We start from the raw sequence: 144179 nt of genomic DNA on the forward strand, positions 1-144179 counted from the left end.
TTTACAGACTGAAGAATTTGCCATTTACCTTTACAAAACTGCAACAGCTCACTGCTATGTGGTTATCAGACAATCAGGTGAACTTTTTAAAATTAAAAATAAATAGTTGTTGACTTTACTCCTAATGGAATTGACATGTACAAAGCCATCTGCTAAATAATGAGACCTGATACTGTGTTATATACATCAATACTTCCTTGTACCTGGTACTGTGTATGCATCAATACTTCTTTGGCATTACTATGTCGGTTCTCCTGAAATAAACATCACTGAGCCTACCTGTCTTTGGAGACTTTTATAGATCTAGCAAAGTTCTGTGCTGTTAAGAAATACCATTTAACAGATGTTGGGGGCTTTTGATTTTGTTTTTCTTAATTCAGGCTTGTTTACACAGGAGACAGTGCTTAATAAGCTAGTACTTGAACGTCTGTAGCATGCTGTTTCTTACACAGCTATACCGCTGAGGAAACTTAGCGTGCCTTTTTTTGAGCCAGGTTTCCTGCCATACCTTTGAACTCTGTGACTGTTCAAGTTTCAAGCTATCAAGCAGTAACTCATGTGCTTCTGGCTTGTATTTTTGTTGTGTACTGAAGCCCTCTGTACTATGCTGATTTTCTGAATGGCATTAAGGTGTGCAAGGCTGCCAGAAGTCCACTAGCCTCAGATGTAGTATTATAGAAAGCTCTTTTACGAATACATAATTTCAAGAATCTCCCGCCTGTTTTTATAAGGGGTGGGGAATATTCAACCTGGTGTCAATACGAAAAACTGAGCACAAAATTTTTCTCTTCATATACTCGTCTGCAGCTTTAAATGGCCAAATATATCTGTGTATTCCAGATCAACCTACTCTGGGATAGTAATAAGTCCTAGCAAGAAACTGGGTTATATTTTGAATATCCAGTGTTTGCTTTTCCCTTAAAGCTGTTACTGACTTTCACTTCTTGGTCAAAGCCAGTCGTCAGTCAAAGACAGACATGTTAATAACTTCATTTTGTGAAAATTATTCAGAGGAGAAATGGTTTAATACAAGACAAGAGTACTCTTCAAAGTAATGGGACAGGCATGCTCTGTGATATGTAGATCATATTTACTTTTTTATGTGTGTATATATATATATTCTCGTAACATATCCTTCTTTCATTTGCTTCCCAGTCTAAACCACTTATCCCTCTTCAAAAAGAAGTTGACCCTGACACACAGAAAACAGTGCTTACTAATTACATGTTTCCCCAGCAGCCAAGGACCGAGGATGGTAAGAATTTCTGAAATACTCTGTCAGAATGCTCACTTTTGAAAGTAATAATGGGAAGACTGTCCAGCTAATGTGATTTTCACTAAATAATACTTAACTACAAGTTTGAAGTAGACTTCTAAGTGATGAAGAGTTATACTGGAAGAATAAGAACAGTAACTTAACGTGACCTACATATTGGTGAATTCTAGATGAAATGGTTTCAGTGAGCGAGGTGAGGAATGGACTGGTGGGATCACGTTCTGTGATGGTCGCACTTCCCAGTGCGGCACCCTATTTCATTCTGGCAGAACTGAATGGTTTGGGGTGAAATTCTCCTTAGCAGGTGTCTGCTTTAGACTGTTTTAACAGAATGTTAGACAAAATGTTTCCTCCATTACTGTGTACATATTTTTGGAAAAGTACATAGCATTCTATGGTGTTTTTTAAAGAGAAAAAAAATCTGTCCAGAAAAAAAGCATATTGCTCACATTTAGTTTGAGCCATTTTATAAAAGGTTAGGCCTGAAGTATTAAGATGTTGCCAGAAAGTTATTTTTGCACACTTGTGAGATAATTGGGAAAATAAGTAACATTCTGTGAGTAACCCCATCAGGAGTTAGAGGAAGAGTTAAATCTCTTTATTTTTCCACTTTTTCCTCCTGCAGGCAAAAGGAAAAATCTTGTGCTGCTTTATCAGAAATGGAGGGGGGCACATATCAATGGAAATAATTGAAAACTGACAAGCAGCAACATTTGCTTTTCCATGGCACAAGTGCCTAGTACACTGAGAGAGGAGTATTCAAAAATATCAGCAAAGCAGTAAATTGTGCATCATTCTTACTGCCTTCTAATGCAGATAATTCTTCTGATAATACCTCTGATAGAATGTGAGAAATATAAAATCATTTGGAGATTCAGTGAAGATCATTCTGAAAGCATGCTCTCCATTTGAACTTTTTTTTTACCCAGGTGCCGCGGTTTCTTTCTGTAGACAAGGAAATGGCTGCTTGTTTGACTTAAGTTGACAGAATACCTGCCTCTGAGTCGGTCATTTCAAATAGACAGTTTGAAGTTTGATAGATAGTGGTTTTAAAAATTAAGAATTTTTAAATTCCTTATCAAGTTTTTTTTTTGTCAGGAACAGTTTTGGTGATAGTGAAGTCTATTAGAATATTTTCAGATGTGTTAAGATTGTAAGTTTATACAATAAATGCAGAGTAACAAATATTCCAATGCATTTGTTGAGCCCTATAGTTAAGTATTTTCCTATTTCAGGTATAGAAGCAGTTAATATGAGCAATCTTGGCATTGCTAGTGAAGGATATACATTTGCTGGGGTAGTGGTGGCAGATTTATTAGACTATTTGGCATCCAAAAGTAGAACCTGGCTGATGTAACACAAGGCATGGAGACATGCCAGAATGAGACAGTGGGCACACAAATTTTTTTTTTAATTATTTCTTGTAAAATTAAGCAAGAAATACTTTGTAAAGCTCCTGTCATTTGTGTAACTTCTCCAAAATCATCTATTTACCTTAAATTTTAGATGCTTTAAGCTTTTTCAGGATTAGTAATAATGCCACTAAGTCATTCTTATTCTTCATTTTTAATTTTTCATTAAATGAAATGAGGTGAATGCTCTTAGTGCTTAATGAGACCACCTCACTGAAGTCAGGTTATATAAATCTGTATAAGTATAATTTACATTTATATATACAAATAAATATTTTCATATTTATATATATATAATATATATAAAATACTTTGGAGCAGAGATTTCTGCTGAAAAATTTCAAGTGTGTGTTAAGACTAGTGTACAGCTGCGCGTATGAAGTTTTTTACTTTACAGATAGGGACTTTATTATTATGAAAATGCAGCCAAGTTGATAAAGCAGTGGCAGTGCAGCTGTTCTTCAATTAAAGGTGCTGTGATAGTCTCTTATCTTTTAAGAATGCATACAAAAGCACACAAATCCCATCCAAGAGAAAAAAAAAGAGGATTTTTATTTCGTATAATGTATCCTGTTCTTATGGAAGTCTCTCTCTTTTTTTTTTTTTTTTTTAAGTTATGTTCATCTCTGATAATGAAAGTTTCAATCCATCTCTGTGGGAGGAACAGCGGAAACAGCGTGCTCAGGTGGCATTTGAGTGTGATGAAGACAAAGATGAGAGAGAGGCACCACCTCGGGTTAGTATTTGAATGTATTTTTGAATACTTGGTGCCTCCCTGCCTTCTATTGCCACCCCTGAATACCATCCTTTGCCCTACTTTGGCTGTAGATTTTGCTCTACTGAAGAAATCAAGTCTTCAGTTATTAGTTAAGAGTATCTTAACAGGATGAAACACTGTATTGGGGGTGGAGGGAGTGCTTTTTGTTTTGGTTGGTTTTTGCCAGATCATTTAAAGTGGAGCACGAAGGAAAACCTCTCAGCTGATGTAAGGCAATGTAGGGTATAACTAGGAGACTACCTGACTGGTGGTGCCGTGGAGAAGGGTAGTGGGGAAACACTGATTTATCCTGATTTTTTTTCTTTTTTTTGCTGGGTTTTATAAACTTAAGTCTGTGTGAGTGCAGGTAGACTCGAGCAGCAAAGAAGAGGTCCTAGATTGTTCAGTGTTTTATCCTAATTCATTGTCTGTTTTAAAGTTGATGTTTTAATTATGGCATTTAATTAAATGTAGAACACTGTTGCTTTTTGCTATACAGGAAGGCAACCTGAAGAGATATCCAACTCCATATCCTGATGAACTGAAGAATATGGTCAAAACAGTCCAGACAATTGTACATAGGCTAAAGGATGAAGAATCTACTGAAGATATTGCCAAGGAGTCAAAACGAGAAGGCCAGACAATTTCTGTAAAAGATGTGGGGGTGAAGGTTAGAGATGACATTATCTTCTGACTTTGCAAGAACTTCCAAAGATCTAGAGTGTCATTGATTCTTTTAATTCTCTTCTCCCTCCCAACTAATGCTTTAGCAGAAAAATTGTCAGATTAAAGAACAGAATTTACCTCTTCACCATCTAAAGAAGTCTGTAATAAATGTCTGGTTTGCAGTAGCAATTTTCCTGTGACACTAAGAACAAGGAAAGTGACTTGATTCTCAGGCAAATAGAAACTATGGGTGTGTTAAGGAGCTGGCTTCTTCAGTTTTTGGAGGATGGCATCTTTGTCATCCTCTGATCCTCTTTTATCCACCAGACTTCACAATGAAATTCAGGATAATCTCTAAGGATTTTATTGCTGCCCTCATGACTGGAGGCTTTACATGATAAGTTGGGAAGGCAATCATAGCAAGTTGACACAGGGGTCAGGAGTCTCTAACAGGCTGATGTAGCATGATAGATGATAGGACTGCTGTTCGGTGCTGGCAAGTCTCATTGTAGACATTCTTGGCTTTTTTTTTATTTAACTAGAAATTTAATGGTACAAATCAACCCCAATAAGGAAGAGGGTCAAACTGACAAAGGGTAGGGACTGTACCTCTGTAATCTGCAGATTTCTGCGCATTTCATACCTCATGCATTTCATACTTTAATATTTCAAAGCTCAGATTTTTCATTCCATAGTTTCCCAAAATATATAATGTTAACTTTAAATATCATATGTTACTGAAAACCTTTCAGGATGTTTTTTCTGCTAATGTTCTTAATCCTGTAGACTTCAGAAATTGCTTCAATAAAGAACAAAGCAGATGAGAGAAAGCAATATTCAGCAGGAAGCTCTGTGCAGAAGCCTACTGAACCAGAAGCTGAGCACAGCACCGTAAATTCACAGATGACTGCACTTGTTAAAACCTTGCAGAACACGAAAACAATTGTCAACCATGAAGACACGCTCGAGGTACAGCATTGCAATGAACATCATAGCAGTCAAAGAATTGTGCTGGTGTTGTATTGAATTTTCTACTCAGGGTGATGAAAATTTATGCTGACAATAGCAGAAAATTGCCATCCATAAGTGCTGTAAATAGATGGTTAGCAATGCAATATTTTTCTTACTTTAGATTATATTAAGTAAAAGTTGAAATAGCTAGTAAGAAGTTCATAATAAAAGATACATGCATGTAAAGAAAAAGAAAGTAAACTCAAATGAAAGTTGAGATAAGCATCAAACTATAAAAAGACTTAAATAGAATTTCCCAGGTTTTGCTTATCAGTTCTTCATTAAGTAATCTATTTTAATTGTCACTGAACTGACAAACTGCCTGATTAGTGGGATCAATCAAAAACTTGTATATCCAAGTGACCATGCACATTCATTCGAAATGAAAAGTGAAAGGTGGGTTTAAAAATCTGTATTTCTCTGTGTTTATTAGTGAGCTGTCATGAATATGACTTGGATTGTATTTACCTCTTAATAAGAGAGATTTTAAACTTCTAAACTGTTTGCACATCTCTCTGACAAACACAATGTATTCATTTATTTAGAATATTTCAGACTTATGACAAATTTTGGAACTTGTCACTTAATCAACTTTTTCATAGTTTCACAAGCAGATTACTTTTGTCTGTGTTCTGCAAGCAGTGGAACGCGCACGTATCATACTTTTGCTGAAGAGACTTTGTGGCAAGCAGTTGTGGCTGTTGCTGGCTATTTCCCCACTGGCATGTTCTGGCTTCTGCTTGCTTTCTGAAAATACTGGTTTTGACATTGTTCCTTCGTTTAAAAACGTAATTTCAGAAAATTATATTAGCTGTCTAATGATAGTGACAGCAGTTCTTTGTAGCTGGCTGCATGCCAGTAAGTAAACGAGGTAGCAGTGTGTAGTCAATCAGGGATAGTGAATTCCTTACTTCCGTGTAATAATCTGCTGATAACTGTTGCAGCTGAATCCAGATACCTAAACTTTGCATGCGTGTTATGTTTTTCATTTCAACATTGATTACACTTGTATGTCACATCCAAGAGGGAAGGCAATGTGGTAGAGGCAGTGAAGAGGTGGTCTGTTCTGACTGCAGAGAACAACAGATGGATTTTTATTTTTTATTTTTAATTAAGACTATAATAGCTTGTTTGTTACATCCCAGTCATGTTTTGTCCTCCAAAGAACTGACCAGGTAGTTAGTATCATGGGAAAGGTGGTGCTCCAGTAGGTTTTACGCATTAAGTGTTCTGAAACTTTTTAAGAAAAAGTGAACATTCACAGACTGTTTTTGCAATCTGCAACATGGATTTTGGAGCATTTGTGATAGGAAGCATGTTTACTGGAAAGGAATTTCCACTTTGGGGAAGGAAGGGTTATTTTTCTTCAAAATATTAATGGAAACAATTGGGTTTTGAAGACAATAGGAATTTAGGACTGGTAGTAGGATACTGAATCAGTCGCGTGGCTGCTCTTGCAGCAGCTTTGTCAGTTAATCTCTTTCATAAGTGTACTGAGCTCCACCTTATGGTTAGGAACTAGTAATTTCTAACTTAAATGTATTCAGCATTACTTTTCCTCTGCCATTGTTACTGAAGTTAGATAACTTCTCTTGCTTTTGGAATTTACCTCCAATGTAAATTTAAAGGTATAAAGCCAAGCTACACCTGCTCTTTTTTTGCTAGACTAGGCAAGCCAAGCTCATTCAGTCTCTCTCAGTCAGCATAGCTCTCCATTGTTTTGGTCATGCAACTCTCAAACTGTTTCAGTTTGAACTCTTTTCTGCAAAGCCAGTAGCCGCCTAGTCAGTTCTGAGGTGTTTGCTGCTTCAGTGGTAACTTCTTGACTTGAACTCAGCTGGAGGTGAACTCAACAGAGGCTGCATCTTCTTGCTCCAAGTAGGTTTTTGAAGCTGAAGTTACCGGTATGAGTGTTGTTCCCATGGAGTTCATCAGTGGCAATGCAAGTCTGCATGTGCTGCTTCTTAAAGATGATTCAGTGGCAAATATTACTAAATTCAGTTGACTTGCACTGCGAATGCACTACACTGTTGATATGTTATGCCTATCTTATTTTGCTTGTTTATTTTTTCCCCCTTTATTGTTCAGTGGGCGACAGTTTAAGTAGCATTTACTTAACATTTAAGCAGTTCTTTAAAATGCACAGCATAAAGCTGTTTTTCCTCTAGCAGGAGTCAGAAGAACTCTCCTCTGATGAAGAGATGAAAATGGCAGAAATGCGACCACCGCTGATAGAAACCTCCATAAACCAACCAAAAGTGGTGGCTCTTAGCAGTAACAAAAAAGGTTAGATACCATAAAAAGCAATAGAAGTGTTGTGTGATTATGATGATTTCTCCACTCAAAGTGGCTAGTTTTTCCAATTAAATTATGTAAAAGTAGATTTAATTTGTATGTTTGAAAAGAAAGAGGATCAATTCTCTAGTTAAACGATGAAAGCAGGAAAAAATTCCGCAATTTCTTATACTTGAGTATGTGATAGAGAAAGCTGTGCTGACATCCTAATTTTGTTGAATCTTGTCTATCATTAATTTAAAAGCAGAGGGGGAGAGGAGATGTGTGTGTTTTGGGGACTGTTAGCTTGAAGATACTCTTGATACACTTAAGAAAAGGATTGCAGAAAGTCATATTTACCTTGGAAGTGTCTTTTGGTTTTTGTCTTTCCTCTAACGGGAAACTTAAAAACATTGTTTTTGTTACCTAAGTTTTATATTCTCTGAAAGATAATTTCAGTCTGGGTAACGATTTCCTTAAGAGTAAGGAATGACCTAGGATTCGGAGAAAACCTAATTTAAAAGTTGGAGAGTACATTGTATTTTGCTTGATATGATCTCCTAGTCCAGTACTTTCCAGGACAAAAGGCTTTTCTGGCCATTAGATGTAGAAGGATGATATTTAGTAGAGATGAAGGAAGACACGTGGAGGTAGCAGGAGGAGTCTGCTAAGGATCACATGCCAGTGAAAAGATTGATGTTTATCAATGCTGTCTTTGGGGTTTTATGCCTGACTAAAATACTAAGTCAAAACTTCTTTTAGACGTTAGTTTCACAAAATTAATGCTTTTCGCACCTGTAACAGCATCTTGAAGCAAAAATTTAAGTTTGTACACTTATATCAAAATCCTGGCTGGCTTGAAGTCCCACAGAGAAATAATTTTTATATGGGTATAGTATGTAAATATGCATACGTGACACAAGAATCAATGTGTGCAGGTGTAATTTGCTCTGAAAATGTTGTCCTAAATGGTCTGCAAAGCATGGGAATGCATTGGATTCCAACTCTGCAGAACATTTTTCTTTCCTATTTTTTTTCTATTTATGAAACTATACAGAGCTTATCCAGTGATCTAGGTGTTTCCAGAGTGCTTGGTCTAATAAATAGCTATTTAACAATTATCTAATATTCAAAATCAGGAACTATGTACACTTTCAAAATCCTGCATCTGAAGCAGTGTACTTCATTTTCATAGGGGCTAACAGACTCATGTAATCCAAAATTTTGAAATCATTGCAAAAACAGAAATACAACGTGATAGATATTTTTGGGAAATATTACATAATGTAGCACTAGCTATTACATATATGGAATAAAGCAACAAGTTAAATTTCATTAACAGGTGAGGGCTGTTTACATTGAGCTAAATATTTTAAAAATAAGAAATACAGCCTACAGTCTTTTATAAGTTTAAATGAAGTTTGCAAAGGTTTAGTTTCCAGTAGTAAGATATACTGTAGAACAAGAGACAATTTCTAAATACTGTAACACACACATTAAATAGCTATTAAACAGATGTATGTGTCAGTAACTAAATTGGAAAATTTTTATTTCAGATGATTCAAAAGATGCTGATTCCTTATCAGATGAAGCTACCCACAATAGCAATCAAAATAACAGCAACTGTTCCTCTCCTTCTCGAATGTCAGATTCTGTTTCCTTAAATACTGATAGTAGCCAAGATATTTCTCTCTGTTCTCCAGACAAAGAAACACATGCTGCTGTTTTGTCCAAAATCAGGTTTGTAAGATACTGTATACCACTGAGCGAATATAATGGCAAAATGTTACTTATCTTTCATATTATGTGTCCATTCCTTTAATTTATCATTCATGAAATAATTTAAATTTTAATGTTTTAAAATAAGGTTAAATAATGGAATAGTTCTCTTTTTTTTTTTTTTTTTTTTTTAAAAAGTAAAATAAAACTCAGAGGCTAATTTCGGTATACAAGACATCATTCTCATCTCTTTCAATAATCAGGTGTAATAATTTCATCCTTATAATTTGATATCCCTGCAAAATACTTCAATACATAATTTTAAAAGCTCTGTGCTTTTACTTGCATAATTTTGAATATCAATTTGATTACTATCATAACTATAAAAGGCTTTTAGAAACTCATAAGAATGGACTTACAGGTTGCTCATCTTCTTGAGGTTTTAATTAGAAGGTGCCATTTTTTAAAAAACTGCCAATAGAAACGAGACACTTGTCCAAAATTGTCATGGAATTTTTGATTAAAAAAAAATAATAGTTATTGTCACTTTGTATTTTTTGACACTTTTAAACTGTCTAGTAATTCCTGCCCGAATTTAAACAAACTTCTGGAATCAGATGACACAAACATTGCCAAAACGAGCCCTCTATTTAATATATTTCTGTAATGGTAAGATAGCAAATCATAAATCTGGCTGTATATTGGTCTTTATACCATTTTGTGTGCACAGTATGGCTGTGTTGCATGTTAATGATTTTTTTTCTAAAACAGTTTTTAAAGGAATATGTTGGTTCCTTTTGGAATTTCTTCTAAGAGCTATCTTTTTTTCCAGACGGGAAGATGAAAATTTGAACAATCTTTTGCAAAATGGAGGTGAATTGAGCATTACAGTAGAAGAAAAAATAAACGTGCAAGAGAAGGTTACAAATTTGTCTGAATATGAATTAAACATTGAAGAAAAATTAGGCCTGATAGGAAAAGGTGTTGATCTAAGCAGTCCTACGGAGGAGTCTCACAAATTAGACCAAATAAACATGAATATCAATAAACTGGTTAGTGAAGAGGCAGTGCCAGTTCCTGTAGAAAGGTTACAAACACAGGAAATTGTTTCAGTAAAGGGCTTTTTGAATAACAACATAAAAGAAGAAAGTCAGCACTCGGAAAATGGAAATAAATATGCTATAAATAAAGTAAATGGACATCCCGAGGAAGCAGTAGAGTCTCCCAGTACAGACAAACTAACGAGAAGCACTACAGTTGATGGTGATTCTGCTGAGCTGTCTGTTTCAAGGAGCACTGAAGATTTGTCCCCACAGAGAAGTGGTCCTGTGATGAAATCTCACAGCACCACCAGTATGGACACTGGTGGTCTTAAAATCTACGATATTGTCAATGAGAATGGATCTCAACAATCAAACTCAGCTGTGAAATCAGCATCTGATAGTGCAGATGGAAAAAACATAGTCCGAAGTAAATCCGCTACTCTTCTGTATGATCAGCCTTTGCAGGTTTTTCCTGGGTCATCATCATCATCTGATTTAGTATCTTCTGCAAAAACTGCGTTCAAGTTTGACTCAAATCACAACCCTGAAGGTGCTAATGTAGTGAGGGGATCGGTGACGGGTGGTGCGCAGATGTTCTGCCCTCCCCAGTATAATATTCAGTACAGCAGCAGTGCAACAGCAAAAGACGCCTTGTGGCCCCAGAAACAACACACCCAAGTAGAACAGGGCAGCTTACCTCCTTCACGCCTGCTTAGGTCTGACAGTACAGAAACCCCCAGCTATGTAAAGCATTCTGCCAATATGAATTTCTCGAATCATAACAATGTCCGAGCCAGCACTGTATATAATACTCATCAACGGGTGGCTGGGAGACATAAAGATATGTGGGCTGTTCCACTGAATGATAGACTGCTCCCAGGAGCAACTAGACACACTCTTCAAAGACAGAGCAGTGTGTCTTCTACTGCTTCTATAAATGTTGGGGATATTGCACCTTCAAGGCGGACCCAGGTTCCTGAAGGGGATTATTTAACATACAGAGATTTGCATTCAATGGGAAGAGTTCCACCAGTAATGTCTGGGCAACAGAGACCTCTTTCTGCCAGGACATATAGCATTGATGGTCCAAATGTACCTCGACCACAGAGTGCTCGGCCGTCAGTGAATGAAATACCAGAACGAACTATGTCAGTTAGTGACTTCAATTACTCACGGACTAGCCCTTCAAAGAGATCAAACTCAAGGGTTAACTCTGAGCACTCTCTATTAGACCCTCCAGGAAAAACTAAAGTTCCTCCTGACTGGAGGGAACAGGTGCTGCGACATATTGAGGCTAAAAAGCTAGAAAAGGTAAAAATAATAATTTTAAAGCTTCTCTATCTTTCTGTTACATGGGTATGGAATAAGTTAAATACTCTGTGTTTTGAACTGCTTTTAATTACCAGTGAAAATGTACTTCTGTTACTGCCTTAAAAAGGCTAAACGTGTTTGTGATGAACATCTGAGAAACAGTCAAATGGTAGACTGTAAATGAACTTTTCTCCAAAAGAAAAAGTGTTCCTGTTGTTTTTATATCATACTTGCCAGCTTAGTCCGATTACTTTAGAATACATTGAATAATGTGACATTGATCTGCTGGACTCAAGGCCAGCTGTTTTAAGCCAGGTAATTTTTATTGTAGCATTGTATTCGTATTATACTAAAATATTCCCTTACACTTTTCAGTCTTTCTGTTCTGCCTTTTCCCTCCCTGTTTCTTCTCTTTGTGAACAAGGAAAAGAAAATCAGTAAATTCTGCTTGGAAGTATAGGTCTACAGTTTCAGTTGCTGAAGAATTCAAAAGCCATAATTAACATGTATTTGCCTCCAAGCCAGTTGCCTTTTGAAGTTGGGTATCTGACAGATTGTTGTATGAATATTTATTGCTGTGAGATAAGAACACTTAAAAATCTTGTTCATTTCAGGAAATCATAGGAGGTGTTTGATATAACTAGAGATGATGAACAGGATTCTTTATGTAATGTAAATGCTATCAAGAATTTGAGCTGATATGTAGAGCTGAACAATTATATATCTTCAAAGAATTTGAGTAGAGACTGGAAGAATGTAATCTATGCTGTCCAGCTAAACTAGTTTAAAGTGTCATCCCTAAATAAAGGGTAGAATGTCATTAGCCTGATCCTGTTTCCTTGGAGGGGAAGTGCAGAAAGCAGCCAAAATATATTTTTATTATGCCAGCTAGATGGATTTTCTTTTTTAATTTCTTTTGAAAGAACGTCATTTGGTTTGTCATTATTATGCTAAATATTTCAATATCCTTGATAGCTAAAGAAATTTAATTGGAGATGGTTGCAAGAATTACTTTTAACTATAATTTTTCTTTGGAAGTCCACGTATTTGGAGGGATGGGTTTGTTTTGTTTGCATTAAGTTGCATAAATTCTGCTGATAGAAAAAGGTAGGTTTTGTTTGTTTTTTAAAGAAGACTGCACAAAAGCTGCACCTCTTCTTCTGATCGAACTTGAGTCGCATACAACATAAAATATTTTAAGGCTTTCACTGTACTATGTGGAACTTCGTCCCACAAGGCAGTCATGAACTTCACCATGTTCCAACCCTAATAAAACGTGCATTCTCTGATCTTCCATTTTCCTGGATGCATATATCAAATCTTACATGAAACGACAGAGAAGCAAAGATCCCAGCAATTGCTAAATGCAGAGGGAAACAAAACTTCAGTGCACTGCTAATGCAGTTTGTTTATAGCTTGTTCTCATATTGACTAGATTTGACATGTTAGGAACAATGTTTAATACACCAGTGATACCTGTTCAGGTACTGTAGCAGTGTAGTCACCTTTACCGAAATGAAATCGATTGCCTGACTTGATTCCCTTTATATCTGTCCATACTTTCTATCATGCTTTATATGTAAACCTTAATTTTTGTTTCCCACTAGAGTGATCTAGAATAGCTGCTATTGAGATCTTAGCTGTGCATCTGCTTTAACAGAAATCTGTTTTATATGGGCGTGTTTCTTTTGTTCTGGTCTTGAAGCATTTCAAAGTAGCAGTCTGAGACTTATTTATGGGTTTAAAAGTGAATGTGTGTATAATTGTCTACTTTATATTCTCTGGGATATGATTGACTTAAAAATCTGAAATGAGAAAAATGTAGATATGATCCTGTATGGATCCTGTATGGGAGCTGGCAAATATGATAATGTGGAAATTGTAGGAATTTAGTGGATATTTCTTTGTTCTTTTAGAATAATGGTTTCAGTATTTCTGTTTGTAATTAAAAACTGACTGGTCAGGAGTGGGGGGCTTAGTCTATAAACCAGACTTCTGAAATGTTTTGAAGTCTGAAAAAAATTTCAGTAATTACAGAACTCATTTAAGGAACAAGCATTTAAGGAACAAGTTCAATTACAGAGCTCATTTAAGGAACACTTATTGGAAATTGCTTTGACAGAGCTTTCATGGATTTAAAAAGACATTTCTTTTTTTAAAACATAAGACACAACACTGACAGAAACAGGTATACAAAATTAAGCCTTATGATGAATACTTAATTCATATCTGTGGTTACACACAACAATATGGGTTAGTAGTATTACCTTTGCTGTGACTTTTCTGAGTCTGTTATTGAATTTAATCATGTTTATTATTTCTATCCAGTGCTTATTAGGAAAGAGGGTATAACAGGGCTTTGGGTGTTGGTTTTGTTGTGGGTTTGATTTTTGTGTTTTTTTCTTCTTGCTAAGCTCCTGAAGTACTTGCTTATTTTGGTTTTTATGAAGTTTAGTACCTGGAAAGAGAGAGAAAGAACGGTGAACCCACTTAAATAACAGGGTCTGCCTCTTGGACAAATTGGAAAGCTAGTTCTTGTTTTATTTATTAGCCCTTTTAACCTGATAGAAGTAGGAAAAAAAAAAACTTTCAAGAGTTTACTTTGCATGAGGAGAGATAAAGGGTAGTTTTAAGTCCAGCAAAAATGATTAATAATGGATTCCAGCCAAGTAACCAGCATTTGTAATCCCTTTGACAAGCTGTAAGGGCGCTTACACCAATCAACTAAAATTATCCATCTGGTTAAAGGAAGGTGGAAACAGTTCATGACACCGTAGGTAAATAGAAATTTTGCATATATTCAGGAGAAAAAACTTGCTTACCTGATGCAAAGCGTATTTTATTGTGGGGTAGAGAGAAGAGCTTTTTTAAATATCAAGCTGCTCTCTAGTGGCTATGTAAGCTGTTGGAAAGCATGCAGTCATTTCTGCCCCGCCCCCAACCTCATAAATTTAGTTTACGGGTGAGTTTTTAAGAGCAGTAATATATTCCAGCATATTTGCCTTTTTGAGTGTGGCTTGCCAACTTTACTACCTGATATGTTGCAGTGGTCTTCTGTAGTAGTCTTGTTGAAAGTTTTCATTGAGGAATTTAAACTAAAATACTGCCTGTGTAAAAACACTAGTGTCATACACATTTTATTGTGTGGTAAAGGAATTTCTCATCTGTAAATTGCAATAATAAATATCTGCAGCAGTTATCTGCACATATCTATTATATTTCAATGTGCTGAGTAGGCAGAAACAGTTACGGGGCCTGGCTGTGTCCTTTCCTTACATATATGTATATTTTCTTTTTTTGTTGTGGATCTCTTCGGAGTTCATCAGATGTGTGTTTACTTTCAATTCTGTTTTAATCTGGAATTAAGTCCTCTATTTTTTATCTACTTTTAAAACAGTAGAGCTTTTGGAGAAGAGATCATAAAGTTTGATTCCTACTTCCCAATTCAGAAATCAGAATAGGTGGTTTTATTCTCAAAGTTGCCAGTGTACAGTGCCTTATTAGAAGAAAAAAGTCCAAATGTTTCAGTATTGATATAGAATTGCCGTTTTAATCAAAGTTTGAAAGTTTTTCTTGAATTGATTTTTTACACTATATACCTAACATGTAAAAATATTACAATTGATATGGCCTCAGATTTTCTCCAAGTTAAGGTTGCTTCAGTGTGTCAAGGAAAGTAACTTCAATGGGTCTGTGCGCACATAAAATTAAGTGCTTAAGTGTTTATAAGATCATAGCCTGAAAAATATTTTGACACTGATAAATTACACAAATGCTATCTATTCACTAGTTGTTAGTTTAAAATTTTTATTTTAGTTTTATTTTTTTTCTCCATTTTGAATGCACTACTGAGCCATCAATGTGTTATAGTGGTATTTTGTGGAGTTCAGAAGTCAACCCATCACACTTCAAAAGGATTAAAAATTGTGTTCATTTGGAGTGTAAACAACAGTACTGACCTTGCAAACATTTTATGACAGTAGAATTTAAATTATATGTAATTTTCCCTATGTAACTCTTCAACAGGAATGCTGTCACTTATTGAAGAGGCGCTTTTTTTTTTTATTTGCAGGGTCAGAGACCTAAATTCATGCTTTTTTTTTTTTTTTTACCTCTTTTGGCTGAAGAATAGTTTCATAATATTTACATTCTTCTTTGGTATAAAATGGTATCTTGCTAGAATTCGATCAGATTTTGAACAAAGCTTCCCCTCCCCCCCCCCCCCCCCCGCTTGTGTGCTTTTATTCCAAAAGGCTTAAAACATTAATTTTAAGCCTTTCAAGTGTTCCAGAATGCCTTAAGCAAACTTTTTCTAAAGAATCTTAGATAGCCAAGGTGGGAATGAAAAGTGAAGAGATTTCTAGGCATTTAATATAGCCTTAAAGGATAACTTACATCCACATTTAGCTGGCAATTGATTCTAGGTACTGATAAATAAATAAATAGGTTAATACTTCGGGTTAGCAGTTAAGTTACCAGTTAAGGCTGTTCCGAGATACATGGAATGCAGACTCGTGTTCCCTGAAGGTACTTGAATTTTATTAATTCCTGTTTTATACCAAAATTTCATAGACTGTCATGACAGACTCTTGCCAGTCTTAAAATTACAACGCTGTTATCCAACAGAAATTTTCCTAGGTAAATTCTAGTAGTTATTGTCTTGCACCTAAGTAAATGCATTAAGACACTTCAATTCCCAAAAGACACCTTTTGAAATCTGAAAATGTTAATTCTCTTGTAAGCTGCAAAATGGAGGATATGTTCTGACTCTTAGCATTCAAAAAGAATGTAAGTAAACCCCCAAACTATGCTACTAGCTGCCTGCATCTAAACTGATTCTATTAGAGGCTGATATTTTGACTACAAATCCTGATTTACATGCTAAATTTTTTTTTTTTTCCATAGGCATTTTCTCCTTGTTGTATTGTAGCTTTTAATATGTGTTCTTCACTGTTGAAAAAATGATTTTTTCACAAAAATATAGTGGAACTTTGCATGTGTATTGGTTAGTGTATATCAGTTTAGAGTAACTGAAATAAGATTTCTCAAGCCTCAAATATTTGAATTATCATTTTGCAGACCAATATGCCCTAAGACACTGTAGCAAATCAGATGGAGAATAGAGTTGGTATTTGGAATTAACATTCAAATTTAATCTGAAGTTTAGAACATTCAAATTTAATCTGAAGTTTAGAATACATTTATTCTGTATTTGATTTTTAATAAATTGAAATAAAAATCAGGGGGTTTAATGGCATCTGCATCGGATTTCCAAAAGTGTCTTCTCTGGTGCAGCAGTGTTCAGGAGTCTCGCTAGGAAATGTACGACTTTCATTGTGCTCATATTGAGAAGAGAAATTAAGAAGAATTCTGTTCACACTCCATATGCCTTACTTTTTCTCTTCCCAGCTAAAAATAGGTAGAGGAAAAATACTTCCTAGATTTTTTTTACTGGGAATCTCATCTTGTGTTAAACTAAAACTTTCTTACAACTCCATGTAATTGTAAATAGTATTTGTTCTCTACAGTTTGTACTTGTGGAGAGTTCCTTCTAATTTAGTGCTGAGACACTGTGCCCAATGTAGAGAAAGAAAAATGGTGCTTGCAGTACTTCTTGTGGCTGCCCTACATCAATTGCACAATCATTTTTTGTACTTCAGAAAAAATCTTTACCAAGAAAGGAGATTTTATAAACCCTTGAGTAAAACTACTCTCAGGCTATGTAATCACCTTGAAGCTCACTAAACTGAGCTAACTGAAATCTTAATTCCTGAACGGACAAGTTCATGTGTCTACAACTTTGAGGGAAGTTCTACTTCCTATTGCAGGTCTATCTTAGATTGTAAATATAAATCTGAATTTAGATTGTCACTATTAATTGACCATCTGTTTGGGTCCTTCTAAGAGATGAGTGAATCTAGTGGATCCTAGGGATCTTTATGGTAAGATGGTCTGGTAGGGATGCTTTCAGAAGATAACTTTTTAGTCTCACCATGCATTCCTTCTATTTTTATCTGTCTTTTTGCCACTTACAGAAGATGGAGAGATATAGGAGCCTCTGAGAGGAGCTTCCTGTAAGGACACTTCAGGGACTTGCCTGTACAAGTTGGGGAAGAAGGCCACCTGGCTAATTATAGAGACTATTTTGAGAAGAGTTGTAAGAAGATGCTTTGAGGCACTAAGGAGCTAAGGAAAACTGGCTTTGTCAGTTTCATCTGGGTGTTTGGCCTGAAACTTAAGAGGAGCAGTAAGCTCAGATTGAATGTTTAGTAAAGAGAGACCTGAGTGCTAAGTACAGTGTTTCCCTTCCCAGAAGGGAAAGCCTCTGGAGACTTGTCTGGAAGCTTTAAAAATCTCTTGACTAGAGAACAGGGAAGGTGTAGAAAAGAAGCACGAAGAAAGCTCACTTTGCCATTGAGTGAGAGGTCATCCAAGAGTCTTGGCCAAGAAAAGCCAAGTATTGTCAGTAAATACTGTTTTCCAAGGGAGTTTCCAATGACTGTGCTACCAGACCATCTGGGGAGTATGAATATGCAGAGGCATATGGCTGTGATTATTAAACTAGTTTTAGTTTCACAAGATAAAGGTAGTATAAAAGAGTAAATGTCAGCCTGAAGACTAGTGACTATTTTCGAAATCGGATTACATAGTACGTACAGTCAACACACAAACACCAAAATGCATTTATTCATGTAAGAGTTGTTGCAGTATCTTAGTCAAATAATACGTATTTTGAACTTTTGTATTTTCTTTTTTTTTTTAATTACTTGGAAAAATTAGAAACTTTATAAAAAACCAAAAACGTTGAATTTGGTGGGTTTTTATGCTTTGTGGTATATCTTTTACTATGATCATATTTTTTCATGGGTCTCTGTCACCTTTCCGAGATAGGTTTGTTTTATTTGTCAGGTGGCACATGGGGGATTTTCTTTTTCTTCTTTTGTGCAACCTTTTTATTTTGTTTTGTTCTTACAACTACAAAAGTCCATGGTGGCAAGACATTAATGTCTACTGCTTGCTTTCTGTTACCCTTGACAATACTGCAGAGGTCAGGTTTGCAAGGTAACAAAGCTCAAAACCAAACCACTCTCACTTCTGTCCGTGAGCTCATGTTACCTGTTTGATTGCCCACAGTGGCACAGGGGTGGTCTTCAGGGTTTCTTTGGAGCCTCTTTTTCTTTAAAAGAGGCTGGTTCATGTTTTTGTTATTGGAATGCATTGCAGAAGTTGACAGTATTGCAATAGTAAGAAAACCCAGTCAAACAGACAAATCTGTGTAAATTTTTTTGTACTGTATCAGTAATGGAGGAGGGGGGGGTGCAGAATGAAACAAAATAATAGCTGGTAATTAGATGGTTTTCTATAGCTGTTTATCTTGACTACCACCTTCTCTTCCTACAACATATTTGATATGCTGCAAATTTAATGAAAACCTAGAAATTTTCATAAGCTGTGCACCTCTGTTGTTTTTCCAGACACATGAACATTTGAATGACTTTATTTACCTGTAATTCTGCATGTTAACTGCTGAGTGCATGCTGATTTACAGTAAATAAAGGTAAATGAGGGTCACTGAGTTGTGTTTTATACATCACGATGGTACTGTTCTTGCATGGTTTTTATCTTGCATGACAATGGAATATGTTTGTATTAGTCTATGTATAACATGTCCTGTGGTTTATGCATGCTGCACTAATCTCTGTGTTAAATCTGTCCCCTCTTTATTCAGAGCATGCTGTCTAGGTCCTTTAATTCCAATTATGCTGCAGTTAGCAGCTTTCACTATGGCAGCTCTAGGGATCTGCATGGCAGCCAGGGTAGTGTTGCCTTGAGTGTTGCAGACGGAAGAGGTTCTGGTGTGCACATTGTTCGAGTGAGTACCTACAGGAGGCTATTGCAATATATAGAGGGGGAAAGAATAAACTATGAAAGGTGTGCTTAAACTGATAGAATTATCCTTTTACATATGGACAATGCTTTCTGTAAAAAGAACATATGTACTGGAATTTTTTTATAGGCATTAAATCAAATACTTTGCCTTCACTTCATATGCCTTAAACTTATTGCAAGGCTTTTAAATTTAATGTTACGAAGTTGGGTTTTCTTATTGGCTTTTGTAGATGGTTGAACTTAAGTAAAACTGTGTGGTTTCATTGTACATATGTGAAAAAAAAAAATTACCATTCTGAATCTTACCTAGGTTGATAAAGGTTTGAACAAAATCTTATTATGCTTTTTCCTCCCCGAAAAAAAATTCTGATGATGTAAACTGTACTGTTAAGATAATGTAGGCATTCAAGAAAATTAATATTTGTAAGAAAATGTGAGGAAATGACTCTTTAACTCTGAGCATCCTGAGTGATGATGTGATTTCCATAGTGAGCAGGATAAAGTCAACAGACTTTAAACATATAAATCCTTGAATAGACAGTCCTTATAATTTGTTGACTTTTCTTATCAATTTGTTAGTGATCAAAGACACCTCTGCAGTTACTAGTTACTAGTACAGGTGTGGTGTCTTGGCTAATACGATTTTCTACATAAACAATGTACTAGTTAATCAAAGAATATAAGGAACAATAAAGTCCTTAAAATGTTTTGTTCTGGGCTTCATATGAGAATTTTTTTATTTTGAATTATGTGAAAACGATCATCTTTACTGTTCCATTCTGTTTAAAGCATCCCCAGGCTTCTACTCCAGGAGACCAATGCCAGGATGAGGTATTCGTTTCAGGACAGCAGAATTACTCATCTGCCACACTTAGTCTCAAAGATGTTCCTCCGGACAGCATGAAGAAAATAGCTGTGCAGGTAATTATCTACATGACACCATGTATAGGATACATTTGTTATTATTTGTAAGGATTTTTTCTTTTAATTAGTAGTAGAAATGTATATTGGGATAGCAGTTGAAACTGAGGTTTCTTTAAAATGTAATACCCAGGTATTGAAGGTGGCATAAATTGAATAGCTTCCTCTTTTTGGAAGACAACATAGTTAACTATATAAAGGGGGATAGTTCTCATTTTTCTTCAGCAGGAGCCTTGACATAATTGCAAGTGGAAATTGGAATATGACAGATGATTTCAGGAAAGCAATCTGAAGTAGATGAAATCTTTTAAAGAACAAATTTTAAGTCTATTGTGAAGATAAACTAGTATTTTTAGGAGACATTCTGTATTCATCTCTAAGGACCATCTAAACTGCCTTAGTAAGGCAGGATTTACTACAATATAACTAAATGGATACTTGTAAATTATTATGATGTAGCAATTGATTTTCTTTTTATAATTTCAGTAATTTCAGTTGCATTTCTATCAACATTGGATATTGGGAATTTGCATAGCTATTGATATATGCTATCTTTGTAAACTACCTCTGGCAGCACAACAAAAAAAGTTTTCTTCTCATACTTCAGGTTTTCAGAAAAGGCAGTAGAAAATCTTGTAAATTGAATGCATCTGATTTGTAAATAAGCTAAAAAAAGTATATATATACACAGTACCATTTCTCAGAATCACTTTGACATAAACTCATCTTAACAGAATAGATTCTATTATGTGTCCATTCACATAGCATGATTAAAGGTTGAAATTTGCACACTTCAATTATTTACAATATTGAGAGAGAGAGTATTTTAATATCCTTGTATCCTATAACTATTGGGATAATGGTGGCAGGCAGAAAACATTCTGTAACTCTAGCCCATAGCTTTTTTGGAATGTGGGAATCATAACAGTGACTACTTAGAGTGGCATATCAGTGAGGAGGAAGAAGGCTGCCCATCTCAACACCGAGCTGCAGACCTGAACAGTAACTCTGAGGTTTCAGTAAGAAAGGTTGTCATCTCCAGCATCATCCCTAGTGACATGGTTTGACATGTCAAGACACTGCATGTCTTGGCAGTTGTGTACCTTACTGCTATTTGTCTCCATTATACCTATGAAATCAGTGACAGATGTGTTAACAAAAGAATAAGATTTGTTGGGAATCTGATTACAATTTGGATATGGAATTCTTGAGCTTGTATGTGAATTTGCTCAGAAGGTTTTGTTGTGGAGTGGTTACCAAAAGATGCTCAAGGAGCACATAATTTCTGTCTGCTGGCTCTGTGGGATTTTTATTTTGTGTATCTTCTACTGGGAACTGTTACAGAATTTTATGCAATAAAAGTGGAAACTATAATGGTATTGACCAGAAGTGTCAATACCGTCAGTTGCACTGCTAGAAAATAATGGTTGAGATAACTCAGTGAAACAAGTGCTAAAAGCAAAGACTGTCTAACCTGTTCTAGTAGATTAGCATCAGTTTTTGTTTTTGAGATTGTTCTCAGTAGGTCAGACCTGATGACTATAAAAAAAATGGAGTATAATTGTACATGATCCAGAAGAGTAGTTTTAGCAATGCTCCTAAAATTAAAAGCAGTCAAGTATGAGAAATATTGAAATAATAAAGGAGGGATTGCTGCTTATAAAATGTATGACATTGAGTATTCATGTTTTATTCAGTTGCCTTTGACAAATGGACAAATGTCCCAGCCTCAAAGACCTCAGGCAAACTACAGCCAAGTCCATCATCTCCCTCCTCAATCATCAGTAGCAAGACATCCATCTAGAGAGCAATTAATTGATTATCTGATGTTGAAAGTTGCCCACCAACCTCCCTATACCCAGTCCCAGTGTTCTTCCAGACAAAGCCATGAGTTGGCAAAGCAAGAGGTGAGAATAAATTCTAAATTTATATGACATCTGTCTGTCAGTGGCAGTGAATTGTTAGATTGTTTATTACCATTCCTCTGTAGATGGTGACAGAAATCATATAGGAATTTATCTCAAGCAGAAGATGGTGTTACCTCAGTGCAATTCTGCTACTGAAATCACACATTCCTTCTAGTTTTGAGCTTTTTTTACTTTTTATGTAAACATTTTGAGAGAGAAATATGGTGGATTTCTAACAGAATGTACCAGAAGCTTAAACTAGCATGTTTTTACTGAGCTAGAAGTTTATTTCTTGACTGCATTTATCCATCACCGACTCATTATTTATCTAGTAACTGAAAAAATACAAAGTAGTAGACAATTTAGAGTACTTTGCATCTATTCATTGCTATCCAGAATGGTTCAAAAACCTGCAAATGTAGAAGTGTGCATACGTATCAAAAGCCAGGATAAAAAAAAGTGTGAGCACCTCATGCATGCCTTGTAATTATCGGTTTTATTTATGATAGACAGATGTGGATAAGAAATTGTTACACAATTTAATCGCTCCTTCATTGTGGCAAGTTGCTTTCAGCTCTTGGGACACAGGATGGGTTTTTTTGTTTTTTTGAGAAATTACTGAGGACTACATTTTCATTCTGTGTTCAAATGAGAATATACACTTGTGTACAATAAGTTTTCTAGACAACTATTCTGGCAAGACAAAGGGGAGACAGTGTTGGCTACGTAGAGCTTAAGAGTGCAAGTAGGAACAAGATTTGATTTTTAAAATTCAGCTAGGGATAGCAAAGAAATAAAAGGAATGGGTTCTTTCATAGGAACACGTATGTTTGCTGGGGGCATTAAATTCATTTACATAATACCAAAATATATCTGAATTTAAAGCCCACATCAGCTGTGATTATAATAATAGTGATTCTGGAGTAAAACCTGTGTACAATGATACATTATAATATTCTATTGGAATCTTGTTCTGAATTAATATTATGAGATATACTCTCTTGAACTATGATAATGCTTTTTTGAGATTTTTTTTTCTTTTTAAAGCTTTTGTTCACATGTATTTCTTAGTAATAATTTAATTACAGTAGCTTTGAATGCAGATTTTCAGCCAGTTCATCTAACTTTGGTTGTAACTTCTTAGATTCGAGTCAGAATTGACAAGGATCCAGAACTTGGATTTAGTATATCTGGAGGAGTTGGTGGTAGAGGGAATCCATTCAGACCTGAGGATGATGTGAGTATCTTATACTAATGCATCTGAAAATCATTATGATTAATAATGTTTCTAGTGTTGAGCAATGGAAAGGGGGAAAGTATATATATTCTCCAAACCACTAAACTCCAGTACTGCAGGGGAGAAAATTGGGGACAAATAATATGGAAAAGGGAGGTGGTAGCTGACCACGGTGGTCAAGTGACAGCACAGAGGATTATTCCAGCTGAGTGGTTCTTGCACAGTTCCAGATAATGGTCAGCATGTTTGAGATAGTGAATTATGGAGCTTACAATTAGGAAGCCTCTTAAAAGAGAACATGATTTAGCCTACAGACTTATTTCTGGTGGTTGATAATTCATCTTGACATATGTATCTGCCAAATTAAACAAAGGCAAATCAGAATTTGCCTTTCAGTACTCCTTTAAAGGCAATTCTCCTGGATTTAACATCAGAAAAGGAAGGCAGTCACAAAAGCCAGTAGACCTGTAGAATAATATGGCATTCTCTTCTACTTAGGATGGAAAATTGAAAAAATCTTTTGAATTAAATCTGTTTCATGCTATCCTACTATTTGTGAAATAAGTTGTCAAAAATGTTTTCCACCTCTCTTTTTCAAGGGCATATTTGTAACCAGAGTGCAACCAGAAGGACCAGCATCTAAGTTGTTGCAGCCAGGAGATAAAATAATTCAGGTACTGTGGTCATCTAATTAACTAGCATCTGTCTTATACCATTTTGTTTTCAGTTTATGCCTTTTCTAACAGCAAAGTGCTTAATTTTTAGATAGATTACCAGTATCTTTTCCAGAAGCATTCTTATGTTCTGGGATGATGCTTTTAATATTCTTCTACCTAACTTTAGGATAAGTAATACAGGCTAGAGCATGAATCAGTTGGATCTTTTTTCCAAACTCTGAACTTTTTTCACACTTTCACAGACAAAAAAACCAGGACTAATGTTGTCATTCAAGATGGAATGTGAGCGTTTCACTAAGCTTTACTATCATTCAGTTATTTAAACTTGTGGTCGTTCACATGCAGTGTTCTGAATATCGTGCTGTCTGAACACAGCTGCACCTTGCACCTCCATCCTGCAGTCTTTGCTGCCTCTCCCCCGCGTGAGAGGCTGGACGTGCCCAAGGGCCGACAGAAACTGCCTCTTGGCTCTCTGCTACCTCCTGCCTGACCTGTCTGCTGCAGGCAAGCCATGTAGCTTGCTTCTGGGCTGCAGCCCTGCAGTTCTTTCTTGTAGGAAGTCAGTACCTTTCACGCCTTTTCTGTGTCAGATTTGTTTGAAGTTGTCTAATGAGCTCATAAACTATTTGGGGAGGGGTCAGGGAAATGAACAACGGGATTATATAAGCCTTGCTTTCTTAGGGAAGTGGGCTAACAGGGTGTTTGAACAGCGCTGTAGCCACCCTTAAAGGTGCAGAGCTTGTTAAAAGTTACTAATTATTCACCACATTGATTGGAGAATGTTCAGTCAACTCTGCTGCATTTCAATTTTCTAAAAAAAAAAAAAAAAAGGCAAAACCCAAAAAAACCCCTCACCAAACAAATGACAAAAAACCCACTAGTATCTCAATTACTCCACAACATCATGTGAACAGTTCTATAAAACAAAGGCAAACTGAAAACACAGCCTCATCCTTCAAATGAAAGATGAAGGCAAAAAGCAGACAAGAAAACTAAACTGAGATCAAGTTGTTCCAACTGAAAGATGGCTAGGTTTTGAGTATGGTAAATAATTCTGTACTTGTCCTTCCGCATTGGAGCGAGAAGGGTCCTAGTTCTCTTACTGATGTAGATGACTTTAAGGGGTAGGGGTAACCCTCCAACATACGGGAACAAGAAGCATGTTAAACAGTTGAAAATACTGGTAGCATATTTGTAACTTATTTATAGAGTGGAACATGTGTGACAGGTGACCTTTGTTTTAATGGTTTATTCCTATCTTTACGGAGTTTCATTTGTCTGCATGACACTTATAATGAAGTTTCCTTTTGTCACGTTGGCACTGGTTGGGTTTTGCTTTTTGTTTGATGAGGAATTCATAGTTTGAAAAAGAGCAGAAGGAGAAGTTGTATTTGCATGCCTAGACAATTACAGGCTGTTTCATTTCTCATAACTAAGAATGGTTTTTTGTGTAACAGCACATTCTTTATACCCATGATAATCCCAGTGATGATGTAATGACAGTCCAACTCTGTCTTGTTGCCACTTACACAACTTCTGCAGTTTTTGACTGAATATCATCTCTCCCAAAACGACTGTGCTATGCTTGATTTTGCAATGTTCTCTGTAAAACATGCATTAGGCATGCATATTATAAAGTGTGTCTAATAAGTATATCTAATAAAAATATTCTACATGACCAGTGACTAGCTAATTGCATTTAAGTCTTAAGATACTGTTGCCTATTAGGTTAGGGCTAGGACATTCTGTGATGATTTGGAAGGGTTATTACTGCTTTTGCTCTCTGAACAGTCTATAAGTAAATCTTTCCCTGCAACCCTAGACCAGATTTAAAACCCACTGCCTTTACAACAAAGGATTCAGCTGGTAGCAACAGCAAGTGGCGTTCAGTGATGGGATGAGGAACCGCAGCCCCAAAATGGCACAGCCAAGGCGCAAACCGCACAACCGGTTCTCTCTGTCGCCACATAAGGGGCAGTAGCCCAGGGAGAAAGGTGGGCTGCGCAGCTGGAAGCAGTAACAGTTTAAACTGAATGAGTGTGTCATTCTGCAAGATTTTACCACCCAGACTGGATGTGAATTTGCAGTAGTGCACCCTGAGAAGTTGGACCCATAGCCATGTTTTCCCTGTCTTTTGTAGTCCACTTAGGCCTGCCTATGTTTGCTAAGCCTATCCCAAGACTGACAGTGTTGTTTAGAGCCATAGGAAAATTCAAGCTGGAGTTGACCTCAGGAGGTCTCACACCCTAAAATGGCTCCCAGTGCCATTAATGTTTTTTGTTAAAGCCTTCAGTTTATCACAAATGCCATTTCTAATATTCTAATATTTAAACAGGGATGTATCATTTATATCGCGTTTGCTTTTTTTGGCATGGCTATATTTAGGCTGATGAATTAGATGTCTGATGTTAGTGGTTTAAAGTTCAGTTTTCTCTTCTGTTTATTTGCAATACCTTTGGGGCAAAATTCTTCCAGGACTAACACATCAGTTCGGTTTCTTGTAGCGTACAGGTACATGTTCAACTCACATCAGCAATGTAATCAGCACATCTGCAGTGGTTTATTGTCTGCATTCATATAGAACTTGGTTATTTTAAACATTAAAGCTTAAATAAACTCACATGAAATATGAGACATGGTCCACTAACATGGCATATAAGACTGTCATTTTCAATTTAAATATTTCTTTTTAGGCTAATGGCTACAGCTTCATCAATATTGATCATGGACAAGCAGTATCTTTGCTAAAGACTTTTCAGAACGCAGTGGAACTCGTCATCGTTCGAGAAGTTTCTTCATAAATACATACTGTGGATTGGGGGAAAAAGCCAGCAGGATTCATTGAAGGACTTACGGGAAACTGAATATTTTGCCTATTTTTATACATGAAAGGAACTTGAAAAGAATTATGATCAAAATTTGTACAGGAAATACTGAACTTGTGGTTAAAGGGGAAAAAAACCACTGTATAGAACATACAGGAAGTCATTTTGGAAATGCATATGGTGAATAAACTTGTTTTTAAGCATTATAACTATCTAAGGATCACTCCTCCAAGAACAAACCTGTGTTGTTTTTTTGTACAGATGGTAGGTTTATTTTTGGATAATACATACACATATACTAAACTTTGTGCAAGGCTTTGCGAAGCCTTGGTTGTAGCCAATGGACAGATGGCAGGGCTGTCTGTCCTGTAGCTGTTTATTGCCTTTATTTTTATTCACCAGATATTAATGTGTTATGCTGAAACCACTTATGTAGATACGGATGGGGATATGAAATGTTGGCTTTGCTATGTGCACATTGTATAGGTGAATGGGTAGATGGAAGGTGGTGCTGGTTGGACAGAATAAAGGTCAGGTGAAACAACTGTCTGCTCAATAAATCTGGAATCAGGAAAGAAGAAAAAGTGTTTAGTTCTGGAGTGTACGTCTACCAATAGAAAATGCAATAAAAGCTTACGGTGTTGTGTTTTTTTTTTTTTTTTTTTTTTTTAGGAAGACTGTAACTACAAATTTGTGATATTTTGGGGGATTTGTTCTTAATGTAGTCATTGAATATTCATTTGCCACATGTGATTCATGGTTTAGTTGAGTTTTCTTGCATACATAATTTTTTCAACCGTACTGTGGAAATGTGCCCAGAGGTTTTTCTCTGCCATGGAAGTCCCTAATTTTGTGCGAATGGTGATACTTCTATCTTTATAAAAAGTACTCCATTTTAACCTTACAGATTTTAAAAATGAAACTGAAATGGCCAGTTTTTAAGGTTGTTGCCTGTAATATATATTTAAACACACACAAAGTAAATGATGCAGAAAGGGTTATGAAAGACATCTTGATTTTGTTTGGCCTTTGCATTGCCTTCTTAATCAAAAAGGAAACCATACGCATGGAGCTAGGTAACCAAAGCAAGTTTGTGAAACCTTGAACAGTGATGGAGAATTGCTGTGGTGAGATGGAGAGCAAAGGGAGGGTGTACTTACAACCCACCAGTTCGTAATGATGTTTATTAAAGGGCTGTTCTTACAGGTGACATTAAATGTGAACTAGGCACTTCAGAGTCATTAAAGGGTTTCTAACTATATTAATGTAATAGTGATTTACCACAGGCTGCCTTTGTTCCTTATTACTGTATAAAATATTCAATTATGCTTCTATTAATTTGTTTACCAGAAACATTAACTTTATTTTTCTCTTTATCCTTTGTAATTGAATAGAGACTGCATAAGCTGCAGTGATAATTAATACACGGTTGTTACGGACCAGGGAAAAGTGCCATAGAAGACCAATAACTGTTTTTAATCAGGGCTAATGATTAGCCTGTCATTGGAGCAATATTCAGTTATTGCAGTTCATTTTTTAATTATGTATACATTGGTAGTTTGAGACAGGTATAAGTTGCTTTTTTCAACCCATGTGTACAAAAGTAAATGCTTTTGATAAAGCTAGCAAAAACACCAGCCTCCTTTAGTTTTGGAACAATGAGCTGAAAAGAGGAACTATATATAGCTAGCAGTAATAAACAGGCAGTACTTTTTAAATAAGTGAACTCCAATATTATTGCACTTCTTTCAAAGATGTTAACTATTGCTTATTGTACTGTGTATAGTTCTAATAATTTTAATTGAAACCCTTTAACAACTCTTTGTATATTTTAATTCTTTTTATTTGATTTTCAGTAATATTTACATAGAAAATGATTTTTTTGATATATTAGCAGAAATGTGCTGTATTTTGATAAAATTCACTTATTTTCTGTGTGCTGTTAATCTTCAAAGAAAAGAATGAGAAACATAGCTATATAATGGCAGGCTTTAGTGTTCCCCTTCTAAGATGTGTTTTGTTGTTTAGTTTCTATTTTTTTATTGAAAATGCAAAATGTTCACATCACATGTTCATTACTTTTAATCATGTTATTTTTAGCACACACTGCCTTTTAAAGGGAATGCATACAGACAAGTCCTAAATTACCTTGCTCTTCTACATAACCTGTATCTTTGGGAAGGGAAAAGTCCAAAAAGCAGAACTGATTCTTTACTGATCGTGGACTGACTTTGTATACATTTTGCAGTACATTTAAATATATCACTGAGAAATTATACTGGATTGTATTTTGCTTTAATAGTAACAGAAGTTTTAAATGTTGTTGTGTCACTTAATTTTCAGATTTCTGTATTACAGGAAAATTCTACCAAAAAATGTTTGGATATGGTAGAACTATAGAAGGTAGAGATTTATAGCAAGAAGTTTAGTACTTCTTGTAGAAATACTTGGCCAAAGCTTGTCTTCAATAAATTAGCAAATTAATCATTTAATAAAACATGGATTATGCTGATTTTACTCAGTAAATGGTGGAGTTTTCAGTGGATTGAAATGTGTGTGTTCCTTCAGTGTCTCTGTGTAAATGTAAACACGTGTCAAACTAGATGATTTTGCAGAAAGTGGGAGAAAAATGTCTCCTGAACTAGTCCAGCTGGGATTCAGCAGGAGGAGAGACAATGTCGGCACTTCTCATTTTGAATGCATCTTAAACTACATTTTGAATAGAATCAAATCCATCAGCAGCCTAAGTTACTCAGCATGGCACTGAGTTGATGCAAACTGTTAATTCTTTCTATTCTTAATAGTTCATTAAAGAATCAGTTCAACTGATGTAATGAAAAGATGAAGTCTCCCACATATTTATTATGTAAATATTTTTTAGTTTCATTTTTGGACTGGAGTTTAAAAAAAATGTGTATATACTTGAAAGCATTCTATGAACACAAACATAGCAATAAACACCACACAGAATCAAACCTTTATGATTATTTTGGGTTTGTTTAGAAATATTCCCTTGTCAACAGCTACAAAATGTTTTTATTGATCAGCATTTATTCAACATTCCAAATTTTTGTATATAATTAGACTGTTTCTGAGGTAACACATGGAGAATAGATAATAAACTAATGCTCTTTAAAGCTGTGTGTAATTGACTTATTTAAGTTCTAGGAAATTCTCCACAACACCATTTTATTCTTCTGTAGTTTCTGTAGACCTTAGTACTCCATCTCAATACACATTGCTAAAGTCGTATGTGTGTTTCTGGCTCTGTGCATCTCAGTGCCCCGGCGTCTGCTCTAGGTGATTTCATTGCAAGACAGGGTTGTTCAGAAAAAAGACATACTTTTGTGAATAACCCGGTCTTGCACTGAAATCAGCTGGGGGAGACAGTGGCTTCTCTCCTAAAGGGGTGAGTGGTCTTTATCTGATACAAGCTAAGTAGTTACACCAGCAGAGTGGGGCGACTAAGTCAAGGAGCAGGGTTAAAATTGAGAGTGTCTTCAGAGTGCTGTGGTGAGATCTTTAAGGGTTATGTGGTCATGAAAGTGAAGAGCTGTTTACATCCAGTTTCTTGGAAACCGCACAACAATGTCATAACACAAACTGTTCAGTGTTTTTTCCTGTTACCTGTCTTATATACGTGGATCTGGCATATCAGTATCATGTACTGCTTGACTTCCCACTTCCTCTACACAGAAAACTGACGGTAACTGTAGCAAGTTACAGCCCTGAAGGCCCTGGAGTATCAGGCCCCTCCTTATTTAAGGTTTTCTGTATCTGCTCCCTACTTGGGCTTTGGAATTTTTTCTCTCTTCATTTTTTCCCTGTGAGCTCCCTTTTTGAAGACGTTTTTGTTGTATTTTCTGCCTTTTATGTATCAGACTGAAAATTTATTCTTTGCAGTTTCACAGGTGTTATTTGCTAGCTAAGCCTCATTCCTGTGCAACTGAGCCTCCTACCTTATTTCACAACTCGACAGTTTACTTTTTCATCAAGCACCTGAGAATGCTGGGTCTGACTTGTGATTTTCTGACTGGAGGCGCTTTATCAGAGAGAAAGTGTATTTTTGGTTTGTTATTTTGTTGCCTTGGGTTAATTCAATTTTGGAATGTGTCCAGAAGGTTCTGTTGCAGCATCCATGAGACTACCTTGAAACTGGGGTTCCACTACACCAAGTGTTACAACTTCACTATAAAATTGCCCCTGTCTAAATGAGTTGTTGTTATATGAAAAACTGAAGTAGCCAAACTAAGAGAAGTGAAAAACTCTGCTAAGGTCATAGACTGGTCAACTGAAGTCAGCAGAAGAAAACCCGGGCTTAATGATTGGCCTCAGTGCTTCGCTGGGGCAATACGCCCCCTATGGTCCTGCAGCATGGATGAATTCTTGCCTGAAGTGTGTAAAATACAGATAGAAATTGATTACTTGCTCTAGTGTCCGAATACGTCTTGGCCAGTTTTATTTGATTCTGTGATTTCTCACAGTCTGTGCAATTGCAGCCATATTTTGTCATGAACAGGGACACTTTCAATAAGTTTTGCCTGTGTCATGTATTAGAAAACAAAACAAAAAAATCAAACAACAAAAAAAAATCATTCTCAAAATCTTCCTTTATTCAATTTCTGCCGCTCAGTTGCGTGTAGGTGTTTTTTAGGAAACTTTTTTCAAGTTACAGTATCAAATCATTTCAGCTCTTTTGCCATCAAGTTATCTTTCCCAGAGGCCACCTGAGTAAGGAAATGTAAAAAGTTTTTGAGTGCTTGGGAGTAGATCACTTGTTCTGAATGGTCTTATATAGAAAATTAAAGAATTATTAGAGTATGTATAGTTTTAATTAAAAAAGACAAATCTGCCTCTGCCCTCTGAAAACAAATGTTCGAACGAGTATACTTTATGAAATAAAACATTTATTAAGGAAACTAGAAGTGTTTTATAATGTTGTTTTGTGTTAGAGGCTTCCTCATGAACAGCTGATACTGCATCTAAAAAAGCCTATCACCAGTGACAGGCTTTGGTTCTTTCTTTTGAAAACTGTGAGTCTAAGACTCCATCCTGTGAAGTTAAAAAACAAAGACAAATCATGATGGCAATAACTGATCTAATTTAGCTTGATGTAAATGACTTGTCTTTATTCCTTTAAATTACGTTTGGACCTAGAATTCCTTGTTGCTTGAATACTTTTTCTGCAAGAATTGCACTACCTGTGACAGGAGTTTGTCAGATAATGATGGCTGGCCCCAGGTGCGTCTGTGCCACTGGAGAATCTCAGATCACACAAGTGCTGTATTTCTGGGTTTTCAGGGCCTTATGGTGTTTTTTCACTCTTCACAATAGGATAAACTTTTAAGTTTCAAAATTGCCTTCAACACGAGACAAAAAACCAACTCTTACCTTGAACGGTTGGCTAACACCAATTGAAGGTCAAGTTCTGCCTTTTAACTTGGACTTGAAAGTAAACATCCAAAAAGAAAATCTTACCTTATGCCCTGGCAGGTGATTTTGGAAAAGCTCTACTCACTCCACAGAATTGTGCTTTAAGTGACATCTTGTGTGTTCTCACTCCATTTGAGAAATTTTAGGAGTACGTTCACATTTGTCGGAAAGGAATGAACCTAATGTGCAGTTCCACTAAAGCATTGATGCATACTTACCACGGCAGAGGTCATTCAGGTAGTTCTTGCTTAGCCCATATAACAATGAAGGTTCTTTAGGAATTTAGAATTTTATGTTTGAACTGGAAGTTGCTAAATGTTACTGTTTCACTAAGCAGAATGATCTCCAACGTACAAAAGTATTACTGCAACCAGCTGATGGAAGGATTATGTATCTATGAGGCAGTTGCTCTAGGCTTGGGAACCCACTGTTCTTAGTTCACATTCTTATCCTCCACAAGTAAGCAATAAAATAGCTGATTTCATTTTCTGTGACATGACTCCATCTGATTCTTCTTACAATTAGGAAGACTAAAGAAAACTACTACTGACTTTTGGCAGGGAGAGGAAGCTTTTATAACGACGAGCTAAGAGAAAAAGCCACTGGAAAGTGACAAAAATTAATTTCACATCACATTTCACATCGTATTGCTGTCTTTGTAGTTTATTTTTAAGAAATTAATCTACAGCTTTCTACAGCCATCCATGCTATTCATTTAGTAGCCAGGGCTTTCAGGTTACCCAGGGGAGATGTGCACGCAGTTTACATTCAAACGTATGTGAAAATATTTTTAATTTCTAGACTTGACATGTTTTTGAAAATGATGTCTAAGATATGTGAGAGTTACTACAACCCCATCACGACTTAGTGAGGTGGATCCCATCTCTCCAAGCAGACATTCATCTGCAAAGAGGATTGGGTGTTGACAGAAACCGAAACTGTGTTCCTGGCCCCAGCTCTGCACCCAATTGTTGAGGCTCGGTACCAGTCCCCTCCTCCTCGTGCCTCTCGTGAGCAGGACTGAGGAGAAGAGCACCGGGGACCCCACACCCCTGACTATTCCCACAGAGACTGGGGGTGATAGATGCTCTCCTGGTTGCCCCTGCAGGTATTGCTAGTGCCCACATGAGAGAATGGCAGGGGGTCATAGTCAGAGGATCGGACGAGCTTTGGCAGTCTCTCCACAACATCCTGGGTGTGGGTCCCCAGCAAGCAGCAAACTTCTGTAGCCAGTAAGTCATGTCAGCAGACGGGTGCCTGTGGGCCCCGCAGCAGGGAGTCACGCGCTACATCACTCGCTGCTTCCTCCAGGTGGTCTGTCCTGGCTCAGGGTCAGTCTGTCCAGATGCTTTGCTTGAAAGCTTTGAGGGTGGCGAACCTCAGGTGGAGCGGGAGCCTCACGTGTGGTGCCAGAAGACACCAGCTTCCAGCCACCACCTGCCACTGATTTTCCACTTGTGGTTCTGCTGACAGACTCTGCCCAGGTCTGCACTGTGGTGGGCATCCAGAGCTCTTGAAACTGTAGGGTCCCTGAGGAGATCCTGTCTCTCTCCAATGCTGCACAGCCTGCCAACTTCTATAACTCCTGCTTCGCTGTACAGCTCTCCAACAGCAGCTCACCTCCTGCAGGAAAGGTCCAGGAGAGGCCCCAGGCACTCCCTCTGATTCACCAAGCCCTGGCACAGGCCTCTCTGTCCCTACCACCAGCTAAAGAGTGGGAGCGCCATCCTCCCGAGGCAGGGGCAGCTGCGAGAGAGGATCCAGGCACCCTGCGTCAGCGTCAGCGGCTGCTGCCCGCGCTCGCAGGAAGCTGCCAGAGCTTCCCCAGGCCCACTGCCCACAGCAGCAGGTACCCTCCAGTTTCTCAGAGGGCTCCCAGGAGTCCCCCTCTTCTACCGCTTTCTAAGAGCCTTGCTTCAAGCACGGCATCACCTCCCCTTGCAGCCCAGCCCCTCTCCTCTGTCGCATTCCCCGATTTCCAGCTCTCTGCCTTCTTGCATGTGTTTTTTCCTGATATTTTCTGCAAGAACATGACTTGTATTTCCATACTGCAGTTTGAAATATTGCTTTCTATTAAGGATAAGAATTAAGTATAGAAAAAGAAGCGTCTATTCATCCTAAAGGAAGATAAAACATGAAATAAACATTACAACCTACATATTTTAGACTACATCAGAAATACTCTGCACAGGATTTTGTGCATTACAGAAGTAAGTTGCAGCTGCCCCACTTGAGGGAGAAATCTGTTACGTGCTTATGGGTAAATGTTACTGAGCTGTGAGAGATGCTGTTAACATGTAGCTCGTACTGTCGGAGTGCGGGCCCTTTCGGCCACTCACGTTTATATGAATACCTGAGTAAAAGGTTTAGAGATGAAATAAGAAAGTACGTGAGAACACGTATTACGCGACTGGGCTGGCAAAGTTCCTGAGAAGGCTGAGAGCAGTTCCCCGTGAAAGATTAAACTGATGAAATGACATAGCTTTTCAGTATGGCCCAAACTTTTGAGCATCAGGAATTAAATTTCTGGTTACAGTGGCCTGCAACATCTACTTTCACAGCTGCACAACACGAAGGGGAATATGGCTCTGCACTGCCTATGTTCCATGAGGCATGGATGGACACTGCAAATTGCTGAACTGGTTGTGTTTCGGTATTCTCCAAATCAATGAAAAACCTGTGATGGAATAGTCACTCTTGTTTGCCAGACATGTGAAAATACCGATTTTGACAAACTTCTCAAGGACTGTCTCTTAAAAGAGAAACTGGTAGCTGATGAACCAGGTGCTCTACTGAGGAATTGTCATTCAATTGCTAACGTTGATGTTTTGTGAAGGAAACTTTGGAGAAAAAAGCAACCAAAAAACTGACAAAAAGGGGAAAATGCTTTCTATTGAATTATAAGTATGCACTGACAAAATACATGATTTGAAAGTATTGTGCCATGGCTCCTAACATCATAACGTTTTAGCATATTTGACTGATTTTTGTCTGCAGCAACTTCCACTCACAATAGAATAATCAACAACAGGTTTTGAATATGGAGAAGGTATTTTTGCTGAGAATGTTTCTGCCAGAAGTACTTAAATTGAAAGCCATGGCTTCTCTATGGAGAAAGTGAGGTTTACTAATAAATATTGAAATAGATTTTAACAGCCGGTTAGCTGACATAAATAGTAAATCCGGGGAAAAATTAAATAATCATGTAAAATTGCCTCATTTGCTAACTGTAATGAGAAATGACTGATGAGGTTGGGGTTGATGCATGCAAGGGTTAGAAACCATGCTGAAAAGCCTCCAAACAGATAAAATCTCCAAATATTTTTTTCTGCTGCACTTTAATTTAAAAAGCTATGAAAACACACTTGGTGATTTGAATAATGGGACTGACTCTGCAGTAAGTGACGTGTGGTGGTCTTTTAATTGTACATAGTAGTTATTCTATTATATTATTTATTATAGCATTAATCAGGATGGGCTTATATTTTTTTAAGACATCTTTAGATACCAAAATAAATTTTCAGCTTTAGTACTTACTGAACTTGATTTGTTTTACAATGTGTATTTTATACCACTTTCAAATAAAAGTTATAAATAAAATGTTAATGTTTATTTGCACTGAGTTATACTCTGTATGTTTTCAAACTTCACAGTTATAAAGGTTTTAATCCTTTTATTGCCAGTGGAAGCCTATTTTCTAGTGCCATGAAGGAGACAGGGAACTAGAACTACTGGCAAAGGGTGACTGTGCCCAGACCTCCGGAGCTTGTTGTGCAGCAGGACATACGCGATTAGATTTTCAAGTGTGCGAGTTACCATTATTCATATTTTTTTCTGTGTCTCAGATAACGAGAATGTGGTTGGCTCCTATGAGCAAAACTGATATTATTTTTCCAACTTAAGATAAAAGAAGTATTCTTTGAAACTCAGCATGTGAGAGCAAATTAAAGCAACTACTTTAGCTGTGACAATACCTGGATTATAATCCCCAAAACAATATCCCAAACCGAAAATGTACTACTGTTGTGATTTTTTCAGTTCCAGGTGATATTAGCCAGCTGAAGTTGATACTCTATGAAGTCCAGTTTACCAAACCAATATATATGATGACAGTAATTCAACTATTGCACAAAAAAAGTGAATTTCATATCTAATGGGTAGGCTGGTACTGTGTTTGCACCCCAGAGTCAGGCACTAAAATAGAAAGGCCCATTTCCACAGTTTCTCCACTATATGTGAAATTATTTGCCTTTAGAGGAATGAAACTTTCCTGTCCTAAATGTATTTAAACTTCTTGCCCTGCTCCTACAAGCTCTGGCTGGAAGGGAGAGGACGTTCTTCCCAATGAATTACAGATTTTTTTTATCCAACTCTTTTGAACTATCTTGTTCAGGTAGGCATTCTGGAGATTTAAAAACACCTTCCCTTTATGTAGAATTATATGCTGTGACTCACAGCAGGATGAGCCTCACAGCAAAGGAAAAAGATGCTTTTTTCCCTCCAGAAATAGCAGGGACCTACCTGAATGGTTCCAACAGCACGTCCTGCCAGAAAAACAGCAAGTAGCAGATCTCATCAGGCACTCAACTAAATTTAAAAAAAAAAAAAAGAGAATAAAGAAAAAAAGCAAAGCTGAATTTTAACATTTCCTTCTTCTACACATACATATTCAAACATACTGATTTCAAAAGTATATCATGAAACTTTCAGTTTAATATAAACTTACAAAATTGATATGTAGAATTTTACACAGCTTAAAAGAGGGTCTTAAAACCCCACTTTGAAGAAGAAATGCTTCTGTAGTCCAAGTAGTGTTTTCTGGAAAACAGATACTACATTTCATAAGTGGCTGAAGAAATGCTGCCCTGAAATGGTAACTGGATGCAGAATCTGTTGTCACATCTCTCTCTTACCTGCTTTGGGTCTGTAAATGATGGCAATAACCTTCTTCGTTCATACATGCTTGAAGATTCAGAGATAAAAATCCTATCCAGATACTATTGGTTGTCAACTAAGTCTGTCATCTTATTTCTGAGTAAGTTTAAAAAGAATTGAAAGCTGAGAAAAGCTACTCCATCTTTGATTTAAACAATTTTATGGGGAGAAGGGGACTTTCATTATTAAGCACACTCATATAGCTGCTAATATGACTCTTATAACTGGTACTGCTATGCTAAATACAACAATCCTAACTTTTTTTGTGTGTTTGCCGTAAAACAGATGAACAGCAGATGCCAAAATCTCTCAGCTCTTTCAGTTTACCAATGCCAGTTTATATAGACGACTGCCATCCAGAGGCAGGAACTTTGAAAGGGTTTCATCTGCTTACATTGACTATGAGAGTTTGTTAATTTCATATCAGTAGGGTTTTAAGATTTCTAGATTAAGTTTCATCTGGGAAAAACAACTACCACTAGAGAAATTTCACGCTAGAAAAATCATTTTGTCATTTTTCTGGGTAGGGATATAAATTTGGTCTCGTGCTTTGTGAAAAATAGGTCTTGTTAAATGCATTTTATATAATTTTTGAGATTAAAGATATGGTGGATTCGGGATTACTTCACAGAAGTAAGAGTTTATTTTCTCTAAGATGCTTTCCTCTACAACACAACAGTCTTACTTAAAAAACAAACAAACAAATATATATATATATATATATATATATACTAAGACCTATAAAAAAAAAAAAGAGAAGCTACCTGACAAACCTGAATAGTATAATGATGGAAAGGATGGAAAGACCAGGCTGGATGGGGTTTTGAGCAACCCGGTCTACTGGGAGGTGTCCCTGCCCATGGCAGGGGGGTTGGAACAAGGTGATCATTAAGGTCCCTTCCAACCTAAACCATTCTATGACTCTATGATTCTATGACTGAAAGGAATTTCTAGCATTTGGGAAGAACTCTGGATTTGTCACAGTTTAGAATGAAGTCTGTGGTCTGTGAAGTTAACATTTTTCCAATTTGTCTATATTTGAAAGTTAGTTCAAGTTAAAAACTGAGGTGTGAATCTGAATTGCATTAGATATTTCAAAAATCCTACTTCCATGTGGTTTTATTCCAAAATAAAATGTGCTGAAATAACTCTAGATGTAGGCAAAACACACACTGTTGTTTTCAGATTTTATGGTAACGGCCTACTTTGACAAGAAACAGTTCATACTATCAGAACTGAGATTTTGGCCATGCGCAGAACTTGGCAAGCATCTCTGCATGAATTTATACATTGAATAAAATTCCTGACTGATTACGAAAGGCAGAAAAATATCCCTACCTGGTGCACATGTCTGGGCAAAAACTGAGAAAGTAAGAGTATTATCAGAAGCCAACCTGAACAGACAGTGTCCTGTGAGAAGTAGGAGGAGACTGGCATTTGAATATAATGTCTTTTGGTTAATTCACAAGAAAAGGAATATTTGTGTTGTAAAATACACATTTGTTTCCTATGTTCTGCATTGCTAATCTATGCAAAACATTGGAATTTTGGTTGTAAGATAAGGCAAATGGTGTTAAGGCATTGCGTGTGGAAACAAACTTAAGTGGCAAAAGCTATACAAATATACAGTCTTTTAGCGGCATTCTAGTACTGCTTGTGAAAAAACATTCAGAATAAAAACACTTCATTTTTATTTGGAGCTCTTCACCAGATAGATTGATACATCTCTATTTTAATCACTCTTATATACTGAAAGATTAACTTAAACATATAAATTCATCATCTTAAATAAAAAAAAAATTAGTATACTGAACACAACTTGAATGCTTTAATGAGAACCAAAGGTGCTAGTTATGATTAAATAATGGCAGTATTTTAAACATTTGTACCATTCACTCAAAATTTTCTCAAAGTCTCAATAAGATGTCAAAAGTTCCCTGAATTCAAACTGCATTATACAATGATTATTTTAATGTATTTTTTCCCTAAAGACTGCTGGCTTTATTTTCACTTCAGTGCATAATTGCAGAATTATGAAAGCCTGACTGAAAAAACAGAACGAAGAGTGTGTTGTTTAGCACCCTGCAAATGTATTAATATGAGTTGGTATGTAAATAGCCTACATTGAAACATCTAGTCATTTGACAACCAAATTCAGCTGAGAAATGCCCACTGAAAGGTGTATCAGTCATATGGCTATCCAGCCACCACAGGTGCAGTTCTTTCCCAAACAATATACCTATTGTTTTTTTTTCTTTGTTTAACAGAGTGTTGAGTAAGTCAGGTGAGTAACAGGTGCTACAATACCACACAAAGAATAACCTGTTGATTGAGAAAAATATTATAAAAAGTAGGAAAAGCAGTTTGACATACAGTTTGACAGATGAAACCCTCTGAGATTAGCCGATTTTGCTGACAGTGATGCAGAAGGTTTCTCAGACAAAGCTTTTTGCAGACTATCCTACAGTTGTACTTAAGTTGGCAATAATATGCTTGATATTCTATGTGCTGCTTGGCCAATACAAAGTATTACTTCATATGATCTACTGAGCAACTCCAGACGTTGTCTGCTGCAACATTAACTGGGAACGTGGCAGCTAGGCTTTCCTTGCAGAAATGCTCTTTGTTCTTAATCGCATCTTGGTAGAAATCAAGAGTTGCTCCTTTCTATTACATAAGGACAGAAAAACAAAGAAATTCTTGATGCTTGTTCTTCTATTTGAATTAGTAATGCTAATCTCACTTGTCTCACTTCTTGATCTCATTCCATCAAATCCTGTTCAACACAGTTGTAATTGAGCAAAGCATTGCTGGTTCTCTCTAATCAACAGTTTTGGCAATGACAGTAAGAATTAAAGTCTGTTAGATTCTCTCTCCTTGAAGAAGATACATGATTATGGAAAACATCAGTGAAGTAGTTCAAAGATCTTGTAATATATGTAAAGAACAATTGAAGAACAAACCACTCCACCAACTGTAGACCTGCATTGACTACAGACATTCCAAGCAAGGTAGCAATAATGTGCTACAAAAAAACACTTTTAATGGACATTAAAAGACTTCCTGAGATTACTAAAGAATATCTCCATTATTATAGAAAGTTAACAAAAAGTATTATTCTAAGCTTCTTGTCAAATAAGTGAACTCAGTTCAGGAAAGCACTGTTAACTCTCTCACAATCACAGTGTTCCTGAGACTGGAAGGGCCCTTTGGAGATCACCCAGTCCAACCCCACCCTGCTCAAAACAAATTCAACTAGAGCAGGTTACTCAGGCCAGGTTTTCAGTATCTCCAAGAAAAGAGATTCCAGAACTTCTCCGGGCAACCACTTCCGGCAGTCAGCCACCCCCATACGAAAACAAAAGCTTTTTTCTTATCGTAGAATCATAGAATGTTTTGCTTTGGAAGGGACCTTAAAGATCCACCCCCCTGCCATAGGCAGGGACACCTTCTGCTAGACCAGGTTACTCAAAGCCCCATCCAACCTGGCCCTGAACACTTTCAGGGACGGGGCATCCACAACTTCCCTGGGCAACCTGTTCCAGTGCCTCACAATAAAGAATTTCTCCCTGATATCCAATCTAAATCTACACTCTGTCAGTTTAAAACTGTCACCCCTCATCCTATAGCTACACTCCCTGATAAAGAGTCCCTCCCGATCTTTCCTGTAGGCTCCCTTTAAGTACCAGAAGACTGCTATTAAGGTCTCCCCAGAGCCTTCTCTTTTCCAAGCTGAACAACCGCAACTGTCTCAGCCTGTCTTCATAGGAGAGATGCCCCTGATCATCTTTGTGGACATCCTCTGGACCTGCTCCAACACATCCATGTCTTTCTTATGTTGGGGGCCCCAGAGCTGGACACAGTACTCCAGGTGGTGTCTTCATGAGAGCGGACTAGAGGGGTAGAATCACCTCCCTCGACTTGCTGGTCACGATTCTCTTGATGCAGTCCAGGATGCGGTTGGCTTTCTGGGCTGCGAGTGCACATTGCCAGCTCATGTTGAGCTTCTCATCATCCAACACCCCCAAGTCCTTCTCCTCAGCGCTGCTCTCAATCCATCCTCTGCCTAGCCTGTATTTGTGGATGGGATTGCCTCGACCCATGTGCAGGACCTTGCACTTGGCCTTGTTGAACTTCATGAGGTTTGCACAGGCCCACATTTCAAGCCTGTCAAGGTCCCTCTGGATGTCACCCTTTCCCTCCAGCATGTCGACTGTTCCACACAGCTTGGTGTCAACTGCAAACTTGCAGTGCACTCAATCCCACTGGCCATGTTTCCAACAAAGATATTAAACAGCACTGGTCCCAATACCAATGCCTGAGGAGTGCCACTCGTCACTGCTCTCCACTTGGACATCGAGCCATTGACCACAACTCTTTGCGACTATCCAGCCACTTCCTTACCTACTGGGTGGTCCATCTGTCAAATCCATGTCTCTAATTTAAAGACAAGGATGTCATGCAGGACAGTGTCAAATGCTTTGCACAAGTCCAGGTAGATGACATCAGTTGCTCTTCCCTTATCCACCAACACTGTAACCAACCACATTGTAAAAGGCCACGAAATTTGTCAGGCACGTTTTGCCTTTAGTGAAGCCATGTTGGCGGTCACCAATCATCTCTTTATTTTCCACATGCCTTCTGTGACTTGGGTAGTGTGGATGGAGCACTTGCTGGTGAAGACTGAGGCAAAAAAAGTCATTGAGTACCTCAGCCTTCTCCATATGCCAGGTAACCAGGTCTCACGTTTCCTTCCTGTTATTCTTCTTAGTCTTCCTTTTACCACTGACATACCTGCAGAAGCTTTTCGTGTTACCTTTGACATCCCTGGCCAGATTTAATTCTGTCTGGGCTTTAGCTTTCCTAACCTGACCCCTGGATGCCTGGACAATTTCTCTGTATTCCTCCGAGGCTACCTGCCCTTCCTTCCACCCTCTGTAGGCTTCCTTTTTCTGTTTGAGATTGTTCAGCAGCTCCTTGTTCATCCATGCAGGCCTCCTGCTGTTTTTGCCCAATTCCATCTTTTTTGGGATGCATCGCTCCTGAGATTGAAGGAGGCGATGCCTGAATATTAACCAGCTTTCTTGGGCCCCTCTTTCCTCCAGGTTTTTTTCCCATTGTACTTTGCCAAGCAGACCCCCGAAGAGGCTAAAGTCTGCTCTCTTGAAGTCCAGGGTAGTGAGCTTGCTGTGCACCCTCCTCGCTGCCCTAAGGACCTTGAACTCTTACCATTCTGATTAAATGAGATTTTCTGTATTTCAATTTGTTCCCATTGCCTCTTGTCCTGTCACTGGACACCACTGAGAAGATCCTGTCTGGATGTCTTGTTTACACTCTCCCCACCTCGTACTTATTCACATTGATAAGAAGCCTCCTGACCTGGGGAGCCCAGCACTGGACACATCATTCCAGCTGTGGTCTCACCAGTGCTGAGTAGAGGGCAAGGATCACCTTCCTCAAGCTGCTGGTGATGCTCTTGCTAATGCAGCCCAGGGGCCTGTTGGCCTTCTTTGCAACAAGGGAGCATTGCTTGCTCCTGTTGAACAGGAATCCAAGGTCCTTTTCTGCCAGCCAGCTTTCCAGCCAGTTCTGGTGCATGAGGTTATTCCTGCTCAGGCACAGGACTTTGCATTTCCCTTTGCTCAACAACACGAGATGCCTGTCAGCCTGTTTCTCCAGTCTTTTGAGGTCCCTCTGACTGGTAGCATGTATGAACTAAGGTATCAGCTGTTCCTCTGAATGCTATATCATCTGCAAACCTGCTGAGGCACTATGTCCCACTGTCCAGGTCATTAATAAAGACATAATGATGATATAACAGTATTGGACACAATGTTGACCCTGGGGTACATATTGACTCATTGCCAGCTGAATTTATGCCACTGATCACAACCCTTTGAGCAGGGCAGTTCAGCCAGCTTCCAATGCACCTGACTGCCCTCTCATCTAATCTGTACTTCATCAGTTCGTCCATGAGGATGTTACAGGACTCAGTCACAAAAGCCTTGATAAAGTCAAGATAAACACTATCAGCTGCTTTCCTCTCACTCATGGAGCCAGTAACTTCATTGCAGAAAGATATCAGGTGGTCAGGTAGAATTTTCCCTTCATCAATCTATGCTCACAAGTCCCAATTACCTTCTTGTCCTTAACGTGTTTGAAAATGACTTTCAGGATTTGCTCTGTCACTTTTCCAGGGATCAAGGTGAGGCTGACTGGCCTGAGTTTTCCAGATGCTCTTTGTGTGAGCCGATGCAGGCAGGATGCAGGAACAACCACACAGCACGGATGAAGGGCAAAGAACAAGTTTAATCTCGATACCTTGCAGACCAGGGAATCTCCGAAGCAACCCCTGGGCAGAGGCATGCAAGCAGGGACCGTGGGCACCAGGGCGCACGAGAGAGTTCTTGTTAGCAAGAGTCCTTGGCAGCGAGAGAGTCCTTGTTAGCAAGAGCGGGCGCATGGGCTCCCTGTTCTTGTTGGTATTCATAAGGTTCAAACAGGCATAGCTTTCTCACTGTGCTTGGATCTTCTTCCACAACAGGACGGGATTCTCAAGTGGCTAGATACAGTGTCCCTGAGCCCACCACAGACTTATGTTATCTAAGTGCAAGTGTTTTCCTTGCAAGCACCTGAGACTGAATAACAATTAGTGTGATATATGTGTTTTCCAGCACCCCGGGTGCGTGTCACTTGAGCATATTCACAATCCTCGCCGATCTTCCATTGCTTTCCCACACTCCTTCTTGCCTTTCTGGAATCTAGGGGCGACATTCACCTTCCCCAAATACTACAACCTTTCAAAGATAATTAACGGTGGTCTTACAGTGACATTAGCTAGATTCCTCAACAGTCATGGGAACATCCCATCAGGTCCCATGGACTCGTGTGTACAATTCGTTTAACCTGACAAGGGTGTCTTCCTTGCTCCAGACTTTCTCACTGGTCTCAGAGGCAAGTTTTACCAGTGCCCCAGGAGTAGCTGAATCTGAAGTTAAATTTTACTTTTTGTAAATTGCTTAAAACTTAGAACTATTTGATTTTATTTCAAATAGATATGCTCTGTGGATGATGTTATTTCGTAAGTCTATAAGGCTCCATTTAAAGAAAGCTAATGAATGCTTTCTAATGTTTCTGTCTTTATCTTACTGCATTTGATTTCCATTCCCTACCCCTGGAAGCATGGCAAATACCACACTGATGTCCACCTCTAGCAGACCACACACTGTCTACTCTAAAGGTGTCTTCTTGTAAAGAAAAAGACTTTTCTCCTGATAATCTAAAACAGGTTTTACAGCAACCTCCTTCTGAATTGCCAATATTTTGCTACTGGCACTTGCAATTAATATTTCCCAGTAAATGTTTTTTAAACATTTGTTGTGGAAAGATCAGGAAATACAATCTTAGACAAAAGGTTAATAGTTGCTTTTGTTTAAAGACTTTAACATATTACATGTAGGTAACATGGAATTTAAGTTTCGTGATTTCTGTAAGGATAATGTATTGCTGCCATTTTTCAGAATCTAAAGGAGAGGGAATGATGCAGCTTTAGGGGAAGATTACTTTCTATACACAGGACAAATTCAACTGACTAATGAAACAGAAAAGGTATGTTGTTGTAAGTGTAAGCAAATGCTCCATATTCTGAGGTTTGACCTGTACCCCTAAAAACCTCCCACTTTGTGTTTTCAGAAAGGATTGCTCATTTGCCCCCATGAACATGCACATAGTTCATGCATGGATGGTTTATGATTTACCATTTGCCTTCACAGTGTCTGAAGGCTGTGCTCACCAGGGGACCCTTATGAACTGCAAAGTCCCACTCAGTCTAATTTCTGGAGCAACTTCAAAGGAAACAAAAGAATTTTGACTACACAATGGATGCAGATAAATCAGTTCTCTTCAAAGCAGTTTGCACCTGTTTTTACATATTAAGAATAGGAATTTTTAAGTAATAACTTTCCTCTTCCAGAAAGGTGTTAACACATATTTTTGACAATTCAATGCAATGACTATACAGCTCTTCTCCCAAGCACACCAAGAGCTCTGGATAACTGCAATTGCAAAGCGCTTTCAGAAATCATGGTTAGAGCTCCAGGACCGGAGCTCACTCAAAATCTATTGTGTGGATTGTCAGGAGACTGATGCTGGGATCCCCATCTGGGAGAAGCTGAAGGATTTCTGCACTGCAGGCATGGAATGCCTTAGTCTTTGATAAGTTAATCTGACATCATTGCCCGTACAACGTAAGTGAAGGTAAAATGAAACAATTTATTTATCGAATCCAAGTGCACCAATACAGTTACTAAAAAGTATAAAAACAGCTGAGCAAAATTGAAAAGAAGTTCCTGTATTTATTAATCCACTTAGATGACAACTAAAGTCTTCTCTCGGCCTACAGCTACCCATAAGACATTAATTCAGGTCTGTTAACCGTTGATTAGGGAGATTATGTTAAGGGCAGTGCTTGTACCTAAATTCCCCTTACACATGTCTACCCATTTTAACTTTTTTTTTTCTCAATAGCTCTGTTTTTCATTATAGGAGAGGGAGTGGCTCTTACATACTTTTAAATTTTGAAGTCTGGCTAAAATAGAGTCATTGTTTGCTTCTGGCATTTTAACGGCAGCCTGTGTGAACCAAGGCTTTTGGAATTCAGTTTTGGGTTGGTTTGTGGTGGGGTTTTTTTTGGTGGTTTTTTTTTTTGCTATTATTCTGAAATCCAAATTAATTTATTTGTATTATTTTCCAAGCTAATTTTGTCCTGCGGCAGTGACTGACAAGTAGAAAATTTAGACAGTGTTTTGCCAGTTTTGTTTTTGCGAAGTATTCAGAATTCACATGGACTATTAAAGGCTCTACCTGAAGGAGGGCATCCCACTCTGTTCTGACATAACAGAACTTTTCTATTTGCAAATTTTAGAGCTCGTTTTTCTGGTACCCTCCAGTGAGAGATGCAAGGAGAAAGGACAAGAATGTTTAAAGCAGTAATAGCTTCTACACCTCTGCTGACTGTCTTTGGATAAGATGTACTAGTCAAAACACAGGAAATCTTTAGGTAATGTTCCTATAGATAGAATAATGACAGCAGAGTTTAATTTTGCGCAATATAGAACAAAAGATCTTCAATTTTCCAGTTAAAAGTCTGTAAATTTGGGCTAATTAAAAGCTACCAGGATAGCTAAAAGAAAGGATTTAACTTTGATCTTAAATCTTGCACTTTTGGAATATGGATTCAGTTTTTTAGAAATAGAATATTAGTGCATCGACTATCATCTTGAAATAAGTACTACCTGAAACAAATGCATAGGTATTTTTAAATAAAATAAATCTCTGACAATTGCTTTGAATGACTTAAAATTCTGTAACATATTAACCATCAATAAAGGAAGCACTACCCAGACTTATCTATGGAGATTCTGTAACAACTGACCTACTTGCTCAGGGAAGTATCACAAATTTGCGATCTTTTTCAGCCCGTATACTTCAGTCCCTTCTCAGGGACTTCAGGTTTAGGGTATGCAAAGTCTTAAAAACTAAAATAGTCACATCTGAAACCTTACATCTTTCAGTGCCAAGATGGGCGGTTCTCCACCACCCAAGGAAGACTGCCATTAGATCCTTAGTGATCACCTACATGGATAGTGCTCTCATTTTCTCCAGTCAATTTAATATTTAAAGAGAACTTGAACTGTAAACTCCAGGTACGATCAATTTATATTGGGACAGATTCCAAGTCAAGTTACAACAAAACCATTAAAAACTTACTCCATTACAACTCCTTCCTGTTTAAATGTAGTCAGGGTGTTTTCAAGGGTTTATTCTTTAGGGTAATTAAACTGCCTCTTATTGAACGTGGCTACCAAAAAAGCATTTAAATGGGAAATCTATTTTTTTTTCTTCCATTTCTTGTGGGCATATTTTAATTTGCTGGCGGAGCATTTGGCAGATTTCATGCCTAATCAACTGAGGGACCCAACCCTGCCGGATGACAGGCGGGGATTTGTACCTAGCCTCGTCGGTACTCCGGGTTTTACACCGAGAACTCCTGAACGCGAAGCAGACCGGTTACGGAGGTGCTGGGGCCGCCGTGGGGCGGTGATCAGCCACCGGCGCCCACCGCCGCGCCGTCCCCACAGCGACGGACCCGCCTCACCGCCCCAGCCCTCCCCCCGCAGGCCCTGAGGCCCGCTCCCCCAGCAGCCAGGGCGGTTGGCCTGCGCCTGCAGGGAGGCCGTTAAGTGAGGGGACGCGGCCGTTAACGGCCAGGCGCACGCGCACCGCCCCGCGCCTTTTTTTGGGCGGGGCCGAGGCCGAGGCCGAGGCCGAGGCCCCCAACGCCGGTCCCGCCCTAGCAGCGGCGGTCTGGTCAGTTCTTCGGGAAGCGAGGATCTTCCTCCCGCCGCCCAGCTGCAGGACAGCGCGGCCGCCGGAGGCCGGTCTGCGCGGGGCTGGGACGCCGCCTCCCCACGGGAAGACCCGGCCGGCTGGGGACAGGCGGCCGCCCGCTCTGACGCTCCTCCAGGGAGCAGTAGAGTCCGGCGCTAGAGCGGCCGGCGCGCTGAGGCGCTCTGGCAGGTGGTGCGCGCTCCTCTCTGTGGTCAGGTCCGCCTCCCCGGCTGCGTGTGGCAGGGCGGCGAGCGGCACGGCGCTGAGGGCTCCGCCATGATGAACAGCAGCGGGATCGGGGTGCCGCTGGGCTTCCCCTTGGGCCCCACGTCTGTCATCCAGGTCACGAACCTCTCCTCCGCAGTGACCAGCGAGCAGATGCGGACGCTCTTCGGCTTCCTGGGCGATATAGAGGAGCTGCGCCTCTATCCCCCGGAGTAAGTGGGGCGTACGCCGGCCTCCGGAGCGATAGAGACTTGGGAGGGGGAAGAGGCTTAGAGGGGCCGGGCGGGTGGAGGGAGGGAGAGGAAGAGGTAGAAGGCCATACGTGCCATCTTGAGTGCGGGCACCGGAGCCTCCCGCGGGGGGGGGGGGGGGGAGGGTCACGTGCTCCCCCCCCTTTGTATGGCCGGGGCGGTGGGGAAGAGGAGCTTCGCCCGCACTTAAGATGGCGGTCCCGGCCCGGAGGAGCCGGGGAGCACCGCGGCCTGCTACGGAGCGGCGGGTTTTGTGTTCCTGTGGCAGCAGCTGCCAGGGCCGCGGCCTCCTGCCCGCTGAGGGGTGCCGGCAGCGAGTCACAGCCAAAGGCTTGGCGAGAAGCGTGCTCCCAGGCTGCCCCGGAGCGCTTCCGCGGCACAGGTCTTTTCCTTTCCTTTTCCTAAAAACCTCCTTTCTGGGGCCCGCCTTTCTCTTCGCCCGGACTTAGTGGAGGGGCGTCGGGCGAGAGAGCCCGAAGCCCTCCCGGCTGGCTGCCAGCTGCCCGGGTGGTGTGAGCCGCCGGCACGAAGTATTTTTCTTATTTTTCTTTTTTCTTTTTGTTCGAAGGGCTCTATTCCCCGAGAAAGGGCCGCTCGAACAGAAGCCAAAATAATTGCTCACAGAGGGACGTAACCCTCCTGTCTTGTGGTCAGAAATGGCCCTGATAAGACCTGTGCAGTAAATGAAAGTCAATAACGGACACTACACGTTTCTTTAAATTGTAGCTGTTCTCATTATGTCAAGCAGCATGTGAGCGATGCACTCAGATGGGAGATAGCAGAGGTCTGCAAAATAGCAATATTATTTCTGCCAAGCAGATGATGAAGACCAGAACAGGGAAGGAAAAGAAATGTTTTTTTCTTAGAGCATCTGTTGTACTAGGGAGGGAATGACAGATGTGTTCTTTCAAACCATTTATCTGTACTTTTTTCTTCTGAAAAAGGGGAGGGAGTCATTCACATCCACATACTTCAATTTTAATACAAAGACGTTCAGATGAATAAAATTTCAATTTTTAAAACTAAATAGGAAAAAAGTTGTCATTTATCCATTTTTATATGTTACTATTTTACATCTGAGTAGATTTGAATGAGGACCATTCAGAAAAATTAAATGAGTTTTAATATGTGTGTAAAGTGTATGTAATAGGCATGCATTAATGTAAAGGTATGCTTATGTTATGATTTGACCCCAGCTGTCAACTAAGCCCAACTCAGACACTCGCTCACTCCACGTCACCCACCCTGGTAGGACAGGGGAGAGAATCAGAAGAGTAAAAATGAGAAAACTCGTGGTTTGAGATAAAGACAGTTTAATGGTAGAGAAAATGCTGTGCGTGCAAGCAAAGCAAAACAAGGAATTAATTCACTGCTTCTGATCAGCAGGCAGGTGTTCAGCCATCTCCAGGAGAACAGGGCTCCATCACACGTAACAGTTACTCGGGAAGACAAATGCCATCACTCTGAACGCTTCCCCTTCCTTCTTTCCCCAGCTTTATGTACATGATGCCATATGGTTTGGAATATCCCTGTGGTCAGTTGGGGTCAGCTGTCAGGACTGTTTCCTTCCAACTTCTTGTGACTCCCTAGCCCGCTCACTGGCAGGGCAGTGTGGGGAGCAGAAGATGCCTTGATGCTGTGTAAGCACTGCTTAGCAGTAACTAAAATATCCATGTGTTATAAACACTGTTTGCAGCACAAATCCAAAACATAGGCCCGTACTAGCTACTATGAAGGAATTAACTCTACCCCAGCCAAAATCAGAACAGCTTAAAACAGCCTTAGTGAATTTTAAACAGTCTTTAATAGATTTATGGTGATTTTTGTACAGTTTTCCAGATTTTGCTTTATTCTTGTTCCACACTTGCTTCTTAATACACTTGAGTTTTCTCCTGATCAAATATATTTTTTTGTTATAACGGTTGCTTTTATTTTCCACTAAGTTATACAACAGATTTTAAGGCAAATAGATACTTTCTTGACATTCATATGCAAATAATGTTTTGCCTATGTATAAAATTTTGGGAGTGTGATAAACACATAAAATATTAAAATCTGGTACCATACTAGGGTTTGACTTGGAAGTGTCAAGGTTATAGTGCTGTAAATGTGAGTTCTAAATGATTAATCTGTTTTTCAGAGATAGGATTCAGGATTGTGATTGCTTATTTTACTCTTGGTTTTATGTACAGTTTTTATGCATACCTTTTAGAAATATGTATTACCTTGCCTAATAATTATGGACATTTGACCTGACTTTAAAAAAAAATAATTAAGTATTTTCTCTAATGCCCTTCTTGTGAAACAAAAAAAGATGCTTCCTATTGACTCTCTAAAAATATGTTTGAATAGTATTATGATAAATTCAGAAAATAGTGTTTCTTTGACGACTGCACAGGATGCAAAAAGATGCTACAAGAGATGTCTGCAATTCGTTAAAATTATTTTCTGCTACTGTTTTTTCGTTAAGTATTTAACAATTTAAGGCCTAGATTTTAAAAAATCAATTCTTTCTATTAATGCAAATAAAAGGGAAATTTGCTTTTTGCATTAGAATCAACATCAGACAAAATATAATGTCATCTCAGTCTTATCTTTAAAAACAGTTAAAAAAGAAATCCAAACTTTAGATGTTCTCTCAAGCATGAATTTTGTTGCCTTAGTGGAACAGCGGAAACTCACTTTTCAGTCTGGTTTCTAGATGAAAAGCATAATTCAGAAAGTTGACTTAGTGAATTACAGGTCTCATGGATATTGACTACTGAACAAAAAATATTAATTTATTTCATGCTGAGGAATAAGAGGAAGGTGACTTTCAGTCATCTGAGAGTATTTGTGTTACCTAAGTTAAGTAAAAGCTCTCACTGAGATTGGGACCCCATTTGCTAGCCTTTGTACAGAAATACATAGTTAAAAATAAAAAGCCAACAACTCTTGTTTGAAGAATAATATAATGTCTAATATAAAAAGAGTATTACCCTAACTTTTTTAATAGATTAAGCAATGAGGTGAAATAAAGTTACATGTTGCGTTGTGTGGAATTGCAATTTTCTGTGGAATTTTCTCTGTAACTCTGTGTTGCAAATATTCAGCTTACATAAAAAATATTTTTACTTAGTCAAGCATGAGTTTGCCGAGCAGAGTGAATTTTTTCTCTTCTGTATGTGTCATTTCATGTATATGGAAAAAAAAAAGGGCATTCTTGTTAAGGAATTTACTGTAATACTTGTAATCCTATTGCCTTTGCTGGGCATGTTTATTTCTAATGGATGTGAACTTCCAGCTCTGTTATTAATGCACAACACTAAACAGAATATATGTTTACATGTATGTATATGTATACACACACGTTATAAAGCATATAAACTCCCTTTTCTCGATCATCTTTCGAAATAAAACTATAAATTATCCCTCACCTCTTCCAAGTGAATCATGTCTGTCAGGCTTTTACTTTCTCCCTTAATCTGCTGAAGTCTAATCCATAAAATCTGGTTGTATTAAATACTCAAATTTTTTAATAACAAAACTACTTTTTTTAATTGAGAGGAAATAGAATCATAGAATATCGCGAGTTGAAAGGGGCCCATAAGGATCCTCTAGTCCAAGTCCCTGTTCCTCGCAGGACTGCCTTTGTAAGACTGTTTTGTAAGACATGTCTCTTAAAGACTGCCATAGGTGGCTTTCAGTGCACAAAGACCCCTTTTATTCCACTTCATTACCAAGCCTTTTGGTCATATGTTCTTCGCTGTCCCATAAACAGTGAAGAAAACTTTGAGAAGAAGGATATTTAGAGACCCTTCAAGAATTTGCTTTCAACCAACTTTATATGAAAGATGCTTAGAAATGAAAGTAGGGGATGATTGTAAAATCCTTTCAGAAAATACAATTTCTATGTTGTTTGGTTTCTTAACTTACTTGTACATATAGTATTTTCCCTTTTGCTTACGTCTTGAGGACGGTGAGATGAACATTGGAGCCCTCAACACAAGAAAGACATGGAGCTGGTGGAGAGAGTGCAGAGGAGGGCCACCAAGATGGTCAGGGGGGTGAGGACAGGCTGAGAGAGTTGGGGTTGTTCAGCCTGGAGAAGAGAAGGCTCCAGGGAGACTTTACAGCACTTTCCAGTACCTAAAGGGGGCATACAGGAAAGATGGGGAAGGATTTTTTATTAGGGAATGTAGTGGTAGTATGGGAAGTAATGGTTTTATACTGACAGAGGGTAGATTTAGATTAGATATTAGGAAGAAATTCTTTACTGTGAGGGTGGTGAGACACTGGAGCAGTTTTCCCAGAGAAGTGGATGCCCCATTCCTGGAGGTGTTCAAGGCCAGGCTGGATGGGGCTTTGAGCAACTTGGTCTAGTGGGAGGTGTCCCTGCCCCTGGCAGGGGGTTGGAACTAGATGATCTCTAAGGTCCCTTCCAACCCAAACCATTCTGTGATTCTATAATTTTGAATTGCAGGTTTCTAGTTTTACAAAATGAGTTCTGGTTTATTCGTGAAGCTAAAGACTCAAATATTGTAGGGAAAAACTATAGGTGTATATGAAAATGACTTGGAAAATCATAGTTAGATAGGATGAAAAAGTCAACAAGAACAGAAAATGATACTACAATGACAGCCTGTGTAAGAGACTTAGTTTATGCACTAGGAGTTGCTCCTACACAGTGCCTCCACGTGAATTTGCCACTTCTGTGTAGAAGAGGGTGGCTTTAGCAGGGCTTTGCTGTCAGGTACAGTGATTTTTTTGTCAGAAAGTCTGAGAAAAAAACTCCTGAAGCTTTGAATACTAGTGTACAGTCCTGACTTGGTTAGAGACCTGAATTCCCATGTTGGGAACGGAGAATTGCTGTCACTGTTTAACAGGAGCTCTTTGGTTTGCCATTTACAAAACTTAGAGTACTCACTGAGTTTTCTCAAGTGGGAATACACAGAAACCACTAAGGAGGTAGGAAGGGGGCCTCCTGCAAGTCCGCATGTGCAAAGGTCTCCAAGAAACGACACTTACATGATGATGCCGACGTTTGAATATGCAAGAGCATGAGGGTATATTGTGTTCTCTGCTCTGTAGAATATTCCCTGAAACTTTTGTCCCTTTGTCGTGTGTTGATTTTAACAGCCTGAAGTTGCTTACATTTAAATTTACAAAATCTGTTGTTCAAGAACGTATTAATTTAGTACTTTTCTGTTGGCTGCTTAGGTAGACTTTTGTGCGAAGATGAAGTATGGCTTTTTCTCAGAGTTCTGAACAAGACCAAGTCCAGCTTTTATAGATCACTTTCAGTTTGCAGTGCAGTTGAAATCTGAAGCTGTTCTGCAGGGTGTGACAGGCCTTGGGTATGTACTCCAGGATGCCAATCACTTACGCAGTTTAGAGCTGTTTTTTTGGCTTACTAGGAGACCAGTGACGTCTGTAACCAGATTCTTAGTCCCAGTCATGTTTTTGTGTTACATTTGTCACCCAGTTTTGTTTGTGTTTCAGAGAAGCCTTCAAAATTACAGTTTCAGCCATAATCCTTCAAATGTGGCTGTCATAGGATTTTTGAACAGTTAAATATTGGAAGGCTGTATTAAGCAACAGTTGGATTTTTACAGAATGAGTTGTTTAAAAGCAGGAAGGCACAAACTGTCTGTATGAGATGTTGAAAGCCCCGCTGTATTTTGCTTCTGGGTGGTCTGGAGCGGTCCGGGAAGAATACACAAGTTTCTTATATCCTGCAGTAACTGCAGTATAGATTAGGCCTTTGAGATAAAACACGCACAGACTTACTTAGATGTGATTTGCACAGTTATTCCAGAACATCTTATTTTGATAAGTTATTAATTTCTTTTGCCTTCTTCACCACCACCACCACCTTGAGAAAAATCTGGACCCTTTGAGGAATGTTTTATAGCCTTTTATTTGATTTTTCACTGTAGATTTCTGAATAGGTCATTCTTATAAAGTATTTTTAGTTGGTTTTGTTGGTTGTTATTGGTAGATTGATGTTACTGTCTCCTTACAAAGGAAGAGAAAAATGGCAGAAATGTCTGAATACTGTTTAGATGCTGATTTCCTTTTTGAGTTTTCTTGCTTTCCTAAAGGAACTGGATTTTAGTAACCTTGAATCAGAGGTGTAGGAGTTGCTTTTTTTCATTGGTGCTTTGTAACCTAGGAGGAAGATTATGACTCTACCTCAATTCAGCCTCAGAAAAGGTTAAAAAAATGGAACAAAAGGAATTAAAACAGAATAGGAGTTTTCTGAGAGAAATTTTGCCTCTGTAACCTTCAGAAAGCACTTTGTACCAAGACTTCTTTTCAGAGCCTTGTCTGCAGCAGTGTTCTGATGTTAATATTTTTTAGCATACTTTCCATGTAGCTTTTGTGATTGAAATCCAAGAAATACAGGGGGGAGAATATTATAAGAGTTACGCTTGTAAGAGCTGGCTGTATAGATGTTGAAATTTATAGGTTTATTTATGGCATCTAGACTGCCTGAGTTAGTAATGAAAACAAAAAAGGAAAAAAACCAGGACACCTTAGAAGTCTTCAACAGCCTGGATCACAGAATCTTCAGTTGAGGCTTCAGCCATTTGGGTTGTAACACTGGCATGTGTATTTAAAAACAAACAAATTCCAAACCATGACAACAAAAAAAGCAAAGCACCCTCTCCTCCCAAGCCACACACAGAGACTCTCTTCCACTCTCCCCCCCAATAAAACAAAACAAACAAAAAACTCCTGTAGCCATAAAAAAAGATCTTTGCAGTGAGCAAAGTCTCAAAGTCTGGCTTTTCAGAATGTGTAAGATTAAAAGTTGTATGCAGACATTTCTGCTGAGTACTGAGGAGGTCATACCTCGCTGTCACCCCTGATGTTGGAAACTGTTGTGAACCAATAACTTAACAGGTGGCTCTGAAGCCATTCTATACAATTATTTTCTTCCTGAATGTGGAAAAGTGAAAACTGTGAAAGCATTGCCCACTATAAACAAAATAAGTGGGCAGAAGTGTAGTCATCTTGCAATGTTTTTCTAAACTGTGTAAAGGTTGACTTTCGTATTTGTGTCTCTCCCACACCTTGTTTATTTTTGCCTCCTCAGTGTACCTGTTTTCACAGAATTTTCCATCATAAATGTTTCTGAGTGCCATTCTGAAGTTGGCTGGCTCTCTAGATACTTTACCCAGGTGTTACCTTTGTGGTAACCAGAAACATATCAGTCTGCCTGGCTCAGACTAAGTTCATGGTTCATCTGTCTAAATCTTCTGAGCTTGTATTTAAATACTAAAGTCTAATTCATTCCATACAACAGCTTTGGGATTTATCTGCTTGGAACTTGAGGGACTACAGGATGGGTTGGACTAAACTTGAACTGCCTCTGGTACTTCCAGGACATTGACAAGGGTTTCTGTTTCAGTTGAAAGAGTGTCAGGATGAAACAGTTTATGCAGCATATTTTCCATGGGTTACTGCTTTGCTAGCAAACATGTGGTCTTTTCAAATGGAAATAGCTGATGTTCCAGCAATGTTCGATTGCATTCTCTGTTTGAAGATTTCACCTGTACATCCTTCATCTGGAAAAATAAACTGCTTTTGTAAAGGTTACAAACCTTGACTAGGGAATACATTTTTTAAAGAAAACTTTTTTGGTTTTGAACAAGATTACACTGTTTACATGTTGTGCTTTCTGATGTCTCTATTGGTATACTTTCTAGTGGAAAAGCAAATTACAAATTTTCTTCCTTCTTTTAGCCAAAGCGTGAATTCCTCCTACTTCCTCCTGTTGTCCTGGCCTATACTACACTATGCCAGACTAAGGCAGATGATAAAAAGGATTTTTGTTACATTAGTGAATTGAGACCTAACATTTGAAAGAACTCTCAAGAACTGCTTATATTTTAATAAGAATTAATGAAACTGCTTTCATGAAGACCTAAGATAGAGTATCAGTTATTATGGGCTAATATCTGAGGGAGTCACTGAAAAATGACTGGTCTTGTTGTTTGACTTTCCTAAACAAGGATTGTTTGGAAGAAAAAAAATCCACTATAAATTATTTACTTGACAGGTGTGTCAAGTAAATAGGCTACTTACAATAGTAATTTTGAATGTTCTGGTCAATGGTGTTTAGCAAGATTATAAAAGAAAATTAGCCTGGTTAGTTTGGGATTTTGGCTTCCGTAAGTTTCCATTAAAAAGGAGGAGGTGCTGTGCTATGCTATGCTTTTTTCAGTGACTTAGTAGGTAAATTAGTAAATTTCTATGGTCTTGTCTTTTGGCTAACTTTTCCACGTAGTGTAAAACCTATTTTTTTATTAAGGAGTAATAGTTAAAAATACATGCATACAATTATTTAATATGACTAATTGTTTTTTTCCTTTTATCTTGCAGCAATGCACCTCTTGCTTTTTCCTCCAAAGTATGTTATATTAAGTTTCGTGAAGCATCGAGTGTTGGTGTGGCCCAGCATCTAACTAACACCGTTTTTATTGACAGAGCTTTGATAGTTGTGCCCTGCGCAGAAGGTTGGTATTTTAGACATTGTTCTGTAATGTTGGTCTTTGTCATGTCTGCTAATTGTTTTAAGCTTTCCATGTAAGAAGGTGGTGCTCTGTTGTTATTTTATTTTATTGCTTTTTGAAAAGTCTTGAAACAAAATTGAAAATTGAATGAAGAAACATGATTATATAGGCTTAATTGAAATTCAGCACTAGAAAAAAGATAGTTGATTTAAATTAGGATAATGCAATTTTCCATAGTTATTACATATTTTGAGAAAAAATGGAAAAGAAGGTAAAATAATTCCGTTCAATATGGTAGGTGTTGGCAAGCTTATTCTCACACAGAGTTCTCACTGAAGTCAATGGAGCACTGTAAAGATTTGGCAATTTCCTGGCACCGATAACATTGCAGTTTGGATCTTAATGTACCACCTTTGGTGTGATGTTTTTTATTTTTTTTAAGATACTGATTATTTTTCTATTTATTTTTTTTGACTGAATCCCGATTTTGTCTTGCAGACGTGCGGTATGTGCATTTGGCTATTTTAGATTGATCTAATCTAAAATATTTAGCATTCATGGTGACAATTACTGTTTGAATATAAATGTTTACCTGCTAGTTTAATAAAATTCAATTTTCTTTTCTTGTTACTGTGGAAAATACTACTTTGTGTGCCATGAAAAGGCTTTGTTATGTATACTGGTATTCCTTTTTGGTTTTAGCTATCTCTTTAAAAATGCAGTGATCTGTAAAGAATGCTTCCAGCGTAAAGTATTTTTAAAACTCTTAATAAAATAAAATGCTTGGTGAATATTAAATTTAGAAGTGTTCCTTTAACTAGCTTTGAGGCCATACTTCTACAGATGTGTTGACTACAGGGTAGTTCTTATTATTAGTGTAATATCTCAAATCTGAATACAGTTACATGAAGCATGTTCTTACAGTAGGAGTATCGCTGGAGTTAAGCAGAGCCCCATTGACTTCACTGGGATCATTGTGGAACTGAGCATCTGTCCATTTGGTTCTTTAGACTGGAAATATTCTAGCTGGTGGGGTAAATCTGACCTCACTTTGAATATGGTAGCTTCTTTTGGCATGAACAGTATTTGGAATGATTGAACCATAAGATGCAGCAAGTCTAGAAATACCTCCTATTAATATAGCTTTTTTAACTGCAAGAGTCGGGTTTTGCTTCAAAAAATACCATTGACTTCTTGGAGTTTGTTAACAGTGGTCCCAGATTACCATTTTTGGGCACATTGGCCACATCATGATCTGGATAGTAAGAGATTAGTGTTGCCGTAGTAATGGTCTGGGATGTTCCTAGCAAATTCTGACAAGTCTCCAAAATTCCATAGACTTTATAAGTACTTTCACTAAAGGATATATTGACCTACAATACAATATACTACCTATTCTTGTAGCCTTCTTGATAGGAGCATATGGCACATATATTTGTCTTTGTGTGGCCTAGATTTTTTGATTGCTTTTATGCCTTGTTTTGGGGGCTTTTTGGTTTTATTTTTGGTACCTGTTCTTAAACCACAAAGAGGATATTGCCAGATCCACATGAAGCTTTGTAGAGGCTAATGGAACCAGAGTCCTTATTATTGAAAATTGCCCCTAAATAGTTGAATACAAATTATTCAGGATCTTAGTTTTACATTTCATTGAAAAGACCTTAACACTGGTTCAGTACTGCCAGAGAGGGAAGAATGCTGCCTAATGAATGAACAACAGTTCCTGGTGTTTTTCTTGTGATGAGATCACTGCCTGACGTGATATGGCAACAGGCAGGTAAAGCTACTTTCCTCTGTCTCTTGATGGTAGACAATGAATGGAAGGAGAATAAAATCAAGTTCTGACAAATCTTGTTCCAACCCCATTTGTAGCTGACTTATTAGGCATTTCTGAGAAAACGTATTACAGAAAAATTGTCACTGTTCAAAATCATTCTGGACCCCACAGAGATTTATGCATAATTAGGTGAACAAACGATTGAGTTGTGAAGTCAGATTTTTTTAATGTCAGAATGCTGTTTACATGTAACTTTCTAACAGAATCACTAATTTTAATTTATAAAGATATGAATTTTTATAGGTTTAACTTTGAGGAAATTATTGTGTGGAGTAAGTATGGCTTTGGAGACCACAACACAAGATTTTTGATTCACTGTGTACCATATGATGCATTGTTAATGGAGTCAGTGGAGTGTATCATGGGCTTTAGAAGTAATGATGGCTGTATTCTACTGGGAGATAAAATTATATCCTTGGCCAACGGTGCCAGTAATAAAACATTTCATGCGCCGAATTGAATGTAGAGGAATGTAATACGTAACTCTGAAAATTTGGTTTTTAAAACCAGAATAAAATCTGAAATTTTGAGTGTATTTAAACAGTGGTAAATCAAAGGAGTATGAGGAGGGAATCACTATACAATGAAAACAGTGTTAATTTTGTGACATTTAATAAACAATTTAACAAAAATGTAATTGTAAATGAAGTAGCATTATTAAGCTGTCAAAATATGACTTTTTTGTATGTGTATTAGTAGGTTTTTCCTTAAACATTATACTTTTGAGAACACAAAGGTTGAAAGATAAACAGATGCCACCCTAATCATTCTAGATTTTATGTCCACATTATCTAGTAGATGGATTTTGACTATTAATTTGGTTTTGTATGTTTTCTCTGTGTGATATTTGTGCATTATTAGATGACTAGACTGGCCAAGGCAGACCTGTTACACTTGCCTGAGTTAGGCATTGTTTGCCATGCCACTAAACCTGCCGCCAAGTGAAACCTTCATGGGGGAAATGAGATCGAAGTCTGGCCTGCTGAAGATGGACGCCCTGTCTCTGTTTTTATTTTATTTTGCTTTCTTTCCTTTGTTTCTTTTACTTTTATTTTTATTTTATTTTGTCCCTTTTTTGTTTTGTTCTGTTAAATCTCTTTCCCTTGTACTTGTGAACTGGTACTTCAGTTCTGTAAAAATGGTGTTTTGTAAAGGGTTCACAGTGTTTCATTTTGAAGTTGACCTGAAGCTGCTTATGAATGGTGGATGGTATACGCAGAATTTAGAATATGATTAATTTTTATGCTGTGAATGATGGATAAATTTGATTTGGAATACATTTAAGCATCTAAATTCAACAGATGAGCACATTGTGTCTGAAGACAGGAATAGTGAAAAATATATCAGTTTTAAGATACATTCTTTCATATGTTATGCTTTATGAGTTTATCTTGAAAAGGAGAGTTGAAACACTTACTTCTGGAGAAATTAACTTTACAAAGTAAAGTCATGATCTTTCTCTGCTATTTTTCCTCTTCTCAGCAGAGTATTTTATTTTAGGTTGCATGGTCTGTTTAAAAGAAAGCTTACTATTTATGTATAATATCAAGAGTTTAAAATAATTCTTTCTGAAATTGAACTTTCCTGAGTATTGAATGTCATGAAATACATGTTTGGTTCTGATGAAACCTTGCTCCAGTGAGGTCAGTGGCAGTAAGATTTCATCGTTTTGTTTTTGTAATTTTCAGAAAAAAAACTGTTTACCACTCATAAGTACAAATGCAGCCTGAAGTTTTGGTTGGAATGTGTTTTGTGAGGCACATTGTCTTTTAACACTGTTATTTGTGGGAAGATTGAATCAGTTCTCTGTGCGTGTGTGTGTGTATGTATGTGTATATTGTACTTTGACATGCTCCAGTGGTGGTTATTTCAAGAAGAGGGGTTTTTTTTTTGAAAAAGAAAAAACAACAACAAGAAAGAAAAAAAAATTTGTCTTTTTGGTCATCTCAGAAGCCTTGGCAGTTCATGCTGGAGTGATTGAGAGGATTCTCATCCCTAAATTATGTTCTTATTAATGTGAAACAGAAGCCCTGAAACAGAAGTGGTGGACCAGGAGGTGGTGTGTCTAGTACTCAGGCATTGCTCTTCCCAGACAGCTGCACTGGGATCGATTGGTTTCACACTGGTGACGCACCAGGCTGTGCGCTGCTGCTGGGAAGAGCTTTGCTTAGTGGCCTCTGTTGGATTTTGCTGTGACAGTTGAGGTAATTGCCAGTAGGTATAATCTCTTTAATTACTGCTGCTAAATCCAATAAGAATCATGAATTGGATCACGCAGAAATTATTTTATATGTAAGTGTACATTTTCCATTGATTTAAAATAGCAGGGAAATAACAATTCCTTTAATTATGTTCAGAGTAGATGTAAACTGTAAGTATTTTTAAAATGAGCAAACTTAATTATTGAAGAAGGCATTCTGGGGGGGAGGATCAACCATGTAGTTTCAGTACAAAGAGTAGGAAATTAATTTCTTCTGAGCACTTGGAGGGGGATAAAAATATTGTAAATAGTACTTGCTTAACACAGATACTTCTGTTCAGCATTTAGCAAGATGGATTCTGGAATGGACTATGTTGACTAGGCCTCTTAAGCACTATGATGATACAAAAAAGTAACAATCATAACTGATATTTAGGACAACTGTATGTTTCCTAAGAAGCATAAGGTGTCTCTAGGCAATGCAGAGCTAATCTACATCTGCTTCCAGATTCCGTTGCAAATTGAAGAATCAATAAATAAATGATCATAGAATCTGTAATTTACTAAACACAAGAGCTTCTAAGAAATCTTTCTAAGGATGTGGTATAGATGTGGCATATTTATTTTGTCTGTTTCCCTAATTAGAAAATAAATATCTTTACATCGTTTCCACTCAATTGTTAAATACCACAAGTTCAAAAAACAAATCAGTTATTCTTAAACTAAAGTGTCGTAATTTATTGTGTCATAACCCACACCTTTTGTTGTATCTTTGTGGGCTTGTATTCCTTTTATAAATAAATTAATGGAGATAAAACTCCAAACCTTAAAGCCTGTAATTGGTGAGGTTATTTGGCCTCACATATTAGTTTGTTTTTAAAAACTGTCTCAAGAACAGGGAAGTAAATTTGCAATGTATTTCACATTTTCTTTCCGCCTTTCCTCCCGCCCCCCACCCCCCAGCAGTTTGTTTTCTATAGAATTGTGTAAAAGTTTGACATGTTCTTAAAAACTGGAGAAGGACCTTTTGAAAAGACAGTATCTTGTATATGCAGGCAAATTTTCAGGGGTCTGTCGGTAGAGATAGACTTTCTCATTCTTGAATAAAATAAATGAGTCTTTGTTTGTGGCATGGAACTGACCAACTAGATTTTGTATTTAAATTAAGACTTTACATTGTTGAAGGACCAAAGTATTCTGGAAATAATGCTGCTAACGTTACAATTGAGATATGCATGTTATTCATTCTTTGAACTGCTATAACGGTACACTTAACCAAAAGTGTTCAGTAGATTCCCTAAGCAACATCTGAGCAAATGAATAATTCCAGTTATTTCAGTAAGATGACCAATATACTTAAGGCTTAGGCTTGTATTTAAATACCTTTCTGAACTTGACTCATTGTCTGTTTAGTTACGTGCCTAACTCGGTTCCTATTTAAAAGGGCTAAATGCCTAAGCATCTCTGAAGTTTTGAAGCGTATATTGAATTGGCTGTATGTGAGCGCATACTTAAATTAGGCATATAGTTATGTACGCTACTGACCAAGGATCTAAATTAGAGTGCAGACGCACAACTTTAGGAGCCATTTCTGCTGTTGGATTTACTTGAGCCATGTCTGTTGATCCTGCAGAAACCTACATGAGTATCCATTAATTGCAAGATGCTAGCTGTTCAGGATAAGGTCTGGTTCATTAATCATTTGAGAACACCTAAGTATTTCAATTTTCAGAAGAACCGGTACATAATTCTATGCCTAATTTGCATGCACAGCTGCTGGAACTATATATTCAAAAGCCTTTTAGTTAGCTACATATTAGGCAGGATGCGCAGCAAAGTACCTGATACTCATGAGCAGTCAGGCAAATCAGGTACACCTCCCATTGCATGCCTGACTTCAAAATGAGATCTGTAAAGAGTGCTGAACATTGTGATGATGACTCAGATTCATGCATGTTTTTTAAAAAGCCCGGGAAATCATTACTGCACAATTAATTCTTAAGTGCTAATAATTTTCCTATTTTTCTCCTTTAGATAGAAAAATCAAGTGGTTTGTTACATGTTAAGGAGCAAGGTGCCTCAAAATTTAACATAAATAAAATAAGTGTAAATAGGAAGCATGAGGAGAAAATGGGTACTGTTATTTTATCTTCTCTATTCCACCCATGCTACATATAAATTAAGTTTCATTTAGATTTGTTTTGTCCTTTGGTCATATCCAACTGTAACCCAGTCCTTGCTGCAGATCTGTAGAACAGGTTTGCAACACTTTTTGTCGTCTTTTTATTTTTTTAAAGTAGTATATTTCCTGTGGGGTCTGTTGGAACTCATATGGCTAAAACTGCACAGTGTTTTGAAACTTACCTCATATTTTGCTTTTTGATAAGAATATTTATATATTAATTTTAAAATCCCAAAGTTAGGGGTTTTATAGTTAAAACATACACAGTTTGAACCAAAGCAGTGAAAGCCGCTGATACAGTATTTGTATATACCTTGACTTTTAAGACAATGTTTAAATAAAAGCATTTACTTTATTAAAGTGAATGGGGTAATACCAAAGGCTCAGTTGGATAGCATATATACAATTATGCCAGTCATCTTGAGTAGATCAGCGATACCTAGTATAATTAGAACATATTTCTGTTGTTTTTCAGTTTAGCGTTTAATGTTTGTATCAGTTTAAATAAATCCCTTTTCATTTAAAATTTAATATGTACATTTCATTGTAATCGTAATGGTTTAACTATTAAATCTTTTAATTTTGAAGATTTTTCTGGGTTCATTTAGCAGTCTAATTGTGACTAACATTGAATGAAACCTGAGTTTAATTCAGATTGATATTACTTGAACTTTTACCATGATGGGGGAATACAATCTGATTGAAATAGTAGGATATACATATTTTGGGAAAGTGTGGCTTACTTAGTGGATCAGTTGTGATTTTCTTCAGTCTCAGTAAATTTCAAGCTGATTTATCAAAGTTTCAGATAAACTGAGGTGACCTAGAATGTGAGACAATACAAATCTGAATTTTTTTCTGCCCTCCCCTCCTCCACCTCCAACTTCACTTGTAGTATGTATTGTGTGGAGTCACGGTAGTTCAGTAGTTTTTATTTTATTTTTATTTATTTTTTACATACGAAGTAGATAGAACCAGAGGATTAAAAAAAAAGCACAAATTTCAGTTAGCACATACTTTGTTTTTTCTTTTTTTTTTTTCTTTTACTGATTTGGTTATTTGCCATTTCTGGGGATTAAACTTTAAAAAATGTTCTTCTTTTCTGTATCTGATGTTCTGTGTGCTATTAGTGATGCAGCCAACACGAACGGTTGTCATGTGTAAAACAACTTTCGATCACCGCGAAAACACCGCCCTGGGAAAGCGTCCATGCTTGATATCGTTTGGTTCATGAACATTAAGTTTCCAGTACAGGTGACCCATAGCTCAAAGTGTTAAATAATTGTATACATTATTCAGTTTTTAAAATAATAATCCATTAATGAGATTGCTAGTCTTTGAAGTTTTGCTCACTTTTGTTTTTCCTAGTAGAACAGGGTAAAAGGAAAAACTTAAGTTCTTATTTGTTTCTTTGTAAGGATCTGGTAGATAGATTCGTTGTTATTTATTACATTTTTAAATGCAAGGGTAATTGTAAAATCATAGAAAGAGTAACATCTGCGTAGTGTTCCAGCTCTGTGTAATGCTTTCATTTGCTTCTTCAGGTAAAATCCCAGATGAAGCTAAAGCCCTTTCTCTGTTGGCGCCTGCTCCTACTATGACAAGCCTGATGCCTGGTGCAGGGTTGCTTCCTATACCTACACCAACACCTTTGACTACAGTAAGTAAAATTCAGTTGCTGTTTGATTTCTGGTTTCCTCTATACTCATTAGCCTTTTCTGTGTTCAGAGAACAAGAACTGTCTGATCCACGGATGTTTTCTTCTTGTGCGCTAGATCAGTGAGGGTTTAGCTGTGGTGCCTCTTTTGAGGATGGGTCACAAGGTATTCATGCACTACCTTTCCTGGCTTTTAATTTCATATTATTATTTAACAAAGTAGTGGGTAAGTACTGATTTTTGTTGTGTCTGTTTTAGTTGTCGTCCTTCTGTAGACCCATTAATTTGGTCCAGTGACAGTGTTATCCAGCTCCTAAAAATTCGTTTAAACATAATAGTTAAGTTAACACTGTTCTTTGGAATATTAAAATGCTGCATTAGGGTGCTTTTACTTGATATCTCTACGACAGGGCTTTTGACAAAAAGCATAGGAGCTGTCTGCTGCTACTTCTGCTCAGTTCCCTTTTGCCTTTGTAAGCCTTTCTTGATATCAGCAGGCTGCTCTGACCTATTCAGGGAGAATTTCGAGTTAAAAAGGAGTACTTTTCTCTTTTGTTACATAAAAAAAAAATGACTTGTGGTTTGTTGAGATTTTCTCACACTTGTTAGAACATTTGTTTGCTGGAAAGGCAGTTGCTTTTTTGGGTGTAGAAAATAAAATTCAGACCAGGAACTCAGCAGACCAATTTAGTAATGGTTTTTCAGTGACTTTTTTTTGGCAGTATTCCCCAGGAGAGATTTCAATTCCCAGTTCTGAAAATGAGAACTGTGTTGTCCTCACTCTTTAGGAAGTGTCTGTGTAGGGAAAGAACTTAGACTTAATATCCTTCTCATTTCATCTGTAATTAATCTTGCCTTATGCGATGTGTTTGTCCAAAAGGTACGTTATCTGTCCCTTTGATGGACTGATATCTATTACAGAACAAATTGTCCCTAGGCACTGCAAATTTCCTTCTTCCCTCCTCTACTCCTAATACTTGTGGCAAAAGAGAAAAGAATATTAGCAGTGTCTGAAGGCGTTTTAGTCAATTTAATTGACTGTAGGCATTACAAATTCAAGCCTATATGTTTTTTGATTGATATACTGCATCCCTGGCCAGAGGTCTTTGGTAAGATGTTAACTGATAGCCCACAGAAAGCCTTAACTATAGAAGGTTATTTATGGGTAGATTTTTATTCTGTAAAAAAAATGCTCACTGGGACCTTAAACTATTGCCTGTATTGGTTAGATTTATTGTTATGGAAATGCACAAGGCAGGCAAGCATTAACAAGTGAAGTATCTCCCACCAGTTCTTGGAAAGCTTATTCTGTTTTTGTGTTTTCCAGCTCGGTGTTTCACTTGGCACTTTGGGGGCTATACCAGCAGCGGCACTGGACCCTAACATTTCGGCCCTAGGAGAAATACCACAACCGCCGATTATGGGGAACGTGGATCCATCCAAAATTGATGAAATCAGAAGAACAGTCTATGTTGGAAACTTGAATTCCCAGGTAGCTTTTTTTTTGTGTAATGGAAATACTAACGGAAGGTGTAAAATTGTAATTTATGAATTCTTATCTTATACGTTAAAGAGTTTTTGTTAGTTGATGACAATAGGAATTCAAACAAAAGAAATATTCTTTTTATTTAATAGTGATATTTTTAATTTTGAATGCTCCTGTGCTAGTCAGATCAGACCAGACTGTGGAGTTCATTCTGGCAGGATACCAGAGAAATTACATTGTAGCTGAATTCAAGAAACTTACTTAGGATTGTGTGTGTTGTTCAAATGTCCAGCTGGGGTCTGTTAGCTGAGCAATGCCTCAGAAGTCGTGAGATCGTGGTAGCTGTCCCCCACAATGGTGTGCAGGTGCTTAAGTACAGTAAAATGGAATGATGTGTCCTAGTGGAATTTGCAAAATTAGCATAAATACCTTCGAGTTCCTATAACAGTAAAGTTAGATCTGTCAGAAGTTTGGTTTTTCAGCAATTGATTGAATTAATTGAAAAACAATTTGGTTTTGAGTTATGGCAATGTAAATATTTTATTTTGTGTTTTTTTGACTGGCAAAGTAGCTACTAGAGTGTAGAAGTGCTATTGATAGCAATAAAATAAAACAAGCTGGAAGCTAGTGGAAAGATAGAAGAAAAACTTGTAATATTGTTTGGATTTTTTTTAGTAATTGATCAAAATTCGCGGTCAATAGTTTGGACAGAGGTATATAAGGAAATTCCATACCGTTTATTTCAAATGAGTTGCCTGAAAAGTGCAAAATCCCATGCAAATGCTTTTTTAACGTAGATATAGGACTTTAGGGCTTGTGGTTGGTGGTTGCACTGTTTTAAAATGTAGTATAATCTTTAGATTTATGAAAGAAAAAATAACTTGTCTTTGTTAAAGTGTACCATTACCAAATTCACGTTGCCTCTATAATATTGGTGACATACCTTTCCAAAATCTGTAGCTCTTAGATTACATGATATATTGGATAAGTGGTTTTCATTATATATTTTACTTCAGCTAAGCTCTTCGACTCTTTCTAGACTACAACAGCAGATCAGCTGCTTGAATTCTTTAAGCAAGTTGGAGAAGTCAAATTTGTGCGAATGGCTGGTGATGAGACGCAACCAACACGATTTGCTTTTGTGGAATTTGCAGACCAAAATTCTGTACCTCGAGCTCTTGCCTTTAATGGAGTTATGTTTGGAGACAGGCCACTAAAGTAAGAAATTAATTAGCTATATGACTATTAAATGGGACATTTCTTTGTATCCTTATACATTTATGACTCTGATGTTCAGGAAACTGCTGTGATGAATACTTTTTCAATGTAAGGACCTATTGTTAGCAAACTGGAACATTTTTATAAACTCCAGTTTCAAAGTTGGGCATAACTTTGTCTGAGAAGAATATGGATGGCATTGAGTGAAATATATTTTATTTAATGTTGAGGTAGTGGAAGCTATAATAGCAAAAGAATCTGCAAAGTCCTTAGTACTAATTAAGTTTTCTTTATTATGTGCGTGTAATTAGTAGGTCTTAACGTAGAAATTTGATCTGAAATAGAGAAGTAGATTCCTAGACTTGTACTAGAAAATATTTTAACATAGAAATACTGTGTCACATTTATTTAGAAGTGGTAAGATTTGAAAGCAATAAAAGACATTTCAGATACTTTGAATAGATGAGTGTTGGGAGAAAGCTGGTGTTTTGCTGAACTTCGAAGTTTTTAGTGGCAGGTGGAAGTTGACGTGTTGTCCTTTCTTAGTTGTTTTTCATTTTCCCTTTTCAAGTGGTTGGAAGTTAAAGGTTTTATTTTTCCTTTATTTAGAATAAATCACTCCAATAATGCAATAGTGAAGCCTCCTGAAATGACACCACAAGCTGCTGCGAAGGAACTGGAAGAAGTGATGAAGAGAGTAAGGGAAGCCCAGTCTTTCATATCTGCTGCTATTGAGCCAGGTAGGTATATTACGTTGACTACCTAACAGACGTATTCTCTGTGTACCTTGGCACACACATTCAAGAGCATTTTCAAACACAGGAAAAGGGTACTTCAAAGGTGAACAATATGTGTTGGGAAAACAAAAAAGAAAATAATGAAAATCGTGTTCATGCAAGAAAGCAGTGGAAGGAAGAGGACTTTTTATTTCATCGTGTCTTATTTTCGGATATATGCTCACTGAATGTTTTCAAAAATAGAAAGTTAATACTAAATTAATACTTAATGTTGGTGCTTTTTAAGTTCAAAGTACTTACAAACCTTTAAAAGAAAATGCTTTGTATTTTGTTTTGTTCTCCTCTAGTGCTCATTAGTGCTGTAGTTTCATGATCAGAGCGAGCTAGGATGGTTCTGAAAACAGTAATATCAAGCTTTCCTTATCTGAAGCATGTTAATTTTGTACCTGTGCTATGCTCTTTTTCATGCTGGCTCAAGACTGTGTGCATCCTCATAGCAAACGGGATCAGAGAATGAATCTGGAATAAAACTTAACATATTGTAAAGGACATTTTTTCATCCAGATTGGTTCCCTGATCCCTGTTAACGTTGAAATGCCAGGTCAAAGAGGGAGGTGTTGGTGAGTTGAGAGGTTAGACAGACGTTTCAGTGCTGATTTATGCTGACTTAAACTGATTGCAAAACCACAGCATAAAAAAATTCTCAATTTGTCAGACTTGCAGTTGAGATCCTCCTTTTTCTTTTCATTGGTGAGATTTTGTCATTCTTACTAAAAAACCCAGACGTTGTCTTATGTAGGTTAGATAGTGTGGGTTCTGGAGGGTTTTTTTGGGGCGGGATGTGGGTGAGTATTTTCTGTTGTTTTTTAGTGTTGGAAGAAAAATAGCTTTAACATTTCCTCACTGTTAAGCAGCAGAATAACAACCTTTTAGAGTCTGAACCAAAATCTGATGAGGTCATTGTGAAGGTTTCTTTTGACTTCCTGGCCTTTGGATCAAACTTCTTATCCTGTCATCTCCATCCCTTCTTCCCACAAAACTGTGTTTGAGGAATAAAACTTCAATATTTGTACAGTGGTTGAAATATCTAAAAGTATAGAAAGTACTAATTATTATTTACGTTTTATGCTTGTTTTCAAAAATATGCCCTCTAAATTTACTCTATTCTTCTCAGGTTATTTAAAAAAAAAAAAGTAATTATATTAAATATATAGACCAAGAGGAGAATATGTTGTGATCTTGTGCATTGTGGCAGCAACATAAATCCCATTCCTAATAGAGCTAGCTGTTTATAATTATCTGGTTTATGTGTACTGCTGCAGGATGGCTGCACTCAACGAGTATATGCAATGACTTTCTTGGATGTTTCTGAAGGATATTTGCAAAGAAGGAAGATGTGCAAAGAGTAGGCCCCTTGCACTATATGTGGTACATTCCACTTGTGCCAGATTGTTAACTGGGATCTTTAAATGTTCTGAGCTTACACTGCAAAGTGGTTTTTTCCTCTCAGAGTCTGGAAAGAGCAGTGAAAGAAAAGGCGGTCGATCTCGTTCCCATTCTCGTTCAGAATCCAGGTCTAGCTCAAAATCCCGATCTAGAAGGAAAAGATCACACTCAAAACACAGGTGGGTATGGTTTTTATTTTGGACTAAGAGATGATACTGTTTTGTTTTTTTTTGTAGCGGTGGTTACTGAGATTTCTTACTGAGTATAAGACAAGTATCCCTGTAGAGAAGATTACTAACTTGCACTGAGCAGATTGAAGTGATCAGGAGCTTTGCCTCTGAATGGATACTCTTTCCCTCTAAATGTTAAATGTTTTAAGGATTACTTTCAGTTATAACACACTAGAAGGCACCTTTTGTTCCATGTAGCATAACCATTTCTATGGTTTCATGGCACATTCTGTGCCAAGTACATAATATAATTTTCTGACCTGTATTTTAAAAAGAAATAGTTACCTGTATTTTGTAGATCGAACATGTAGTTTACTGTTAATGCCCTGAGCAGATAGACTGGATGGTTTTGCTAGTAGAAAGTCCTGATGACCTGAACTTCCAGACATCGAGTTAACAAATGCAGTATTTTTATTTACTGCACTGTAAATGTAAAGCTGTGGGTTTTAAAAGCAGAAGATAAAGGCTTTAAGGGCAGTTTTTCATTCTTCAGATTTTTTTTGCTTTGCTCAATTTGTTTGGTTCTGAAACAGGCTTTGGAATATGGGAGGAAATAAAATTACTAGGTCATCCTTAAAGTATACCCGTTAAGATTTTTTCCAAGAATGAGACTGTCTTGCTATGTGAGACTTCGAAACGCTTCCTGAAATGGTTCAGATTCTTTTAGTGTCAGGAATGTCTTCAGAACATTTACGTAATCGAAAGATATTTGTCTACATTAAGTATCAAAAAAAAAAAAAATAAAATTCAAAAGGTATTTGATGGCTTACACTTTAAAAAGGTGAGTGTTACCAGTACTGCAGCAACAGCTTTGTTGCATCGTTTCATACATCATCTTTTAACAAAGCAACTAGAATTCTTTTACATATGGGAAAGCTAGCTAGAAGGAGTTATCATCAATTATACTACCAAACAAATACAATGTAAGTACGGGCTTCAGTTTTGCAATAGCAAGACACCACAGTACATGAAATCAAAATATTGGGTAACTTTTTAATGCAAGAAAAATCATTTGGTCACTTCTTATTGCATGCTTCTCTGCTGTTTCTCTAACTCAGGACATAACTGGAAAACAGTCTTTGTTTTGTATAACACTGCAGTAATCTCAGTACTATTTTGTATTGACACAAACCAAATTGATTTTTAGAAGATAAACTTGCTTTTTTTTTACTGGTTGAAATCATGCTTTAAATAACCATTGATGTTTGTTTATTTTTTTAATGATTTACCCCTACTCCTGTCAGTTTTGAGAATATGCTGAAAAAGGCTGGTCTGATCTGTTGCGGCAACTCCATCCCCAAGAATAAACTATCCCTGCCACTTCCCTGTTTCACTGTTTTATAAAACACTTGAATAGTTTTCATCTCTATGATAGAAAATTTATTCAAGGTCTTCTTTTGACTCAATTGTAATTAATTTGTCCTGTAGTTAGTCTGTATTTCTGTGGTGATAAGCAGAGCAAATCTGTATGTAAAAAATGATTGCATCTCCTCTCCTCCTGGTATATATTACTGTGTGTGTCTTGAGCTGCAGAAGACAGGTGGAGCTGGTATTTTTTTGTACCTCCCTGTTCTTCAGGATTTACTGAGTAATATACATGGCCTTTCTGTCTTTGGTAAGTTAACCTTCATGGTACCTTAACCTCTCAGGCACAATATCCAATGATACGTTTTTTTGAAACTTAATGTTCAAATTCATCTTTTATTTTTGCTTTCCTAGGGAGTATGATCTTCCAAATATAGGGAGTATTTTGAAAAAAAATATAGTCATCTTTAAAAGTCTTATTTTCATCATCAAATCTGCGACTACACTATCTATGTTTACCAGAAGACTTTAATAGGATTTTTATCACAGTATCTGCACTTTGTTTGGATTCCTTGTTTATCATGTAGTAAATGCTCATTCCTTTCCTTGAGAATTCTTATAATTTAAATCTATGCTAATAAATCCTTTCAACTTGACTAAATGCTGAACCACAGATAGCAGGTTTTTTTTTGTTTTGGTTTGTTTTTTTAAAGTTCATTTAAATTGCAAGGCTGGTGAACAAAGCAAAAGAGACCAGTTAAAGCCATCTTTCTTCGGTGACCAAGACTGCATAAGTGACTGGGCCTGAAAAGAAACAAAATGTAACTGATAATTTTTACAAGCTGCTAGAAATTGGCTATAGTAGATTTTATGCACTGTAATTTACTAGGGACAGCTATCCTAATATGATTGAATTAATATTTTCTGGGATGTTCATGGAAGTTATTAAGAAACACGGGTATTACTTAAATGATGCATTGTTTCAAAGGAGGCATGTGCACCTGGTGAGGCATGAAGTATCCATATTTGCAAAAATGTTGGTAGGCAATATGTTACTGAGGTGTAGCTCTGTATAACTTTATGTAGTGAGACAAGATTTATGGATTTTTTTCCTTTTTTGGTTGACCTAATTTTTATGAAGTTTCAGTATTAAAGTATATTTCTTCTGTCATTGTTCATATAGAAGTAGATCTGGCAACAGGTCACTCTCAAGACACAAGGACAGACGCAGATCCAGAAGTCCCCTGAAAAAACGGTCTAGATCTAGGGAGAGGCGGAAATCAAGAAGTCGCTCTCGTTCTCGGTGAGTTCTGTTCCTAAGAAATGATACTGTTCTTCTTAGCACACGGTACAGAGTTTTCAAAAAAAAAATCTAACAAACTTTTTAGATGATGGTAAAGGGTGGAATCTCTAAATGTTCTAGCCTGTCCCTAGGCTTTGTCTGTAGGAGAAAAGAATAGAAAGTAAATTTTAATGCTGAGTGTACTGGTTTGGGCTGGGATATAGTTAACTTTCTTCATAGTAACTCACATGGTGCCTATGGTGGTTAAACCATCATACCGAGGTACCTAAACTTTAATAGTCTAATCTACATTTATACCAACATGCAAGCTGATTGAAAATAGATAACTTTAATTGCCAGGCTTTAACCAATAGATTAGTAATGTTCTGTGTAGCCTGTGCAACCCACAAAAAAATGGATGTTGCGTGTTCGATCTGTATCTATTGAGAATGTTGGATTCAGGCTGAACTTGATCCCACATTCTGAGAACATGTGTAAAGTTTTTGTGCCTGAGCTTTTATTTTTGCCTTTGGCTACCTCATTGGCCATACACTGCTGTGGGCACATGTGCCTGTGTCTGTTACATGGCATATTTGCATTCCAGGATCTAATACATCTATATTTTACCTAGTCTATTAATTTTTTTATGCCTGATTGTGTAATTATTGAACTATAAAATTCCAACAAGATAATAACCTTATTTTCTGAGGGATGAAGTAGTGAATATCCACAAAACAAAACTGCATGTGAAAGTAGCTTCATGAATAGAAGTCTTGGTACTTCTCTTTTTGTTTCATCTCTGTAATTCCCCTAATTTGTTTAAAGGGAGCTTCATACTTTGGTTGTGCAGTTGACTCTTGTTTTTTGAGGGAAGAAGTTTTGTGGGTAAGAGAACTGCAGATCTGTAGACCTCGATGGAAATAGGACTACGCTACGTAGCTAACTGGGCTTTATTGATGGACTATTTTGATTCTCTGTCATTGATGTTTGGAGCTTCTTGAGATATCTGCTCACCGGAAGGGGGAAGTCCAATGAAATCTCTGTGATGAATTAACTGAAAGGCATTTTGTGGGTCATTGTGAGACTTTGCTATGGCAGGGATTGCATGCTGTTTCTTCTTTATGATCTTACTTTCCTTCTTTGAGACATCTAAAGAAGTATTGGCCAAAACCTGATGGGAACCAAAGTTCTCAAGTCACAGAGCATACAACAGCCTACTATTTATTAGCAGTTGAGAAGAAGATACAGCCAAACACTTCTTCCATTGAAGAAAGGTGGAGGCTGTGCTTAGGGCCTTTCACATGTGAAGGAGTCTCTTTGAGAATCTTTTAAAAATCTTAGAATAGGTACTGATAGCAATAGACACAGCAACTTCTGTCAGTCTGATTCTCTTGGGCGTGTAAAGGTCTGCTAATTAATTTCTCCTCTTGTGCTTTCTCCTGTTTCTCTCTCTGAACAATTGTTCATTTTCATATGTCCTAGAGGCAGGTCTAGGAGTCATGTGTCTTCTCTGCTAGAAAGGAAGGATGGGGTCTCACACTTCCAAAGAATCCTATACCAAAATGTAATCTACCAGCCAGAGTTCTGATCTAATCAGTTTTTGTTTGGCTTGACGACTAGATCATCAGTTGGAATTTTCCTCACTGTTCTTCTTTTTATGAACATATGTTCATAAAAACCTGTTGCAAAGCAGCTGACTTGTTCTGTTATCAATGCTTCTGTTTTTACTGTATTAACAATTTTTCAATAGTTTTCAAATATCTGATGAGCTTACAGATGGTTGAATTGTCTTGATTGAGTTTTGACCTTACATTTGCCTTTTGAGGGAATTTGTTTGGTGAAAGTTTATCCCTGTTTTTTTATTTCTGGTATTAATTGTTGTTGGACTTCCGAACAGTTCCAGGATATCTGTGTGAGAGAACACTGTAAAGGCTTCTGTCAGACAGCTGTCATTGTACATGTCAGGGTGGTTAATCTGCAGTCCACTTTATGTGGACACACTTTTAGTAAAGAGTGGATTTACAGATAGTAGAGTTTGTCTCACTCCTGACACAAAGTGTAGAACATCTGTGTATGTATAATAACACGACTGTGAGCAGACATGTTATCTCAAAGTGTAATAACATCACTCTGAAGATCACAGTTTGATTTGTTTTTGGCCTCCCCTTCTCCAATTTGATTTCCAAATTTTTACTAGCTATATAACCTTTCCCTCATGATGAACAGGGGGGGAATTAAAATATTGAATAGTTACTATTTTTCAACAGAGACGCATACTTTATCTTGAGCAACTAATGTATGCTAAAGAGTTGTGATTTTAATTGGAAAGTTCACAGATGAATTAATGGCTTTGTGTTTGGCTTTTCACAGGGACAAGAAAAGAGACAAAGAAAAGGTCAAGGAAAAAGAAAAGGCCAAAGAAAAGGAGAAAGAGAGAGACAGAGACAAGGAGAAGGAGAGAGACCGAGACAAAGACAGGGAAAGAGAGCGAGATAAAGAGAGAAACAGGGAGAAGGACAGGGAGAGAGATAAAGAGCGAAACAAAGATCGAGAGAGAGTCAGAGACAAAGACAGAGATAGGGACAGGGACAAGGAGAAAGACAAAGATAAGGACAGGGAAAGGGAGAAAGACAGGGAGAAGGAAAAAGACAGGGAAGAGGTAGACCAGAACAAGGAAAAAGAAGATACTGAGAAAGAAGGAGAGAAGGAGAGAGAGAAGATTAAGGACAAGGAGGGTGATAAGGACAAAGGAGGGGACAAAGAGAAGGACAGAGACAAAGAAAAGGAAAAAGATGGGGATAAGGAGAAGGAGCGAGAAAGAGAAAAAGACAGAGATGATAAAAAGAAGAAAGAGAAGAAATCCAGAACACCCCCCAGAAGCTATAGCTCTTCAAGAAGATCTCGTAGCTCCAGCAGGTTTGTTTAGAATCTTTTCATGTTTTTTTTTAACTTGTCAGTTCAGTGAGGCACCACCCTAGTTTTTGTGTATCAATATCACCATGTTTCTTATTAATTAAATTTGTATTATTTTCGTTTTGTAGATTTTCCTATAAAGTAAAATCGATTACAAAGAGCTCTGTATGATGCCTGATACAACATAGATTCTTGTTGGGCTGCTGGTGCTTGCCTTTCACATAATCATATAGTATAGTCCTTGAGGACAGTAAGTAGATGATTTTTGTGCCATTTCTCTGTGGTGGAGCCATCCAAAAGAGGGGGGGAGAGGTTGGTATGCCAGAGGAGTGTGCTGCCATTCAGAGAAACCTCGACAGACAGGAAAAATGGGCTGACAGGCATCTCATGGGGTTGAACAAAGAGAAAGGCCAAGTCCTGCACTGGGGAAGGAGTAAATCCATTGCACCAGCACAGCATGGGGGCTGACTGGCTGGGAGGCTGGCTGGCAGAAAGGGACCTAGGGGTCCTTGCAGCCAAGAAAGCCAGCAGTATGCTGAGCTGTATTAGGCAGAGTGTTGTGAGCCAGTCAGGGAAGGCAATTCTCTCCCTCTTCTCAGCACTGGTGAGGCCACATCTGGAATCCTATGTCCAGTTCTGGGCTCCCTGATACAAGAGATAGTCCAGTGTGAGTGAGTCCAGTGAAGGGCCATGAAACTGATAAAGGTCTTGAAGCACTGTCATACAAGGAGAGACTGAGGGAGCTGGGGTTGTTTAGCCTGGAGTAGAAAGGGCTGGGGGGGCAACTTATCAACGTGTATGGATACCTGATGGGAGAGTGTGAAAAAGATAGCGACAGACTTCTCTGCGGGGGGCCAGTGTCACGCTAAAAGGCAGCAGGCACATGTTGACATATGGGGAATAAAGGCTTTTTTTCTGATGTTTAAATTGTGTTTTTTCTGAGCAAACTGCAACTAATTGCTCTGAGAGATTGTGGAGTCTCCATCTGTGGAGACTGACCCTGAGTAATCTGCTCTAGTTTACTCTGTTTTAAGGTTGGGGAGGGAGACGTTGGACTAGATGGTCTCCAGAGGGCTGTTCCAACTTCAGCAATTCTGTTATTCTCTGAAAAGCAATTATGAATAGATTGGGCTACGGAGTCCTAGTTAGCCTGCATTTAGGGTACCTGTTTACTTTGGTGATTGATGTTGACAGTTATAAACCTTTCTGGAGAAGATTATCCAAAAACTAGCATTTCAGCTGCCTGGATTTACAGTGCTGCACTGAGTTTGGATTGCTAATCCTTTACCTGATGAGTGTAAAATATTGGACAAATAGTCACCTTTTAGGAGAAGAGGTGAAGTTGGACTAGGACATACAGGACCTTCTAAGAACTATATGGCAACTGACCTTGCTTTCCTGACAGACAGCATGCAGGTACTAGAAATCAGACGGCTATTTGTGAGATTCCTAGCTGAAGGAAGAGACACGGACCAGGGGAAGAGTAGGGTCTGGCTCCTTTTCCAACAAACATCTACAGGCTAGCAGAGGAGATAGGTACAGAATGTTAGTTCTGTATGTGATTAAGAGACACAGGATCACTATAAAAGTGTTCAGACTTGTCTGTTCTTGAAGTATGCTGTATTAGTATTGCTTCGGAGTGTTAAAAAGCAGGTGCACAAAAACCTTTGTATAGACAAATGTAATAGAGATGGGAACAAATACTGTCAGACACAGTTGTAGTTCTTCAACTTGAAATATGAAAAGCAGAAGCTGAAAATTGGATTTCATGAGTAAACACTTTCTAGTTTGAACACAATTAGTAAGGCACTTGGTTACTCACAGATATGTGTGCTGGAAAGCAAAATAAAGTGGGGATGTACTCAATGTAGCCCAAGTGGGAGCACTGGCAAAATAATACATCAGTTTCCAGTATCCTCATTTGAAAAGTGATGATAAATATGAAGATGTTCAAAATGAGATGCATCTTAACTAGTAAACAGCTGATCAGTGGTTGTGTTATTTTCTCCATGTTTTTGAGGCCACTTTAGATTTTCTTTACCAAAGATCGAATCAAACTTAAGAGCTTGCTGAACAAAATGGTTAAGAAATCTTGTTCTGGGCAGCTTCAGGAAGTCACGGTAGATGATACTGTCAGAGTATCAATCCAGATAGTGATACTAGGCATATCTTAATATATCCTTTTGTAATTTACATAGTAACTGTTGATTTCTTGAGCTTTCTAAATACTGAAGTTCTAAATAACCACACCGAAAAGGTGTGAATTGCAAAAGCTGGTATGCATTAAGTGTAGCTTTTGTGCCATATCTTGAAGTACCCTCTCAATTAGTCTTCAGCTTCCCTGTTTTTCATTGGTGGTTCTTCCGGCTCACTTTTCCTGCTCTGTGAAGAGGTGATAGGAAGAAATCATCTTACTTTGAGAGAGATAGATTCTACGTTTATGTTGAATGAAGTTTTACTGGCTCAGTCTTTGCTTTATTTTAACATGTGCCTCAGTACGCTTGCAATCAGTTACATAATATTTTGATCTATTCAAGATCAGACTCCAAAACAGCAACTTCAGCGAATTCCATATATCTATTTAAAACAGCTGTTGTAAAATACTACAAGCTCTTCTGTGTGTTACGGAATGGTAACATTCTGTTTATTGAGCAAGAACTGCTAGGAAAACAGCAGATACTAACTTATTTATTCTGATTTTGACAAAAACTTGAGCTTCATTTTGCACTGTTTGCTTCTAAACCAATAGGAATGCTAGTTCCTGTATTTAGGAATTAAATTTCAGTCAGCCTGAACTGAAATTACAGTGATCTTCAGGTTGTAATGTTAGGTTTTTAAGTTCATATTGCTCCAGTTACGCCTTTTGTGTTAATGTGGCTTTTCATTCAACTATTATTTTTTTCCTGAGTGAAGAAACTCTAATGTAATAAAGGATTACTGAATTCAGTGTGTTGCCACTGTTATCAGGTGTAAGTATAAATATATGAGGATAAACAAAAAACTAAAATCTGAAAGGGCACAACCTTTTTTTTTCTCCACTTCCAGCCTCTCTTCTCCCACCAAACTGAAACATAGGACGTTTTTTTTTCGGTTTGTAAAGTTCATATATTGTTGGTGGTATATAATGTTAAATTCAGGGATATTTCTTGACTGTTCTGTTTTTATTTGGTTCCTGGGTTCATTATTTCTGTTCTTTGATGATCTTGAATTTCTTGGTCCTGTAGAGAAAGGCGTAAAAGGAAGAGCAGAAGTCTCTCCAAGTCTCCTAAAACATCCAAAACAACAAAAAGAAAGTCTTCACGAACTCCTTCTCCGAGAAGGTCAGTTTGATTTAAACATAAAGGTTAATGAGGAGCAAAGGAGGAAGAATTTTCAGTATTCTCAATGTTTTACTTCCTTTTCACTAATCATCTCAGATGATTTCAGTTGGTCAGCATGATTCAGTTTTAAATTAAAAGAAACCAAACAAAAACATTCTTCAGTTTGAGTTTTGGTATGCTTTCAACTAGAGAGTTTCAAATCTGTCAACAATGCAAATTTGCTTCAAATCAGTAAAAGTCCTTAATCAAATACAAATTAATTTTGTTTTCTCTTTGCAAATACCTTGTGTACTAAACACATGCACTCTTTATCTCTCTTCAATCAAAAAATCCCCTTGTCTTTATGAAGGGAGTTTTGTTACGTTTTGGCGTTTTTTTTGGAAAACCCACAGGTGAGAGTTTAGTTTGCAGTTAAATGGTTTAAAGTTTGGATTAAATTCTGATTTGAGTAAAAATTTTGTGAAACAGAAACAAGAAAGAAAAAAAAAGAGAAAGAGATACAAATAATGAAAGAAGAGAAAGAGAACGCTCCACCTCCAAGAAAAAAAGTAGTAAAGAAAAAGAGGGAAAGGAGAAGTCTGACAAAGGCGCCGCTACTTTGAAGGTAAGCTATGTGACTAAATGATAAGCAGAGTGAAGTGATGCTAGTGGAGCCATTATTGAAATTTCCTCACCTCTTTTTCTTTCTTTTCCTCCTCCCTTCTTTTTCTCCTGTTTTCCTTACCAAATTATTACCATTTGGGTTTAGCTTTTGCCAGTTGGAGGCCTACAGTTGGTGTTAGTGGGCCAGTTTGATAAGTCTCCATGTTTCAACTTTACTGGACCTATAAGAGCTTGTGTGAGTAGGTTACAGAAAGACTTTGCTTTGGTTTCTCTTTCCGGTTCCGTGCCATATGTTAGGACTTGGCTGGCTGCCTATTTGTACGAGCGGGCAGAAAGCAGACTGTGTAACTGAGGAGCAGCATTCAGGGACAGCTTGGCTGTCAAGCTGAAAAGACTATTCTTTTAATAAACTTTCACTGCTGTTCAGCCTCTCCCTGATTGCTTTGGTCCTGGTCTGCATATTGGACTCTGCAGCAGTAAAGTTGAAGAGCTGGGGAAGAGTTGCCCTGCAAAATTGAAGGTGATGTGATTAAGAAAAGAAGCATCTTCAAATTGTTCAGTCATAGAATTTGAAAAGCAGCATGCCTTTAAAGAGTAGTTTGTTGCACTCAGAATTATTCAGCTGTTACAAAACATCTGGTTTGGGTGACTTGGTCCACATGCTTAAGTAATTATCTTACCCAAGAACTCTTAAAATGCATGAGATACCGGACAAAAAATATAAAAGAAAAATTTTAACCCTATTTTATTTAGAAAATATGATGAAATTTTGATTTCTGGAGCTGTTACTGATAGGTTCCGTGATGCTGCTTGTTCTGTTTTTTCTGGATGTTGATGATAAAGACAGATCACACTATAGCATGATTTCTCGGATGGTGAGTTGTTATGAGTGCCTAACTTCAGCCAATTGAAAAGAAAACTTTTTTAAAAAAAGAAAAGAAGACGCTTACACGCCTATTCTAAAAATTGCGAGATAAGATAGGCATGTAAAAATTGAGAAAATGAAAATACCAAGAGTTGTTTGGAAATCATTTCCTATAATGTTAAGATGATGATTTTTTTTTTTTTTGTAAAATAATTTTATCTTTGGTAGGACAAAGATCACACTAAAGAGGATCAGAATTCGGAAACTGACAAGGAAGTAGACAACAGAGATACACAAAGGACAGATGAAGTCAAAGTACAACAGAATGGTAACTGTCAACCAAATGAAGAAGACCTCTCAATTAAAATGGAAGAGGTTTAAAGCAAAGAATGGACCTCTGATTCAACTAAGGAACGCAATCCAAAGCTTTTTATTTCCCAGAATGAGGAAGAAAATGTCAAAGCAATCAACCTGAACACGTTGATAGTACTAGTAGCTCTTCCAATTCTTGTGATAGCTTTGTTGTTTCTTGCTGTAAAGCAAGAGAGCACGGACCAGTAGTTACACCATGAAAAGGCAGATGCCATCAGAACTATTCATCTCTGAAAACCCATGCATTTCCATGATGGCTGTACTTATTTGTAAAATGATTTATGTTAAGTTCTGCCATAAGCTGTTACAAATAAGTAGAAACTGAAAGATGTAAACCTGTACTACCCAAAAAAGCTGAAGATATGCATTGAAGGTTGTTTAAAATACTGCTTGTTGATGAATTTTCTATTGTTTTACCTTGTGGGTTAAAAAATCCGCAAAAACTTCAATGTGTACTGTTTGATGTGCTTGGAAATGGTGCATAAATATACACACTTTCTTTTGTTGTAAATGACAACTGTAGGGAAAGGGTTTTTAAACACAAACATAGTTTTACGGTTCTTATGTTAAATACCCCCTGACTAGTATGTTTTTCATTTGCGCACTGCTTGAGATTCTTGGGTTTTATTATTTAAAAGAATTTCTTACTAATATCCCTAAAATTAATATTTCTTTTAAAGTATTTGAACAATGCATGCTACTTTTCTGTTCCTAAGAGGAACATTGCCATGTTATAGATGATAGGTTAGCTTACTTAGTTATTTTGGGGTTGTTTTGGTTTTTTTTGTTTTCTTTTGTCCTTCCAGAAGTGAGCACATCTGTATGATATTATCAGAAATTACAGCTGTGTTTTTAGCCATACTGCAGTGTGTCTATTCAGCTGCAAATAGTATAGGTGCCATTATGAAAATAAATTTTTCTTATTTGTTTAAAAAATACGGGAGCACAAGCAGAAGCTTTAGTGCCTTCTTAAAATGTGGTATTTTCTAGAAAGGTATGTGTTATTATTCATTTTCAGCTAAATCTTACATGATCTCTATTGCTATTTTGCCACCACCATACTGTAGACAAGAATGCAAGTGACTTGCCAGAACGATTGATTCACTTGTTAAAATACTAAATCGCCATTTTTACTTTTATTTTTTATTTTTAGAAGAGATTTATAGATTAAAGATGCAGTTTGGGGACCACCACTGTACAAAAGTAGTAGCTGAATACAAAGCATTTTATGATCACCTGCATCAAAGACAGCCCTTTAGACACGTAACCTGCATTTGGATGGCCTTAATTGTTACCTCTCCATCATCTTCTCTGATAGCTGTTGGGTGATGTAAAAGGAATTGTATGCAAAGAAGGGGAGATAAATAATTTGGGAAAGAAAGTTCTAATTAACACAGGAGTTATATGGTAGAGATTGTTTTTTCAGCCTTTGGGGAGAAAGGATGTAAGAAGAGAATGACAAAGCAGATATTTTTGTCAAGGTAAAACATGGCTTGTGTTCTCTGAATAATTTAATTGGTTACATGAGATTTCGTAAGAGTCATACCTTTAAAACTTACTTATACCTAAAATCGAGTAGATTATTTTTAATACAACTTAATACAATCAAATGACTTAATTGCCTTACCTCATGGGAAGAGTTATTTCTTTCAGTTAAAACCCGAACTTAACAGCATATTCACTATTTGCTTTCCATTTGTTTTCCTTTTCATTTGCATAGTCAATTCTTCAAAAAAAAAAAAAAAGAAAACATATTACAAGGAATGAAATATTTGCCCAATTCCTAAGGTAATGAAACACAGTTTGATTGTGAAGCTACTTAATCACTCTTCATTTTCAGTAGGATTTAATGTTCTTGCCACTGTGTACGTTTAAGACTATGGAAAATGCTTTACCATGTAAAGTATAGACAGTCATTTTTGTGATGTTTAAGCCACATGCTGTTGGCTGGTAAACAGCTTATTCTGATAAAAGAATGACAAATCTGTATGCTTACAGGAAGACTGTGAAGGATTGTGTCTTGCAACAACAGCTGTCTTATTTATGATGTGTAAGTAGCATAGAGCAAAGAGATTGTTTGTATACTTGTTATCTTTGGTACCATTTCACTAATAAAATTAAGTATTTTAGAGGGAAATTTCTGCTGGTACATACTTATTAAAGGAATATTTTTAGTTGATCTGGTCTTATTCAGGCAGCTTCTTTGATTTGAAATGTAGATACCAGTGAAAATATACATGTATTATTTATAATATCTTTGAAAAGCTAAGTTTCTTCTTGGGGAGGAATTGGAATTCTTGCAGGGTGTCATGTTTCAGCTGATATTAGTTGATTTCTTGAGTTTTGTTGTCCTGAAATTGCATAGCTCTATTATATATCAGTTACAGAATATGTAAAGGATTGTGTACAGTTAGCTAATAAACATGCCTTTAGAAATTAATAGTTAAGGATGCCAGCATTACTAGCTAATTTATCACATGTGTAAGTCCATATGCAGCACATTGTTACATTGTATGTGAATTAATGATTCCCATACAAAAAGGTTTGGGTTTTTTTTTAAAAAAAAAGGTAAAAAAAGAAAACCCCAAACCAACCAACCACCAAACACACACATTTCCTCCCCACCCCAAGTCATATTTTCTTACAAATGCTGTATTTTCTGGTTTTGCTTTGTAAATACTCTGCAAATCTGTGAGGTAGTTAAGTTCTGTCTATTCGTATTAGGTGTTTTACAGTTCCCTTTTTCCTAAAAAGTTACTACGAGAGAGTTATTCTTCTGTAAAATGCCTGTCTCTGCAGAGGGTAGCTCATTTTTAAACCAGGTAGTGTAGCACAGTAATGAAGTTCCTGCTTGCTCCAATGGGATTGTGTGCATCATCCATTGAATGTGTCCATCTGCCACTGGAAGTCCATCGCCTTGGTCATTAACAAGTTTTGCATGCTGAGCTGCCGTGTCAGGTTGTTTGGGTTTGCACTTGATAAATGAGATTAAATTGCGTGGATGTTTTAAGAACAGTGTAGTTCATGATAGCTGTGTTGTTTTAAATGTAACTTCACTTGAGTCAGCCTTTATTTGAAAATGTTGTGACTCGTAATTGCTCAGAAAAGTGATGCTAAGGTGCCATTTTGCTAAGACCATGTAAAGCACGTATCCATTAGTGACCACAGTTATTTCACAGCAGTATTTCTGCATAACAGATAGGATTTTTCTTTGGATTCTGAAAGAAGGAGGTGGCAGAAGACAACAACAGGATTCCAAGCTCAAAATAGTGTTGTCCGCCTATAGGTTTACACGGGTGTGAGGGATGAAATTTTGTTTGCAGACACTGATAATAGTATGGTGTGTAAGGAATACTGTTCTTCATATTTCAAAATTAGAACTAAGTGGGGGGAAAAAGCGCTTCAGTTGGAAACTAGAAACATCTGAAGAACGCCTGAGAAATCAGCAAAACCTGGGTCATGGCTACTCATTAGGCACCTGCTAATTTTTTTGATGGCAGTTTCATGCAGATACGTGTGAACTGGCTTTACGTGAGCTGGCTAACGGCAGCGACATGCGCACAGCTGGGATTCTGAAATGAGCTGTGGCCACCTGCGAGTGCTTCCTGTGCTGCAGAGCGGGTGAATTCCGTAGCCGGTAGCCTGCGTTGCGTTGCTTGCTGGAGTTCTCTGCCCCGCTTACAGCTATGGCAGTATCTGAAATTACTTTGAAACTCTGCAGACCTGTTATGTAGTAGCTTCTCTGTGCTGCCCTTGGCTTCCGTAAGAGTTACTAGATTTAGGGAGTTCTGCAATTTTCTTTTGGCCTAAGGAAGAGGAAAAAAGTAAAAGCTGCTTTGTATGATACAAACTATTGTATACTTCATGCCTGTCCTTATTACAGTGTTATTTTTTTTTCATTCACGTCTATGACCGTGTCAAGCGGTATTGCCATAGTGATGTGCGTACCTCCTACTTTTAGGTCTGAAGTATCTCTGCATCGCTGTCTTTTTGTTAGTTTGTAATGAAAGAAGGTTGCAGTTCATGTATTTTAATTTTGCTAGCTATTCGCTTAGAGGAAAAAAAACCAATCCACCAGACAAAAATAATCTTGAATTTTGTAAATTTTACTGTGAAAATTGTATTATGACAGTAAAACAAATAATGTTAAAATATGTGAATTCTGAACAAAGGCTTGCAAACTAGGACATATTATGGGTCCCACCTGCCACTTGGTGGTACTTTCAGTTTTATAGCAATCGATTATTGCCTTTGGTGTTATCATACTTTTGGACTTAGTGACACAAATGCTGAGATCTGTAAATGGCTAAAATAATGTAAATCAGTAGGCGCTTAGTTCAGAAAGACTTAGTTTTCTCACCAGAGATTGGAGTGTGGGCAGTTGAAATTTGAGATATCATTAGTGTTATTACCTAAAGAGAATCTAAGACTTAATTTTGTTTGCTATTATGTAAACAGAAAAAAAGCTTTCAGCCTGTACCTTAGGTTTATTTTTATATGTTGAAAAGTGTAATTAAAATAATATTGAAAACTAAAAGCACTGTACAAAAAGGATTTTTTTTTAGTATATGAGAGAAATACACTTTCAGTTGTGTTTCTTTTTAAACTTTTAAATGTCTTCACATGCAGTGTTTATTTCATACTCAAGAATGCGTCATTGTAGGTAAGTGCTGTTGCAGGATCTGAGCACAGTAATATGGGGGTTTCTTCTGTATTATTTTCAATATAAACCAGCTTAATAAGCTTGTCTGACAATATGTGGAGGCAGCTACTTTCCCCATAGTTTTGAGGAGACGCAGCTCCAACAGTTTGATTCTGTATTGCTTAAGTAAATACTACAGTTGAGAAGCTATCTATGAACTTCAGTTTTTGCAGTATTTTCTGAAACCGTGAACTTCTATTATCCAAGACAGTTTTATGATTGTTAAGCTTAATACGGGAGAACATGGTCATCAAAAATGAGTTTTCAGCTGTTTATGTATTTTTTTGAAAGTTTCAGCTTACACTTTTTTCAATTCATTACATTTTTTACATTCATCTAGTACCAAATTTGACACAAAACTAGAGGTTTTTCAGTTTCTAGTACAAAATTATGTTCCATACTAATCCTGTTTATGAAATTATTCTTCTCCCATTGAAAAGTTTACATGTGTCTTTTTTGCCCTGAAAGACTGTTATCAGCAATGGTGAAAGAATCATTTTGTCTTTCTTTCACTCAGTCTTTAATGAGGCTGCCAGTTAAGTAGCTTTCTTAGAAGAGGTGGTTGTTGCTCTACTGGATAAAACCTTCCTTAGTGCAAAGATTTAGAGCTACAGCTGCACTGATGAGTAAATCATGGGCCACTTAGAAATTGCTACTTCATAAATACATAATTTTCATAATATTTTAATCAAAGGAATGAGTGATCTGCTCTGGAAACATCAAGAGAGTAATTTGACATGCACAGCTCGTGTAGTCTATCAGTAGATCCTTTCTGGAATTTTTCCCAGTGATACGGGAGCTGTAATTGATTTGTCATACACCTGTCACAGTCTTGAGTTCAGATACACCTGGGGAACCTAAGCACTACAGCAGCAAAAATATTATTTGCCTTCTCTAAGTTTGGTATTTCTGGTAATAAAGTAGGTCTTCTAAGCTTAATGGGCATATAACCAAACTTGTTCCATGTTGGTAGAGTGTATTTTTGCATTAATGAAGCAACTATGAAATGGTACAAGTAAAGAAATGTCAAATGCCGCTATTATGTTCTTATTTTTGTAAATAAGCAGTGTCCCAGAGTTTTAACGGTGTCATAAACTCACTTCCACTAAATTTAGATGAGATACAGAAATGGCTGTGAAGCAATTTTTTTTTTTTTTTTTTTTTTTTTTTGCTACATCTGCCCCAGAGGGTCAAGTGCTTTTTAACTAAGTCTGTTGGACTGATACTGACAATAATATTACAGGAAAGGTGGTGAGAGGTTAAAGTAATTGAATGTATCATCACTGTTCAGTTACGGAAGAGGCTTCTGAGTCCCCTGCCTGAGCAGGGGATTTTCTTCTCCAGAGAAAACTACCATAGTTCCAGCAGGGAGAGCCTGTCACTTTTAAACAGTAAGTTAATAAATGTGGCTGTATAGAAGTGTATGTCAAAATTCCTTTTTCTTTTATTTATTTATTTTTTAAAGTAGTATCAGGAGTTCATGCAGAGCTTCTGACATTAACAGTACATGTCAATTTATTGTCATGGATATTTTCATATTAAAATTCACTGTTTTCAGTGCTTAAGCTTCTCTGTTGCCTTGTGTAATGTGTAAGAATCTAAATAAACAGCAGTGATTAAGGAGCAAAAGTTTGAGATGTGCTTCTCAACAGACTTTAACTTGCTCAGTAGGGATCTTGTGATTTTTGAGAGCAGTCATGTCCATAATGGGACTTGTGGCTGGTTTAACTCCTACTGATCAGGTAATTTAGTCAACACATCCACGGTCTGGATAACTGCATTTCACTGTGCTGCTCCTCCGAATGTGAAAGCAGGGAAAAACAGATCTGAGAAATATACTGAGATGTTTTAGCAATGGTTCAAAATCACATACAGCTATTTATATTACATACTACCTAATTTCCTTAAGTAATTACTCACTAAAAAGAAATTCTTTTTAGAGGAGGTGTTTGAAAAGCGACTAAAAAAGTGACAGTCTATTAAAATCTAACTTTTTATGTATGTGGCTTGTTTTGCCTACTTATTTTAAGAAAAAAGGCCGACCATGAGTGTTAGTACTCGTCTTTCGTTAAGTGTGCTGCTTCAGTATCAGATCTGGGGAAGACTGTGCTGCTCCTGTTTTTCTCCCTACAAATCTTACATTTCTTTTTAAAGATAGAGCCTAAAGAAAACCTTGATTTTTATTGAAGTAGTATTTTAAATGGTTGATTCAGATTATTGGATTTAAAAGTTCAGAGCGGGTGCATTGATGCACATGAAATGTGAAGATTAACAAGTGTATTATCATTTGCTTTCACTGGATTTGTGCCTTACTGCAGTGAGGTGACATTTTCCACAATTGTTCCTCTGCTTTGTTCAATTTTAAGGGCATACTCCTCTTACTTTACTAAAACTTGTTTAATAAGTCTTCTGAGCTGTTAAATACTTGTTTTTCTACTATCTTAGCGTTTTCTTCACAAGTATTCAACTCTTCTGCATCCCAGTCATCCTGTCCGGTCTCCTCAGGATGAGGTATCTAGTAAGGACTAGACTTGTTGGAGCCGTGCTGTAAATTATGCTGACCCATGTTACAGATCAGCCTCAAGCTAAATGGTTAGTATTTCTGAACGACCCATTACACAGAATAGATAGAAAGACGTTATGAGATGGTATGTATTAACCAGGAGCAAACATGCAGTGCTTTTTGGTTAGTTTCAGTGTGCCCAGTTAAATTCTCCTCTAGCCAGTGGAGATTTTGGGTAGATATGTTATTAGTTTATTGGGATGCAGAGAAGAGGGGCCCGCTTCTACAAAAGATGTCGACTGTGTATTTATGATGTTAATTGCAAGGTGTTATTTGATCTGTCCAAGTTCCGTTTGTATCAGCAAGGAGATGCTTTGATCCGTTAAAGGTCCCTGGAGCTGTAGATAAGTTTGTTCTGTTGCTTAATCTCCAAAGAGGAAGGAAAGATGACAGCTGTACGTTTATGGTGTGAGCCTGGGAGAGCTGGAGACTCCTTTATGGTGCCATTTCTCAAATAGTCTGGGACATGCAGTTAAGTCACTGAAATACTCTGTTCTATTTGTAACAGGCCTTACAATACTTGCTTTATTCAACAAAGTGTGGCTTTGCTGATTAAAGTGTACTTCAGAACCTTTTGATCGGAGCAAGTGTTAGACCTGGGTCATTGCATTGCACTGAATGGATTAGAAATGGACATTTACTGTGCTTTTATGGCTAGATGAAAGATGGTAGCCAAGTGTTGCATAAGTTAATTCATTCTAATAAATCAGATTCCCTTTGATCATTCTTACCTGGGGTAATTTATAGCTGTAAGGACTGTAGTAATTCAGTAGATGATAATAAAACATAGAACTCCTACTTACTTTATTTAAGAATTTTCTTCTGTCAGATGTCTAATGCTATTCCAACAGTTGCTCATAATTGCAATTGGGAAGAGTCGCATATCCCTTTTGAAGTGATCATGTTTCATGGCTTCTGTGTCATCCTCTGCCTATAAGATAAGAAATTTTTGCCTTTATGGTCTTTATAGAGAGGGACAAATAGAGATCAATAAAGAGCATAAAGGCATAAATTATTATTTTAGAGGCTGTATCAGCCTTCCAGATCATAGCTCTCAAGAGTTTTATCAAAGCAGTCGAGCATCATTCCTGTTCCCTGTCTCCCCCGAGTTTAGAAGAGCGTAAAGGGGTGAGTCCACGGCTGCTGGTTCCACTGCTGATTCATCTTCTGAGTGACAGGCACACATGTGAGATGCAAAGTGCCTAACCTTAGTGACCAAATGTCTCTGTCCGGGATAATATGATTATTTATACCGTGTAAACTGTTGCTGCTGCTTGGTGCTTAGCTAGTTGGAAGCTGTGACAACATTTTGGTGGAGGAGGAGGGTTGGGTTTGGGGCCAACGGGTAAGAACTGCGTATGGTTCGGTCTCCCTATTCCTTTTTGTGTTATGAAAGTGTGAACTTGCATAGTATGAACTATGACTTGAGATGGAGTGGAAGACCAGGTGTATAAAGCATGAATGGCTAACGGCTGTGCTGGTTGAAGGGGACTGCAGGTGTGAAAGTGGCTCAGTTGCATCGTGAGACAGAGGAATGAAAGTAGTTTGCAATGAGACCCTGCGGTCAGACGGGCACTTAGGCAGGATGCTGATTTCGGGCTTAAACAGAAACTTGGCTTTACCACTGTGATTTGATAACCTTTTAACACCAGCTTTACAGAAAGCTCATGGTGTTCTTGCTTTGTGATCACTGCGGTACTGATGGCAATATACCTTTTCCAGCACAATACTTTGAATCAACAGACAGAAACCTTCATTTTTTAATATGGTTCTGTGTATCACTTTACCAAGACTTTCTAAATTGCATTCTGGGATTTCATGTAGCAATACTTTGTTTTGAAAATGTTGCCCTTCATTCCTGTGAACACAGGCTGGTTTGAATGTCCTGAGAGAGAAATCTCCAAGAAAGTTTCAAGCCCCTTAAGGCTTGTTTGAGGGGATTACAGTGGAGAAACAGAAATGTTCAAGCCAGAATCTGTCCTGGAATTTCAAAAAGTGCAAGTGTGACAGCTAGTGTAGGAAGAGCATCTGCCGCACTGCAGTATAGAATTCAGTGCTAGAGCACCCCCTCTTGAGCTACCGCAGTAGCATGTCAGATAGTGTTTGAAATACTGCATATTTAGACATACAGTGTGCTACAGGCTTTGTTACAAGCCTACCACAAAGCACCACTATTTTTAGTGCTCTACCACTGCTATTTTAGTACCCTGATGCAGTAGTAATCTGCTAAAATGCACTGTAATGTGATGTATCTATTTATACATTAATAAAAGATACTCCATGTACAGGTTACAGAGCCTTTTTAGTCATATCTGAAATAGCTTCATTTTGACTTGAAAGATGATTAAGGGACTAGAACATCTCTCTTATGAGGAAAGGCTGAGGGACCTAGGTCTTTTTAGTCTGGAAAAAAGACGACTGAAGGGGGATGTTATCAATGCTTATAAATACTTCAAGGGTGGGTGTCAGGAGGATGGGGCCAGGCTATTCTCAGTGGTGCCCAGCGACAGGACAAAGGGTTATGAGCACAAACCTGAGCATAGGAAGTTCCACCTAAACATGAGGAGGAACTTCTTCACTTTGAGGGTGGCAGAGCACTGGAACAGGCTGCCCAGAGAGGTGGTGGAGTCTCCAACTCTGGAGACATTCAAAACCCGCCTGGACGCGTTCCTGTGCACCCTGCTCTAGGTGACCCTGCTCTGGCAGGGGGGTTGGACTAGATGATCTCCAGAGGTCCCTTCCAACCCTACCATTCTGTGACTCTGAGGACATGCCCAGCTTTACCTGGTGCCTTAGACCAACACTAGGCCACTGAGGTTGATGATGATGTTGGAGACTGGCATTTGATTATATGCAGCTAATTAGCTGATGAAATGTACTTGTTTGAACTGTTTCTTTTTTTGGGGGGTAAAGGTAATTTAAAATGCTTGGGAGCAGGAAAATGCTTTTATTTAATCTAAAACAAGAGAAAATTAAGTCAACCGGAACTCTGTAGTCCTTAGCCTATGACTGCAATGAGAGTTTTGCCAGCGTGGAAAAGGTTGGGGGGGGGACCCGTAAGGCTGGTTTCTGCTGACCCGGCTTCACACAGAGTACCGTGATGCCAGGATGCAATACCGGGCCTCCCACGCTGCAGGGCTGGCTTCAGGTCCAAAATGCATTGGGACTGCTGGAAGGACCAACTCTGCCATTACAGGGGCATAAGGAAAAATAGATGGTGTATCTTCCATTTTGTTCCTAGTGCTTGGAGCTCTGTCAGTCACCTTGTTCTCTGCATCCAAACCTTTCCTTTCATTCCTTAAAGCTTTCCAATAACCAACCAGCCTTAGTAAAAAACAAACGGAAACAAAACCAAAACACAACTGTCCTTAGAAGTTGAAAAAGTAGTATTCTCTTATGCCTGTAACTGATTCTCCAGTGTTGCTTCTCCATGTGCTAGGATCAGCACAACTTTTCATCAGATCTGGAGAACAGAAACTGAGTCATTTACAGTATAAGAAACAAAATAGATGACTATTTGCCAATAAAATATTTGATGGACACAGGATATAAAGCTCACTGCAACCCTCCATTTTCAAATACACCAACATGGAAAAAGAGAGAAACCCTGATGCTCAAAGAAATATAAAAGTAAGAAACATTCTTACAGCAAATGGCATCCAACCTAAATGACTCTGTGATTCTATTCTGTGATTCTATGAAACACTGAAGGGGTCTCTGAGGATGGGCAATGTGAATGACCATTTCTAGCACAGCAGGTTGTTTTCAGTTTTATTATTAGTATTGGATTTGTGTGGCAAGGTTTTCATAGCTGGTGGAGGGGAATGGAGGGTTAAAGGAGTGGCTTCTGTGTGAAGCTGCCAGAAGCTTCCCCTGTGCCCAGGTGAGCCAATGCCCGCCGCCTTCAAGACAGACCCACTGCTGGCCGAGGCTGAGTCCATCAGCAACAGTAGTAGCGCCTCTGTGACAACGTATTTAGGAAGAGGGGGGGAAAAACATGTGCAACAGTAGCTGGGAGAGAGGAGTGAGAATATGTGAGAGAAACAACTCTGCAGACATCCAAGTCAGTGAAGAAGGAGTGGGAGAGGTGCCAGAGAAGGTGCAAGAGCAGATATTTCCCAGCAGCCTGGATTGAAGACCATGGTGAGGCAGGCTGTCCCCCTGCAGCCCATGGAGGTCTATGGTGGAGCAGAGATCCACCTGCAGCCCATGGAGGATCCCTTGCCAAAGATCAATGGGAAGCCTGCACTGGAGCAGACTCCTCGCAGGACCTGTGACCCTGTGGAGAGAGGAGGCCACACTGGAGCAGGCTTGCTGGCAGGACTTGTGACCCTGTGGGGGACTCACGCTGGAGCAGCCTGTTCCTGAAGGAGTGCGCCCTGTGGAAAGGACCCACGTTGGAGCAGTTCATGAAGAACTGCAGCCCATGGGAAGAACCCACATTGGGGAAGTTTGTGGACGACTGTCTCCCATGGGAGGGACCCCACTGGATCAGGGGCAGAGTGTGAGGAGTCGTCCCCCTGAGGAGGAGGGAGCGGCAGAGACAATGTGTGATGAACGGACCACAACTCCCATTCCCCATCCACCTGTACCACTGAGGGGAGGAGGCAGAGAAAATTGGGAGTGAAGTTGAGCCTGGGGTTAATTTTCTCATTAACCTACTCTGATTTGATTGGTAATAACTTAAATTGATTTTCCCCAAGTCGAGTCTGTCTTGTCCGTGGTGGTAACTGGTGAGTGATCTCTCCCTGTCCCTATCTCAACCCACGAGCCTTTTGTCATATTTTCTCTCCCCTGTCCAGCTGAGGAGGGGGTGATAGAGCAGCTTGTTGGGCACCTGGTGTCCAACCAAGGTCAACCCACCGCATTAATCAAACTGGTGCTTCCACTGTAGAAATAAAATAGATATGGGGATAAGATTATTCCCCCCATTGTCATGGAGTGATTTGTTTTAGCAGCAGTCTTCTCTAAACAGTACTTAGAAGTGACGGATGAAAGCTATCCCAAGTTTTATTACCTGTGTCCATACAGATCCCATCAACACAATACCATGACACAGTTAACATCATTCAGGCAGTAGACACACAGTACCATCAAGAGAGAGAGAAAAAGGCAAACCAAGAGCCTGTGACACAGAGTCGAGAGCTCTGAGACAAGTATCTTCCGTAAGTAGAGGGCTTTAATTAAGTGCTTCATTATTTTACAGTTTTTATACCCGTAACCGCGTTGACTCAGATTGACAGGATGCCCCTGTGCTCTCTGCTTTCAGGAGGACTCTGCCCAAGTGCAGATGTCATTGTGCCATAATGGTGGCTTTTTAAGGTTGGCAAAGTACCCCAAAGGCTTAGATTTTTAGAGGATTTGTAGATATTCTGTAGCTACTATTATTCTATTTGGTAGATAATACAGAGTGAAAAAAAAAGCTCTGGAACATTGTGGTTGCTTAAATCTCCTGATGCAGACTGAGTAGCTGTTTATCTTGTCTCCAAAACACTGTGATAATTTTCAATGCTGTCTGTCTACTGCACTGTAGTCTGACCTTAAGTGTAAAAAATAAATAAATAAAAATCTCCTGGTCCATACTACATTAAAGTATCCAAAAACCACAATTACTCTGAATACCAGAAAAAATAGGTATGTACTAACTTTGCTTTGTGCATGTTTTTAGAGGACATGTTAGAGACTGAATATTAAATTCCTTTCTCTGTAAATATAAAATGCTAAAACATGGTAACCCTCCAGTATTATACTCTATGCTATCAAACACTATGCTTATGTGCCTCCAGGCCCACGTTTAAGTGTCTAAGCTTTTACAGTGTCTAAATTCTCACTAATGCTAACAGTGGTCATGTAGAGCTATGCTGATAGGGGAAGAAAAGAAAAAAAATATTTCAAAATGCCTTGGCTTTTTTGGTCCTGAGCCTTCATATTTGCAATTTCACTCAATACATACTGACGTCAAGAATACTGAAGCTAAGAACACTACTGAAGCCACTTGAACAGTGCTATAACACATGAAATGAAATACCTTACATGATTATTATTAGAGGTAGCCTTCTGCAGTCATTATACATCTGTATATGCACACACGTTTTTAAACTGCCTGAAGAGATCAGGCAGTTGGACTGGATGACTACTGTAGGTCCCTTCCAACTAAACTAAAAATCCCCAAGAAAGAACCGAACAATAAAAAAAACCACAAAAAATTATTTGCCCCTGATCTAAAGGCCTGAGCACTATGTGACTCCTAATCCTATGTCCCTGAATATGTACATTATTCCACCAAAGCCTCCTTTTTGGCTGGATGAAACCATTTAGCAAGTGTACTCTTGTATTTCTCTCCACAGAAGAGGGTCTTTCTTTGCTCTCAAAGGATGCCTCATGATGGGATGAGTTCTTCATTTATATCTCATCTCCATACCAGGCTTTTTCACGTATCTCTCATTCTCCCAGCGGTACACCTTACAGCCATTATACAAGTATTGAGGGTGGTATTGCTCTAATGAGAGCACACATATACTGTAAGCTTTATAGCAGAAAGTGGAATACATCCACTTGAGGCAAATAGGTCCATATATACCTCTAGGGGAAATTCTCCCAGCTCGATAAATGGATTTTCTTTAGCAAGATGCCAGGCAATGGCTAATATTATGGAAGCAATACTCACCGCGTCAAAAGCCCAAACTGTCTTTTGAGTTTCATGTATGAAGACTGCTTCATATACTGAAACTGGTCACAAGCCATTGGTTTGATTCTACTTATTTACTTCATAGTCTTATATGTAACATAATAATATGTGCTGGTTTGGTAGGCGCAGAGCAAGAAGAAATGAATTCCTTGTTTACAGGAATGAGTAAGTTATTTAAGGTACCAACTGCACCAGGAAGATAAGTCACTCTGACCAGAAATGAAAGAAATACTATAGGTACTGAATATGGTATTTCTTTATATTTGGGAAATGGACAAATTAGGCGGTGTTCATGTGACTACTTGATAATAAATGTATATCATTTGAGGACTTGCCCTTTCAGCCCCTCTACTAGATATTGCAAGTAGCAACAGCTTTGCTAATAGCAGGATAATTTGTGTTCTCCTAAATTCAGATCAGGCAAAGTCACCTGACTGAAGTTAAAAAAATGAAGAAAGACATTTAAAAGACTGTTAAAAGTTTTGAGGTGGTCTAGGGAATGCTCCTGTTACTCCTTCTTTGAATGAGTAGAGGTAACAAAGGTGAGTGGAAATTGATACTTTGTTTTGTGGCAAAACAATGTGTTTTAAGTGCTAAGAAAAAACAACGCAAAACCCACAGTGAAATACAGTTCTGTCAGTCCTAACATACATACAGAGATATAAATAAAGAAAGAGTGAATATAAATAGGAAAGTGAATACAACAGGTTTTGTTACGGGGCCTCAATAAATCAGTCAAGTGGCGGATATGCAATTTCTTTGAGCTTTTTGCAATCATGGCTATTCTATAACTCATACTGCCCAATATACATGGAAAATTTAGTGTGAATGTGAATCATCCTTCACTTTTAATGAGAGAATTTTAAAAGACGTCTGTCTAAGGAGCCTCCAGTGCTTGTGGTACAGTTGATCAATTTCTTTCTCTGCAAAATAATTTCAGTAAAATGCTCAGTAAACTAGAGACGACAACAATAAACTGGGTCTTCTACAATAACTGCAAACCATTAATGCCTACAGAGTTATGGGTGAGAAGCTGTTGTAAGCTGGAAAACTAGTTCAGACTCCTTACACCCTGGAGATACGCAATGGAGTCACATAAAAAGCATATTAAGGAAGACCCTTTTATCCCCTATATTCCAATGAATCCTCCTCTAATCAAGCTTTGGAGGGATGACTAACTAAACTACCTATTCAGCTCTTTAAGTCTGTTCAAGAGATACTGTAATTGCGTGCAGTGTGAAATTGTATCTACAACTACATCTTGTAACAGAGCATGAATGGATTTCTATGTCTGTGTAGATAAACGTAGGAAGAAATAGCCTTAATTTAATGCAAGTAAAAACTCCAGTACTAATAATAATACTTATTGTCATCTTCATTTACACAGCACTATTCATCTATGATGAATAAAGGTGTAAAGACCTAAGATGTAAAGCACTTAATAGGACTTTACATAGATTGATAATCATCATTTTCTATTCCTAAATTCAAGGGTTTTCACTCTTTTGTTTGGCCAGATTTGACCAACTGCAGAGCTTCTTTGGAGTGGTAGACACTCTTGCTGGAATTTTTACTGAAGAACTTGGATATGAAAATCAAGTCTTAAACTAGTTGCAGTGATTAGAGAACGCTCCTGATGACTAGAACAACATTGTACTTCGAGCAATACCCTTGGAATTCATTCCTGATTGCCCTGGGACTAAGCACTCAGCAAGAGGTACCTTACTGAAAGGTTTTTCATACAGTTCCCTGAATGTTTTGCCTGTGTGAAGACAGCAGGACTTTCCACTGAATTACTGTGGTGAAACGGATAATCTAATTATATCTATTTCACCACGGAAGCTTATTGAAGTAGAGACTAAGTATTGTCACAAGCTCACTGTCCTGTATGGTCCTAATGGCTCCATTCAAGCACCAGAGGTTTTGGAACTTGGTTTTATGGTACAAGAAATTATAAAATGCTTCAGTTTGAATTGACTTGTCCCATCAAAGTCGGTCCAGATGGCAAAAATACTACCTGGCTTTGTTTGAGGTAGTCTTGGGGAGCAAATAAAACCTGATGCTCAGTTTGTGCTGGTTTACCGTTTAGTTCCATTTCCAAATGAGGACGAGCAGCTCTTGCAGGCAGCTTCACTGTCAGACTCATCAGGGCTTTCTGGCTGAACTCCATACTGGTGTAGTCACTCAAGAGTGGTACTGTAATGGAAATGATTCCTTCTTCTTCACTTGTAACTGCTTTTTCGGGGATTTCCTCATGCCTTAGGCTTATGTCTGTGTTATTGCTAAGTTCTTCTGACTGGCAAACGTCACACTTGCTGTCTTCCCCACCATCTGTAAAGAGGTCTACCTTCAAAGGAGCCTTTGAATCATGCTCTATGACATAAAGGCTGGTGCTATCATTGTCTGACAGCACCTGGAGCAGTGACCTTGAAACAGGTTTCCAATTAGTCTACGAGACAAAACAAGGAGAAAGAATAATTTTAGTATCATACTTTTGTGAAGTGGAATTGTGAAATAAATAACAAAATACTAAAGCTAGGAAGCAGGCAGACTGTATTATATATTGCCTATATAATATTCTAACATCCATTTTATCCCACCTTCACTGGTTTTAGAAACATAAATGAAAATATTTATTTCCCTAATTTAGAGGACCATCTTCTCCTTTCCCATAGTATTTAAGCAAAGTTTTTCTTGCTTTTATGTGTGCTTGTGACAAAACGTAGTGGTGATTAAAGGTAGGCTTCACGATGTGCTGTTCTGAGACTCACAGCTTTCAAAAAGTTTAACAAATGTGTTACTATAAATACGCAGCAGCTTGAATTGAACAGCAGCCAAACAAGCTTTAGCTACCAGCTACTGCAAGCAGTTTGTTACTCAACTTACCGCCATGTTGTGATCTAAGTGTACCCCGGGCTACAAGTTTTTACAAATTCTGGATGATTAAATGGAGAACTGCTTGTAACACCAAGCATAATTCTTATCCACTTAGATTTGCTCTGCTGAGTATGGCCGTTTTTGCCATAGTATTTTTTAAATATGGCAAGGCCGGTATGTTCTCTGGTATAGCTGGTAGCTTTTTTCTTTTTTTTTCTGTTTTGTCTTTTCTCTCCTCAGTTACTTTAAATTTGTTTAAACTGCTATGGTTCTTCTGCTACATTGCACAAATAACCTGATGTGATTCAGTCTTGAAACAATGTACAGTTAGAATAAATATATGGAATATAGTAAGATTTACTCCTTGCTTCCATTTTACAGTGCTTATTTGGGGAATACCTTTGTCCACATGTCATGAACTGTTCATAATATCAGATTACTTCTAGGCAATATATCTGGTAACTGCTTTATTGTACTGTCTCCTCACATACAGCTTTTTCTGCTTTCCCCAAGCCCCTTATCTGATATCTGTTATTTCTGTTTCTGCCATGTTATCAACATTTCACTATTTCTCTACCAGACTTGGCTAATACAGTCTTCATTTCCCTTCATAGTTTCTTTGCCTCTGCAGGAACAGTTAAATACATTTTAAATTGGTATATTTTGCTTTAAAGTATTTATATCAGTGGCACTCTGGTTCATAAAACCTATTTGTCCTTTCTATAACATGCACCCTCAATGTATTTCACCTGCACTTGTTCACAATGGCAAGTATTCTTTGAACCTATTAGGTTATTTTGGCTGGTAGTTCTTACTCCTTTCTTGCTGAACTTCTATCCTGCAATTCAACTCCACCTAAGCTTATTATTACATTGAAACAGCTTCAGGTCTTGTGCTTTCTTTCTACCTTCTTTAAGGTAGAAATTCCCCAAATACTGAATATACTAGATTCATTTTTTTGCCTTTGAGAAGTCTCACTTCAAACAAGTATTGAATCTGCAGATGTCCCACTTTCTAAATGTACGATGGAGAAGAAGCAAGAGGATTAGGTGGAGTTATTTTTACTGGAGTGGCCCGTGAAGGACATATGAATCCCAGCGCTGAGAACTGGAAGTTGCCTGGTGCTCGTAAGCAGATCAATTTCTTTAACTGGAGAAAACAGTGAAACTGCAATCTTCTGACAGCATCATTTTTGAAACTCTGACTTTGTACAAGTGTACATTTGTACACCTGATCCTCCTTTGTTCAGCCTTATCTGGCTTTGGCAAAATGAATATTTGACACTAACTCTGAGCTCATCACTTCTTTATCTGCATTTGGGTCGAAGAAAGGAAAAATGCAAGCACGGGAGTCCTGATCTGGAATATGAAAGCTCATTACTTGTTCTGTTGAAGGAAGCAATGCTGAAGTTCAGCAAAACCTTTGATTACCAGCAGCTTGTCAGGGTCTTCTGAAATTTCCTTGCTGATGATTTCGTTCTGTGTCCTAGATTTGGACAGTGTCTGTCTTGTAGATACCTTCCAGCTTCTGCCTCATCTTTGACTAGATAGATAGAAGTCTGCATTGTTAAATCTCACATATTGGCTAGAGAAACTAGATCTACAAGTGCCAAATTAAGTTCAGGTCTGCGAGAAAAATCAGAGAGATCTAAAAAGGAAAGCTGTAGAACTTACTGCTCCAAAAACTTACTGGTTGGCATTCCGGCACTTGTGAGATAAACTGAGGTCTCCTAGAGGAAGGACTTTTAGTACCAGCAAAATTGGAGCGAAATTTGTTTAAAAGGGGGGAGGTAAGGAGAGGAAGATGCAAATAAGCCCACTAACACGCAAAAATGAAGGTTTCCAGCAGCCCCCTTCTAACAGCTGATTTTCAGGCACTGCTTCAGTCCTGAAATTCAGATATCCTTACCAAAGCATATTGGAAAGCTGTGGGCAAGATTTGAACATGCTGCTGAACCTCGGTGCCTGTTGACTAGCAGGTGCTCCTCAGCTATCTACCCGCTGACCAGCCAGAGCCTCTGGATTGCTCTGGAGGTGGGTAGACTGAAGGGTGAAGAACAGATTTCAGAAAACACTATATACATGGCCTCCATCATGAGAGTTCTGTGGAATTAGGCCACAATGCGTTACTTTGTATTTTGAATAACTTCTATTTAATAATCAGTTCTGGTTGGTAAAAACCACCTGGATATAAAAGCTGAATTTCTCTCTTCAGACTCCATCTCTCCCCTTCAACTTCACTTTCTTCTTTTAACAATGATACCTTTAAATACGCTCTATAATGTTCTCAAAAGAGTCTGAGAACCTTAGTTAAATTAAAAAGTGCATACAGCCTTTGCCTGAACAACAGCCTTTGCCTAAACAACAGCCCTCTCCCATCCTGTATTTCTAATATTACCCTAACTTCCCAACTGTTGATACTAAACATTTACTCCGGTGAAGTGTGACAAGACTAGCATTACTGATTAATCAGTAAGAAAGACCTCCCTTTTATTAAAGGAGAAGCCACTGCCTGAGCATTCACATACCATTCAAGGAGTCGCACACACCCCACACGAGTCTCACTAATAACTAGCATTACTAATTAATCAGTAGGAACGATATCCCTTGTGTGTTTTTTTGACACCACCAGAAGAGTACTTGCCATATCTTGGAGCGCACTGCTGTTTGTTGGACTTGGTACACTGGGCCAGCATGGTATTTTCAGCCTGTAAAGAAATATTCTAAATTTATTGTCGGGTTAAATGACTGACATTTCCTATGCATTTAAAATAACTACCGTTTATAATTAACATTTTATTGGTATTTTCATGACCATCAAAACAAGATGTTCTACAATGACTATTAAGCATAATGCCAATTAAAAACTGAAGTCCAAGCTTGGTAGTCTACACTGAAGTGCTGAGTTAGTGGCAATTAGCATCTTTGTTTAAGGACAAAGGAGCTGTGACAGGAGCTAGTAATGTCTCTTTCTATATGTTTAATCATTGTATATTCCTAATTTGCTATCATTTCTACGAAACCTCCATCTTTCTTGAGGACTCTTGGACACATAGGAAGAAGTGTGTTTTAATAAATATTTGTTCCTGGGCTTCTACTTAGAAGTTTATTTTCCCTCAAACAAAGACCAAGCTATTGCTGGTTGTAGCTTCTGTGCAATGACACAGGAGGGCTGGAAGAGGCTCTCCCTGGCACCCACAGACCAGAACACGGGGGAAAACACAGCTCCTGCTCTTTCCTGATTGTTTTGAGTTTGGCTCTTTCTGTGAGGAGCTATTACGTGCAGTATCTCACCACTTCACCTAACATGAACCTAAACTTAGGTTAGATATCCTCACTAAAAACTCACACCAGTTGCTTCTGCTGTAGAGGAATGGGTTTGTAGAGTTGAGTTTGCCAGTTGAGCTGTTCAAATGGTTTTCATCTGCCTGCTTGTCCACAGATCTCTCATCAGAGCCCTTTTTTTCAAGCTCCTTCCTTGCACTCAGTGGCTCAGAAACAACAGAACTGGCAATAAGCTGCTATGCTCTCCAGCTTCCCTGGGCCACCTCCACACAGGCACCAGCTCAGACATTGTCCTCCTTGTCCCTTCCTGAGAGGACAGGCTATAATGGTGGCCTTCCCATCACTCCTACCACCCTGAGATGCTGGTGCTGGCCCCAGACAGGCTGAGGCCAGCTGTGATTTCCCTGCAGAGGGGCAACAGTGGGGTGGGATGGCAATTTCAAAAAGAGTTTCTGCTGAGCTGACTGATCCCAATGCCATTGTTCACCCCTGGCTGCTCATCCACTGGCTCCCGGGGGAGCAGAAGAAGACCATCTCTTGATATTTTTGAGTTTTTCACCTCCCTGCCAGCAGCTGCTCTCAGAGCAACCCCTGTGAGCTCTGGGCAATGACTCACTTCCATAGGAAAAAACCACAGCGGCGAGAGACTGTGGGAGGTCATGTAGCCCATCACCCCGCCTTAGTCTCAGTTTCGGTGTTGTCTGGTTTTTGAATCAAATCTAGACTTCGTTAACTGTGAGGTACTTTGCCTCTGTTTAGGCTGTGGTTTGAGGGGAAGTCTGAGGCTGTGGAGTTACTGGATCTCCTTGCTGATCCTATGAAGATGGGTATTTGGCTGGCTGGTGAGTCCTTTTTTTATAAATCAAGCAGGCAATTGAGATGAGGGGATCCTTGGGACCCTTCATCCCAGATCGAGGTGTTCAATATTACTACATATTTAATTGCTATTTCGGAGTGCTACACCTGACTTCTGTGTGCTGTTTTTTTCAGTTTTCCCAAAGTTCTTTCCTAATGGGCCCAGACAATGAAGTATGATCTTATCTTTAACACAGTGAAGTTTGCTCTTGGTCAAAACTTCTGTGTAGGTCTCAGAAGTTCTTGTCAAAAAGGCTTGATCAGATATAGAGCAACTTAAAGTAAAATCTGAAAAGGAAACTGCACAAGAGACTTAATGTAGAGGACAGCCTTTTTCCCAAAGGGAAGGGCAGGAGTTTACCCTCATGCATAAGCTAAAGTGAGCTACGTCATGCCATACAGCTTTCAAGTCACAGGTTGTACCGTCTGTCTGTTCTGTCCCTCAGCAGCTGTGCTTTCAGTTTGTGAGGCTGGCACTTTGTAAAAAGGAGAAAAGGGGAGGGTAGTGTTCCAGGACATCAAAATAGTAATATGAATGGTTGTGTGCAACTAGGTTTATCAGAAGATGAGTATTAGAACCCATTACTATGGAAGCCATTTATTTTTTTTAGTGGTAGTGTATGCCCCTAATATTGCACCTCAAATTAACTTGAGAGGGGTGTACTTTATTAAAGCAGAGAAAAATTTCTGCTAAAATAAGAGGACCTCATCCATATCTTACAGTCTCCCTCATTATTCTCTCTTCTTCCTACACTTTCATGCATTACTCTTCCTCATTATGTGCTTGTGTTCATAATTTATACAGTTAACATCCAAATGTGCTTGCAGGAAACTGCTTAGATGGCAACATCAATTTGTGTATGCTGCTGGAATTTATTTTTGTATTTCAATAGAAAAGACATGATCATCAGTTGGGAATGAAAGAGCAAAATAATCATATGCATGCTTTTTCCATATATATAACCTATTTTCTGCTGTGAGAAATGGTCCTTGCTCTTTTCAAGGGTGTTTGAGACGGGAGGCAGATAACTGTAACAAAAGCAAAAGATTATAGATTTTTAAAAAACTATCTTAATCATCTTATAGTGGTTTGTAATTGCTCTCACTCTGTAAATGGTTGGGGTGGCTTTTGTGTTTTTGAGTTGCGTTGCTTTTAATGAGGCCCAGTGCTACGAAACTTGGGGTTAAGCAAAATGGAAGCGCTGCTAAGAACTTCAGTCAGTAATCCCTTCTTACCTTTTAAGCACCAGAGAACAAATGACAGGTGCAAAAATCAGAATGAACATCATGCTGAAGCAAAGGACAGTCACAAAACCTTCAAATTCTCCTTTATCTGATGGGAAATGGAGAGACTGAATCAGACTTACGGTATCAAGTATAGAAAGGCTACATTGGCTCTGCAAAAGAAATACTTCAAACAGAAGTCAAGTCAAACTTTACACATGTTCTGGGATTCCTGTAAGTGAGATCTAGTTCAAATGTGATCTGGAATTTCTGGGGAGTCTGAGGTTTTCAGGTTTAAGTTACCTAGATATATGTGCTGAATTCTTAAATCTACCATCCAAATACTTTATGATAATAAAAGAAGTATTCCTACTCCCATGCTATTATGTGAACTCTAGCTGGCTTAATGGGTCAAGACCCTGATGCAGGCTCGACTTCATAGGAAACTATTTGAGTCAAAGTGTCTTTCAATCATTTTCAGGTTTTACTAGTAGGGTTTGGGGCTTTTTTTTTTGTGAGATCCCACTCAATCCTCATAACAATGATATGGTTAGTGTATTTGGTAGGTGCCATGCTTCACCTGTTAGGAACATTAAGACAGTTTTATCAGCAGTCAGCCATTTGTCAACCCTTGCTGCAAACCTACATCTCTTATTGCCTATGTTAATACCTGCTCGATACACTTCCCACAACCACTAACGCTCCTCAAGGAGATAAAGTGCTTGAGAGGTTAATGAAGGTTGATAAAGTGCTCGGGCAGTGAGAGCAGTGCTGCTAACACAGGAACCAAAGCAGCCTGTGATGTGAACTGTGGGTCGGGGTTGACGTGTTCTTTACAGATAGCTAAATCAAATGTTTCAAAATAACATCAGGAAAGTGTGGTCAGTACATGATTGTGTTGCTGATACTGACAAAGTGTATTTGCAAAAAGGCCACTTGCTTTTTCTTTTTCTACCCATCCACCAACAAAATTTTTTTTTTTTTAAATGAAACAGATACTTAATTTTGCTTAAAAAAGTTTTTTCAAAAGCTGCAAATCACTTTGGTGCTGAAAAAGGCTTTTTATGACAAACCTGATGTTCTTCTGATGGATTAAGTAACCTGTGAAATGGTGGGGGGAAGTAGTAAACGTAACATTTAAATTCAATGTAATTATTTGATTTTTTATAAATGTTGCATTGAATTAACTGGGAATTTTTGTTATTTTCCTGAAAAAATTGAAACTTATCCAAATATATGCTCAGTAGAATGCATGGAATAAAGTCCTGCAGAAGAGTTCCAGTGGAGACTTAAATTTCTTTTGTTGACAAGAGAAAGGATTTTGTTGAAGCAGAGAAGGATATACAAACCCTGTTAATTTCAAGGAGGATTTTGAATTTCTTTCCTTCTTCTTTCTGTTTGACTTTTCGATCATTTGTGTTTATACCTCCTTCACTTTATACAAAAAAGCTGTAAGTGGGAAGAAGCTGTTGCATACTCTGTCTCTGGATGTCACAGGTTACTTTTCCTGTGGCTGACACCATCTTAGCCTGTTCTTTTCTTTTTTAATTTAGAAAGCTTCAATTGAGTAGACCTGTGGTCAAACCAAAAAAGGGTCTACTGCTGTGTTACATTCAGATTAACTGATAAGGTGTTAAAAATGTTTGAGAGATCAAGTTTAGCCAACCCTGTATGATTACAATATATGAGACTTTATAAATCTAACTGTACCAATCTTCTTAGCCTATCCAAGCACCTTTGGTAAAAGCAAACTTTTGCCAGTGAACCACAGGACCAAAATGTACTTAAATGATTAGAAAACAAGATACTTTGATTAGCTGTCATCCACAATAGGAACAATTGAAAGAGACTTTTTTTTTTTTTTTTAAACAGTTCATGGCTTGAGTGCCTAACTGGAAACCAGTTTGTATGGTTGCTCAGGATTTTGCCAAGAGCAAAGACTACTGAGTTTAACAAGTCATATGCAGAATATTTAAACTGCTGAAATCTATGACAGAGATCAGCAATAAATAAAGATATGTGCATAAAGCTAGCATAAAAAGGTCAGAAAATGTTTAAGAGATGAGGAACCCTAGCTAAGTTTTCCCTGCTTGTTAGGTAATGAAATACATAGAGTTGTAGTGTGATGCACAGTTTACCTCTAACAAAGGAACAATTTTGTGTGTTTGATGTCAGTAACCGAGGATTGAATAATGAACCTTGTGCATGAGCACTTCATTACTCCTTGGAAGGCAGGAAGGGGTAAAGAATAATGCCACATATAGTGCATAAAGCAAGGATTGATGCTGGGTAACACATGCACATAACTTCCAAAGTACCGTATTTTGGAGTCCTGAAAGGATGTGAAAGAGTTGGAGGTCCTTCGCCAGCATTAGTGAATCCTGAAATCTGCACACGGTAGGTGGTTTTTTCCTTCAGTGTGGTAAGATGGTAACTTGTGGTAGAAGAATTGAGAGTAACAGCTGAAATGCAAGAGGGGTTGGGGAAGGAGAAAATTAGGCAAACTCTGTTGGTTGAGCCTGTATCAGTGTGGCTGACTGGGGAAAAGGGAAAATTCCTGTGCCCTAATCCTCACCTGGAGGAAGCCACGCTGTGCTCTTTGGATGGGTACAAGATTTCTCCAAAATACTTATGTACGTTTTAAATGCAGAGGTAAAAAGCACAACCTTTTAACACACCAAGGATGTTTAGGTGGTGAGTGCAGGAGGTTGTGTATACTGCATGACTGGAAAAAAACCACCTTACATGCGGAACAGTGGCTTTCATGTTGGCCGTTAACAGTTGACATAAGGACTAGACCCTGTCAAATACTTTACCCTCACTACAGTAGTCAGTAGTTATTGACCTCAGTTTACGCCAGTGCTCTTACTCATCATTCAGTACAGAAAAAGGGCTGTGCATTCTGCTTCACCTACTTTGTAGGGCTTTCAGCTCAACCTTTCTTTTCTCATGGTGCAGTGACTTTTCCCCTGGCAAGAATAATGCAACCAACGATGCTGCAGTATGCCTTTAATAGGGCAAAAATTACTTCTCAAGTTTGCCACTGCAAATTTAAGATCTTCATAGAAGTGGAAATAGTGTTTTAGCCTATGGGCTTCCTTACCCCCAGTTCTCCAATAAAATTATTCTTCCTGCCTGGAAAACATGGCAACTGTGTTGTGCCACTGTTGTATTGACTGATTAGGACAGAGTCAAAAAAAAGTATAATACTAAGTTCAGCCCTGAACACTCCCATTCTGTCTCCTTTTGCGCTTTCTGATAGGTATTTGCGGTGGAATAGAGCCCATCAAAGACAGTACCAAACCTGCTGCTAACGCTGCATTCTTGAAGCTTTTGTTGCTTTTTATTGTCCCGTAAAGGCATAGAACAACATGAATTACAGAACCCTTGCTGTTCTCCTTCATCAGGTCTTAGGTACTATTTGTCTTCCGTAGCATGTCTTTAATTTTATTTGAAAGTCAGTATGTGCAAAGTTAATGTATTATTATTTATGGCAAGTAGACTTTCCACTGCAGACCAGAAGAAAAATGTTTATCAGAAGAAGTGTAGCAATTCTTTTTGAAAACTCAAGTGGTTTGAGCACACAACTATTAATTTATTTCAATGTGTAGAAGTTTCATCCCTTGTAGTTAAACACAAAAGCTATCAAGTTAAGAAAATGTTTCTAAAAATGAAATTAATGTTAGTGTCTTTGAAAACAGGTAAGAAGTACAAACTGTATTCCCTGCTAATTGAGTTAAAAAAAGAAATATATAATTTAAGTCCTATAGAAAGGCTTAGAGTCAAGCTTGGCTGAGTTGCAATGAAACATAAAAGTATTGTGACTGAAATCTGAATTCCTCAGAAATACTGAGAGTATACAACTTCCTTTCAGTGGTACTAGAGAATTCTGCAGTGCTCTTAGAACTGCAAGTTTTAAGGAAATATTTTCTTACGAACATTTAATTTGAGATGATATCTAGAAAATCCTAGGTATTTGTAGGGTGATCTAGGGCGTCAAAACTCAAACCAGGAGCTGACCTTTGAGAGTGCTCAATTTCCACAGAAACCTAAGTAACTCAGCAGTGTGCTGCAACAGCACTTAATGGTTTGTATGAAGTTTTTCTGTCACGGCTCTGAGCTGCTGCATTGTTCTGAGCAATGGTGACTTACCCAGAGACTTTTTCCCCAATGAATCTGTGTAGCTGATCCTGTACCCCTGGAGAAAGCCCAAACAGTCTTCTGCAGCTATTTTGGTCCACTTCACAAGTGCAGAATGCTTTCTGATACTCAGAATTGTCACATTAGCAGGACCTGTCCTAGGAACTTCAAAATTGGATAGTAATTTAAGTTCTGCATCAATACTTGTGCAATAGACTTACAAGACTAAAATCTAACTGTTTCCTAGAGAGCTTATTTCCTTATTCTAGTTGTCATAAATATAACTTAAAGGGTGAAAGAGAAAGGGGAAATTCCATAAAGTAAAAACCCCCTCATCTTAAGCAATACCAAAGTAGGTAGAAATTGTGACTGTCTAATTACAAACATTTTTACTCCAATAGGCACAGCTGTACTCATTTCAACTTGCGATATAAGACACTGCTGAGGTGGGACTGGAAAATCTGACTTTGGCCACAGTTAAATTTGAGCTACACAGAGTAGTAACTCTGAGACCCTCTTTGTGTTTATTTTGGTAATGTCATTTGTAATAATAATATTTCTGTGGACCTGTCAGTAGGGAACAACATTCAGGTCTTTCACTGCCAGTGCCTAACTGCCAGGACCAAAGGCAATGCTAATTGGAGAATGCTGTTAAGTCACCTGGAAAAGAAACTTTGTGCAGAATTTCTTTTATTACTGCAGATAAGAACCGAGAAGAAATAAAAGGGATGAGGTTATATAAAGGACAGGAATACCTCCTTCGACCGAGTAAAAGTGGGTCACTCCAAAAGTCTTTTCGTGTCTTGTGAAACTTTCACACTGACACACATCAGATGCATGTACCATCATTTTGTACAACTTATATGGCTGAAAATTGTCTGGAAAACAAATAAAGGTACATCAAGGTTTACAGAAAAGTTATAATTATTAAAGAAGGGGAGGAGAGAAAATAACTCTATAGCTTTTCTGCATAGTTCTTACTTTATGAAACTCAAAGCATAGTATAAGTTTACAGTGCTTTACACTGAGTACAAAATGTGTGCATCCTTCTTTATTGTCTCTAGACAGTTAACACAAACTATCTCAAAAGCAGAACAAGATATAACATGGGTTTGCTTTTAAAAGATGCCAGATCTGCTTATAGTCTCCCTCGGAAGGCTTGAGCTGCTGAAGGAGAAGTAGGGAACTAAAATGGTTGTAGATATCTTAGTTCAAGGACAGATATTTCCTCCTTAGCTGGCATATTTAAAAATAAGCAAACCAACTAGACTTAAAGTGGCAGTGCAGGTGTTGCAGAAGGACCAAGGAAAACAGCGCATTCCTTTATAGAACTCTGAATTTAACTGCTCTCTACTGTACATAAAAGCCAGTTCTGAATGGCCTTTGCAAGAGTCACCTAATGATTTTAATCAAGATTTTTGATGACTGTCCTGTACAGGGATCCCTGACTGCAGCTCATCATGCATAGCTTGGTAAGCAGAATACTGGAGTTGAGAACTTAGGCTTTGAAAAGCACAGCCATTGGGATGAAAAAAGTAATCTAAGGGAGACTGTAATAGAGCAGTTTGTATTTAAAGTTAAGTCTACCTAGGGACAAGGGAGACTTTTTTTTCTTTTTTGATTTCTTAAAGCCAGTAGTGTTTAGACCTGCCTGGAATGTGGGTAAGGAGAGACATCATACCAGCAACAGCAGCTTTGCTGCATTTCTTGCCCAGCTGTGACCAGAAGAATCCTACTGAAAACTCTGCTTTTTATCTGCTTTGGTGTTGCTAAAAATTGATGTCTCAGCACTGGACAAAGATAAGAGTTGCACTTATCTGGATTTTCAGTTTGCTCTTAAACACAGGATGAAAATCCTATCATCCCCAACCAAAAATAACCAATAAATGAAATGGTGCCTCTGTAAGTAGATGAGGTGGTTGCTGTTACCTAGCGTGAAATTTCCAGTAGGCGTAGTTACTATTTTCATATGCATATCCTCTTTACCAGTGCCCCAGTCAACCACAAAACATTTTGGATTGTATTCTGGAGTCCAGGTGACAACTGCATTAGTTCCCTGGTGCTTGACATGGATTTGTCCAGGCAAGCCTGTGAACAAATATACCATTAGAGATCAATTAACAGGAAGGCAATTTTCTCCTCTCTTGGTTGCTTTCTCTCTCGTGCTCTTTTTTGAAGATTATTCGTCAAGTAGTTATCATTGCAGGTGACCAGTATATAGTAAGGTTTACACTGGTAGGTCAATAAAGAAAATTTAGCACCCAGTACTTTGCAATGGTCTATGAGAGCTCCAGTGTTAATTGCTGTTCATGACTTTAATTTCCCACAATCGGAAAAGGGGAAATGGCTGTTCTAAGCCTCAGGAAGAGGAAGCTTGATGTTGATAAATAACCTCCCGTAGCTATTAACTGCTATATATAGAGCAACTGCGAGGTAGTGCTTACCTGGGGGAGGAGGAGAAGGGGCTAATTATGGATTATAGCTATACATACTTTGCATTTTCTGCAAGGATCTTAAACATTTTGACATTTTTAAAGACAGATTATCAAATTAGGAAAGGCTTTCAGACTGAAACTAAGGGGGGAGAAGAGCAATCTGCCATTTTGTGGTAAAAAGTGTATCTTGTGTCAAACAAACAAAGTTTTTATTTCCACCACTCTAATGAATGAATGATAAGGTAAGTACCTGTTGCAGAGAAGTCTGGGACAATGTAGACGGCTTGTGGAGATTCTCCTGCTTTGTTATAGGCGGAAATATTAACAGTATAATAAGCCATCGATAGATTTAGAAGAACTTTTCTGTCCTTTAGAAAGATGGGATTTGGTGAATCCCTGCAACTGTTGGGTGTTCTTTCCACCTTAATGTAATATCCAAGAACGTTCTTACTTTGTGTTACCTAGTATGAGGAAAAAGATTATTATTCTATAAATGTTATTACGTCCTGTGCAGAAAATCAGGAAGAATTACATTGTATAAACAAAATGTCACCTTTAATGATGGGGATAAAATCATACTTTTTAAAATTAGGTTATTAGGAATCAATGAAGCAAAGTATTTCCTTAAAATTAAGAGCATGCTTAAATTGAGAGGATTTAAGCACAGGATTAAGTGTTTTGCTTAATAGGGATCTTAGTTATGTGTATCCAATTAGTAATAACAGCAGTGAAGCAGCTGTAACATTCTCTACGTTTCACTGGAACATACTCCTCGTAATTAGGAGCTTGAAAGTTAATGAGAGGTGTTTAATTGCAATTTATGCCTCTGGGAATCTTCATCTACTAGGCTCTGTTAGGCATGTGGTCTCTTTGAGGATAAATGCTAGTAATTATACTACAACTTTGGAAGTTGTTATATATCCTTTGATACAAATTTTTAGGTGGTGATAGTTCACTCATTTTACTGTACTAATCTTTATGAGAGATTGGGAAATGAATGCACAGAAATGGAAATTACTGCAATCTAGATGGAAACTGAACTCAATACATAAAGGTCTGTGAATGCTGCAAGGATTACTTCTGATATCAAGCTTGTCTGTTATTTCTTGGCACAAAATTAATAGTGTGAAGATACCACAAAGCTGGGAAATTGGGTTATTTTAATGAAATAATTGGATACTTTTGGAGTAATACAGACAGGATGACATTCATGAATTTAAAAGGCAGAGACATGTGTTGAGAACAATTTCTGGTAAAGCTGGAAGCTCTTAAAATAAAAACATATGTATTCCCCAGGATAGGGAGGGCAGAGTTGGTGCGACTATTTGAAGCTCCGGTATACCAGCTGGGAAATAGCGTTAACGTTTCTCTCAATGGGCCTTGAAGCTGGAAAAGGTTTCTGTGTAGGAGAAATAATTCCTAGGATATGTGAAATATGAGGTCTATCGCATAAGAAGAAACTAGTAGAATTTGGCTTTCTTAGCTTAGCAGAATGAGACTGGAAAAGGCTAGCACTGCTCTATCTTGCGCCGTCCTGCAGGGGGTCCTGTGTTATGTGCAGCCATGAAAGCCGTACGTGTTGCCTGGTTGGGTGTTTAAGGCTGAACCCAGCTATCTTGTGCCCATTGATCCAAACTGCATAGAGGTTACTCACTTAATGTTAGCAAAAGCAAAGGAGCTGTGGCTAGCCTCTAGCATCTTTAAGCTGTTTTCTTTGTTTCAAATCAGCTTAAACAAGTATGGCAGCAGAGCCCAAGATTTTTTTTTTCCTCTACATTTAATGTGCTAATTATTGAGTGGACTGCTTCCCCTGCCCCTTCGGTGTTTGTTGAAGCCATCTGGACTTGAACCTCATTTTGTACCATAGACTAGTGTAAGTGTTATCCTGAATGAAGATCCTAGACCTGATACCATATTTAATATTACCCTTTTTTTTTAACTAAAGCATTTAGATGGAGAATAATTTCTTCTCCTGGCTTAGCATTTAAATTGGCATATACGGTGTATTTCTTTATCACAAAGTGGATCATTTAGTACGTAGCTTTATCTTCTTCTCAGGAGATAAGGGAAAAAGGGCATCTCTCATCCTTATCAGGAGATCAGGTGTCTATTTCCTCTGCTGTCTTTTCTTTCCATTAACAAAAATGCAAGCCATAACTCTAGAACTTTCCACTTTTTCTGATATGTCAAAACTCTGACAGACTCCATGCTTTCTGCTAGAGGTGTCCCCTATGGCAAACTTCTTGGAGTTTCCCAATGCTCTTTCTCTCAGAATCTAAATAGAATTAATTAGTTTCCATGCAAACACCTCTAGTAACATCTCATTGAAATTGCCTGTAGGTCCCTTGACTATACATTCAAGACTGTCAGTTGTCCATTTCTTACCAAGAGAGCTTCAGCTGGTAAAACTGACTGATCTGGTGTAGTCAGTCAGCTGATAATGGTTCCTGCTGCAGAAGAGGGGATGCCTCTGATGTGTAGGTTTGAACTTTAAATGTCATTATGGGAAGCATGCAGCTAGGTGCTCTTCTTGTAAGCCAGAGGCTCTTTTTCCATCCTGGTTACAATGTACATGCACTTCTGAATTAGTAAATTAGTAGATTTACCAAGCTTTTCTGAAAGGTTTTGGTCTCTCGAGACCATGGATGCTCCTTAGGAACAAGTGAAACACCAGGTGTGTCACTAGTATGTGCTAAAGACTTATGAGGACCTTTCAAGGAGAGCTTCATTCTCGGAGACAAACTTGAGGCATGCCAATTTTTAATGCAAGCTGGAAAGAATCTTTGTTCTAGACAATGTTTTTGAGCCCAGAGATAGTTGTTTTGATAATTTTTTAAGTTTATAAATTCGTGTAGTTTTTCCTTGCTGGCTTCTAGCACCTAAAACACCACCATGCAAATGCAGTGAACCCTGAAGCAAAAGTAGAATATTCAATGCCTTTTGCTTATACAGTGTAGTCTCAATACAATGAGAAAGTTTTGGGTTTTTTTCCTATAAAGTAATAAATTAATAGCATGGACATAACAGAAGGTACCCAGACTCAAAGTGATCATTACCTCCCACTTCAGAAGAACACTTCTTCTGCCTGGAGAGATTTCTGTAGTTTCATTATATGATATTCTTGGCTTTTTTGTGAGTTCTGGTAAATGTGGAAAAAGATGGAGACATGCACTCATATGAATCAGTTTGATCTTCAAATTTTCAACAGTATCTGACAATGCTATTTCTTATGATACAAGATTTTAAAAGGCTTTTACATTCATGCTTATTCCTAGTAGGACAAAACTATATTTCACTTACTGTGAGGGACCAAAATCTCTTTACTCCAAATGCAAACACAGTGGAGACCATCCTTGGCTATGCATCTGAGCTGAACAATGTATGAAGACATGGCATTTAAATTTGAAATGGTGACATTGACAGCATTGCTTTCTACAGGCACCTAAAAAGAAATGATGATTAATTTATTTGACAGCGATGAAACATAATCTTATATTAACTGTTTTCTCAGCCAAGAACTGTTTTCTTCAACCTTCTGACTACAGCTGAAAGTAGGGTTTCCTGTCATCAAGGAGGAATTACTACACATTTTAGCCAATGTCTTTTAATTCTTTCAGGGCAATAACCTCTTTTTGATGAGCTTGATCTGCTCAGTCAGGACATGTAAGCAACAGTTTAGGTCTAAATATTGCTTTCAAAATCAAGTAGGCATTATATAATACTGAAAAATAATCACTTAACTCTGAGCCTTGTTGGCATTCTGAAGAACACGATGTTAATGACAAATTAATTTTATTTTATTTTTTCAAAATTTACTTATTCTCAAATGTTACAGTATGTCTAAACAGACCTATGTGACTGATGTGGTAAGGAGCATGGCTGGAAGGTGTGGCTGCCCGTGCATTAGCACCACAGAAATAATGTACATCTGCAGCTGGTGATAGCACTGGAGCTCCAGAGACTGTACAGGGAATGGAGATCGTTTTGAAACAAAGACACCACCTGTGCCTAAGGAAATCGCTGAGCTGAAAACTGTAGGAGAAACTATGGTAGAAGACTGTTGCTATATGCTTCAAGTGTTTTACACTCTTCCGCAGATGTCCGTCAGTGGCTGCTATTGGAGCACAGTATCCTGCATTAAATGCACCTTTGGTCTGATCAGTTCTTGATGTTGTGATGTTTTTGGTAGAAGCGCTATTGCAGATTGAAGTATTTGTTTTAGCACCTGTCTGCTGTGAAGTATTGTTTTCTGTGTGCTTGTCTGTGCTTGTATGCCCACAGTCACCCTTTCCCTCCAGTCCCATTGTAAATGTGTCCCACATTCTTGTGGTTATGAAGAGTTCACAGATTAAGTTCACAGGATCAGCTGGGACATGGGAGGCCATGAATATTCATGGCCTGCAGTCTTTTAGTACTCGGTCATTCTTATCGTCCAGTACAGTTTTCTCTACCCATCCTTCACACTACTGACTTGAATCTCCTGTCTCCCTTGTCTACGGAACCTGTAGAGTATCTGTTTTTGCTGCTCTTAAATCTGTTCTTCCACATGCTGCATACCAGACTGCCTGGACATGGCTATCTATCTATTGCACCATCAGGTGGAGTATGCCTGGGCACCTGGCTGCCCTAAAATGGTCTAGGACTTGTATGTCAATGAACAAGGGGACACTTCCAAGACTTCCATATTCTTTGTACCAAGATGAAACCTTTCTTACATGGGCCTCTCATAGTATTCCTTCTGAAGTGGCTAAATAATGTGGCAGCCAGATACAAGAGAAATGAGAAAAATATCACAGGTCTTCTGATACAAAGGGAAGAACATAGGAGATTCTGGTGGTACAAAAGAAGTGAAGAGACTCCTAGGAGAGCAGAGATGCCCAAGAAGTGGGAGCAGTTGCTTTTTAGACAGTCGTCTTCTTGGGGTTCTGTTCTACCTGATAAATCTCTATTCTTACCCAACTGCAGATAGCAGAGCTTGAAAACCAGACAATTTCAGGGACTGGGTGATAAAAATCACACATGTGCATGCTGCTGGCAAAGCCTTTGCATGATATGCTGGTTGGCAAGGGGCAGGATGAGCAGCCATTGCTGCTGCAGGCAGATCTTACTGAAATTGTGACTGATTTTCTGCCTCTTTCTTAGTCCCTTTAGTTTTCGGTACTGCCCTCTTGCTGCACCATAGTCTCGCTGTTGCACAGCCAAAAATGCATCTGCAACTGATCTTGCATCACAGAGAAGTTATTTCCCTTCTTGTCCAAGAAGGAAATCTGCAAAACTGATGCATAATAAGTGTGTAAGGTATGAATTTTTACCTTAAGAAACACAGCAACCTGATCTCTAATCACTTCAAAATTCTAATCATAGCAGCAAAACAGAGCAATATTGCCCATCGCTTAAAGTGTAATCAGGATTTAAGTTTGTATGGCATTTTTGATATCCTCTTCAGCTTTTGCATCGCCGATGGTTGTAGTGTCTCATTGGCGGATTAAAGAACAAGCTGACATGCTGTTCTGCTTTTTTGGTGTATAAAACTATTAATCATTCTTTCCCAAACAGCTTCAGATCTGCTAGAACAAGACTAAGAGACCTTTGTGAGATTTGCCTGCAAACTGTCTGCATGCTGTGCCTCCTCGCTATCCACGTCGTGCGTGCTCTTCCGTAGCATCCTGTTGATGTCCTGCCGTATGTGCTACGTACTGCTGAGCTGATAGTAAGGCACCTCATGTTCTCAAGTGATTCTCATCTGGAAGTACTTACCAGCGTCCACCGAGTGGATTCTGTGAGCACCTCTCTGTATCTCAGCTCATATAGTGTGGGAGTTGCAGGCAGGTCCCACTTTATTATCAATTGGTTTGTGATCTGATGAGCCTTTATGTTAGATGGTGTTAAGCACTTCCCTAAAATGGGGAACATGCAGCTGTTATAAATGCAAGAGAAGCAGGAAAGCTCTGGTAATTACGTCTGTCAGGTGTGGTTTATGAAAAACGAAAGACTTGGCACAGAATACTGAACACTGAAGGACTTCAGAAAGACTGGAAATAAATAATTGCCTAATCCTTATGGTATCAACAAAATAGGGTTGTTCCTCTCGCCTTTCTTTTGTGAGTGCTTCTACTGATTTCGGGAAGACTCTTTTTTACAAGCAGGTGCTATTCTGAGTGAGTCTGAAAAGCAAAATCAAAACGTCAAGAGTGCCTATAATCATGAATTGCATAAAAAATTTCCAGAACATCCTCCAATTTCAGCAACTGTCTCTAACTATATAATTGTAAGTGCAAATAGATTTTTTTCTTTCCCTCCAATAAACACAAGGTGGTCAAAAGCCTCTGAAGGAGGTCATAGTGATAATTTGCGTTGTGCTGGTAGTGCCCCCCAGCAGTGAGAAGCACTGTTTTATCTTGGACCATGGTTACTCTGAGAAGGTGAAGTTTTGGGAAGCTCATAAAGTTATATCTGTGATCAGATAGTGTACAGAACATTTAAATAAACATCTAAAGGTCATAGTTAATAGGACTTCTTTTTTTATATCTCCCCTGCGGCACGGTGTAATGGGTGAGCGGCCTGTGAAAAGAACTGAAATTCGAAAAGGTTGCTCAAAACGCTAACGCTGTGTAACAAGGATTCCTTAAATGCATGGTAGAGTCAGCCTGCTCTTTGTATGCTAATAAAGTTCAGAAAACCATCAAAGAGAGCACAGGAAGCTGGTTAAATACTGTCCACAAATATCCCTATACATTTTTCTGCATTTGGCTATTTTATAGTCTAGCAAATGATTTAAAGTAAAACCCTTCTCCATAAAGACTTCCACTATTGACTTCAGTAAAGATTTCATCCAAGGATGCCAAACTGCAGCTTAGCTCTCTGAATCAGTAAAAATAACAAGTGTATCTTGGGAGTTACAATGTTGGAAATAATCTTTAAGAAAATGCCACCACAACTTCAGACGGGCATTGCAGTAACACAAATGGTGAAGACGCCGTACCTGCTTTGCTCGGTACAACTGAGATCATCTTTCCTTTCACGCAACTGTCATGGGCGTAATTCACTGCTATCCAAATACATACAGATCGCTCCATGAAGAGGTTCTTTCGTTCTATTGTGATGGAAGATGATGATGTGTTTTGTTGAAAAAGTTTTGGTATTCTGTACCTTTGGAGAAAAGGAAGCAGAATGAAAACCAAACATTTTATTGGATTATAGTTACTCTTTCTTCCCTCTGGCCCAGAAAGCATCATTGCAGCAATTGATAGTTTTCCAGGTTCCCATATACAAAATTCAGCATCTTCAAATCTTGAAGGTCAGGCCTGAGCTGCTTGAAACAGCAAGTGTAATTCCAGTACCCTGGTAACTCTAGCAAATTTAAATATGCAAATCCTTGTTATGTGGTGGAGAACTGTTAAATTCCTTAAACTTGGAAGGCACAGCATAATACAAGACAAAATCCATATGGCCTTCTTTTATACTTTCAGTGGGACATGAAAAGCATTTAGAAGACACCAAATTTGATTAAAAACGACTTCAGAAAATCTACGTGTCAACTACCATAGAGGTGCCTTTTTGGATTCCTTTTGAACAGAAAATTTCCCAGTTACCTGAATCTAAATTACCGCAAATGTATGAAAAACCTCTTAGGAGTTATATGCCTGTTTTCTGCTCTAGGTGAACCTGCTTTGGCAGGGGCTTGGACTAGATGATCTCCAAAGGTCCCTCCCAACCCCTACAATTCTGTGATTCTAACTTTTGTTCCTGCAAAGTATCAGGGTTTGACCGAGATCTTTAAATGCCATCTCAGTCCTCAGCCCTGTAGACTTCTCCTGGTATACCTAATGAACACAGCACAGAGAGCCCAAGAGGTTTAAGGCATTAAATAGGAGGCTGTTCCTGCTCTACCTAGGCTTTTTTGCCCATCTCTCTCTCATTTACTCTCTGTCACACACAGGACAGATTTTTTTCAAGGTTAAAGCTGTGCCACTTCAATGTTCTTAAAGAAATGGGCTGGCATACTAATTGCCTACCTACATATTTCAAGTATTAAATGTGCTGATCTTGATACAATATTTAATACCTGAATAAGACCACTTGAAGTTTCCCCTGTCTTCTGCTTCAGACTAGTTGTAAATCTACCATTAATATTTTAAAGCATGACTTCAAATGCTTGGTTGGAACTTCTCTGTGGGAGTGTTTTTCTTTAATCCTTTTCTTCCTGACAACTAAATCATAAGGAGTAAGCATAAGGAATAATTCCAATGTCAAACTGATGTTACTTGCAGAAAGGGGTGATGTCCTCTTCTAGACAAGCAAGACTTTCAAACATTTTTTGTTTTTCTTTTAACCCAGTAAAAAAGGAATAAGAAAATTCTTCTTTAAGACTACTAGGTTGAAGGCTAGAAGACTGAGGTTCAAGTCCTGTCTCTGGCTTAGGAAAATCAACATCTCCATGAGGTGATTGTGTCCCTCCTTCCTCACTCACCTGCTCTTTCATTCTTTTTTCTGCCTTCTCTGTTCATAACATCAGCCACACAGCCTAGGAAGAGCAGCCTGATTTTGGCTGAGGACCCTAAGAGCGACTGGCTTACTAATACTTCAGCTGATAGCACCTCTACAGAAGCAGAGCCATTTCACGGGTCCTTCTCCCCGTCCAAGAAACTGGGGCTCCTGGGGGGCCAAGAGGCAACAGAGCAAATGCAGTGGGGTTTGGTGCAATACAGGGGGAGTAACCTCAGCCCTGTGATGGTCGCTTTGCTCCTCTGCAACGTGCAGATCACCCTGGGGAATTTCCCAGTGTAGTGACGTTTCCTTAGCTTCAGGAGGTGCTCCTAACCACAACCCTTTTTTAATGCAGAGTGGTGGGTTGTGTGGCAAAATAATCAGCAATGACTATCAGAATTTGCCAACGGCGTACAGTGTTGTACCCTGTGTACCCCATGATATGATCTCATGGCACAGATCACATCTTCTGATCTCACTTCTCTCCTTCTAAACATACCCTTAATCTCATGGGAGATCCCAAGTATGCAGATATAAAATGAGGAAAATCCATTTTGTAATGCAGTTGCTGAGACAGAAATCTGCTTAACTTATTCTTTTTTGACAAAACAATCATGCTTCCATCTGCCTATATACATTTTACCTGGCTTTTTTGTTTTAGCTTTCTCAAAAAATGTGCAACTGACAACATCCATATTTTAAGGCAATCAGTTTAAGATTAACCCTGTAAGTCATTCCATCTATTAAACAAATCTCTATAATTTCCATCTATTAAACAAATACTTGATCATTCAAAATTGCAAGAAAATACTTAAAAATCTATTTTTCTTATGTACCACATCTGACATAGCATGACCTAATACATATTGTATAATAAAAACCAGCTTAGTGTCTGTTTTCTTGTCTGTTGGTGTTATTTTTATTATTTTTTTTTTGCTTGAATGCATTGGTGTTGAATATTCAATGCAAGTCAATAGATGCAAATAAAAGTAATTATTACGGTGATCTTTAGCAGTAGTGTTTCAAACAGCGTGTTGGAGGCATGGAAAGATCTATAATGACTCTTACCAAGCTCTTACCAAATCAATAGGTATTGATGAGGTGTGAAGGAAGATTTTGACCAGTATTGTGTAACAATCTACAATATCATGAAATATGTTGGAGCAAAACCCTGGCAGGCAGGAATCATGCCAAACAGCAATGACAGCTTTTCGTTTTCCGAAATGCCTGTTAGACTTACCATTTTAAGAATACAGTATAATTAATCGTATTCGGAGCACTGGGTGCTGGCAGCCAGGTGCAAGTTAGATCCTCATTTAATTCTTTGTAGCATGCCAATTCATTGTCCCAGTCTGCAAGATAAAAACATGTGGACTGGAAAAGACCCATCACAGGCAACAATTTACCATTAACAGGTGTGAGGCGACAATGAGAAGCAAAACCAAATACAAAACAGGCCATACCCTCTGTGCAACAAAACGAGGACTAGCTGTGTGAGTCCTTATGCCACGTTTACTCTCAAGGCAAGTAGTTCACTAATGTTTAGCACAAGGGACAGAGAGATTTAGAAAATTAAACCTTATCAGTACTAATGTTTCCCTGTAAAAGCTAGTTTTCCCACATGAAGGTAGAAAAGAGTAATTCTTCTTGTGTTTTATGATGCTATTACCAGCTGTTATGTATCCGAGAAGACAGTGCTGAAATGCTTGCGTTGGTGTTTCCTACAGCTTTGATGTCATTACACCTTTGAACCATGTTTCTCTCCTGTAATAGAGACATCTTGCTTGCTGCTTGCCTCTGTACTTATTTAAAGCTTAACTTTATTTATTTTCAATTCTGAATGAAATATCTTTTATACTTCTGAAAACACTCCTGCATTCTTTGGCACAAAAATTGCAGAAACAAAATGCGTATATTCAAGGAAGCATTACTAGCTTTTGGCCATCTGCTTTGAGGAAAGCTATTGCAAGGTAACCTCCTTAAAGCAGGTGACAAGATTACTGTGGACCTCTGCCCTGAGAGACCTTAGATTTTTATTTCCCAGCTTTGTTCTGGTTTCACACTGTTCCCATCTGACAGACAGTGCCTGTCTTGCCACTGTGTTTCTGGAAGTGCTCAGTTGTTTGCTGAAATCTCTGCAAAACATTGGCTTCTGGTGGCCGGGGAGCAAGCCTCTTCCCTGGGGGAGCTGCTGTGACTTGGGAACCCTGGAGAACCAGGAGCAACTGCCCTGCATGGGAAGAAGGCACTGTTCACCCGCAGGGTTGTAAACCAGAGTTGTCAACAGCTCTGCCTGGGATATCAACTGTTAAACGCAAATGTATAGGCATTTTGGAAAATATAGGCCAGAACTGACTGCGCACAACTTTGTGAAACATCTTAGAAATTAATGCTTTGAAACTAAGTTGCATAAAAAATGGAGAGAGGCACTGCATTTTAGTGAGTAACACCAGGTCCGATGTGATGTTTCCATGATTTACAACTGGCAAGAATTACTGTGGAGTTTCTTGCAAAGCTTTATACACTGCAGCGTGGGGCTAATTATCAACACAACTGATTGACTAGATTCCAGAATTACTCCACAACCATTAGTTGTCTCTATCGGTAGTTCAGAACAATACATTATTGCTGGAGAAAAACAATATGTTGCTTATACTACCAGCTTCATAAAGATCACATTATAAAGCAGGAGGAGCATAAGCTTATGTACAAAATGACTTGTGCTTAATTTTTTGAAAGAAAAATAGGAGGTTTTTTTGTTGTTGAACATACATTTTTCAGCTGAAGGGAAGTTAAACACTGATGACATTCTCAAAGGAACTCATTTTTAGTCTCTAGCGGTTAAGCTTATTTCAGTATTTCAAAAGTCTCTTATCAGAAAGGGTAGTGATAAAATATGACTGTTCTCCTTTTGTTTTGTATCTTACTGTTTGAACTATTAGTTCAGAAGAATCAGCCATGATGTCTCAAAGTACCACCCACACTTCTCAAAAAAGACTCAGAAATATTTTTTTTTCTCTCCAGAAAAGTAGATAAGGATCTCAACAGGTACAGGATACTTAAGGTGATAAAAATGAATTTTTCCTGAGGAGTAGACTCACATGTTCTTTATATCTACTACGTTTAATGAGATGCTAGTAGGCCTATCAATCTTGAATAAGAAATGTTTTGCAAGTTGTTAAGTAAATATGTGTATCTCTGGAGTCGGTATTACAGCATGGTTATGGTAAAAGATCAGTCCTCCTCTTTTCCTCATTCAGAGCTATTTCTTCCTACAGTCTGAGTTACAGAGTATCCTAGGTATTCTTTTAATCATTCAGATAGCAGCTGTATATTTAAATTAAAAGTTGATTTGGACCAAAAAGTGTGTCAGATGAATATAACTCAAACTTTAATACCCTCATTCTATGACACTTCCTTTCTCCTACTAAAAGAAATGTGCTTTTCTAATAAAGTTATGCTGCATCAGTTTAGGTGTGTGCAGATTCCTTTTGGGTAGGTGAAGATCAGGTCTTCCTTGTTTTTACAGCAGTGTGAATAAGTATTGAATTCTTCGCTTTCCTAGTCTGACCACCATACCAAATCTTGTCCACTTCACCCATGGACATGGTGCTCTAACAACTGGGGAAAGCAGCAACTGCTCTCACATTCTTCTCTTCTACTCTGAATTAAGCCTCTCACTTACTTTGTTGTTGTTGTTGTTTTAAAGAAACACCTGAAACCAAAACCTTTTCAGAACTGCGGTAACACTTCATGTCAATATGTTTGTAACACTGCTCCTGACACTATTTGAAATAACAGTTCTGGAGAGAGTGATGAGAAGGAAACACTTTCAATCTTGTACTAAATTTCTACTAACATCTTCCCCAAATTTCTTTTAACGGAGATCCAAGTGATGACTACAGTGTTGCAGACCTGTCTCTGTTTATAGAAGAACAGGGGGTTGTATTGCTCCTCATGCTTTCAGTCTTGCAAAAAACCTCCAACTTTCTGTATGAGATGATGGTGTTAGACCAAAGAAAAAATAGTAGATTTTATGCATGGAAATAGTGTATTAGCTCAACTAACACCCCAGTGCACCACCTTGCTGCCAATATACTCAAGTTCTGTGTTACTTTCTCCAGATGAACATAATGAATGTTACACACTGTGGGGTTTTTTTTCACTTGTCCTGTTTGTGGGTATTAGTGTCCACATGCACATTCAATTTTATCCTAGTGCATTTTTGTTTTACTGTATTGCTTCCCCTTAAATATCATGCATATTATGCCCTAGAATAGTGCTAGTACTGTACCATGACTGTGCTCCAAGAGCTATCCAAAGAAATAAAAAAAATTTTCTCTGTTCTAAGGACATCACAACCCAGTTTCTTCTTAAAAAAACCAAACCAACCAAACAAAAAGAGCTTTCTTTTTATTCGCTCTGGAACCTTTTGGTTTTCTTCTTGTGTAGTTGCTGTTCTCAGTAGTGTTTTAGTAGAATTTAGCCTGATTGGCTAATAGCAAGGACTAGAAAATTATCCGTGGCTGATTTCAAGAAAAATATAGTCCTCCTGATTATCCAGTGCCACCGTGTACACAAAACCCTGACTTCTTGGCTGTGGCTCTTAGCAAGTAAGATATTTCTACAATAAAGTCAGCATGACGTACATCAGACGACCACCAGCTGCTGTGTAACACCCTCTATTGAAATGCGTTGGACCCGTCCTTTCTTCCATTAGCAGTGATTTATCACTTGAATGTCAAACATAAACAATTGCCACCTATAAACGTTGTCTTTTGAAATCGTGGTAGTTTGTCCGGAGACTCTGCCCTAGAGAGGGTTTGTCCACCGCTCGGCGGCCGCCAGGGGGCGCCTGGGCGGGGAAGGGGGGGCGGAGCCAGCTGCCGCCACAGGCTCCGCCCCCGCCCTCCCGGCCCCCCCTCCCCCCCAGCTGAGAACCAAGGGCCCCGCGCCAGCGCTTCCCACCGGCATAATTTCGGCTGGTGGGTTCCCTTCAACAACGGCATTCATCTTTTCCATTAACTAGGTGCTACGTGAGAAATATTCACCCACCTGGGAGCTGCTGGCAAAATGGCGAATCCCATTTTACGCAGTTGCAGGGATCTGGGGAATAAAAAGGAATTGTTAACAAGGCAGCTGTGAAAGAAATGGGAAAAAATTGTTACTGGCTGTCGTTTCTGCTACCCACATAACTTAATTCAGTCATGGTTTTGGTTGTACAATCTTGTCTTTGAGTAATGTTAAGAAGTTTTACTATTTATAAACAGTAGTAAGTTATGCAGCAAATGAAAACTCACCGATTGCAAACAAAAAGATAGCTGCGAGCAGAGAGCTCTTCATCTTTTCTGTAAAGAAACATAATGATTACTATCAACATCACACTGTCTTCGGTCTATTTTTCACACTTCCTCTTCAAACTTCCTATTCATTCCACTACCTACACTGCTACTGGCTGAATGCAACTAATAGGTTTATTAATGACAGTGTGAGGGACACTTGAGCTCTAAGCTTTTAATTGTACTTATGAAATCCTAACAAACTTTCTGAGAAACAGAAACTTTCCCCCTTGGTGTTCGTAAGAAGTCACAATGAGTTCTTAACAGCGTCTGAGATATCAGCAGTGCAAACTCAATTAAGCTTATATGGGTACTTCAAACTCCTTTGAAAATCCTAGCCTAAATGTCAATGTGAATTAGAGATATTGAGATAAAGAAAAAGTAAGTCGAGGTGTTTGACTTACTCTAATACAAATGCTTGGATACTGTAGAAATAGTAGCAGCAGTAGACCCTGCCTGTCTCCACTTTCTGAATTCTTCCCCCATTCAACATAATTTCACCACTGCAAAAACACTGTATCTACATTGCTGATACCAACACCAGGAGCCCTAATGTAGACAAAAATCACCATAGCTGTAAATCAGGTGTGACTCTAAACTTCACAACCACTAAATGTCAGAGAACATTTAAAATAACTCCAGGTATAGAAGCCACCAGAGCCACCATAGCTGTTACTGCTAAAGCAGTAAAGGGAAATTTTCAGAAAATTTCACTGTTGTGGGAAATTTCCCTTCTGGGCTTAGATAGCTGCCATCAGAGACTTGATTCAGACCTACAGACCTACCTGGTGATAGGCAAATTATTAACTTATCTTGGCAACCATGGCGTGTTTCAGGTTGAGTATTGAATAGCAAAAAGAAAAAAAAATCAGTTTAAAATTAACTTTTTTAAAAAGAGAGTGTTACAGGCATGCCTCAGACTACAGTAGGAGTGGGTGACTAATGCACCAACTATATCTTATCAGATTTTCTGAAGGGCACAGTCATGAAATGCAAGTGAACAAGGAATTCTACTGAGTGTTACAGGGGATTTCCTAGTGATGAAATCATTTGGGCTTGGGAGTAGACTCAAAAATGCTGAAGGGTGGTAGATACAGTGTGTACATGCAGGTTCAAACCGCCTCTTATCTGAGTGACCCAAAAATCAGCCTTGACAGCGCTTTCCACAAAGAATAGACAAGAGGACAGTGTTGATTTATGAGCAATAAGGAAAAGCTGACAAAGAGAAAATGTAAGAAGTGATAAGTGAGAGAGATTTTGACAGTGGAGGCTGAGGAGTTAGAGACTCAGAATAGCATAAAAGTCAACAGATGGAGAAAACTATATGAACTGTATGTATTGGTTTGATGTGATCAGGATAATTACATTTAAAATAACCTAACCCAAATGAAAACCATGTAAGTAACTCAATGCAAGAGCAGGAAACTGGATTCAGCGTGGGCAGAATTAGGACGAAGCATTCTGGGGAGAAATAAACCCAACAAGGCAAGTCCATATTATCTTTGCTGGAGCTCTAGGTCTCAGTATGAATGTTACTGTCACTTAAAGAAAAAAGCCAACTGTAACAAGTACAGAAAATACATTGCCAGTCAAAATAGCAGAGGAACTAGAATCGTGAAAACTGGAATTTCTCATAGGAATAAAACCCCATTTTTAATTATAGCTCAGCTATCAAGTTGCCATAGTAACGTTTTAATGTATAGCAAAAGCTGAATTACTGTTTTTGAGGTAAATTTTGCATAGAACCACTTTTTCAAATGTTTAATATTTCACCTCTTTCACCACTCTGGACTTGTAGCAGAACTGTAAATGCCTTAGATTTTCCTATTCAAATGAGGATAAATTATGCCATCTTCTATGATACGTTCAAAAGTGAAAAATGACTGGAGGATACCACCAACTTTGCTTCATTTGTGACCTAAATGGTTTCCCACATCTAGGTTTATGCATTATTATAGATGTGGTTTTCTCTGAATGCTTTTGCTTATCACTTGCTTATTTAAGTTCTGCAGCAAAAGACGTGGCAGGCTCTTGGTCTCCCCAGAATAAAATCTTAAAATAAATTGACTCTTCTGTTTAGACTGGATTACATAATGTAAATTAATAGAAAACCCACAGCATGCTTCCCTATTCCCTGCCCCAACTTTATCTGTTAACTGTTGCACTTCAAAGGAAAAATAATCTCTGAAGACAGGCGGGCACAGCAAGGAACATGTGGAGCTCCATCTCTTGTAGCCTTGCACATCACAGGAGGACTGGTCAGACCATGAGCTCGCGAGTACATTTTTTGCAGGTGACCCTTGTGCCCGTGGATGCTGATGAACCAGAGTGGATCTGAAATCTTGTTTGCTCAGAGTCCTAAATATGCCCCAAGACAGCTTGGGTTATGTGGGACCGGCAGCCTCGTTAAAGTGCACTCAGAACCTGGTGGGCAGCTGGAGCAGAAGGTAGACTGCAGAGATATGGCATCAGGAAAGGAAGATTTCATTTCTATTTGAAGTCTTACCTTGTCTGAACTGTAGAGAGTTGAGGTCTTCATTTTCTCCTGGTTGAATTTGTATGTATTTTTGCTAGCTCGCTGTTCCTCTGGTGAAATGTTCCATTCCAATTGACTACAGTTGATCTGTTTCAGGCATATTGTAGCAAACGCAGTATTGTAGCAAATTCAAATTCAGTTTTGGCCTATTAGTAATACATGCTGAAGTCGTGTATCTTCCCTCTATGGATCTAAAGCAGAGCTACACTATTTTTCAAAAGTTATTTTCATATAACTCTGCTTCCAATAAGCAGACCTCCAGGTCTGTAATAGATCTGACAGATTCTTACAGCGCTTTTTTTGCCAGAGAAATACATGAGTATCTGAATTCAGAGAGCAGTTGTCATATGGCCTTTGAAAAAAAAAATTAAATAAAAAATCCCACTCAGGCCTCAGCCACACCCCCGGGGGGAAATTTGCTGTGATAGGCAGTCTTCACCACACACTCTTTCATCCTTTCTGCATTCAAGTTACACCGTGAAGCAGCTTATCATTCAAGCAGTTCTATGCTATCTTAATGAAAATCACAATCTTCACCGTAACACATCGGCTGAGCAGAGACCGTAAAGAAATTTATATAAGACATCTGCCCTGGAGGTTTAAAGATATCCAAGTACAGATGAAACATCAATGTCACTCAATAAACTAGACAGCCAACACAGAGAAGAACCAGAGATTTATATATTTGGGTGAAGATTCTTTTGAAGGAAAAAAAACGCAGGAAACTAAATTGATTTCATTAAGACCAAATGTGGACTAAATTCTGCTTATACTAGACCAGATCTGGAGTCTCACCACTGACAGTGATGTGATGCTAAATCTCCCTAAGTGTAGATGCAGAGTTTTGCCTAGTGTGCCAGCTAGAATATTTGCAAGACTTCAGGCAGTATGATTAGATGAGACAGGCAACGTCCCTTTACTGCAGCACCACTGTTAGTGCTACAGGCTTGTTAGTGGGACAATGGGAGGAAATTCTCCCTGGGGTAGCTCAGAGAGTGGCTTTCCCCCAGTTGTTTGACAGCAGAGTTCATCAGACACCCGTTGGCCGAGCTGTGTGCAGGACCAGAGTCTTAAGTGCTGTGATTTGAATTGGAAACAAGATCTTTACCTCTGCTGCATCACTGTTGAGCACATCTTACTTATCAGTTTTACTAAGCTGTAGTGTCTGACTGCTCTGAAAATATAATGTAAGAGTCTGCTTAGATTTGTGTTCATTATGTCTTCCTGTGCAGCCAAGAGAAGAATCAAGGATCATCTTTAACATTCCCCATCACAGTTAAGACTTTATAAAGGGAATGTAGTGCTTTTAATACACAAGCAGCCAAGCAAGAAAACAAGATTTATTCCTTGCCCTTCTTTTTCTCTTACCCAGAAGAGTAGCATCTGCTACAGGTAGTTATTTTGGGATATGTGGTATGGAAACAAAAAGAATTTGACAAAAGTTTGTCTATGCTCTCCCCATATACACTTGTGGGAGTAAGCTTTACCTTTTTAAAGTTACAGGAAAGGTTGGGGTTTTATTGTTTTATTTTAATGCCTACTTTTTTTATCCCTGAGGCAAGTAGAAGGCAATATAAATATCTGAGTCACCCTTTTTTTCCCCTCTGTTTTTTTTCTTTTTTTTTTCTTTTTTTTTTTTCTTGGGATTGCTTCTGGGCAAAGAAATGCTTTCTACTGAAACACAACTATTATAGAAAGTATGTTTGGAGAAAGCCCAAGAAAGCAGTTTGAAGAAGCTCACTTAGTACAAGGCAGAAGGCGAAATTTTTTAACGTATTGTTCTGTGTTGATGGTATATTATCCTGCCCTTTCCACTTCAGAAACAATGCGTGTATTTATGCTGTTAGCCTAACTATTTTAAAGTCAGCTTTTCTCCATGGTAATGTTTGTCTCAGAATTTTATCCAGCACAACTGGGCTGCCAAGTCATTACCTTTTCTTAATTCATATCTTTTGAAGCTTCTTTTCTGTCTTGGAACAAAGTGATTTAAAAATAGTAATTATGGTTAACTGAGTCATCAGGGTTTGTATACATGCTCACTTGTAGCTTTATTACTCTTGGCCATTTTCTTTTTCCTTCCCCTATTATTACCCAATCTAGGGGAAATATTTTTTTGAGAGATACTTTAATTAGCTTTATCAGAAGTTACTTTAGTCATCTTAAAATAATTCACAAATAGCTCTTTGCCATCCTGTGTAGAACAGAAAGCCAGAAGAGGCTAGATTTGACAAACTGGACTAACGGGGTCATGATTTTCATTATACTCTGTATCTTCCAGAGCTCAGCAATTGGAACAGTTGCCCAGAAAGTGGGATGAGTTAAACTTACTTTGACTGGATGAGAGCTTTGCATATGGGACTAACCACTGCTCTTTAAGACATCCTGACATGGCCTGTTTTGAATCTCCCCTTGAAGGTTATTCTGCTTTATATCAATAATAATTCACAAAAATCCCTCAAGCAAGGATTAGTGAGTTACATTCCATGTAAGCATTTTAACCATTAACATAGAGCATGACATTACAGCAAGAGTGGCCAAAGAGTGCCCTGACCCAAAATACCTAGCTATCCTAGTAGTTAGGGTATTCTTCTGACAGCTGAGAAATCCAGATTTCTTGTATGCCTGGATAAGAATACAGATCTGAACCAAATATTTTTGCAACTTTTGTTTTTGATTTGGCTGCCAACAGATCACTCTCACAGCCCTGATTATGGGCCCTTTGGAGAAAAAGCCTGTCTGTCCATAAGCTCTGCGAACTTGTGAATTTCTTGGCTTTTTTATAACACAGTGTGAATATGCACATTCACTCTTAGCCTCCAGATTAGGTTTGCTGCTAGGAACACAGAAGCACCAGGGGTGTCACGGCTGCCTGAAGTTTCTGCCCTGTTATCTAGGGTAACAACTTCTCACGGTCTCTGCTGTGAGCTGAACTGGTTCCATCTTATGAGTAGTGGGGTTTTTTGTCCTACTCCCTCATACTGGAGGCTGTTCCCAAATTTAGCCATCCATGGTGAGACTTTCTTCTAGCTTCTGACTTTATATTTATTCCTGGCTGGATTATATTTCTAAGTTTTTGTGCCTACTTTACTCTAAATGTTTTCTTTCACCTCCCATACTGATTATCAGCCTGTGGTTTGCTAGGTTTAAACAAGTCATTCTTTTTTAGCCTGTTATTACATGAAAAATGTTCCATTTTCCCAGTTATCTCATTAGCCTGTCTCTGCACAGTCCTGAGACTTTGCTGCTAATGAAACAGTACCGAAGAAAAACACTTGCTTAGGCTGTTGCTGCTGTTGCCCTTATTTTATCTCCCTTTGTCCTAGGGGTGCTGTCAGGGTGAAGTCTCTTCCAGCTGACCACCAAGGGTCATGCTTTCATTTCTGAGATGGTGAAGCATGGTTCAGTGGTCAGCTAGAGGAGCGTGACAGGCTGGGTCTAAACTGGCAGTTGTGGTTTGTTTGGTTTTTTTATTTTAAAAATTTTATGACATCCCATCACAAAGTAGGCTGATTTGGATGCTAAAGAGTGTAAGGGCACCAAGAGGTCATAATCTGGGCTCGTCTCCGAGTGTGTGGCAAGGACCCAGGAAGGAGAGAGGGCTTGCAGGGGCACAGGGCACTTTGCAGCACAAGCATCCTCCACTTGCAAGCCAAGAGCATGGAGCAGCACGATGCACGTCTGTGGTTGCATCCAGTTGCAGAAGGAACCTTAACAAGGCGATGCAGGCATGGTCCTGCCGTTTAACCCACGTACATAAAATGTGTTGTGATTAAAACAATAAGAAATATAATGACAAGGATCTCACGGGATATCTTTGATGAAAAAGAAACATGTCAAGCAAAGCTACTGATGATTCCTTATGACACAGTAGTGGCAAACTGCCCTCTGCAAATTTCCTTCTCCCATTTTGAAGAATGCAAAACCTCCTTAGCTCTCTCTAGTTAAAAAAATTTACTTCAAAAATTTTTGTAGGATTTTCTTCTGTTTTCTGAGGCAAAAAAAGATGAATTTACATCTGTCAAACGGTGACAGCTTTACTTAATGAGTTCTCAGCTTAAAGCAATGTGATAGGGGACATGGGGTGAAAGTGGCTGCATGAGACAGTGGAAGTCTGCCCAATTACCATGGTTGCAAACTCCCTTTTTCCTAAAGGGCGGGGAAGTCCATGGAGGGAGCATGACAGGAAAATAGGAACCATATTAAGAGTGAAATACCATGTCAAAGAGTAAAACTGAACTGAAGACGGTATAAACAACGCTGAAATTGGGGAAGTTTGGATCTAATCTTTGTGGCTTTTTTCCTCATTTACATAACGAATTGACATCAATGTTTTAGTGCTCAGTTTCCTCCTCAGGTGCTGGCACTTAGCAACAAAACCGTATCGGGTCAATATGTAGAATCCAGTGCTCAGCTGAGAAGGATATGAGACATATGTGAAGGACTGGCCTTCCAGGTTACAGAAAGGGTTGCTGCAAGGTGTGGTGGAACTGCACTCAAGAGAAAATGCTTAATCGTAGTTTGCAATTCCCAGACTTGGAGTGGTGAGCTGGACTGCCTGTGGGTCTTTTACTCGATCTTTTGGTTCTTTCTGAATGCTTAGAGGTAGATGAATATAAAACACAAAGTTTAAGCACACGGAAAAGGGATTTTTTTTTCCCTGTAAAACAATGCAAATATTAAAGGATGCAGTTCTCTACTGCGTATGACTGTATACACAGGTAAAGTAAGTGCTGCCGCTCCGGGATAATACATTTTGCAGTGGCTCAGGGCAAGGGACAATCCTACTTGAGATATATTTGTTTGAGAAATTTGCTTTGTCTGTGTGGTTATAAGAGGATGTGAAGGCAATCTGATATCCCTATATACCACCCTGTTTTTCAGAAAAGCAGGGCCTCGACAAACAAGGGAGTTGCCTGATAGCTGAGAAAACCAGTTGCTGACCATCAGTTAGTGTCGGGTCATGTAAACAGCCTTGTGGTGTCCTGCCCCACCTAACACAGGAGCTTATGCTGACGTGGGAAGGAGACACATCAAGTCTGAATGGTGGACAGCTAGAGATGGTTTATGAAAGCTACCTTGCTTTGCTTCTAAAAGAGAGAAGCTGTGGCCTGTCTTGTTTGACCCAACTTGCTGTGAGCATCACTTCAGTCATAAAAGAAGCTGGAGAACTAATTCCCTGCTTAGCCATAAATTCAGCTTTCCAGAAGCGAAACAAAGTGAAAAAGCTCTCTCTTACAGGAAGGAACAACACTGCAACAAACAGAGAACATTTTTTATTTCATTTATCCCTTCTGCCTCAGGAACTTCTGAATCACCAGTTTCATGCTTGTTGAAGGCATTTGCAGTCACCCTGTTTGTAAATTAGTCAGTCTCCAACTTAAAATTGGTTGTTTCTGATTCCCATTACTCCCTATGGAAAGCTATTCCAGAACTGTGCATCTCTGAGAGCTATTTGGGAGAAAGCATCTGAGTGTCTAGTGTGTTTTTCCTTTTGGAATAATTTGGAGGCAGAACTATACAGAAATACTACAAATCACTTTTCATTCCTCCTTTCTAGTATTCATTAGAGGAGAATACAATCTTGCAGGACACTGCTATGTTCAGTCTCTTGTCTTTGGAGTCATTGTGGCAATGTCACTCTAGTTCCATGTTTAACGGCAGCTCAGAGGTTAGCAATATTCTCTCAAATGCAACAGACTGTCTATATGATAAAAAGAACTTGATGCAATCATTCCCTTGCACAGCTCAGTAAAGGTCTGGATTTCCTTAATTTTATTATACTACACTACAAGTGGCATCACAAACGCATAGCACAAGAGGCATTCACAATTCAATAATTTTTACTAGGTGTAATGGACTTTAATGATATCTCTTCGTCAGTAAGCACAGATAGGTAGTGAAATGCAAAATCTAACTTACACCCAATATTTCAAACCAGCTCTTGATGGCTCTCTGTTCACTGTTTTCCTCAGTCCCTCCCAGCCTGTGGTTATCGAGTACCTAGAATTTTCCACTGACTAAGAAATCATTAGCATTAGAACTAAACACGACTCAAGCAATGCCCATGGTCCTGGTGTAAGTCACAGTGAATGGGACAGAGTATTCTCATCTGTGTCTAAAAAGCCATGCTCCAAGCACTGCACACGGGCTAGCTGTGGAGCCGGGGCTGCTGCTGGCAGGCCGAAGGTTGAATAATCACGTGTCTGTCAGCCCTCCCGCAGTGATCCCCCGTTGGGTCGAAAGTAGAAAAACTTGTCCCTCTATCTTCCCCTTCGCTGATTTTTTTCCATACAAAACCTGGCTATGAGTTCCGTGAAGACTTTTAAACTTGGCAGTGCCTCACGCTGACGCAAATCCAGTAATGCCTTTTTTCTTAACTGCGCTTCTGAATCATGAAGAGCAAGAAAAAAATAACACACACATCACAGATCTGAGACTTTGATAAGTTTCTCAGTAGTGTTGTGTAGGCTTTGTACATCAAGTTCTCACTCATGGTACTGGAGAAGCTTAGCACAAGAAAAGAAGCAGTTAATAGAGGGAAAAATCCAAGAAAGGTCACGTTTCTTTACATTACTTTCTTACAACTTATTTAAAGGAGAGGGTTTTTTCATTAAAAGTAATTTAAAAAGTGAAAATTATAGGGCAGGCCGGAAGCAATTAATGTGCATCCTGTACTAGTTAATCTGCTCACCTCAAGGAAGTTTATCTTCAGAGATCGAAAGACAAAAGTCAGACTCAGAAATAAGTTCTCTCACGTCACCTTCCATGCTTTAAATTGCAAAACTTGAAAGAGATTCTGATGCTTGTGTTGAAATATCTCTTTAGGGGCTTGTCCTGGTTCCGGCGGGGATAGGGTTAATTTTCCCTGGTATTCCATGCCCTGTGAGCCATGCCCGCCCTGAGCTGCCGGGGGAGGGGGCGGGAAGTCGCGGCTGGGAGCGGGCGGGGGCGTCCCGGGTCCGGTCGGCGAGCGGCGGGGAGCGGCGGTCCCGTGATCGTGTTTGTATATGCCTCTGTCCGTGTTATTGTTGTTGTTTGCCTGTTCCCTTTGCTGTCCTGTTAAACTGCCTTTGTCTCAACCCAGGAGTCTTGCCTTTTCTGCTGATTCTTCCTGTATCGGGGAGGCGCGAGCGAGCGGCGCGCGGCTCTTTGCTGCCGTCTGAGGCGAAACCGCGGCGGGTCTCTGGGGAGTCTGGTGGAGTCAGCGTTGTGTTCGTGAAAGCAGAGGTACGGGCTGCAAGAGCTGAAATTCACTGTAGCTTCAAATGCGCAAATCATATCAAGAAAGTTTTCCTATTTGTTATTAACAATTGACGAAAGGGGAAAAATCTACTGAGCCATTTCTAAGTTACTGACAAAGCCCAGAAATTTGTTGTTTGGGAATGCCTTTTCATGGAGTACTGCACAATGAAGTTGTGGATTTCAACTACTACTAGTAAGTAAAGGCACTTGACTCCCACTGCGTGTAACAGGCCATAATTCACAGCACCAGTTATAGGAACGAGCAGTGTTTTGAATTGTCAAGTTATAATTCAAACAACTTCTGATCATCTGAAATTGCTTTATCTGCAGAAGTCTTATTTGCATACCCCTTATGTCCACATAATACTGTTGGTGTGGACAGAACGTGTAGGTTGAAGAGCTGCTTGACAGTAGTTCTTTTTTGGTAGAAAAAAAATTACATTAAGCTTCTCTTCCCATAACATCTACTAGAAAATCATTTTAAAAATAGAATGAAAGCAAACCCTAGACTTTTCTAAGATATACTTCCTTAAATAAAAAACATATTTGCTCTTTCAGTAGAGGTGAATGGTAAATTATTTATATTCACAGAAATATTCCCATTTATAACCAGTACAAAACAAAGAGCATTTGGAAGTTCTTATGAAAAACTTAAAATGAGAGAATGCTCCAGCTGAGAAGTACTTTATGGTCCTGGCACTCTGAAAAATGACAGCCAAGAGCCAGAGTCGAGTGTGGTTTGGAGTAGGGAGCAGGTCACAGAGCCTAGCACAGAGTGCCCTCCTCATCAGCTTTTTATGCTCCTGTCCTGCTTCACTCCCTTCTAAAGAAAGGTTAGGCAAAGCTGGTATAGTTCCACAAAATGTTCTTATGTGTTAACACTTTTCAGTGAAAAAGTACTGTCATAATTTCCTCATCTATTTCTATATCTAAGCCTACTTGTGGTTTATATTGTATAACAATAATAATCACGTAATAATTTACATAATTGAATCTCTCATAAAGGCCATTATGACTGAATTTCCCAGACATGTAGATATTGAATTGTTACAACAGCAAAAACATAAAACCACTACAGAGACTAACAAAGCCATCAAACCTGAGCTGGAGTTCTGCAGCCAACATGAAATTAGGCTGACATTCTCAAATCTGGCTTCCTGACCCGACACCCAGTCATTATGTAGACAGCTGTGCAGTCACAGCCTTGAAAGACTTATTGCTTCGGAAAATCAGTCCTACAGTCCTATCAAATCATGACACTGCAGAAACCTAAGCTTAAAAAGGTAGGCTTTGCCACCGAAGCCTGCAAAAATTCATCCTGCGTAGGCGTTTAGGTATTTCACACTCAAAAGTAGGTGCTCCATTGATGGTGAATTTTGAGTGGCCCCCTCCACCCATGCCACCCAGCTCAAGAACCTGCTGGAGGGTGAGGGCATGGCCCAGACCAGGCAAACCATGCAGACCTCCTCCACCAGGTGCTGGACAAGGCCTATGGCTGCCTCTTCCCAGACACTTTTTTGGCAACCTGTGGTGTGTGTCAGGGTGAGGAACCCTGGCTGGTTCCTCACCCCGAGGATGCCAAGCCACGGACTCTCTGCCTGGCCAGGCTATGGGTGTCCTGTATTCCACCCAACTGCCCACACCCCAGTGAAGGGCTTAGATTTTGTGTTTATTTCCTCACAGTGACACCTGCTGGAAAAGGACCTTCATTTAGGCAGGGCAGGTGTCTTTTTAGCATAAATTAAACATTAACTGAACGCCGGAAACAGGACATTATGTGTGGCAAAGATCATAGAAAAGACTAGTGCAAGTTAAAAATATCAGAAGACTATTAAAAAACTTTCTGAGAACCACCGCAACCTCATAAAACAGCCTGCTGCATATTCCTAAAGACACGTTATGATTGATGTCAGTTTTACATCCAAAGTCTGTTACCACTTGGGTCCCAGACCAAACCTCAGAGGAATGCGCTGTGTTTCTCTGCACAGTGATTTCCAAGGATGCTGCAGTCCCCTTCCAGACATCTGTGGGGGTCTGATCCATGGATCAAACAACCATTTCTCTCCCATTCCCATATTTTATGGAACTGTTCTTTCATTTGTAAAGTGTGTTGTTCTTACTGACATCCTTGTGGACTCTCTCAGCTTCCTGTAGGATTCAGAAAGCAGAAGGAAGGTAGGGAGGAAATCTGCCACAGGGCATTCAGAGGAGCTATTGCTCTAACACAGGCGTCTAACATTTAATAAATTTGGACTGTACGGACTTTTCCTACTCAAGAAAATACCACTAGGTGTCACTAAATGCTAGGGATTATCAGTACTCAGGGTCTCAGAATGTACCTGAAAGGGGTAACACCATTTCACAGATAAACACACACACATACGGCTTTTCGCAGTGACCATAGTGTGAGGTCATTTTAGCTTTTATCAAGATTTGCTTTTGTTTTGGGAAATGCCTCTGGCTTCCAAGTGATACACATAAACACTCAGCTTTCTAATTTTGATGGAAACAGCTTATTTTATGTACGACGTGGGTGAAATAATCTTGGTCTGTAGAAGCTGTTAAATTACACGTGTTTGCATTTGAGAGGAGCTACTTTAGTCTCAGGATTAAAATAACGGTGGCATTTCACACATAGTTTTCCTGACGATTGTATTCATATAGGCTGCACTCAGTGGAACTCTCCTCATCATCTCAAATAGATACAGTAAATGCTTCCCCAACTGTATTTGCTTTTAGAATATTTTTATGCGTGCACATTCAGCCCACATACGAGTGTTAGAACTGAAGCTGGCAATGTAGTTTCAACTTCAGCTTTGTCCAACCCTCCTTTAATTTGTAGAGCAAGCATCACATGGACCATTTTTTTCCTAAGCGTGGTTTCTGTCTCAGACTGAGTCGTCTTTTCCTTTGTGGGCCTGGAGGGCACAGAGAAGAAGAAGAAGGGTTTAAGTACAGTGGTTGAGATGATTTTGAGAGGTGGATCAGAGGTCTTCCAGCAACCTCTTAAAGCAAACTCTGCTCCTTTCCCTGCCCCAGTGCCTGGTCTTTCTTCATAAAGGAAGGAAGAAAGGTCAGAATGTAATCATGCACACCCAGAGAGCAGGACTAAGGGTTGTTCTGCACCACAGCACGGACACAGCCGCAGAGTCTGTGGCTACGTCTGCCTCTAGCATCTGCAAATTGTCTTAAGTAACAGGAGCCTGTGCTGGAGCTACTGATGCTGGGCTCTGACCCCTGGCCTCAGGCGTATCTCCCTGAGGCACAGCTTCCTTTAACTGTCAGTGCTGAGGACCTCCTGGGAAAACCCCTGAAGATATTTGTATTTCCTCAGTGGAATATTTGGCACCAAAGGCAGGATGGAAGTGTATACTGGAGAAGGAAATAACAAAGTGAATACTGAATAACCATTCTTTCTACTGAAGGAACAGAAGCTCTGCAGAATAAAAAGTAGCATTTGTGCCTACTGGTAATGACTGCTTCCTAATGCATGCAAGGAAACTGTGCTGAGACTATCTACTCAAGTTTTGTTCTTTATCACATGATAGAAACATTCTCTGAATTTTTCCATTGCCAAATGTACACTGCTTTTAATAGTTCTTTGAATATGTATTCAGTTCAACCTCTCCTCCTCTGAGGAAAAAAGCCTCCTCCCATTCTAGCACCCCAGGTTTTATAATTACAATTTTCACTGACAGGGAATAATAATAATAAGTTTCTCATTGCTCTGATTGTTTAGCTTGACTGTACTTCTCTTCCCTACTCAGACAAGCTGTTGCTAATTCTGTTCTTCAGTGTAGTCTTCTCATGCACAGGGCAGGAAACTTCTCTCTGTCACAGATTTTTCCACATAGGAAATGAAGATGACCTTTTCTTATGTACCTCACGAGAATGTTTTAAGGTTTAATACATGCATGTTTGCAGAATTTATTGAAGATGAAAAGCAATATGTAATAAACATTACTTTATACTACTTTGATCATAAAAAGCGCATTATTGTTTTTCCTCATCTCTCAAACAAGCAGCAACCCTGTCCTTTCCTAGGCATGCATAAAAAACCTATCTATAAAACAGAAAGAAAAATAATTATAAGATAAAGAAGGTAAAGAATTATAAATAAACAAATACAGAAGTAATTTATTTTAAAATGACAATTGTAATCTCTCTCACTTGGTTCTTTTGATCTCCTTGAGGCTCATTAAATTGTGGATGGCAGACCCTGCTTCCATGTTTGAGAAAGACGCTAGAGCGCTGCTTAAGCGCAAGCAAAAGTTTCAAAGGTAATGAGGCTTGGGACCTACAGACCAGAAAGTATAGCTTGATTTGCATGCATTTTCCACCTCCCCTGCTGCATATTTGCATTGTTCTTCATTTTCCTGCTAGCTCAGAAATCCTCAGCTGATTTCTTAATATTTGCAGAGTGCCCATAAGTATTGCCAATACTCTTCAGGTAGGCAGGGAGGAAAAGCACTGCCCCAGTGAGCTTCCAATCAAGTGACTTGAGTTGTGACACTCTCACTTTCATCTGCTACCTATCATGGAGGAGAATCGAGGATTTTCCATAGCAACTGTGAACGATAAATTCGCAAAAGTAGCCTCTTAATTGAAATCCTATAATTGACAGGAAGGGGTGAAAGCACATTTCCTTGGGTTCCACTTGTAAGGGATATAAGCATTCTGTCTTTTTCTGTGTACACCCTGTTTTCTTTTTCTTTCTGTTGGTTTTGTTGTGGTGGCTGTTTTTTCTTTATATTCCTTTGCTGGTTCGGGTTGAGGTATGCTGCAAAACAAAGATCTGTGTGAGGAGTGATGTGGAACTGTCTCAGCAGAGATGCTAAAAGTAAAATAGCTCTTGGGCTCCTGGTTGACTGCCTTTGCCCATTTTGTGCCTCATGCTGTGCTAGTTAGCTCTGTAGGCCAGTGCTGCATGTAGGACAGTGAGACCCTCTGCACCTGGAATGGCTTCCCATGGCAGGCAAGGCTTGCAATCTTGAGCCCTGGACAAGAAGTAGTGTCCTAATGCCCTACAAAAACAATGGAAGTGCAGCACCATAAAAAGGGAAGAAAAGAGTTTCAAACATCTTATGTAAGGTAAGACAGACAAGCAAATTCTAAATCGATAAACAGCCTATATTGCAACCAAGTTTATTACCGAAACGCTCTGTAATAGGTTCTTCCCTTTGTTTTGATGCCTAACATTTCTCCTTTTTCATGACAGTTGACTTAGACAAGGGTACCCCAGAGCAGTATGCTGAGGTGCCTGAAATGAGTGTTTATGAAGTACTTGAAAGACGAAAAAAAGCTACAGAAGCGTGCCTGTACACCTGCTGATTGCTACTGCATGTCCGTGACATCTTCAAGCACAGAGCGTGAGAACTTGCTGCTGCAGCGAGCAGCCGTGGCCGTGCGAGCCCACTCTGCCCCCGGGTACACGGCAAGAGCCTGTGCGTCCTGCAACCTAAAATAAATTCTCACCACGCTGCTTGCTTTGTTACATTGGCATAGTAAAGAGGTTAAGAAATGTGGCAATGGAGATAAATTTAGCTCTTGTTTTTATTGTAAGTGACTTGCACATGCTGTTGAAAGTCTATGAAGGAGTTTTAAAGGCAGAGGGAGTTACAGCAAGACAGAAAAGGGTGAAGAGAGCTGTTCACCCCTACATGGCAATACTAGTATGGAAGCTTTTTGTGTAAACTGCATTGCCTCTTTGTATATAAGCCCCTGCTGAGACTGAATCCTAACTGGGACAAAAGCACAGCACAAGGAAGCTGATATTGCTTAAATATGCGCTAGACTACTTTCTCACTCTTTCCTGTGTGGTTTAAGGAGGGAACAGCAAGCATATAACGTTCCCAGTATGCAGCACTTTTATAACGCAAACAAAATTTCCTTAAAAGCTACAAAGGAGCTCCTGAGCATATATTGTTATCAACAAAGTTTTTGACAGTAGACAAGAATAAAACAGAAAATACATTTTTGAGTAGCACTCCTATAGGTTCATTGAAGGTTGATTGTGAAACTACAGTACATTTTATTAAGCCAAATCACAAAGAAACCATGAAATCAAAGGCACAGCTATGAAACATAGAATCAGCTGTTAAAATAGAAAAAGTAAATAATGCTCAGAGAAGAGCATTTTGCACTATAAAGGCACCAACCAGCAGCTACAAATAGGGAAGCAAAAAGGCATTCTCTTCTGTTTCCAAACAATATTCATACACAGGGGCCTGAGATATGAAAAGATTTACGGCTTCCCTTTCTGTGTCAAAACTATGTTTTGACGCAAGGTACAGATTAAAAATAGTATGTGGATAATGGCTGGAAGATTTTAACAGCAAGATGTTGTGACCGTTTCCTAACCTCCTTGACAGTAGCTGTTGCTAGAGAGGAGCGTGTGGTTTGCTGAATGACATTGTGGGATGTCAGCTGGTTTTGTCTTCAGTGTTAGCCCCCTCGGTGATGAGCCAGGGCAATCAGAAGCCTGTTTGAACAGAGGAAAAGAAGAATATCAAAAGGCAGATTGGAATTGGTGTTCAAATGAATAGTGTGAAATCTCAAAGTGAGATTACCAGGGTAATGATGACACAGTCATCTCAAAAAGAAGGCTGTTATTTTAAGAAATGGATTTTCACCAAAGAAGAGAAAAGAGAATAAAGAGATCAGCACCACTGAAACTGTGACTGTCAGATGAAAGGTAAATCTTTAATATGAAGCACTTCGTTACCTACCGTCATGACATTGGCAAATATGTTTATGTTACAGATTTTTATCTTTTCCTAAACCATAATATGCTAAAATAAACAGAATCACAATTTCATGTTTTCCCCAGAATCTGAGATATAGACACCAAAGGGAATTTTTTGATTAATAATGTTACTTATGTTAATTTTAGATTTATCCTTGCAGAATAAAAACTACAGAAGCAACTATTGTTACTAAGCAAGATGGTTGGTTTACCATCTTTTTTATTTGGTTATGAAAAGATTTGAGTGCTTATTTGTATTTATTTTTAATAAGATGCTATCTACTCTTCTGTGGTTTGCAACAAAGGCTAAATGGCTCTGGAGGGAGAGTGAGGGAACAAATACAGGAGGCATTACTGCCTAATGCAACATGTCTGAGCTTTCTTGGACTCTATGAAGGTGACTGGAACATAAGGACCTGTATGGAATTAAAATCTATGGAACTAATCCGTACTACTCCTTTGCTGCAATGTTGGTACCATGCTGCTTTACAGTTAAAAGTGGCGAGGCAACAAGATTGTTATCTTTCTTATAGGTCTCCGTAATTTCACCTTTCTTGCACGCAATGTAAGCATGCATTTAGCTGTCTTCAATATCAGGCTTTTTTCCTGGTGGATATTTAACTTTGAAAACACCTTTGTCCATCACTTTTAGGTTTTGGTGGAAAATTGGAGGCTACTTTTGAATATTCAGTGGTGAGTGAACCCCCATGAGTTCTTCAAATTCTGTGAGAGAGCTGGGCATTGACTATACCTGCCACTGCCTGCTGCATGGGAATATGTGTATGTAGTGTTAGTTTTTTGTTTTTCATAAAACAAAATGCTGAATGTTGTTGAATTAATTAAAGTAATTTTATTCGATACTGATCTTGAATATTAAATATTGAAAATAGATATTTTGAAAAGTATTTTCTATGTATACAGAAATATATAAAAATAGCTATTTTGATATATTGAAAATATTGAAAATATTTTTTATATATGGATACTGAAAAAAGAATATTTTATTTCATTTGATCGATACTGATACTGAAAAGAGATTTTGTTTGTTTGTTTGTCTTAAATAACACTTATGTCTATTAGGTGACAGTCAATAAATATTTTCATGCATTGAAGTAAATCATCTCCAGAAAGAGCTGGCGCTGAGTTGCAGGCAGGCTGTGGAGTTTATTTCAGAAGGAATCCCCCTGCTTCCTGTGCCAGTCCTCAACCTGCTCTGTTTGAACAGAGCAGCCCGAGCACTCGGTCCTGCCCTCAAAGCCAGACACACCGTCACAACTTGCTAAACGCAGAGAAACATAGTTTTCCAACAGGATTCCTTGTTTTTCTAAGCATTACCCTGTTGTCAGTGTTCTTCCTCCAGTGGAAAACTCAGACTGTTTTTCTGTTCTAACCAGTTGCTTTTACTGAAAGAAAAGAAGACCAACATTTTTGCTCCTTTTGAAGTTGCCCTCAGAGCAAAATGCCACCTCCCACTTCACGAGCAGAACATCCGAAAAGCTTCCCCCATTGATGTTAGTGAGGAAAGCACATGCTGGTGACTAGATGAGCTGTCTCAGACTGACACTTGTTTCTGCTTCTGCCTGTGATTTATTCCCTGTTTATCCAGAGGGATATTCCATATCAGCATTGATGCCTCTTGTGTCTCACATGGTACCTTCCTGCCCCACAACAAAGACATCTCCACTGAAGCACACCATTCCTGACAGGTGACACATCTGCCCAAAGAACGTGACCCATCATACTGCTGAGTGTCTGTGCAGATTCCAAGGCTAGAAAAAATATGGGTAAGAACCTAATTTATTCTAAAGAAGGAAATTCATATGTCTCGCCTGCTGCAAGTCTCTCTACCTCTTCATGCCTCAGATGTTGTTTGTCCTCTCTCCCCTGCATACATCCTACCCACATCCTACTTTCCAGAGCAACACGGCATATTGCAAACAAAGCACAGGACCGGCAGGCTTATTTCTGTGCAGCAGTGAAAGAGCTGAATGTCTGCCCTTGCCTTCTCTGCAAGAAGAAAACACTTTCTGTGGAAATCCCCCAGCCCTCATAGACTATCTTGTGTTGCATTTGGTAGATGAGAAGGAGGTTGTAGATGTGTAACTCTAAAGAAAGGTAAACGAAAGCACGCTAGTTACAAAACCATAATGACTTCACTATTTTAATTGCAAACATCTTGATGAGGCGCTGACAGAATTCAGGAATCGGTTCTTCACCGCGTTTGCCAGCAGACTGTGTTGAACCCCGGCTAACTGCATGGGAATGTGTGTGGTTCGGGCTTTTTTCTATTGGAAGCGTGCAGCTGTGTGTCCCCTGACCTGCTGCAGGAGCGTGGCGGTTGCCAGGCCGTGGGCTGAGCAGTGCAGGGAACGGCACAGCTCAGCGTGATGCGAGCTCGAGAAAGTGCTAAGTCTGCGTGCATTTCTGCAGTCGATGACTCTCTCACTTATACAAATAGATGGAATGTTTTGAACTTGTAGTCATGATCTCTCCATTTCCATTATCTTGTTGCTGCCTGTGGATTATTGCTGCGGATATGTGTCTTTTGTATCTTTGCCTAGTAGCATGCCAGCAAGCACGTGGATCTCAGCAAATACAGATGAAAAGAAGGTGTTGCAAAAAATTAAAGCCTTCATTTATTACTGCTATTGACAGTTTTTTTCAATGTACAAAGTTATTGTGCAAAATCTGCATCTGAAAAACACTGCCAAGGAAGTACCCTGACACAATGATTTGGATGGATCAGCTCTGCTTGTTCCCACGAGCTGATCCAGCTGACACAAGCAAATGGACTGAAAACCCAACTTTGAAATGCAGCCAGGATATTGATAATTGCGTGAATAAAACAAGAGAGATTCTGCAATCATTAGACTTTCAGAAAGATCCAGCCAATTTGCATCCCAGTTACTGAATATTAGTCTTGCCTTCTTCATGTAGTATTAAATCAACAGCTTGCTCAGAAATAATAGCTGAGACAGGGAATGAGTAAATCCCCTGTGTGCACCCAGTGCTGTTTACGTGAGTGATGCTTAGGCTAATGCATATCACATGGTACAGAACATTTTGCCTTCTTTTGCAGAAGACAAACAAGTGTCTTCATCTTAATCCTTTGGGGTCATAGTTTTTTTTGCCTGACTTTCATCCAGTCAGAGAAATACGTTTAATAATCAGACCTATTAATTTGAATCAAATTAATCAGACGAATAACTTGCTGTCTAACTGCTCTATATTCTGTAAAGACCATGATTATCTTTTGTAGTGCAAACAGTCCTGGAGGGTCACTTTGCCCTTCAGTTGTACCTTTGACAAAATTTGCAGTGCCATCTAAATAAATAAATGGTATTAGGCCTCTCTGGCTGCATTTGCTTTGAAAAACCTCTATGTCTATGCAAAACACCACTATACAATAGACTATACTGAGAAACTGCTACGCCTGCTTTGGAAATTTTAAAATATATCTTTGATCTGCTGTGGCCGATTCACGTACCTTTTACAGGGTACTTGGCAACAGAGCAAAGCAATTTGTAATAAGGAACCACTGCAATATTAATAGAGAGACACATATTAGAAAAACATCATAAAGCATGTAACAGGTACGCTTCAGTCACTAATTCTTAATTGCTACCCGGGGGGGGGGGGGGGGGGGAAGTAATTGTAAAGTTTCAGTAAACCTGCAGCCTAACATATGAATTTTAATTAAATAAGTTGCATAAGCAAATGAGCGCACCAGAAATGCTGATGATCTTAAATCCTTCTTCTGTACTGCCTATATTAGAAAGTGTGAGTGTTGAAACATACTGCACTCTTCTTCCGGGGAGAGACAGTCCTGCAGCTCTAATCTCATGGCAGTATCTTGCCAGTGAGATTTTTCTCAGGTAAACAAGTGTCACCAGCTGGGCTTGCTGTCATTGCTGTGCCATACTCTGCCTTCTGAGGTCCCACACTGCTAACAGCTCTAAGACACAACCTGTGGACTTGACATAATCAGAAATGGGAGGGGCTGGCCACAGCCCAGGAGACACATAAGCATGTGCTCAGATCCTTCTGAAGTCAGTAGAATCCCAATGCATGTTAAAGTGCTTTGCAGAAGAGCTATGGAATTAGTTCTTCACTTAAAGTTCATTACTGAATTATTAAAAGAAGCCTCTGTAAGCAGAATATTTACCCTAAGGGGTAGCTGAGGTAGCCTTGACAGCGACACTTGCATAGGGATGATTCTGCTGATGGTCCACATGGCACCACAGCTGAGCTCCATGCAACTACAGCTCAGTTGATTTTGGTAACTGAAGCAGCTGCCGTCACACCTTTGACTGAGAGAAACAGATTCATAACCATAGAATTATGGACTCAGAATGGTTTGGGTTAGAAGGGACCTTTAAAGGTCAACTAGCCCAACACCCCCTGCAATAAGCAGGGACATCTTCAATTAGATCAGGTTGCTCAGAGCCCTGTCCAACTTGACCTTGAATGTTTCCAGGGATGGGGCATCTACCACCTCTCTGGGCAACCTATTCCAGTGTTTCATGACCCTCATTGTGAAAAAAATCTTCCTTCATTTCAGTGGCCAGTCCAGTCCAAACCACAACACTTGTATGTAGTCTAAATTTACCCTCTTTTAGTTTAAAACCATTACCCCTTGTCCTGTCACAACAGACCCTAATAGAAAGTCTGTCCACATCTTTCCTATAAGCCCCCTTTAAGTATTGAGAGGCCGCAATGAGGTCTCCCTGGAGCCTTCTCTTCTCCAGG

The 144179-nt window shown here is 38.6% G+C and overlaps 3 protein-coding genes across 19 annotated transcripts in view; 2 read left to right on the plus strand and 1 right to left on the minus strand.

Annotated features, from left to right (window-relative positions):
* Nucleotides 1-29470, plus strand: part of ERBIN (erbb2 interacting protein) — a 120246-nt gene extending 90776 nt beyond the window's left edge. For 5 of the 14 annotated variants that reach the window (XM_074571056.1, XM_074571058.1, XM_074571057.1 and 2 more), the window contains 14 exons: nt 8-77; nt 1156-1255; nt 3303-3424; nt 3945-4115; nt 4898-5080; nt 7291-7408; nt 8953-9136; nt 9948-11469; nt 19199-19342; nt 20149-20280; nt 21978-22187; nt 23332-23424; nt 24024-24098; nt 26795-29470. In XM_074571056.1, coding sequence (XP_074427157.1) covers nt 8-77; nt 1156-1255; nt 3303-3424; nt 3945-4115; nt 4898-5080; nt 7291-7408; nt 8953-9136; nt 9948-11469; nt 19199-19342; nt 20149-20280; nt 21978-22187; nt 23332-23424; nt 24024-24098; nt 26795-26902 — 3232 coding nt within the window. In that variant the 3' untranslated portion in view covers nt 26903-29470. Of the gene's footprint in view, nt 1-7; nt 78-1155; nt 1256-3302; nt 3425-3944; nt 4116-4897; nt 5081-7290; nt 7409-8952; nt 9137-9947; nt 11470-17504; nt 17666-19198; nt 19343-20148; nt 20281-21977; nt 22188-23331; nt 23425-24023; nt 24099-26794 lie in introns of those variants that run through there. The other 9 variants (XM_074571060.1, XM_074571062.1, XM_074571061.1 and 6 more) reach the window with 6 other exon arrangements.
* Nucleotides 29471-47593: 18123 nt separating this feature from the next.
* On the plus strand, nt 47594-82450 carry SREK1 (splicing regulatory glutamic acid and lysine rich protein 1). 4 transcript variants are annotated; one of them, XM_074571079.1, is made up of 14 exons: nt 47594-48120; nt 56530-56663; nt 59359-59496; nt 64010-64133; nt 64424-64539; nt 65864-66028; nt 67062-67240; nt 67850-67980; nt 69488-69602; nt 72142-72261; nt 74611-75156; nt 78378-78473; nt 78942-79077; nt 80170-82450. In XM_074571079.1, exons 5-14 carry the CDS (start codon nt 64477-64479, stop codon nt 80320-80322), a joined length of 1704 nt encoding a protein of 567 aa, XP_074427180.1. In that variant the 5' UTR covers nt 47594-48120; nt 56530-56663; nt 59359-59496; nt 64010-64133; nt 64424-64476; the 3' UTR covers nt 80323-82450. The 4 variants fall into 4 exon arrangements, with proteins under 4 accessions (XP_074427180.1, XP_074427181.1, XP_074427179.1 ...); XM_074571080.1 differs by lacking the exon at nt 59359-59496; XM_074571078.1 differs by lacking the exons at nt 59359-59496; nt 64010-64133.
* A 13779-nt stretch (nt 82451-96229) lies between these two features.
* LOC141736565 (interleukin-6 receptor subunit beta-like) lies at nt 96230-125507 on the minus strand. Its single transcript, XM_074570917.1, has 16 exons — nt 125414-125507; nt 122869-122916; nt 122624-122674; nt 118809-118920; nt 116064-116230; nt 114839-114978; nt 112382-112523; nt 112138-112220; nt 109332-109542; nt 108576-108734; nt 107402-107524; nt 106659-106811; nt 104825-104968; nt 102519-102615; nt 99787-99850; nt 96230-96715 (listed from the first exon to the last, which is right to left on the minus strand). Exons 2-16 carry the CDS (start codon nt 122909-122911, stop codon nt 96230-96232), a joined length of 2175 nt encoding a protein of 724 aa, XP_074427018.1. The 5' UTR covers nt 122912-122916; nt 125414-125507.
* Between the last annotated feature and the right edge of the window lie 18672 nt (nt 125508-144179).

The sequence above is a fragment of the Larus michahellis genome, chromosome Z (genome assembly GCF_964199755.1).
Source record: "Larus michahellis chromosome Z, bLarMic1.1, whole genome shotgun sequence".
Taxonomy (NCBI): Eukaryota; Metazoa; Chordata; class Aves; order Charadriiformes; family Laridae; genus Larus; species Larus michahellis.

Bases quoted from the DNA above. Each gene is read 5' to 3' on its own strand.
- SREK1 (XM_074571078.1), top strand. From the start codon at position 47,960: ATGATGAACAGCAGCGGGATCGGGGTGCCGCTGGGCTTCCCCTTGGGC. The intron at 64,540-65,863 runs GTAAGTAAAATT...TGTGTTTTCCAG, and splicing joins CACCAACACCTTTGACTACA to CTCGGTGTTTCACTTGGCAC. The intron at 75,157-78,377 runs GTTTGTTTAGAA...TTGGTCCTGTAG, and splicing joins AGATCTCGTAGCTCCAGCAG to AGAAAGGCGTAAAAGGAAGA.
- LOC141736565 (XM_074570917.1), bottom strand. From the start codon at position 122,911: ATGAAGAGCTCTCTGCTCGCAGCTATCTTTTTGTTTGCAATCG. The intron at 122,675-122,868 runs GTGAGTTTTCAT...TTTATTCCCCAG, and splicing joins TATCTTTTTGTTTGCAATCG to ATCCCTGCAACTGCGTAAAA. The intron at 102,616-104,824 runs GTACTTTGGAAG...ATTTCCCATCAG, and splicing joins TTTCAGGACTCCAAAATACG to ATAAAGGAGAATTTGAAGGT.